General features: G+C 46.9%; 3 protein-coding genes and 1 long non-coding RNA gene across 5 annotated transcripts in view; 1 reads left to right on the top strand and 3 right to left on the bottom strand.

Annotated features, from left to right (window-relative positions):
- Nucleotides 1-36,302: 36,302 nt before the first annotated feature.
- On the bottom strand, nucleotides 36,303-46,843 carry LOC135913435 (uncharacterized). Of its 2 annotated transcripts, XM_070521151.1 has the most exons (7): nucleotides 46,553-46,843; nucleotides 45,637-45,707; nucleotides 43,188-43,284; nucleotides 42,687-42,781; nucleotides 38,734-38,956; nucleotides 37,160-37,262; nucleotides 36,402-36,549 (listed from the first exon to the last, which is right to left on the bottom strand). In XM_070521151.1, the coding sequence occupies exons 1-6, from the start codon at nucleotides 46,743-46,745 to the stop codon at nucleotides 37,165-37,167; spliced, it is 777 nt and encodes a 258-aa protein (XP_070377252.1). In that variant the 5' UTR covers nucleotides 46,746-46,843; the 3' UTR covers nucleotides 36,402-36,549; nucleotides 37,160-37,164. The 2 variants fall into 2 exon arrangements, with proteins under 2 accessions (XP_070377251.1, XP_070377252.1); XM_070521150.1 differs by lacking the exon at nucleotides 37,160-37,262 and having other exon boundaries at nucleotides 36,303-36,549.
- Nucleotides 46,844-47,228: 385 nt separating this feature from the next.
- Nucleotides 47,229-53,495, top strand: LOC135913423 (uncharacterized). The gene is made up of 4 exons (XM_070521215.1): nucleotides 47,229-47,686; nucleotides 48,540-48,683; nucleotides 50,966-51,448; nucleotides 53,490-53,495. The coding sequence occupies exons 1-4, from the start codon at nucleotides 47,396-47,398 to the stop codon at nucleotides 53,493-53,495; spliced, it is 924 nt and encodes a 307-aa protein (XP_070377316.1). The 5' UTR covers nucleotides 47,229-47,395.
- Nucleotides 53,496-64,650: 11,155 nt separating this feature from the next.
- On the bottom strand, nucleotides 64,651-110,668 carry LOC139047332 (uncharacterized). Its single transcript, XR_011507102.1, has 3 exons — nucleotides 110,596-110,668; nucleotides 106,504-106,935; nucleotides 64,651-65,117 (listed from the first exon to the last, which is right to left on the bottom strand). It is a non-coding gene; the product is annotated as an uncharacterized lncRNA (long non-coding RNA).
- A 12,354-nt stretch (nucleotides 110,669-123,022) lies between these two features.
- Nucleotides 123,023-144,179, bottom strand: part of LOC135914408 (homeobox protein SIX6-like) — an 87,760-nt gene continuing 66,603 nt past the window's right edge. Inside the window, exon 2 of the mRNA XM_065447248.2 lies at nucleotides 123,023-125,845. Coding sequence (XP_065303320.2) covers nucleotides 125,428-125,845 — 418 coding nt within the window. The 3' untranslated portion in view covers nucleotides 123,023-125,427. The remainder of the gene's footprint in view (nucleotides 125,846-144,179) is intronic.

Genomic DNA, 144,179 nt, shown 5'->3' with positions numbered 1-144,179 from the left:
CGTAACGAGATTTGCGACGAAGTTGTGACGAGACCTGCTAAAATGTATCATGCATAAATTTCGTATGCCCCAAGCCTGTACTCTCTTACCTGTGTCGATACCAAGGAGTTATTCTTTAGAGGGGGGGAGGGGGAGGGGGGAGGTGTGCGCTTCAAAAAAGGGAGGCTCAATAAAAAGATGAAAATATACACATTCGCATTACTGCCGGAATATTTCCTGCGCAAAGGCGCTAAATGCCGTGAGTAATTCTGCTGACCCCTTCCAGCGTTATGGTTATTCACGGTTTTACTTTTCTGCTGGTTGTTGGTGATATGGGTGTGCATAGGCCTTTAATGTCAGCCGAAGCTTACCTGTTATTACTTATTTACTTGCTGCCAAATATTAGACTTAGCAATAGTATTACATTTAGCAATGTTTCCCGAAATGTAAGCATTCGGAAAGCCTAAAATTATGACCCGTGGTGGTTTATTTTTCCGACTTCTATCAACTAACCATCAAGAGAATTGGTGCTAGCTTTCTTTCGGGTGCTATAGGAGACTTTCCACCTCCCCCCCCCCCCCCCCCCCCCCTACACACACACCCACACACACACCCGATGTGCAGCTTCGTACGTTTCACATTGTACAGATTTTTTATGAAGCTTACAAAATTGCCATATACTGACTTGCGCCCATGCCCTGCAAAACTAAAAGCTCCGTTTAATCCTTTTCGTCGCAGTTATTCTAAACCTCTACCCAATAAACAGTGCCTGTACTGATGAAATTTAACATTGACGTTCTCACACGTAAACTGATACTGGTTTCACACGGTCGTATTAGATCGTGATCGGCCCCGGTATGAATTGAGCTGGATCCTGATCCTGATAACCGCGATCCATGCATCGCAATCGAGTTCATGATCGCGATCCCATAGCTGACAACCATGTAGTACGGAGAGCTGCAGACGATCAGCAGACGATATTAGCCTCGCGCACAATAGCAAATGAAGTATTACTTTTTTAAAAAGTTTTATAGTATAATCTGCGCAGCATACTAGACGACAAGTGTCTTGAACACACTAACTATAACTGGTGCACTTGGGCTCACCAAAATCTCGATCCGGGTCGCTGGAATGTGTAGCCGCGATCATTACCGATCGCGATCGAGAAATTCGAACCGGCTGGGGTCCGACAACGATCGACAGCGACCGCGTGACACCGGTATAACATTAGCTTACTCACACGACGCGTAATGCCGTATCGAAGTCATACAAGCACGGCGTCGGAAAAGTCACCGCGACCTCGTACACTCCAGCCCCACACACAAACCAGTGCCGCTGGCACAGCGTCCATCCTGCGGCGGACATCGGTAATCTCCCGCCGTTGCTCAGGTCTCCCTCGCACCACACTTCTCGGTCCCACGCCTTGGTGTACACGCGTACAAAGCTGAAAAGCCTGTCGCAGCGGCGGCGGCGGCGGCAAGCGCTTCTCTTCTGGACACCTCACTCGCCGTTTTGATGGATCGGTCTCTGGGGTGGTTAATTTGGCAGGATCGTCCCAATACGTTACGTGCCGCTGCCGCGCGCGGTCACCTTCTAAGCGGTCGCGCCCCGTGCGGTGCGGTCTCTTTGCCGGCGTGCATACACCCTTAAGAATCGAGTCCCCGAACGAAGAAGCGGCTACGGACAACTCCGAAGGAAAGCTCGCCAGAGAGAACGTCGGCGCAACCGTACCTCTGCCGTGTCGTGTATACGTAGAAGTTCTATACGAGGATTTAGACGGCCGCCACGCTAAATACGGTGCAGTGGCGTCGGTACGCGTCGCAGCGAGAACGTGGAGAATGCGCTGCAGTAAGTAGTGCCGCCTTTTGTTGCACGTTACGCAGGCCCAAGGGCTACAAAAACGTGCTTTATGGATTGAATGAGTGAAATAGATTTTGCTTATCTAGTTTCAGTCTTTGCAAGGAGGAAAAGGAAAGGTCATGATTATTTTTTTTTTAATGAATGATTGAAAACTTTAGTGGCTCCAAAAGGGTGCCGCTCTGTTAAGGAGTCGAAAGTCCAGGGCTCATAAAAACCTTAACGATGGTGGTCCCGAAAAAGGCACCGTCGGAAGTGCCTTACAGTGATAGTCAGTCGAGATGAGAGTTCAAGAAGCGTGTTCTACGATTGCGTTCCATATTTGACCTCGTCCATTTCAAGCACTAAATTCGCTCACACTGAACTCAATTCATGACGGCCGTCATGTGGATGTACAACAAGCAACATGAGAAGCTTCGTTTGCGTGCTTATCCGGAGTAGCTTATGTACTATACCTGCAGACACGCGACCCTGTAGTAACATGCGAAGGAGGCACAGTGTAGGCCTAGCGTTGAGATATACTCGTCGTACACCGTGCTACGTCGTCTCAGCACCCACCCCACTTACAGCATTCCTTGGGTAACCTACATATGAAGTCATCAGTTCTTAACAAACGTAACACCGCACACTTTAGCACCGTCTTTTTCTGGTCGTATCACGCATAATTGAAATGGACGAAACGAAGAACAGTACCATGTACAGAGTACATAAGATCACGTGGAAACCATTTCAGAGCTCCGCGCGTGCAATCATTAAACCCGGAACCAAATCACTTGACTCTCATGTCATACTGCTCCAACAACACCACTGATCACTGACTCAACTCAGGATGCGAAGGTGTTTCGCAGTGTCGTCTGCTCGCTGTTGCCACAAGCAGACGACACTGGCGCGGAGGAATACACATTAGTATACACGGACTAACTTCCCCACCGGACACGACGAATTCTACAGCTCACGCAGAGAGAGCTGCACGGAATCAGGTGGCGTACAGGTAGCCCCGCAGAAGGGACCGGGTTTCGGTTTCTCTTGCTTTTTTGTGTAACGGTCTCGCGCGGAGACGACCTGCCGAGCAAACGCGACGATGAGCCTTTCTAAGGCGCGACGATGAGCGAACACGTCGCTCCCAGCGGGCAGTCCCTCCTGCTCCGGAAACGGCGGGGGATTCACACCTCCGTGCGCCTTCGTTCTCGGTTCTCCCTTCGGCGACCGCAACAAGGCGATGCATCTTCCACACTGCCGCGGTACAGACGGCCTCCTTCCAAGGAGATCGACCGGCCAAGTTCGGTATATGAAATCGCGCGCAAGGACTGCCTGCGCGTGGTGAGAGCGAGGCAAATGGAAAAGAAGAAAGAAATACAAGGAAAACAAGAGGGTGGAAGAGGAGAGAGAGAGAGAGAGAGAGAGAGAGAGAGAGAGAGAGAGAGAGAGAAAGCAAACTTTATTTTCACCTCAGGTGCTCTGTCCCTTGCTCATTTCGCGCTAGTTCGCTCAGGCTGCAGAGAGGCTTCTTATAGGAGAGACGTGGACGGAGCCATCTTGACCGGTGTGAACGATTCAGCCAGCAACGCGTGTACCATGTTTGCCGGTATATAACGCGATTTCGTAAGCAAAGTGAGGGCACCAATTTTCAGATCTAACGTGCGAAGAAGAAGGCGGTAGGCATAAACATTCTTGTTGATATTCTACTCATGCATTTCCCTAAACTTTCTAAAGCGTTCAATATATTTACTTTCGAAAAACATAGAAAGGCAGTTCTGTGCCAGTCTAAACTTTTGTGACGGATATTTATTTCCCTTATATGAAAAAAAAAATCGATTTTTTAAATTCCTGCAGGAAATAAAGTTAACAAACGCTTCATGAAAACTGGAAGTGTTAGACGCATCGCCAAGTCCACTTGCTCGTATTCCTAAGGGCAGGTTACCTTGCAACTGCGTTGGTTATAAAAGAAGACTGTATTGTTGCTGAATTCCAATCCAAAATTTAAATTGCTTAAAATGTCGACAGTGTCTATAGTGAAGGCGACCGGCCAATGAAAGGCAGCGCGCCTATGCACAAAAATATTTGTAAATTCGGCCCTTGCAATTCAAGGAATTGAGAAAGGAGTTTGTAAGTGTTAACATAGCGCCGAAAACAATCGAAAACAGCAACTCCACTTATAGGAGAGGAACAGCTGACAAAAGCGATTATTAAGGCGCAGAGAGCACAACTAACAAATAGTAAAATTAGCCTCGTACACACAAATCTGCAAATAAGTTAGAGTAGCACGTTTAACGTCATGACTGAACAAGGGGGGATACCAACATGAAATGGTGCTGGCCACTCTGTTTCGCATGAAAAATACAGAATACACAAAAAGTAACAGAAGATCACAAAGGCCAACTAGTACAAACGAAAAAATAAAAGGCTCAAAGTACGAACTGTCGCAAACAGGCAAAGCAGGTCGTGAGACCAGGCACCGAGCATTCCTGATAGCTTTCGAAGTACTTAGCAAAATTTCCCGGTCATTCAAAAAAGAAAAAAAAAGACCAGTTCATCTGTAGAGGAAGCTTTGCGAACTCGTGAGTTCGGACGCTGGTGTTATACATATGCAAATACGGCACACGCTCAACCCTCGCCGCCATTTCCGTCGCGCAATGCCCATTCCTCCTCGCCCGCGAGCTCTCTCTCGAGCCGATTTCCCAAGAGAGCATGCGAGTGTGAGCGACGCAACAATCCGCGCATGCGCGTTACACGGCGATTGGCCTTGTTCGAGCGTCGATGAATGCAGGGCACGGAGCGGAGGCGACTCCAGCGCATCCGGCAACTCATTTGAGGGTCTTTAAGGATTACACCAGCTGAACCGATCGGCTACGAGGTCGCGGCCTACGGGCAAGTCGTACATCCATCTCCTTTACTAGCGTCGTATGCCTCAGTGTGCGCCAACTCGACCGGCTTATGCCGGCTGAGCGGAGAAAGAAGGACTTGGTGATCGTAGAGCAACGTATATGCTATTAAAAAATGCGCGACAGACCCACTATAAAACTTCGAACAAGTCTAGATTGTTCACAGGGTGCTTTGAGTACTACTAGTGCTTTAAAAAGAAAGCCTCAACCCGAAGCCAAAGTTTCGGCAAAGGGCCTTGTCGTCACCCGGGGACAACAGCTTCAATTTGAAGACAATGCTTCGAAAAGAGCACCTGACTTTGTCAGTGCAAAAACAGCCTCGGCCTGAGGCCAACGTTTCGACAAGCGAGCACATCTTCGAAAGGCAATAACAGTCTTCGTCAGGAAAAAAAATAAGACAGTGTCAGCCTGGAGCAAACTTTTTGACAAAAAGACTTGTCTTCATTGCGACAAAAGAGCTTTTGGCAAGAAGCCAATGTTCCATCAAGAGCATTTGCTTGTCTTAGTCAACATAAGGATAACCTCTGCCTGAAGACAACGCTTCGACAAAGAGATTGGTCTTCGTCAGCGGAAAAAAAAAGGGGGGGGGGGGGGGAGTCAACTTGAAGCCATCGTTTTGAGAAGGAACTTCGTAGGAGCACAAACAGCCTCAGCCTGAAACCAATGTTCCCATGAAGGGAGTTGTCTTTGTCAGTACAAAATCAGTCTCTGCCTGAAGCCAACGTTTCGACAGCTGGTCTAATCTTTGTTATGGCAACAACAGTCTTCGTCAAGGCAAAACCAGTATCAGCCTGAAGCAAGCGTTCTGACAGTGGAACTTGTCTTCATCACAGCAAAGCAGCTTCTCCCTGAAATGCGCAACAACAACAGCTGATGTACAGGACAGCGCTCATACAAATATAAGTGCTGTCCTGTGCGTGAATTGCTCATCAAAAGAGCAGCAGTGACTTCACAGTTGAATCGCAAGACCACCACTTTTCATGTCTCTTTGCTTCTTCATTGCGCCCTCTCTATATTATCTGTGAATATTTCAGCCCTCATCCCTACGTCCATGGAGAGTAACATGTAGGCAACTACACACACGCCGGCAGAAACCAGAATATCATTTAAAAAAAAAGCTTTTTCCCTCTCGCAGCAACTCCATGCTGACGCGTGTGCCTTTATTTGTATGTTTTGTAATTAAGAAGCTCTTGAAATGTCGAGGATTTTCTTTTATAGACGCGTATGAGTGGTGATATGATATGACGCAGTTCTGCGCCGATGAGGTGCAGTTCAATCTTTAAATGGTGTAAATTAGACGGAGCAGCTTTCCACGGTGTTCGAACGGCCACATTGAACATGCTTGAACTCACCTGTGTAACTATAAAGACGATCTATTTCTCTTCTGCACGTACTGAGGTACTAAAGCCAGACTCTGTATACCTGTAGTATGTTCATTGCAGAGTTACCTAATGGTGGCGTTAGCGCTTTGTTATATACTTAAATATCTCAGATTGGTGGTCGTCGCAAAAACGCTTCGTAAGTTCACATGCAATTACGAGTTTTGGTTACTGGGCAGAATCTTTCTTGTAACCAGTGAACTCCCCAGATGTCCCATTCAATGATGCTTTTTCCAATGCACCAGGAAGTGCATCGGTTTTGGGGGACCTCGGTCCCGAAATCTTGGGGACGCCACGAAAAGCTGCGGGAGCCATCCCATGCAGCACACTTGGAAAAGGATCTCTTAAGTGTTCCTGTTCACCTGATAGAAATAAAACAAAGAAGAAGAAAAAAGAAAACGCCGCGCTTGTACGCCTTCTCCACAGCAGCGTGCTTTAATAGGCTGCACCGGAATGCAAGACGAACATCCAGGGATGCAAGACCAATCAACTACTCGCGCTGGCCTCGGCCGATTTAAACAGGTTTTGCTAACAGCGCACGCCCACGTTATACCTATACGATTATCGAAGCGGCAAGTAAAGATGGCGTTAATGAATTATTACTGTTCTGTCGTTTTGTTTTACAACGAGGAGAGTAATAAGGACGGCCGAAAGAAAGAGGAGAGAACAGAATGAGAGCGTGTAACGCAACGAAGACACACGGACTCTCTGTGGCTCTTTCAAGAAGCCAAGGCACGTTGTCACGTGATAGAAACGAACCCAAGTTTGGACGAGCGCACACAGGGGTGGGCTGAAGAGTATAGAGAGGAAAAGTAACAGCAAGAATAAAACTGAGAGAGGAGGAGGAGAAGGAGGTGGAGGAGGAGGAGGAGGTGGAGGAGGAACGAAAATGGAAGAAGGCACACGCGTCGCAACTGCTGCGCATTCCCAAAGCGTCCCGCGGCCGATGCATCATTCGCCGCGACGGATTACGTCACCCGGGGAAAAGTGATCGATGCAATTCGTACGCGATCCTCGTCTAGTTATGGCATCCCGGCCTCGACGGCCTCCTGTCGCACCCGCCTGCGCCGCCACCTCGTTCCCTTCCTTTCCTCTGTTCATCGTTTTCATTTCTCTTTTTTCTTCTTTTGTTGCTCACTGTTGCTTGACTACATATGCGCTATGTGCGAGACACACCCGTGGTGCTACATCGGGAAAGGACATCGGAAGACGGATACCCAGATTGAGGGAGAGCGTGCCGGGCGGATTTCAACTTCGATGATGGTGCGAAGCCGGTTCTTATGGGAAGGCCGTCCCGATGTCGAGGCGAGAAGGGGCTCACTCTACGGGTTTGCCGATCGCATTATACGCGTAGAGATCAGGGTATAACCAGTGCGGCTTCCTTCATGTTAGCGTATTGTAGTGCGACTTTGTACGCAGCCTCTCGCCATATACGATCACGCAGTGGACAGTTTCGTGTGAGAAGCATAGGGTCACGCCAGATTAGCGAAACCGGCAGGCATGTGGACGGGTTTAGATCAAAAGCGTGGCAGTTTGGGCGAGTTGGTGGTGTCATGACTTTTTTAAGGCTTGTAGCGCAGCTCAGAACGAGCAAAAAAAGGAAGGTGGAAGGGGTAATGAATAGGAATGGAGGACAGGGTGAGCGTTAACTTCCAACTGATGGTTTATTTCGTGTAAACCATCAAGAAATAAACCATCAGTTGGAAGTTAACGCTCACCCTGTTCTCCGTTCCTATTCATTGCCCCTTCCACCTTCCTTTTTTGCTCGTTCTGAGCTGCGCTACAGGCCTAAAAAAAAAAAAGAAGAAGCCGGGTCTAGATGATGCAGGGCTGCAGTTCGATGAAGGTCACTGGGAGCACGTCCTTCTTTCTGCCATGGAAAAAAAATAAACTGATCATGGTGATAGTAACGATAGCCCGGAATAGGAGATAAACAGACATTTCCGTCAAAGTGTTCTGTCTTCTTTTATATATCAAATGGTCGAGCTAGTCTCCGGCCTTCGTGGAGTAAACGAGCAGAGGAAAAAGAAAAAAAAAATACTCTGATGCGCAGCTTTGTCTCGACGCCATCATCGTGAGTCTCTCGTAATTCTGTCGTCATAATGTCGTCATGGCAATGCCGCCATCGTCGTCATTCCATCGTGGTCACGCCATCGAAATCGTGCCACGTTGTCTATGAAAACATGTCGGTGACGATGTCACCGACATGTTTTCCCACCATTAAACACCATTACCCGACGTTGGCAATATATACTTCGACGGCGTATACTGCTAGTATACGTCCATTTGACTTTCCCGGCCCGCATTTATTCGCTTGCTTTGACGTTCATAGTCGACGGGTTCCGCAAGAACACCGTTTCAGGTGAAGTTGCCATTGCAAGAACTGAAAAAAAAAATTATGGGGTTTTACGTGCCAAAACCACTTTCTGATTATGAGGCACGCCGTAGTGGAGGACTCCGGAAATTTCGACCACCTGGGGTTCTTTAACGTGCACCTAAACCTAAGTACACGGGTGTTTCCGCATTTCACCCCCACCGAAATGCGGCCGCCGTGGCCGGGATTCGATCCCGCGACCTCGTGCTCAGCAGCCCAACACCATACCCACTGAGCAACCACGGCGGCTGGCAAGAACTTTGAGCAAGCATTAAGGTCACGGTAGCGCCGATACACGGAATGAAAGGAAGGAAGGAAGGAAGGAAGGAAGGAAGGAAGGAAGGAAGGGAGGAAGGAAGTAAAAAGTGGAGAAGGAAAGGCAGGGAGGTTAACCAGTTTAGCTTAACCGGTTTGCTACCCTACACATGGGAGAGGGATGGGGGCGATGAAAGATATGGTGTGCACTGGCTGTGCGTCAGTCACCTGACTCCCGTAGATTGATGCCCGGAGTTCGGCACGGTGTTTAAAATCTGGCGTTTCAGGCAGAACTACGCATTTTGGCAAACTCACGTCGACATCGGAACGCTTGCCAGCGTGTCCAAGGCGAATTTTCTTGGTTATTCGTTTTCAAATGAGATGTCGGCCAGTCCACCCGAAGGGCTTCCCCGGCGTTGCCCCGTTTTTTATTCGCCCTGCAATCGCTAAATAGAAGTAATCAGGATTTCTTCGCTAAAGAGCACCAAAAGCACATGGAACTATTGAACTGCTTGTAGCGCTTCTTTTTACATTATCGCAGTCGAATATCTTTATTAGGAAGTGCTTGGGGCCTCTGAAATCATTCGTTATATGAAGTCACTTCGTTGTAAAGGCCGCGCACATCAGCAATATCAATCGAACTGGGACATCATTATTCATTCGCTATAGAAGCCATTTCACTGTAGAGGTATTTGTAGCAGAGGTGCTCGATCGTATTTCTTTTTTCATTGCTACGCAAAAGAACTAGTGGTCACGACTTTAGCATGACCAAATCTCCTTATTTTGCTCTCGCTTCAACAATAACGTAAACGTCGACAACGACAACAGCAGCAACAGCACTTCTGTTCGACTCTCTGTAACCACTTCGACGATCGAAGCGCCTGCACTTCCTGCCGCAAACCAGAACCTGGGCACACACGTTGCTCGGCGTGGAATTTCCTCTCGTTGATTCTACGCCTCCTGCGGTATGAGAGCCGGTGCACGGAGGCGGGAAGGAGCAAGGGATAAGGCGGCAAATCCGTCCTGCCAGCCGGCAAAAAGCAACCCTTCTTCTCGATGCCGGGGAGAGAACGAACAACGAAGGAGTGTCAGAAGCAGCAGCAGCAGCAGCATGCAGGCAGTATACAAACAGCGAAGAAGCAGCACAACAGTTAGCTGCCTCCGAGAGCCGCGTGATGGACACGCCCGATGTTCATCCACCGCTCATCTCCAACAGATCGGCAGAACCACGGCGCCGGCTTATTTCTCATCCACTCCGCAGCAAGCCGCCGTGGCACTTAGGAAGCAACGGGCTTGCTGGGGGGCTTACAGCTCGAATCCAGACGCTGGCACGGGTTGAGGTATGTAAGTAAGGACTCTCGGTTGTTTTCGGTGGGGTGTATACGGAACCTACTAGGCAAATAAGCAGCCGCAGACAACGAGAAAACAGGAGAAGTTGGCAGTGGTGGATGGTTGTGGAATTCGTGCTGGGGATATGAACGGTAGGCAGGTATGTGCGTACCGAGAACAAAGGGGGGGGAGAAAAAAAAATAGAGCCGTCGATTACAAAGAGAAGGCTTCGCACGTGAGGAGCGGATGAAGGTTTCGCCGTGCGTCTATCTCTATATACAGGGTTGTGCGAGGAGCGAGATTGAGAAGTGAAGAGGGTTAGGGCGCCACGTCGCAACAACAGCGTTCTCCCGGGCTAATGAAGAAATCACTCGCTTCTGCCGTGTGCTTGCTCGCTTGCTTGCTTCTCGGAGGGCCGCTCGTAACTCAATCCATCGGAGCCCGGAGAAGGTTGTATGCGTTAGCGAAGACGGGCGTTTGGTTGGGAGAGATCCGGACGTGGTGAAGCAAGAGTTGTCGTGAGGTGCCTGCGTTGGTTGTTTTTGTTTTTGTTTCTTTTCGGAATCCGGAGCTCTCTAGAGAGAGGTGCTCTATGAATTGCTGGCCACTGTGTACGTATGTACAGGAGGAAGGAAAATGCGGAAAAATAAAACACGGCCGAATGCTTGAATGTAGATGAAAGTGATGCACCAGAGATATATAAAAAAGCACCATAGCCAGTATAACGTTTACTGGTTATTTGACTTTTATTTCTTCATATCACTAACATCTATTGTAGATTTATTCTCGTAGTGAATTAATGAAAGTTTCTTCCTTCTATTTCAATTACCACTTAACAAACCGGCATAAGAAATCACTCTTTCAAGATCAGTATTTAGTTACAAACATTTATTTCAATTCTTTTTTAATGGTTACGTTTCTTTTCTGCCATTCTTTTCTGGCCATCTACCAGTGTTCTATAATGTGCCATCTTTGAGTCTCAGTCTCCAGTACCACCAACAACCAATGTGACAGTCACGGGGCAGTTGTATCCCGCAGCCTAGAATGTTAATGCTTACAGTGCCATTTCTGAAATTGAAATTTTCGTTCGGGCCAAAATTTTGTTGCACGTGGTCCTTAAGTCAAACCCTACAGTTGGTACCGACGTAAACTTACCGTGGGAAGCGTATCGATGTCCGACTGAAAGGTAAATATGAAAAAAAAAATTTCATTTCACTGTCGACGAGAAAATACCGTAGGGTCTTGAGATAGGATCTCTCTGATAAGTCACGACGAGACTCAAAACACTTTTTTTTTTTTGCACAGAGAAATGGACTTGCTCAGTTGGTTACGCTTCCTTTGTTCGGTTTGTCTTTTCGGTCTTTTTTCTTAGCTAGCTAAGAAAAAGCCCGATATCTGAAAAAAGCCCGATAAACCCGATATCTGAAAATGATAGCTATCATTTTCAGATATCGGGCCCTTTCCGCAGCCAAGCTCCCATATTTCACATCTAATACAGAAGATGAAAGGAAGAAAAGTTGTGTAGATACGCTTCAGCCAATCAGGTTCCGCCATTTCTCAGACGTCACAGCGGGAGCAAAACACCCTTCAGTACCGGCGCCTCTGGCGAGCAACGTTTCAGAATGCGCAGGCACAAAAGGCCGGGTGCGGCGGGGATTTGTGGCTGGAGTTCGTAGTGAATTTTCAGCTTGTCAACGTGTATATAGACCACGCACCCGAGACACCCTGCGCTGCAGCAATCTTTTTATATGAAATTGAAACGAGGACAATTAATCAACAAGCGTAAGACAGTTGACATAAGGAAGTATAATATGGATAGAATTGAACATGCTCTCAGGAACATGTAGTCAGGGTTAGGGGGAGGAAGCCTAAAAGCAGTGAAGAAGAAACTAGGAATAGGCGAGAATCAGATGCATGCTTAAGAGACAAAGCCGGCAATATCATTACTAATATGCATGAGGTAGTTCAATTGGCTGAGGAGTTCTATAGAGATTTATACAGTACCAGTGGCACCCACAACGATAATGGAAGAGAGAATACTCTAGAGGAATTCGAAATCCCACAAGTAACGCCGGAAGAAGTAAAGAAAGCCTTGGGAGCTATGCAAAGGGGGAAGGCAGATGGGGAGGATCAGGTAACTGCAGATTTGTTGAAGGATGGTGGGCAGATTGTTCTAGAAAAACTGGCCACCCTGTATACGCAATGCCTAATGGCTTGGAGCGTACCGGAATCTTGGAAAAACGCTAACATAATCCTAATCCATAAGAAAGGGGACGCCAAAAACTTGAAAAATCATAGACCTATCAGCTTACTGTCCGTTGCGTACAAGCTATTAACTAAGGTTCTCGCAAATAGAATCAGGAACACCTTAGACTTCTGTCAACCAAAGGACCAGGCAGGATTCCGTAAAGGCTACTCAACAAAACAATACACCATATTCACACTATCAATCAGGTGATAGAGAAATGTGCGGAATATAACCAACCCATAAGGGTTGGTTATATTCCACATATGCCACGTAGCCACATGCCACACGCCACAAATGCCACGAAGCTGGACAAACCCAAAGCAATGTTGTTTGCCGTCGCTTGGAGATACTCAGATTATTTTTTCCATACCGCATAATTAATCGCAATTAGTTAACCAACTTCTAAATATTTCGATGAGATGAAAAGTGTCAATGAAAAAAATTGTGGAGCAACGCGTGATAAACTCCCGATACGGCTTTCTGCAGCTCAATGCGTGCTACAACGTGAAAGAAGCCCGCGAATACACGTAAAATTGCCGCTCGGCTGGCTGTTCGAGGCACTCTGCGTGCATTCGCGGGCTTCTTTCACGCTCGGAAAAAAAAATTTATGTAGCACGTGTTGAGCAACCGAAAGCTGGTTTTTCGTGTTGCTCAACAACTTTCTCACTCACTCTTTTCATGTAATTATAATAGTTGATAAGTTGATGAATAAACTAAGACTAATTGTGTAATTAGGCGGCGTGCAAACAATAATATGAGCTTCTTCAAGTGGCTGCAAACAACATTACCTTGGTTCTGTCCAGCTAGGTGGCATTTGCACATATTTAAATCTTTGCGCATGATAGTTGGGACAGCCTGTGTATGGACCAGTGGAACCATCTTTGAAGCCATGATCAATGTGTTGTTTTCCCCCCATTAGCTCCCCCCCCCCCACACACACACACGCAAGCACGCACACACGCAGGCACGCACAAACACGAAAATGCTTCTGGGGACGACTCAGCCTACCAGCTCCTGCTCCCTTCCACTCTCGTTGGTCGCGGGATCAGGCGAGATTACTCCGAGCGCCTCGGGAAAGAAAAGTGGCCTGGAAACCGCGCAGCTGCCGCGGACTTGGACTGATGGCTCCAGGATGAGCTCCGGGGAAACGTCGTGCTAGGCGTTGAAGGGAAGGAAAAGGGGTGTTTTTAGGGAAGGCAGCAGCAGCCGTGCGGTGAGCGGGCTATTAGCGCGCACGAGGGCCAGCTATATACGGGACGGTTCCTCCGCCTCTGGACAAATATATGCTCCCGCTTAGACGCAAACAGGGACCACGTGTACACGCAGAACTTTCGTGCAACCCAGTGCGAGGGGAACATGGGGGTTACGCAAGGAGCATGCGGGAAAGCAATCGGAGATCGAGGGAAGAGCGGGTTATACACGTCTCACTCCCGCCGTCGAGGCAAGAAGCATGACAGTCGCAATGAATCTCCAGGGTTAGTTTATGAAGCTGGCGGGGCTTCAGACTAAGGTATCCGTCTTTTCACTGCTTCCCTATCGATTAGTAAAAAAAATAAATAAAACGCTTCAGTATGGGTCTGTTACCTTCGCAGGCGAGAGAGATCATACCATCGACTACACGTATCCAAACTTGGAACAAGACACTCTCAACAGTCGACCATTCCCTACGTGGACACACTAAATAGGAGCCTTTCGGCTTTGTGCGCATGCGGCGACAAAAGCATGTGAGTCTGAGAACACATTCGTCGAAAGATCGATACTGAGTGGATATCGCAGCTTTGTTCACCTCTCGGTGTTACACATGAGAGCACCGTGGGGGCACGTAAACTACATATATAGCCATTAGCACGTGCCCTCCGGCAGGGCAGTAATCGATAAACTAATATCAGTATAGCGCAGAACACGCGATCTGCATCTGCGAGCTACATCAACATGGTTCGTTCGAACTGCTCGGCCCGCCCTCGTGCCATCGGCCGCAACAGATTAAGCAAGAGCGGATTCAGGACATTGTGCATTCAACCACAGAACCAATCACTATTTTGCACACCTCGGACCTGTTACATAAGGTGAAGACCAGAAACGCGCGCTCAATAATGTGCTAATTTCATAGTCGTCGTATACTTCTACAAAAGCTGGCAGTACAACACGTGTCTTAACTGGTGATGAAGTCTTTCGGCGAGAATGTTTCCTGAATGGAAGCGCGGAGTAATGACGGCCGGCTTCGACAGAGATTACGGCAGGCTCCGCTGATTGAGAGCTCTGACACGTCCGCGGATCAAAGCAGCGCCGAACGCAATTAAGCTCAAAGCCTGCTAAAGCAAGGAGCGTCCGCGTCGGTAGCCCCCCAATCTTCGGTTCGCCTTCGGGCTCCCCCTCCGCCTTGAAGCGAGACACTTAGCTCGCACAAAGACCCTGCAGATTGATTGCACGCGCACTCGAGCGACCGAAGGCACGGGGAATGCATATGGAGCAACGCACACAGTCGTTGCTTCACGGAGAGTTCAAACACGCAAGATCGACGACAGCCAGCCGTCCGGCCGGGTTTGTTCGAGCTCGCCTAACTTCGGTTCCTTCAGTGGTATGAGGCAAGCATGCCTGCCTGCCTGCGAGCCTGCGCCGTCCCTGCAAGCATTCCTTCTCTTGCAGTGTCTGTTTTTTCCGCGCGCAAGAGGAACATCGGCAGCCTGCAGCACCCAGTGCCGATGACGAAAGAAGGACTGGACAACGAGCGACCCATCGCGGAGTAGCAAAACCGACCGACCGTAGATCCACCGCTAGCTCTGCACACACACACACACCCGGCTTCATCCTCTCCGCCCCCGTCTGCCCGCGGCACCTCTGTGCACGAGTGAAAGGAACAGCAGCAGGTGCTTGTGATGAGCCCAGCGACGTGCCGCACTGTAGCGTATACCGCGGGGCGCGAAAAGAAAGCGTGGTCAGGGCGCGCGCCGGTCTTCAGCCCCGGTCGCCCGATGAACGCCCGAAGATGTGTGTACCAGAAGGACAACGGAGCTTGCGCGCTGGCCGGCCGCTTGAGAGGCGGGAGGGGGGAGGGAGGGGCGGAGGCAGGCAGGCAGGCAGGCCAGAAAGAAGACGTGATTGACCACTCCATCTATGTCAGTGCACCGTGGACGGTAACAAAAGGATCCAAAATGTCTTCCGATACGCCGTTGATGGGAGGACCTCTGACACGTCCTCTCTGCCCTTCCTTCCTAATTCTTCCTCGCTCCCTCCCTCTCCGACAGTCATTCTCTCTCTTCCTCTCTCTGCATGCCGTCTGTACGTCTCGCTCCCTTCTTAGGTTCCGTCGCGCCCGAGGGCATCAGCGACGGCAACAACAGCAGAACATAGTCCAGTCGCGTGTGATTGTGTGTCCGATGCGTCTTGCCGCCTTTCATGCTTCTCGGCGTTCCTCGGGAGCTGGGCCCTTCTCCGGAGGCATGGCCCGCGTTCGGCGGATGGCTGTCCCGCGTATGCAGTCCGCTCGGAACTTCGTGCCGTCCTTTTTTGTTTCGTTGACATCTTCTTACACCGCTGCCTTCGTCTTCCTGCGCGCTTTCATCCCTGCCCTCGCTCACACATGCCAGCTAAAGGTTACGCCGACTATGGGGCGCGCGCTCCGCGCGCGTCTCCTATTCACGCCGGCGCCCCGAGATTGGCTCGATGCGCCGTGGCAGTGCGGATGGCCGTCTTTTGTGCGTCTACCCGCGCTTGTGCAGGTGCGCAGGTGAGGCTCGCGGGCGCTGGTTGTGATGAAGACGTTGACTGTCGGCGTGCCGTCCGTCTCATCAGCTATCCGCTCGGCAAACGGGCAGCACGCGAGCGGGTTGCCTTTGCTTTTCTTTCTTTCTGTGCCTTCCTTCCGCAGCTTCGTGATCCTTTGGCACGCGAGCGGGTTGCCTTTGCTTTTTTTTTTCTTTCTGTGCCTTCTTTTCCGAGCTTCTTGATCCTTTGGCTAGTCGTTAGTTTTATTATTTTCGCTATATATACTACAATGAATGACATATCGCCTTTCGGCGCACAGGGCGAGCGAACTGGTCCGATTGTTCCTTTTTTCCTCCTGCAACGATTTTTGGGAGCTGTATAGCTTTTTGTAGGAGCCCTACAGGTCATCGCAAAATGAAACAAGAAGAAACACGTCATCAGCTGTTTTAAGAGCATAACTGCTCCAAGTACATTTTCTGAATGCCAGCTAGTCAATTTAGTGGCCAATATATACCCCCTAACAGCCCTGTAACTGCGTCTGAAATAGGTCCCTGCTTGCCCGATGTACAGCCATTGTGTCCGAATATTGGACATATATTGGCACTGATTCATGTGCTGGCCCGCTCTAAGAGTGATGGAAGGAAAAAGGATAGACGTAACGTTAAGGGACGGCAATACAGCTGTGCACAGCTGTATTGGGAATGGGAGAGAAAACGGAATGGGAATGGGAATGGGAGAGAAAACGCGGGGAGCTTGTATTCTAGTTGGCATTAAGATGGAGAAGTGAACTAGGGCAGGACATGTAAGGCGTAGGGTAGATAACCGGTCGTCAATTAGAGTTATAGAATGGATACCAAGACAATGGTAGCGTAGTCGACGACGCCCTAGAACTGGGTGTTGTGATTAAGTTTCGAATGTTTAAGCGTAAGGTGGCGTCAGCTGGCACAAGACAAGAGTTGTAGACCGCTGGGACGTTCCTTCTTTGTGCAGTAGGCATAAATAGGCTGATGATGATGACTGGCAGCTTATCGGGAGTTTGCCGTCAGGGTCGGTCTCTAAGGACGCAGCTTAGGTTCAAGTTTTCTAAGCACAATATTTCTGCAGTTTCTCATTCCCCAAGTATGAGTTCTATGAGGTAATAAGAGCTCGCAGTACAGAGTTTCTTGAGCACTCCTACTTCTACATCATTATCCGGTACCGTGGCCTCCTGCGTTACGGGCTCCAAGAAGAAGATCTAATTTGCCCCTATCAACGATTGAGTCAAACCCCTTAAAATGAGAGTATTAGGGACGGAACAAATCAAGCACCGTTTGTACACTCACGAAGGTGTTATAACTTACGGCATGTGTGAAACCATAGTATATCGGTAGGCGACGGGGCGTGTCATCACCAAGAACACATGGGGGGAAGTTATTCAAAGCGTATATGCGAAGATGGCAAAATAAGGGTGGGAATAACTACACTGGTTCAAGCCTGTCGGCACAGAACATCATCGTGCTGCATGGGGCCTCAATCAACCAGAATTTCCACTCGGCTCACCTGCTTTAAAATAAAGAAGACAGCAAGCAGACCGACGCGCGGACAATGGAAACTTTTGCCAAGCTATCTATGCAAGCTGCAGATGCTGTTACGTTTAGCATTATAGCTGGTGTTTATTTTGCAGATAATGTTTAAGTATATGCGTCAGAGCGGCCGCCCCCATGCGCTTGTCTACAACTTGTACGTTCTCCACGGGTCAACCTTTTTTTCCCGTCTTGAACTTAAACGCGGCCGGCATAGTGGGTTGTCTGCAGGCATCGCAGATTACCCATCTAAGCGTTCGTCTTGACCTGGCCATTGCTCCTCCTTTACAAAAGTGCCAACTGTCCTATAGAAGCACGTTTCCTGTGGTGTCAGCGTGGCACAACGCATTGTGATAGACATCGCCTTTCATTGTTCTTTTCCTTCTTTCTTTCTTTCTTTTCTTTCTTGTGCGAGTGCTGCGAACAATATCGACGCAAGCTTCACACTAAGCCAGCCACAGTATTATCTGCTCTACACGCGGAAGCGGAAAGAAAAGCAGCTGACCAGCGGTGAGGAAGCAAGTAAGGACAAACAGAAAGACTTCGAGCGATGGTATAGCGTTTGAGTGTCCGAGGTGTCTGCCAAGCTCCGCCAGAGGCAGAGGCGCATAAGCCTCGGTGAAAATTAAAGCGACTTGCGATTTCGCGGCTGTCAATCCGGTCGTCCTCTACTGCACGGCTTGGCTTTCTTTCCTTGACGCTGCTTGGAAAAATGTTCGGGGCTTAAAACGAACCTTCAGCGCATGCATTGTCAGCTCCGCGTTGAAAGCAAACCGAGACTGCAGAGTGTTTTTTTTTTATTCTCGTGCTACAGAGCTTGTAACGTGCGTGACCGCAGAGTTGTTCTTTTCTCTCTCTCTTTATTGACTTAGACATAAAAAAAAGATGTTGTAGACCGGAAATGGTCCAGCCACTTACACTGGTAGCATCACTTTGTAAAGGAAGGACAGCTTTAAAGGACTACCATCGGCTTAGGAAGCACGGATGTAACACGAGGCAGTGAGGAGTGAGCATAAATACAGTAGACAGTAATCAAGCTGGCATTCTACTAGCACGCATAAGGAAAAGAAGCAACCAAACGGACTTCACTCGAAAAATATTACGCTACGCACTGAGGCGTAAGGGTCTGCAGCCTATTTAACGTTAAACTGAAGCTAGAAAATTGACTATTTTGCTTTGTACAATTGCAATGTGTAGAGGTAATTACGCTCAGTTGGTCGTCAAGAGTCAAGCATTGCGTGAGCAAACAATGACGGGGCTGCTTGGATGTGAATAAGGTCTTCCCTGCGAAATGCTGGAAGAGCTAATGACAGCCACGGGTACTTCAAACTGCAGGGTTTTAACATCAACAGCTAACGGATTGTCAATTTTTATGTGCCTCCCTTATTTGCAATGTATACCATGTTACGTCACAAACTGAGCTGAGTTGTTCCCATATACCCTCGCATCAATGGGTCACGCTGAAAGCGACTGCACGCTTCCGAAAATAATTTCTGCGGAGTGACGTCACATAGGAGTGACGTCACTCTGAGTACTGAGTACTCTGTGACTGAGTGACGTCACACTGACTGAGTGACGTCACAGTGGCTGAGGGACGTGACAGTAGTACTGAGTGACGTCACACAAAGTGAGCTTAAGGTCGATTTGTGTTGCTTCTTAGGTGTGATCATTGTTGGGGACCTCTTCTGGAGCCCTCACTGTTTCAACCTCACAAGCAGATTTCGATCATTCAGGAACTATGAAGTACGTGTGTGACGATCCCTGGAGCACATTGCTACACTCCATGCTGCGGTAGTTGCTGGGTAACATTTTCGCGCTTCTTTTTTTACATTCAAGCTTGGCACTTTCGTCGAATATGTACAAAACGAATTTTCGACCCATCGAGAGTTGGCGATGCCACACACTTCGTATGTGTGTGTCTATAGGACTACTATGGTGCCCCTCCACGCATGCGCCAACCATGATCACTGTACAGACCACCTAATTCCAATATACATCACAGTTGACAACCTATAAGTGCGCATCAGACAATTCCGTCGAGTCGCGAATCACTGCATTGTTGCTTTGCCGGTGCAGAAACCTGAAGCCACTTTCTCAGAACCCGTTGCAAGTCATCAAGGCGGCCTCTTTGTCGGTTTTCACGCTGCAGCAATCCCTCTGTCAACTCTGCGGTGCCTACAGCGGCCACACGCAAGCCTCGTGATTCCTATAAATACGAACAGCCTCTTGAACACGCACTGCCATCGTACTGCATAGCCCGTCTCACAAGAAAACCATAAGATCAACCAGTACTGAAATACGTGCGTGCTGGCGAGATACATTTTAATGATGGGCGGGGAGGTTAGCCGAACAAAAGGTTTGGCGTATTATTACACATTTATTATATAAGAGTGTGATTAGAGGACGAAATAAAACAAAGAACGCAGAACAATCTACTCGCACAAGAACTCGGAAACGGGCAGCAGTGAGCACAACGGAATGAACGAAGTGGAAAGTCGACGTTTATGGAACAATTTATAAACAAAATGTTATCCATCTCTGTCGTGGAGCCAAAAGAACAGAGATGGATAACATTTGGTTATTGACGGTACTACAGAGCTACACTTTCTACTTTGCTCATTTTCATGGTGCTCACTGCTTCCAGTTTAGGAGTTCTTGTGCGAGTAAATAAGTCTTCGTTCTTTAATTTCTCTCGTCCTTTGACCTATTGTTTTATATTAAACCTGTAGTAGCATGCCAAACCTTTTGTAACCTCGATCCTCACCCATCATTAAAATTTCTCTCGCCAGCACGCCCGTATTTTCCCTATTGGTTGATTTTACGGTTTCGGGGTGATACATTCTTGGAACATGAAGATTGCGTAAAAGATGGATGGGCTATGTGCTGGGAAGGAAGCACGGTTCTTTGTCTGTCTGTTATCGTCAGGCCCTTTTCCCTGCGTAAAGTATCAAACCGGAAGTGCGTCTGATTCATCTCTCGACCTCTCCTCCTCTTCATAAATCCTTACATGTGTTAATGCCGGATGATCTCGTGTGGTACTTAGGTAAGCAAGGACGTCCAACACAAAGAACAGACTTCACTCTACTCTTGGTCACTACTTGCAACGAACAGACTTCACTCTACTTTTGGTCACTACTTGCAACGATGTCTGCAGTGAGGTTGAGCCAGATTGATCTAGAAAAAACCAAACTATAAACGAGGCGAAATCGTTTATCCTCTTAATCTCTTCGTTGATTACTGTTCATAACTCTGGGACTTTGATGAACAGGCACCGTTTCATCTTCGCACGCTAAATTTGTTACCTGCTCGAGAAAAAGCTGTCCACAGGCGTCGGTCAGCTTTCTGTTCATTATTACTGAATCTTCCACCATCCAATCAAGTGCAGAATGCTTTCGTAGACTGTATTTACTTATTCTTTAGAATAATCGAAGACATGTGCATAATGATTACTAGTGCACGTAGTATATGAAAGCTCTTCGATGCATCTGGTCAGACAATTCCTGACAACCAGATAATTACTCTCGGTACACTCGAAAAGTGAAGTTTACAATACTGCGCCCTCACAAGCGCCAAAATCAGAAACTGCTGCTGCTGTTTGCTTGCCAAAACCGCGGACCAATCAGCGGTAATTGCTGCAAAGTGAGCCAGCGCCCTCAAAGTCAATCGAGAGGGGAACCACGAAGTGGAAGGATATAACGCAGCCTTCCTCTGTGAAGATCTTTCGGTAGGCGTAATGACGTTACAGGAGCCTGGCGAAAAAAAGAAAAGTGAATCCTCATTTGGAATTCGTAGCATGAAATCCCCGCTAGCATCCGCCTAAGCCAAGCCGAGTACCGTAAAATTTGTGGAGAAAAAAAAAGAAAAAGAAAGCATGCCTCGGCTGAAAAGCGACGAGACGTAAGGACCCGCGGCAAGAGAGAACCAGACGAAGGATGTGCTGCCAGGAGAAAAGAAACGTTATCCCCAATCACAGGAAATGAGCAATTAGGCCTGAAAACGCGGGAAACCCGAGATATTTCCTCTTCTCCGGTAGAAAAGTGGAAGATCGGAGAGAGCGTTGACGTCTCGACTATGTGGCTGTGCAGTGATGGGCCATGCGGGAGACGAAAAATGAATCAGACGCAACATGGACGTACGAATATGCGGAGGCCGTACAAGCAACCGCATGTGTTCTTGCGATTTATTTTGTTCTTGCGGTGCATTCTAATGAATTTGCGCACGATTAATCGCAACTCACCCTACAACCAGCTCTCCTGAAGACCCTTTATGGTGGCGCCGTGGAGTATTGAGGAGTTCTAGAGATTCTTTATCCTTACACGCAAGTGGTCTATACGCTAACTCTTCGATTTTCTTCCCACAGAACAGTATTCCGGGTTAAAAACGCTACTATGCTACAGTGATTTGTAAAGCAAGAAGAGGACGGCAAAGTTGGATTGTTGTCCGGATGCTTGCATGCGAAAAATGACATACCTTACGGGAAAACGCGTATGTAGCCACAGTCAAGTCCACTGAGGAACGGAAACGTAAAAAAAAAGAGCATAACACAACAAACGCAGGAATTTTGGAGATTGCAGCCACTGCGGCCATCTGCCAAACTTGACAGTCATGCACCACTGTAACTCAATGAGCAGTATATTTAAAGAGGCCGCCCGAATTTCAACGACTTTCAGTTTGTAAATTCGAGAGGGGGTACGCACTTCTAATGTCATGTGTTTTGACAAATATAACAACGCTAACACATGCAGCCACAGAGGAACAAGAACGAGACACAAGCTCGTGTCTCTCGTCCTTGTTCCTTTGTGGTTGCATGTGTTAGCGCTGTTATATTTGTCAAATCAAGTATGCGCCAACTCGCCCAGACTCGCTCGTAACTTTCGTGCTGCGCTTTCTATCCCTATCCCCTATCCCCAGTGTAGGGTAGCAAACCGGAGACTCATATATGGTTAACCTCCTTGCCTTTCCTCTTCATTCTCTCTCTTTCTGTCTCCTGCTGCGCTATAGCAGTCTTTTAATGCTGACCAATATTCCGATAAGACACAGCAATGACGTTACGATTAAGTAACAAAGTTCTCGTGACAGACACACTTTGCTTTTTGATTCATCCCTGACTCAAGTCCGCGCTTTGACACATACGACTCAGCCAGAAAAGTCTTCATCGAAAGGTCGCTCACTCGTCTGTGGGATTTGAATGGCAGGCGACTATAGTGAGACGAGCGAGTCACCAGCCGCGTGGAGGCAAAGGAAATGACGCACTGCGACGGCACTTTTCAAGAAGGGGCAGCCACCTTAGCCTTCGCCAACCTGAAACATGCACACACGCACCAATTGACGGGCGGAGAGTATGCAAGGGGACAACTGACACTGAACGCCGAAGATTGCAAGCCGGGTCAATGCGTTTCAATCTCTTTCACACCACCGGGCTGACCGACTCTTCTGCCGCTGGCTGACAGGTATACATGGGAGGGACTGCTCGGCACATCTTCGGTTTGGCCGCCAGCCTGACTAATACTTCGCCGAGATCTAGTTACGTGCAGGACAGTGCGATGCCGCAGCGCTGTCCGGAGCGCTGACAGACGTTCGAACAGCGGAGTTCTGAGCGCTCGTTACGATGGTACCGGCCCCTTCTCCGTCTCTTCGTGATGTTACGTGTCGTGACGATTATCGCAATAGAATCAAGAGCAAGAAATGAGCGACGGCACCTTGCGTTAAACATTTTTATAAGTTTCCCCGTAACCTTGCTGGATAGCATGGCGCTTTCGTGCAGTGATTTCGTTGAAATAATGTTGTATGTGTGCTCAGGGCCACAAAATATTTTAAGTATTCTTCCAAAGGTGCGCTAGGTCACTTATAACTTGCGATAAATAATTAATTGCCAGATAATTCTGCCTTTTTATCGTTGTACGAGCCTGAAAAGCGTTCGATATATTAGAACGTTCACCAGTATCGCAACATTGATAGAGTGGACTGTTCGCACCTATCCAATGAATGCACGCGTGTAGGATGGGAAAGCTAGGCCCTATGATTTCGGAGCTGAGCTCTTTGTCCTCTCTCTGTGATTGCGTTCTTGCGCTAAATTCATTGCTGTTTTACACTTAACTCTGCGAACACGGCAATGTACTTTCAGAGTTCCTTTCTCCGTGATCCTACCCTGATATATTAGATAGTGCATATTCGGCAACTAATTATCTCCGTGCATCATATCTGCGGATTCGCGACCAGACGTTCCACCCGACTTGCACAAAAAAGCAGTTCGCAGGGCCCCAATGTAGCAGGTCACCGCGGCAGCGCAGCGCAAGCTGCGCTGCACGGAATTAGGAGACCGAGGCACAAAACGGCAGGAAGCGAAGAAGAGCGAAGAGCTAGACGCGCTGACGAAATTGGGAGCATATCAGTGTCACTCGCCTCAAGCGGCGTGGCGGCTCCCTTTCTAAGTGAGCGGCGACCAGCCGGCCGGCTTTTGACGCAGCAAGTGCTTTGTCCCTGCCGCCGCATTCCAGAGGCAATGGCGCGCGTTCTTGGAGCCGCAGAGGTGTCCGCTCCGCCGACTGATCGCCCCGGAGAGGTCGCGCTGAGACCGGCGCGTGTCGCTCTCGCTACAACTTCGCTGCTTTTCTTGTTTTTTTTTTAATGTCTCGCTTTATACAGCATTCAACACTGCGCCGGAGTCGCCGAACGACCCACGCGATCCATCGGTCTTCCTACCCGTGAAGATTTCCTATAGGCCCTCTTTGTGCGTCGTCTGTTCTCCCGTCGCACTCTCCCCCGTGACTCTCACCCGCCGTCCTGTCGACTGCGCCAAATTTCGGCTTATACCGGCGCCGTCGACTTTTGTTCTTCGAACACCGCACTGAATAGCCTCCCCCTACCTCTGTCAATTCTGCTTTAAAAAAGTTAAAAGAAGTTTATAACTTAATTCATGGCTTTAGCGCGTTGTGTTGTCTAAGTTGGTTGCGTGTCTCTATGAGGCTTCGACTTCGCGGATACACTGCCATATAAAACGAAACTACGAACGAACATCGATTTCGTCGGTTCTCACTGGATCGTCCGCATCCTCAAGGCTGGTTTGAATTAAAGGCTCTGTACCAAGTTTTGGCCATATTCAGGCAGTAATATCAACGTAGACATTATGACTTTAGTAGCATTCCAACGAGAAGACGAAAGTTACGAGAAGGTAATGAAATGTGCTTTCTTCTTCGTTCCTTCGGGATTGCGCTATGTAAACTGGAAACTTCCGGCTGTGTGTGTATCGCTTGTTTCACATCAGTGTGGACAAATGTACTATCAAACAACAACAAATCGTCACAGTTCTTCGCTATTCATTTCTAAATATAGAAATGAGCTGTTGACCTATGTGCAATACGCATGTGTTTATTTGGACTGCTATCGTGCTCGGTCCATGTCCCTCGGTTTCTTTCCGTTGTTCCTCCATTTTTTCTATCTTTCATTTCTAAGGCCACTTGTACGGACACGTATGCAAATTTCACCCGCGCAAGTATAGGCAAGATCAATAACAGCGGTATACTACCGTACGCGGAGAGAAAACTTCAAAATGCTTGGAAGCTGAAAACTCTAGCAGTCGGAAGTCTTGTCGAGAATAATGCAGGTTCGTTTCAAAAGCGTACTGCGCCCAACGCATCGATTGACACAGTGTGGCCGATAGTCCTATAGCGGCGTTTTCAATGTTCCTCAGGAACCGCCGAGCGGATCTTGTACAAAGAACCAACCATCGATCTCCGCGATCGTGCACATAGAGAGTACAAAACTTTCATTCCGAGAGTAATCGGTGACGATCGTTCGAGAAAAATTTTTCAAGCAGTCGCTCGCGGAGTTTCTAAACGATGTATCGAAAAACCGACACGGAAGTTTCATGTCGTAGGAATCATACGGCAACCTTCTAGGGTCGTGTAAGAAGCTATATATGCAGAAATTGCAAGGCTGTTGAGAAGGTATATCCTTCCTTTAGAAGCACGGTAATATTTGGGGGACAGGTTTCGTTCTTACAAATAAAGTTTCAAGAACAGAGGCGATCCGTGTTCGCGCTTGGCTTGCATCCGGGCGGCCTGTTCGTGACATTCCCTAATAGTTCCACGTTCGAATATTTGTAACTATATACGGTTGTAGATGGATGGCCTTCATCAATACTTAAGATTCATGGCGAACGGTTTGACTTCGAGACAAGGACTTGCGAGGTTTTGACTTGTACTCGGTATAGTGCATAAAAAACCGCGCGAAGACCAGTGAAGCAGCTATAGTGCGCGCACTAGCCGCCTGACGAAGTATGCAACAAATTATAGCGTCTGACGACGTCTTCAACGACGGTGCTCATCGTATTCAGCGACGAGCTCTGTTAAAAACCTAAAGCTATTATACTCATTTCGTAGCAACTGAGTTCATCTGCTTTATTGTTTATAACGTGTGCCGCCAACTTAGCTCTCTCTGTCTCTCTCTCTCTCTCTCTCTCACACACACACACACACACATGCACACACGCACACACGCACGCACGCGTGCACGTGCGCACCATTGCGAGAACTATGGAGACAATTGTAGCAGGAAAGTAACAAAAAGAATTGTAGCGCAGCCCGGAATTGAGACACGCGCTGCATTAGCCCAGCACGCGCAAGACCACTGTGGCACAACGTTTTAGTCTGCATGTATAGCTTGGAAATAGTTTTACAGCAAAGTTGTTAGCGTCCAGTTGGTCGGGATTAGGCGTGGCGTGTTCACTGAAAGAACGGCAGCCGGAAAAGGGGTTTGCGTTTGAGTTTCCGCGTAACAGAATAATGTTTTCTCGTACATTTGAATTACAATCCGAGGCTATCATGTGTGTAGGTTGTGTGTAAGTCGTACTTTACGAGTTTTATGACGCATTTCACTTTTAAACATCAATTTAGCTCAATAAGGCACTTGCCTTTGGCGGACGGTCTACTTTCCCTTCCGGGCCGCCCGTGGCCTTCACGCCATTGTTTCTCACTGTATGTGTGTTTCACATGCATGTACGCATTGAATATTTGCGCAACTGCTGCGCTGAAGAGTCCCTACACAAAATAATCTTGATTAGACCCATGCGGGCACAAAGTGTTCATCCTGCCACGCGAGTGCAGAAAAGCTATCGCGTGTGCCCCTACGTGCAACTGAGCGACGCAGCTGTCCGGCGCCGGCAAGCAACACGTCATCACTTCTTGCGCAAAGCGTCTGCAGCGAACCCCACCCTCGGACGGTGAGTGCAGACGTGTCTTCTGCCAGACAACGCGCCGGAAAACTGACAAGCAAGAAAAGCTGGCAGGACGCCGTCCATTAGAAGACGGAACACCAATTCGTCATGTCACAGAGAAGCAGCGAGTAGCAACGACTAAACGCTGAGCGAACGAGACGCCCATGAAGGAGGAGGAGGAGGAGGAGGAGGTGCACCAAGCGGCAGCTGCAGCCGCGGTCTTCGGCAGCCGGTGAGAAAGCGTTCACGCGCGCGCTCCCTTGCCTTTGCTCGCGCCGTACGGCGACAAGCGGCCCGCGATCACGCACTCTTCTCGCTTTTGCCCCCACCGGCTATAGGTGCACACACACGGGCTTGCAACTCCCCGGACTGAGAGGTACAGGCTGCGTCTGCAGCTATTGCGTGCAGTGCAGCCGCGAAAGACTTCGCAATTGACTCCCTCTTGAACGAGTGGTACCTGGCACTTATTTTCCATGTTGTGGAGGCTCTACTACTAAGAGAACTAGCCCAAGCAACCACCCTAGCTCTACTAAGAGTTTCTCATCATAGAAGGATCAGTTTTTCAAAGTAGGAAGGTCAGGTAACACTTGCAAGATATCTTAATTTGGTATTAGACGCGGAACGCCAGACACCCACCGCGGAAGCCGAGGTGGGTGTTGCGTTGCGCTGCTGACCGAGCTCGAGGTCGCGAGTTCGATTTCCTCCGCAGCAGCGGCATTTGGACAAGGGCAAGAATTCAAAATGCGTGCAGGTACTCGGACTTAGGTCGAGTTTAAGTAACTCCTGGTGGTCAAAAAATAAGATGGCTATCTTCGTAAAGACATCCTTTTCACGGCGAACATATATAAGTTAGCTGGCGCACGTAGAAGTTAAAAGCACGTGTCAGCATACACCTTCACGGACGTCTTCCACTGCTCCGTCTATTATCTTTATTTTTTTCTCTCGAGCGCTCAGAAAGTAAGGCACGCCGCAGTTGCCCAAACACCGCCCCACCGCATGGCGTGCGCTCATGCCGGTAGCGATCCAAGCTCCATCAGGCGTTAGCGGTCACGTGACGTGCCGCGCGCGCGAGCACCAGCGGTAGCATGCCGCCTGGAGGGCGGGCTGGCTGTCTGTCGGCCGCGGCGACAATTTACCGCCACTCACCGCCACCACCGCCCGCCGTACAGATACAACGCCGCGCTAACTTATGGGCCTTCGCCCCACGAACAGCCCCCTTCACCCCCCCCTCTCCCCACTCCGTCCAGCGTTGCTCACGCCTCGCCAAGCCTGTATCGCAGCACGCCAACGGACGACGGCGGCGGTTTGCTGGGCAAACGCCGTGTTCCAGCGCATCGCTCAGAGTTGAGAAGTTGCGTGCAGCGAATGAGAGGCCACTGTCGCGCGCGTGTATGAGGAAATGCGGAGGCAGGCGGTGGCGCTCTGGTGCGGTACAGCATGAAGTCGCGGGTTCGATTTCTTAAATTAAATTATGGGGTTTTACGTGACAAAACCACTTTCCGATTATGAGGCACGCCGTAGTGGAGGACTCCGGAAATTTCGACCACCCGTGGTTCTTTAACGTGCACCTAAATCTAAAAGTACCCGCCGTGGTTGCTCAGTGGCTATGGTGTTGGGCTGCTGAGCACGAGGTCGCGGGATCGAATCCCGGCCACGGCGGCCGCATTTCGATGGGGGCGAAATGCGAAAACACCCGTGTGCTTAGATTTAGGTGCACGTTAAAGAACCCCAGGTGGTCAAAATTTCCGGAGTCCTCCACTACGGCGTGCCTCATAATCAGAAAGTGGTTTTGGCACGTAAAACCCCAAATATTATTATTATAAATCTAAAAGTATATGGGTGTTTTCGCATTTCGCCTCCATCGAAATGCGGCCGCCGTGGCCGGGATTCGATCCCGCCACCTAGTGCTCAGCAGCACAACACCATAGCCACTGAGCGACCACGGCGGGTGGGTTCGATTTCTCGGAATCCTGTCGGCAGCTTCCCGGCGAATGAGATCGAGTTGCGTTTGGATTGTGTTGGATTGCACCGAGCGTCGTCTGATGTTCACGAAAAGCGAAAGAACACAAACGCTCGCAAAATCAGTCAGTGCAATTAAACTATTTTGCACGCGGAAACGCATCCGCTAGTTGTCAAGAAATACGAAGAAAATCCGCAATGTCTGAAACAAGGATAGAAGTTGGATAAGAAAAAATCCGGTCATATTGGCTTGTTTCGCGTTAAAAAAAAAAACTGACATGCGGTGAAACCAAAAGGGTGAGTGGAGGACGTAATTGCCTGTGTTTCCTTTTTGCAAAAGGCAACCCATTTGTGGCGCTTCATTGCAGTTTCAGGTATCATGATTAAATGAATTAATAATTTCGAATAGCTATCCTTTAGCTTGTTGAAGTGTTCCAGCTTCGTAGGAGCATGTCCTCTCGAAGATGGCTTAGCGAAGAAAGTTAGCATAGCAGCCCCGCAAACTTAATTGGCTTAGCTATATGCGTGCACGTAAAAATAATAGATCACAAGAACATCGAAGGCATGTGTGCCACAATACGGCAGAAAGAGTCTCGTAACGCTAACCACTATAAGAAAAAAATCGCCTACAGAATATCTCCGGCAGGATTCCCAGAGAATTCGAGCCTATAGTTCGTACACCACGCACCCGTCAGCACTGGTGCAGCATCTTTCCATGCTGCGCTCCTCTTCTGAAAAGGACGGCTGGGCAGAGATGCTGTCCATGCTAATTCCTCGCGTTAAATTTAGCGCTCATAGAAGAATTATAGAATACAGGTGACTGCGTGAAAAGCGAGTCGGTTCATCTGTTATAGCTCAGCGTCAAGCTTTAGGTTGGCTTGAGAGAAATGGCACGCTATAAGGGCACGCTAAAGGGGAAGGGACGCCAAAGAGGAAGGATTTTAACGAGTTCAAAATGTGCGAAAAATCCCTACCTCAAGGCTCACCGAGAACGTGCACACTGTGGGCCTCCATCATTTAGGTGTTAAACGCCCGCAATTTTACGGCTTTTACTACCTGCACTAACACCAGTTACCTACAAGTACAAACAACAGCAGTATACAACAGTATACGTACAATAGCAGTTAAACAGAGCAGTTGCGTACAAGCCTACCAGTCTACTCTCTTACCGCCATAGCACAAATGCAACGTTAAGTCATGCTTATAGCTGTGTCTCATGGCGAAGGCTCTCTTTCCTGTAGATTAGCCGATCGGGCACCATGCGCAAGGATATATTTATGTTATATTGTCGGTGAACGTGTCACTTGATAATGCCTGTTTTACCTTTGCGATATGTGTGATAAAATTTCCATGTCACACATGTGGAAATAATTAGCCCGTACCATCGTATGAAAAGACATCTCCTTATCTATCTCAATAGCACAAAAGAGGACAATAACTACAGCTATTGGCGAAATATATTTCCGCAATAGCCAAATGTCCCCCCGTTAACGGGAAGACTGGCTTCAACAGCAATAAATAAAGGGGAAAATGATAATAATAAAGTGCGCACATGTGAAAGACGGGCGGGCGACGCCTTTGGGAGCTTGTCATGACGTCATCGATTTTGGTAGCAGCTGCTTTGGCCGACTTAATTTTTTATCATTGAAGAAAAACTACAGTGCTTGCCAGAGGACGCAAGGACTGCAGCTAGTAGAGAGAGAGAAAGCGACAGAGAGAGACAGAGAGAGAGCAAAGAGAGGAAAGGCAGGGAGGTCAACCAGACGAGCGTCCGGTTTGCTACCCTTCACTGGGGGTGAGAGAAAGAGGGAATAGAAAGAAGAATAGAGGAAGGAAGCGATGACTGGGTGCCGTGAAGCACCGCAAGACCGAAGGGGAGTTCCATAGCTAGTGGTCTGCGTTGATCACATCTGTGACGACCAAAGGGCCAGAGGTCGTTACGCGAATAGGAGGCTGCGGGAATATAGCTCGTAAGTTCCGAAAACTCCACCGGCGCCAAAACTGCCCAAATTTGAGAAAATATCTTCGAATGCAGGACGACGTCACGCTGCATGGTGTGTCGGTGACGACGATTTCGGCGCGCGATTCAAGAACAGTTAGTTGAGCCTTCAGTTTCTCGTGAAATTAATTAAAATTCAGTTTTCTGTATTTGGAGTGCACTTTTGAACATTTCTCCGAGAACCGAACTGAAATACGTGTTTGAAAGATCACGTTGTTTAAACTAATTCAGTATTGCCCTTCTGCGGCGCTTATAGAAGGTGAACTGGCATAGGGAATCCTCAACTGTTAAACGAAGGTCCAAGCTCTCTTGAACCCTAGAAGAACTACTGGCAAACGTTGGAATACCAGGAAGAAACAATTTCAGTGTGACTCCCCAGGAGGCGCATAGGTCACATAGTAAATTGGTTTAGCGCTGACAGACACCGACACTCAGATCGCTGACAAGTGGAGCAAGGACATGGAGCGAGGACTGTTTTCGTCGTGTCACGTGCCAGACTGTTCGCGCTCGTAGTCGCTGGTGCGAATAGCGTACGTATATATATAAAAAATAAAAATAGAACAAGACTATTAAAGTGTAAGCACACTGGTTGGAAGTGCCACTACGCAAAACTAACAGAAGGTTCCCACCGTAATTACTGTATCAACAGATGTACGCAAAAAAAACATGATGGGACCGAAGCTTTACGCTGATACTCCTTTAAAAGTGGTGTTGTCCTTGGTCGTCCTGCGCCATGCCAGAGGAGCGACGACCGAACAATCAAACGACCTTTCGTAACACGTGGCGACATTATTGCTGTCAGGCTGATATATTTGATCACTCTTTCCTGGGCTTAAAGAGGTAGGCAATTATGGAACTCTTTCCCACTCTCTCTCTCCACACACGCGCACACGCACACACACACACATACACGCACGCACGCACGCACCCTTCTCGGCATACGCGCCATAAGCCAAGGTAAGCGCTCCAGCGAATCATCAGAAAGTAAAAGTAAAAGACGAGGAAAGCTTCCAACGAGGGCAATCACAACTTTGAATGAGAAAGGAAACCTTCAAGTTCCCGTTGAAAGGAGGGACCGACGATGCGTTTATATCGACCACACCTACGCGTTTCTGCAAAGCAAGCGAGATCAAGTTTCCACAGGCTGCGAAACAAACGAAAAAGAAAACAGAAAGGGAAGACAGCCCGAAAAGAGAGTGGGCGATTACGTTGGAGGGGCCCTTATATACAAGTCGAGAGAAACGGATCGTTTGTCGAATTGCGAGACCGAGTCAACTCGCTGCCGAAGCGGACGAGATCGCGCGCGCTCGCGCCCATTAACGCCACCCAAGTCCGCCGAGCGGCCATTCACGCGGCCGCGCCCGCGACAGATCAATCACGGGCCTCCGTCGCGGAGCACGGGCAGCGGGCGCACCGAGAACGCCGCAAACGCGCCGAACAGCGTGGCGTCCCTCGCAGGAACCTTTGCTTATACCGCCGCGCGGAATGCAAAAAGAAGAAAGAAAACGATATACATGAAACAAGCAACGCCACACTTACAGACAAGTAAATGAGCCAGTCGTGCATGTGGCTTCGCTGTGGGAACGAGATACGACAGGCCATGAACCCGCTGCACCAGTTACGTATAACTATAGCGCGCGATCGTGGTCATGTCGAACTTGCCGCCACGTGTACACCTGATGTCTTGTCAGGAGAGCGATATCTTAACGCCGCACATTTTCAATAGGAGCTGGTGCTGTGCCAGAAAAACGCCTCGAAATAAAGGCGTTACGTCCCTTTGTATAGTGGGAAATTTATCATCATCATCATCATCATCATCATCATCATCACCATCATAATCATCATCATCATATTCCGTAGTCGTCGTCGTCGTCATCATCATCGTCCTCGGTAGTAGCAGCAGCAGCTGCAGCAGCAGCTTGTCAAGCTTCGAATGGGGCCTGTTGAGTTGAGTTGAGTTGAGTGGTTGTAGGCTACTGGTGGGATTAGCCTTGCAGTTGCTGCCGGCAATAGCTCCACCGTAGCGGAACTTAAAATAAGTAAATCACATAATTAGACACAGACCTCACAATTACAAATGGCCACTCCTCAGTTCACCATGTGGAGGCCAAATCCGAGACCTGTAGGTAAATTAAAAGAAGGCGAGAGGCCTCCTTGCTACACTCAAATCATCGGCCATTGGTAATGGTAGAACGGTGTGCTCAAGTATTTTCGAATCTACGTGTAGCGCTGCGCTTTAGCGAACGAGGCAGCCCGCATACATAGCTCTGGTCGCTCCAAAACTGCACTGAAATGTGGCTAAGGAAGGCCAACTCCCGGGCCCGTTGGTCTGGAGCATAGAGCTTCACACGATGTCACCTGGATAGAAGCGCTGTCATATCGTGATGTAGATAAGACGCTGTCATGTTGTCGTATGCATAGAAACACTGGTATGCAGTGGCTTCGGATTGGCATCGCTCGGAGAGCGTGGACAACTTCAAGAATAAGCGACACTGTCCCACCTGCCACGTTGATTTGTCCTCTACGGAAAAACTCGTAAAGAGTTATTATTTTTTTATTTATAATTGCACACACACACAATTGTTTTATTCAAGCATAAGTAGTTGTACTTCAATGTGCAAATATATGAAACATATAAAGTACTGGTGGACCACTAGAGTTCGAGCACAGATGACAAAGTCCGTGCTCACAGTGCGGCAGTTTCAGCCGTCCGTTTCCGCTTTTTCCTTGCTTGCTCATGGATTATATGTGAGCAAAGTTTGTTGAAAGATGCAATAAGGGTGAGTCAAAAAATTTTCTGAAGATATTTTTGTCAGAACGCGCAATCTGTGGCGCCATGACCATGCCAGTCGTGCCCTCTACCCCCACCCCCTTCTGGATCTACCAGTGGTGAAGTGTAGGATCTGCCATGACATTACTACCACGGATACACGAAGTTTTTCGCACACGCCTTATGCTAATGCCCTATAGCCCGAGAGTACCACACTAATATGCATACTCCCCAGAATTTTCCCAGTGCTGCATTCCACCTTCTTGAATAGCGCTGGGCAAGGCATTCTAGGCAATGAGAATCCCAAACACAGAACCCGCTGAACAGGGGCTGAATTATAATAATATTTTTTTCCTTTCAATCACTTTGGCGGACTTGGCGAAAAAGAAGAAAGAGAAAAAAAAACTGCACGAACAACACCAGACTACCACTGAAGATTACCTAAGGTGAGCAAGTTAGAAAATATGGTGAGTAAACCAAATCATCAATTACGGAAAAAAATTCTGGATCAAGCAAGCTCAGGCAAATGCGAGACAGGGTTGATAAAGCGGAATGAGAAAATAAAGAGCACCTTAATTTAGTCTCGATTTCTACGCGCGGAATCGTGCAGTGCACTGTTGGACTTTAGCTTTTTTTTTCTCTCTGCTTCGATTCCCCCGTAGAAGATGGGATTCCACTGTAAGCCACCCCGAAAATTAGGAAAAGGCATACACATAGTTCCACAAAGCAGCTTAATTCCACAATATTGTCGTCTGCCTCCAATGTATAGTGAAGCTGTATTGGGATTGCGGGAAAGAAGGGGTATGTGTGGGTGGGTTGCAATAATTGTCGTCTGCTTGCACATCACAGTGTATTGCAGACGAGGGACGTCTGCAGAACGAGACACATTAACTCTCTGCGATTGGCTCTTGTTTCTGCAGCCGTCCCTTGTCTACAACGCGAAGCGATTTACCCATATTTATGTGACACCGACAAGGCCCGGATTTCCGTTTGATCTGTAATGCTCACGGGGAATTTCATGCAGTCGAAATGGACAGACTTGAACGCGTCCGTATGTATAAAAGATGGCCGAACTTTCATTGTGACATAACGAATGGCACCACGATCATCATTACCATAATGTGTTATATGGGTGGGATATGTTACTTTCTTTGTATTTTGTGCACACACTTCGCTTTGTCATTTTATTCATTTCTGATTGTCTAAATCTTCGTTCAGCGGGGCAACAGATTAGCTGCCGCTTGCGCTATAGTGTTCATGATCACGCATGCCGCAATACCTTGCGTAGCCCCGCGATTGACTTCGCAGTTGTATACACCACCGCCAAATGTGCAGCAGGAAATAACTAATGACAAAAAACAAAAGAGAGAGAAAGAGAAGTTTCGGAATCAGTGCACCGCGAATTCCCGCTGTGCCCGAGGTGTTTCTGATTAAAAGCCGCACTTTCGCAGCCGGGGGTCCCGCATGTGCCGCGCGAGACAGTGATCGAACACGCCGCAGTCGCGTATGAACGCGAAGCGCGTGCCTGCTCTCGCGGTGCAAGTATTATACGCGCGCCTCTGTCTTGCTTTCTCTTTAACGATTTCTATTTGAAAGCTACCCGCATGACTCGTTCCGGACGCAAGCGAGAGGTCGCCGCGCGTCTGGCGGCGTGCTGACCTTCTTAGGACCATCGCGTGTTTACAGTATGCGCGAAAGCAGAGGGCGCAGAGTCCTGGTTCGTTGCTTAGCGAATGCGACGCTTGTGTGAAGGCTTCATCTACGTACACTCCTCATTGGACATCCCGATTCAGCGATCACCGACATCTGAGGGCCGAATCCGCGAAGCTTCTCGTTCATAAGTGTGGTTTCCCAATAGCCGGGCCGCATTTGCCATTCTCCCGGGCACTGGAAGTCGTCAGGCGCCGCCTATGGAAACGTTTCGCCACCATAATTTCTTCAAGTTGGCTCACATATTAGAGTAGATATGGCAAGCTCAAATGTCGCGCGGCCATGCTGCCAAGGGAGGTTAGCTTCACTGCAAACGGAGACGTTCTGCCCCTTTGCCTACGTTAGCTTCAGAAGGCAAGCGACATTTCTTTCGTGCATTATCCTTGCATGCCGTAGCCAAGGGACCACATCGCGTTCCCTTACAAAAATCATTGCGCACTTGCTGCAGAAATTCTGCATACCCCGAGTCACCCGGGATGCAGAATATCTGAAGACAGGTAACAGACTTTCTGTCACCCCCTGTCACCTCCCAGCGCCCAATTGGTACACCCTTTCTGCAGAAAGTCTGCATACCCCGAGTCACCCGGGATGCAGAATATCTGAAGACAAGTAACATACTTTCTGTCACCCCCTGTCACCTCCCAGCGCCCAAGTGGTACACTCTTTCTGCAGAAAGTCTGCATACCCCGAGTCACCCGGGATGCAGAATATATGAAGACATGTGACAGACTTTCTGTCACCCCCTGTCACCTCCCAGCGCCCAATTGGTACACGCTTTCCGCAGAAAGTCTGCTCAGTCTCTGTAGCCGCAGGATACAGCATTTCTGCAGAAAGTCTGCTTAATCTGTGTAGCCACAGGATACAGCATTTCTGCAGAGAGTTTGCTCAATCCGTGTAGCCGCAGGATACAGCATTTCTGGGAGTCTGTCGAGATTGTGGTCACAGGATGCAGCATATAAGCAGACATTTGACAGAATTTGTGCAGCCCACCTACCGGGAATCGGCATGCACGCATGCAATGAAATACCAGATGCAATATGATTTTTTTTATCGATTTGACTTTATTTGAGTGGTTTGCATATAGCTTCACTGTTTGTTGTGCTGTGACAGGCACTAGCAGTTAGTGGGGAAAAAATGTGTTTTTTTTCTACTAACCTTATTTGCCAGTGCCTGTCACAGCACAATGAACAATGAAGTAGTAGGACCTCTTTTCCAGCACTTCATTCCTCGAAACAGGCGTCATTCCTTGCTCCCATTTTTTGCAGCATAGAGCCCAGGCTTCTCTTTACTTTCACATCTGAGCACTTGAATCTGCTGCATGTGTATTCTGTAAAAGAATGAAAATTAATGTTCAAGACATTATTTAGGGACATATCTTGAGAAGTACAACCCTGAAATAATATGACGAACAACACGTCTTGCCATATATTGGCAAAACACAAGGGTCATACAGCTTGAACTATTTCCTGAATTTTGGTCAGCCAACCAAGATGACTTGGAATTGAGATTAACTGGAATCCAGCATGCCATATTGCAGTCAATATAATGCCAGTCAGTGCAGTAAGATTTGTTAGTGGTGTTGACATCAACACAGAGGCAACAACATGCTGGGATTCTGCACTAAGAATCACGAGTTCAGCTCCAGTCTGTGGCGGCAACAATGCATGTGAAGGGGCAGCAAGGCATTGCAGCTGGCACTGCACACCGAAGTTTTTCTGTGCATGTAAAAATGACTTAGTTGGATCCAGCTAGGTTACTTTTAGTATCCTGTGGCAAGTGCAGTGTAATGCCCACCAGAAGCAGGCATGCAAGATATTTACAGTAGCAAAATTTTTCCCCAACTCATTAGCACTTTCATTTGTAGCAATGAGCACTTTCAACGGAAACATCCAACCACTTAGGAAAACACTGCATAGACCATAATAAGGCCTACCCACCTGTTTCAAGGTGAAACAGGTGAAGAATGCAGCACTGTATTGGCAACAATAAACCATGGAGAGCCAATAAGACACAGCAACATCCAGACATTAAAAGAATACTCTGTAGAAAGAGAGAAAAGGAGTGTTGACCTAATATGCACTATTCCAGTAGGTCAGAAGACATTTTAGGAGAGAAAGAGTTGTATGGAACACAGAACAAAAGCAACTAGCTAAATGATATCTAAGCAAAAAGTGGTACAGTTGAGCTGGGCGTGTAATAGCTCTTAACAAGGTGTAGATTGCAAGAAAAAAAAAATAGATATGGAAGACTGCAAATAGGAAACCTGTAGGCATAAACTGCACTTATACCAGGATCATTGTTTTTATTTTCAACAAAATTTCTAAAATTCTGCTGTTGCAGATATTAAGATTTTGCCTCTGCAGTTGACTAAAAAAGCAACATTACATGTGTGACTAATCACAGCACAAAATTTGGCAGTTTACAAATGTATGCTAATTGCTTTAAGTTGCCTTAAGGGCACATATTGCAACAGCACAATTATAGCCATTGATATCCAAGACATCTTTAGTTAGAGCTGATTCTCTATACCAGCACTGCATTCAGGGTATAGGAAACTGAAAATGTGAGGTAGAAAGCATTGGTGCACCAATCACTGTCCTGCTGCAAAAAATTAGGGGTAACTGGGACACCAGTGCATCTTGCAGCACACTTTAACGACACAACCTTAAAGTTTGTGCTTATTGAATTGCTAAAACTGAATACATTCACATACTGATGAACTACTATTGCTTATTAAGTGAAACAAGTGCCACAAAATCAAATTACAAAGGATAAGTATCCCCACAACTTAGCCTTCAGCTATTATTTGTTAAACATGTGATGCCTGCTATATAAGTGATACCAAGTGCGAGGTGCAATGATGGCATTAGCAATTCCTGAAAATTCTGTTCAGAGATAAAAAATAAATGGTACAGCATGGAATAAGGTGCGTTGAAGAACGATAGAACAAATAAAAAAAGGCTTGATTCCTCTTGCAGCAAAAATGATTGAGGCTGACACAAATGATGGTCATAGCGGGTTTACACATACTTTCAAATTCAGAGTATCTTACGTATGTCGAACGCAGCAAATGAATGATAGATTACACGACACAGTGCTGTAATGTCATCAAGCTGAACAATGTGGTTTCTGCAACCACACATTCCTTCATAAGCATTTGTTATATTAGGGTATACTGCAAACAAGTCAAGCAAGGTTACTAAAGCAAAGGGAAAAGTGCTTTGTGAGAGATAGAACTTCAGAGCTTCACACAAAGGCAAACAATCAGCTATTGCTTGTTTTTTAACCTGACTTATCATACGCTAGAAAGAATGCTCACATCTCAGCAATGAACTCGCCTGTAACTACAGAGAATGTCTTGAAATCTAAAGGATTGTCGCAAAAAATTGTTTAGCCTAAGTAACCTTGCTTTATTGCTTATGCACAAATTTTCCTCCACTTGTTACGTCTTTTTACATGAGAATAGCTTATAATGGTTACGTCAGGTTAGTTAGCAAAAAAAGTTACATACCAAGGAGTGCAGAGACCCTCGTCTGGTCCAAGGCTGGTTTCACCTTGTTTTCTTTATGGCTGTTTGCCTGCCGGCCAAAAAGTGTCTTGTTGGCAAGCTCCTCATCAGTGAAAAGCACCCTAATCAGTGCCCTTGAAAATTTGCATGGAGCATCATGGTAGGTTTGTTCCAGCCTCGTCAGTGTGGCCTGAGACACCATGACGCCTCCACCAATATCTCGTTGCTGCAATAAGAAAGAACACAAGGCATGGGTATGTTCACAAAATATAACTGCGTAGTTTGACTACAGAACACCATAAAATCTAACAGCAAACTACCTTAAGAAGACCCTGGAATGGCTTATTTCGGTTTCAGAACAGTGATGAGGCAGGGAGTATTGTGGTAAAGTGACCCTTTTGCAGTACAACTTTCTTAATACGTTGACTATTAAGGCATGCCAGTAAACATTGCCCTCCTCCTCTGGCATGTCAGGCTGTGTTATTCCTCCTCAATATGTGTGTGTCACAGCTGGCGGCTCAGCCCCAGCTTCTGGAGGCATGCATCATCCTTAGAATGACAGAGAGCTGAGCTAGTTGGTAAGGATTCATTATGCAAAAAAAGAGGTGAGGCGTGCAGGCAGAATACAAGAGTAGAGAAGTGGCTTTCGTGTTGTCCACTTCTATTCTCTTGTGTCCTGTCTGCACGCCTCACCTCTTTTTTGCATAATGCATCATCCTGTGATATTATTCTCGTCTACTTCCACTTGCGAGTTCGAGAAGAGCACCAGTGACGCGGTTGAGCTCTTTGAGCCATCAAGCATCTCAATTTGTTTGGTTTCTCCCCGAGCAGAAACGGACCCCAAACTGTGAGTGCGAATTCAGATTAAATGCAGAGATGGCATTTGGATCTCACACCAACACGTTGCTGACGACGACAATGCCTGTGCAACACTGCCTAGCCCGTTGGATTCCTCTGATAACCGAAAGTAGGTCGCTACTGTGGTAGCTGACAGTCATTTGCCTTAGTATTTGAGCGTTTTGCGGCTAAATAACATTTCACTATTATTTTAAAGTTCGGAATTAAGTTAAAGCCTGCGTTGTTGTGATGTCACGTTAAGTATGTTAAAGAAGCAGGGTTGGAAAAAATCAGCATACAGCTGTGTCACATACAGATTGCTAGCAATCAGGCACATACCCAGGAGGGGCCCCTTCCCCGCCCACGCCACCACTCCTCACACACATTTCTAAAGCACCACCTGATCAATGTTGAGACTTAACAGCTATTCGGCAGTCAACATTTTGCTGCCTTTTTCACTCCTTTTGGATGGTGGTAGTTATCGGCATCTCCAGGGGTGTGACGGTCAGTTTTCTCATCGATTCAGTGCCCGCACTAATAACTCAAGATACGTTCAGTCGCCATCTGTTCAACGGTCACGCACATCGCTGTTGCTTCGTTAGTTCAACCTTCTTTGTTTAGATTAATCCAGGGACCAGGAAAGGGATTTCGTTCGTGGTCAGCTGGTCTGATTACATGTTCGAGGAACGAGCTGCAGCTGGAGAAAACACCGTTTAACTTTTCCTTTTGCTTCATTATTTCCTCAAGTGACGGATCGCTGCGACGCTGGCAGAGCCTTGGAACCATATATACCCGTGATATGGATTAGATGAGGTGGATAACAAGATCATACGAAACAGCATCCATAACCAAACCCTGCAATAACATTTAAACCCATAAGCAACATGACTGTCACCCGTTACATAGTCTGGTTTTTCCCTAATTGCGCAGCACTGTTCGTGCGAAATTGGCAACTGGAAACAAGAGTTACAAGTAGTTGAGAAATTAAGCAATATACTAAAGGAGAGAGCCAAGGCAACAACCAAACAGGAAGAAAAAGCAAAAATGAACTAATTTAACCGTCGTTTGTGAAAATATTTATCGATCAACGTCTTTTTATTTAAAGGACATAGAGAAAATGCCGCCGGAAGTGCACAATAATTCCGTGCATTTTGAATGATGCTTCTACAGTTATCAGTCGAGCCACCTGATGTAGCCACTTCTCAGCTGTGTGTTTATGCAGGCGTTTTCCTAACCTTGCGCAGTGGGCACAGTACGTCTAGAACTGCAGCGTTCTGCGCTCTACGCGGTTGTATGGGACTGGTGGTCAGGCATCGTTATGCAACTTCCCAAATAACAACACGAGTGAGTTTTGGCACTTAACGTGGTAGAGCAGTAAACGAGGGATTAAAAAGAACTGTGATTGTTCCACAAATATATAATTCTCTATAATTCTTCCAGAGATAATTAAAAGAACGCTACTATAGCCGGATACAATTTAAGTCTGCAGTGAAGCCCCGCCCACGCCTTCATAACTGCCAGCCACTGCTCCTCCGCAAGGCTGCAAATAATTCGTACTTCAAACTTTTCCTGTTGCGCAAATCAGGCGGTAACCACAAAAATAAAATTAGTAGTGCGTAATTTTATGTTTTCCCTCGCCCGCTATAGTGGAATGGCGACAGCCTAATTCTTTATTGAACCGAAATAAAATGCTTGCTTCGATCGAACTCTTTATCTTCAAGTTTAACTTCAGTTGGCAGTAAAGTTTCATGAGCGAAACCGGCTCAGCAGTGAAACTAACTGTACCGCAGACTTTTGAAGATTAATTATGGAGTTTTACGTGCCAAATCCATGATCCAATTATGAGGCATGCCGTAGCGGGTGACTCCGGAAATTTGGACCACCTGGGGTTCTCTAATGTGCACCTAAATCTAAGTACATGTGTGTTTTCGCATTTCGCCCCCATGGAGAATGCAGCCGCCGTGGCCGGGATTCGATTTCGGGACCTTGCACTTAGCAGGCCAACACCATAGTCACTAAGCAACCACTCTAGGCAGACATTTGAAGAGTGAAATGCTCAGACTCCATACACTTTGTCCATGTCTGTTGTACACCTCACTGCTCCTTCCGATGAAAAGACTCTTCAAGAACAGCGGATGCTCCGGAGCTATCAAGTACAACGCCATCTTGAAAAACCCGCATGATGATGATTTTGTTTGCTTCTCTGATTGGCTAGCAGAGTAACACAACCTCGCGCAGTCTGTGTGCCTTGGTTGCCAACTGCTGTTTTTTAAGTGTCATGCTACTATATAAATCATTATTTTACACTTTTGCTTGTTTTCTTGTTCTTGGCAGTGTTCTTCTGGCGCTTCTTTTTTGCGCGAGTACATTTGATGTGGTTCCTTGTTTGCCAAGTAAAGGAGAGGTTATCTCACAGACCTACCTGTGATATACACCTTATTTCATTTCTCTTTTGTGGGTTTACGCATCCTTATGCTGAATGGTGGACATTATTTATATTAGTACTACTAAAGCTACTCCCCTCTTCATTTGCATAGAAAAGTTACCTTGGGTTAGGACCCCCCCGAAAAAAATCCTGGGTACGCGCCTGCCAGCAATGGTTATTTTTGTGTGTGTGAATCTACATGTCTAAACAGTACACAGTTAACCCAGAGCATTCAAACTGTGTCCTCAATGTAAACTTATGGAAACAGCCGTGCACTACATGATCTGCGTGATGCTGATGAATGCAGCCGTGTCCGCATAACGGCCAGTGAACATATCCACCCTTGCGGGTTACATTTCGAAACTAGCGAATTAGGCATCAGGGTGCACTCCCCAGGCGATACAACCCGAACACTACCCGGTAATGGGTTCGGGAGCGCCTGTACCTATTTTTTTTTTTTTTTGATGGGTGCGAGCGGTGGGTTTCGAACTGTCCACCTACCGCTGCCGTGGCGGCCGCCCTATACACTCGGCCACGACTGCGGTCAATGTAAACTTCCCTTAACTATTTAGTGCATTTGTCAAAATAGTTTCAGGGTCCCTTTACTTAGGCATTAATTAAACTGGTGCTGAGAAGTTGATAAACAAGTGCTGCACACCACAGATCGAGCAAGTTATTGCAGGAAAACTCTTACCGTGTTCTCTTCAGGCTCGGCAGGCTTTGCCCCTTCAGAAGCTGATGTCAACTTGTCAACAGCCCGCTGCAGCTTTTTAAGCATTTTGGAAGTGTCTGAAAGAAGAAGAATTAAGAAGTTCAAGAGTAAGCATTTCTACCATGGAGTAAGATGTATAGGAGCACTGACTGCTGATTAGAGAGCTTTTAGTGATGCCATGATGGGCAGCTTTGAAACTTCTGTGCAGGTCATGACACTGCACATTACTCCATTCTGCTTCACTGGCAGCTATGAAAGCTTGCACTTTATATTTTTTGCCACTTATCAATCTCCGTATAGTTGATTGTTGCCTCAGCTTAGGCTGCAGACACTCGCATGTTGACGCTCACTTCATGCGAAGCAGGATTATCTTAAGAATTTCATTGTGAAACACTGCTATAGGAGAATGAGAATGTGCAATAGACAGCACAAAAAGGTATTTTGGCCACTGGTGATGTGTATGAATAATCAAAAAGCACATACCGATTAAATCTTTGTGTTCTCGAAGCCGTTCTTTCAGGACTGCATTTTCCGCCATGAGGGCTTCGATTTGTGACACGTGGTCACAGCATGGCGTTTTCTGCAAAAGAATTGCTGAACTGTATAAAAGCAACGTCGATTCTCCCTGCAGGTTTGAGAATGATACATGTGTATCCTGCAGAGGAGTCTGATTCTTTAACGCACACCCACTGCTGCATCTGCACTAAATAGGCATCTGCACCTGAGGAGGCTGTAAGAATAAACAGTACCTAGCACAGCGGTTTGTTTTCTTTCTTAACCCTTTGAGAGTAACCACATTTACGGTAACCAAGAGCGAAGCACCACAATGATGCATCGCAGCCTGTACTCCTGTAAAGGTCAGCTGACTGAACTGTTTGTGCTCGTCAATATTAAACATCCAGGAGACAGTGCATTGAAAGCATATTTAGCGCCAGCGAACAAGGACAGAAGCGAGATGACACCACAATGTGCTAACTTCAACAACTTTATTTTCAGGAAACAACCACCTATTTAACCCATGACTTGTTAGATAAGGAGATGGTTTTTTTGAATGGTTAAATATTTGGATGATGTGGCGCCACTGTGCACAGGTTGAATAGGTGGTTGTTTACTGAAAATAAAGTTGACGTTAGAGCATTATGGTGTCATCTCCCTTCTGTCTTTGTTCGCTGGCGCTAAATATACTTTCAAGGTCAGTTTACAAATACGCCAAACAAATGGCAATGCTGAGACAGTGCATACCACACACTGGGTATGTTTAGACTTTCAAAATGAAAGTCAAAGAATGTAAGCCACATTATGCACATTTGTGAAAGGCATTAAGAATAAAAGTACAAAATCAGTTCCATAAGCTTTTTAGAGGCTGGCTTCCTGTGAGAATTTACTGCAGTGAGAATGAACAAGTTCTATTTGGGGAGAGTGGCACTTAAGCTTATTAAATGGGTGAAAGAGATAAGCGTAGGAACCTGAGCAAGATGGTTCCTATGCTATGATGGTTCCTTAGCAAGACTAAACAGCACTTAAAAAATTACAACATCCACAGTTTTTCCTGCTTCTAACATACCCAGTCTCAGGATCAATCAATCAATCAAAGTTTATTTCACCAGAAAATTCTGGATAGTCTTCAGGGCTAAAAGCTGCTCTAGACAGCTTGACTGAGTCCCTGAAGACCCTTACATTGGCAGCATCCGACGTTCACAGCACATATATGCATATGAAATCATAATTATAACATGTGAGCAATACTGTAACAAGTTTACGTAAGGCTCACTTGAAGTTAACATACAGAGTTACAGCAGGGTTCACATCAATTGTTTTATACAGCATAAAATAAACATCATCGTTTAAAGACTTTTGACTGTACAAGGAAAAAAAGAAAAAAAAATGTAAATAAAAATAAAATTCGGTTTATTTAACCGGTTTCACAAACAATAAAGAGTAAAAATAGCACTGATAACAGACATCGCGCAACGATGACAGAACCAAAAAAAAAAATGCAATAAGTACAGGATGGGCAAAAGCCACGTACACAAGACACATGCACGCCATCCCAAAGATAACTATGCGACCTCTATTTACGACATTGATGTGAAGAACTGACATAGCTGCCGTTGTCTAGCAGTAGTTAGTTCAGGAAATTCGTTCAGGAAGTTCAGGATACCAGTGAAAGCCTGAGAACTGCGGATGGAGGGCAAATAGGATCAGCCATATTCAAGGCCACGGTGATTTATTAATTGCTGTTTGAAGACAGTGTGCTTGACATTTGGTTTCAGCTTCACAAGTTAGTGAAAGCTAACATAGCTTTTTTTTGTTTTTATGCTATATTTCGCATAATTGGCACAGTTGTTCCATCTCTATTCTGTTAATGTGCAAGCACTCACTTTCTTCATATCAATAACAACTTTGATGTAACGAATTTTGCGACATTCTTAACGGCAGAATTTTCAAGAAATTTATTTACAAGTGCCTTACGCGCCTTCGAGAAGGCACTGTGCAAGGGGAGAACCATATTCGTAAGGAATTAGGAAGCAAAAAAAAAGTATTAGTAGAATGAAAGGAATATTCATGCGAAACAGCAGTATAGAACATTAATATGACATCAGCAAAAACAATATGAAGCACATAACATTACAAACAGCATATAGTAACAAACTTTTGCCTGCACACTGTAATCAATGCAGCAAGAAAATTAGAATCATTGAAATTCTGTTAGCTTGTAGAGAAATGCAGGAAAGAGAAGGCAAGACGTGTTTGACATGTGAAACGGCATATTGAGTGACTGATTGATGATGAACCGAATATTCTGATTATTGAGCATGAAAGCAGGTGTGTCATACAAAAAGAGAGGTGGGTACCTCAGCACAGTTGCCATTGCCACTATGCAAGCTGAAGATGTTTGCACTCCACTATCGATTGAATGTTCTGCCCTTACCTTTGTCAAAGGGTTGCGTTCTGCACGTGTGGCTAACTTCGTCCTCTTTCTTTCCATTTTGTCTGCCTCACCTGCAGATATAATGCATATTAGATACACACGCCTCTGAGGCCCAGTACCTGCAAGCGCTGGGCCACTTGTACTAGTGCCACACTTCCCGACTCCACGTTTGGTTTTGAGACCCACGAAATGCACCCATGGATGCACAGCTTTGACTCGCCAACACGCTGGTTCACTCGATGCAATCCGACGCATTGCGGGGCGGCTAATTCTTTTTTGCAAGGTGCAGCACAACATGGTCGTGCAGACGCCGTTACTGGGCATATGAGATCTTGTCAACAACGCGGGACCGCACTCGCCATGCAGTGCTACCTTGCGTATGGCTCAAGATTACGCAAGCAGGGTGCGTATGTCCCTGGACAAAAGATCCGTACCGTACACGGGGTATGCACGCACAAGCAGGCGATATAGCGCCGTGCGCAATATTTGCCGTGCTGGAAAAAGCTACACTTAGTAGAGACTGAACCACACAGCCGCGATTTCACGCTCGAACGGCCATGCGAGATTGATGAGCGACAAGTTCGGCTGTCACCCAAGCCTACTTATTGCCGTCGCGCATGCAATCGCTCGGTTTTGGGATTCTATAGTTTATCACTCGTCACCCTGAAATTCCCAACGCGATGGGTGTCTCGTCACGTCGTCACTCGCTCAATCGCGCTCGTGTGGTTCCCACTTAAGTTAACGACCGATATAACGAACAAAGGCCGCGGATGCACACTTTTAGCCTATCTCCATGACAGGAGCGCAATCTCGAAATGAAGCGCCTATTTATTGCTCAAGCACTCGCACTAGTAGCAAGATAAATAAATACACAGATAATAAAATTTAAAGTGCAGTGATTTTCACCATTACTTACCAGCAGCCACCAGGTATGCGTCACATGCCTCGTCTCCATCCTTCCAAAGCACCTTGAAGGTTTTGCCGACTAAAGCCTCCACCACAGTAGCATCTTTCATAATCGATGTGGCAGTGGCTACATCGACCATGCGTCTAGTCTCATACACATCCCACTGTTCGGTCGACGCCCACTTGACTAAAATATGCGACATTACGGAATGAAACAAAAAAAGCCGACAGAGAACAAAACAACAAGGATCGAAAAGCGAACGACTGGCTTGACTAGGCTACAACGTGCTCGGCTACAATAGCCGAGCATTGGTAGCCGAGCATTGCTGAAGGGGCTAAAACGGCACGTAAAAGCGGCTAAAGATATTTTCTTCATTTTGGCTACATTTCTCATTAAACGTTATAAAAATGACAAATTAAAACAAATAGGAGTACGAAAATATTGATAATTTAATATAAATTGTTATTATTGACTACTTGCATTTGTACTTGAACGTTGGGTGTCAAACTCTTCAAGTTGACAAGTTTTCTTGACACTTGCTTGTTGTAGCGCCATCTGGAAGGCTTATTATAAACTTGGAACGCGCAAATACTTTAAAAATAAAGCGTATTTTTGTAACTTGAATCTGCAGTGGAAATCGCGACGGCGCAGTAAAGAGGGGTGGAGGGGAAACTATCGCGCCACCGCCTCTCATGACCTCGTGTTGCGTATGGTAGCAACGATTGTTTTCACAATCCGAACATGTGGCCTCTTTCCGAGTAAGCGCAAGGCAACGGCAGTGTACGTCAATAGCTACACAGTTCCTGCAGGAAATTGCCAGCTGCCCCCGTTTACCGGATTTGTTCTGAAAATATGCCGAAAAGATACCGAGAGTGGCTGTTCAAAGACAATATTGGGAAGCCTCGCTCAACAGAAGCTAGGCACGCGAAGAAAGCTGCTCATAGTGATGGCCCCTCGCTGCTTGGAGGTCCCGACAGAGTGGAAGATGCAGCGGCTGCAGTGGGAATGCCGGCTGACGCTTTAAGTGGCGAAGAATCTACGAGTGACGACTTCCTCGACGACACAGCAGCAGACCCGTCCCTCGGCTCCATAAGTGATGGGCTTCCTGAAGCAAGCGATGGGCAGCTGAATATCGTACAAAGTGTAAGTGCGACTTAAGTACTGTTTAATTTTCTTGCAAGACTTGTTTTAACACACAAATCTGCTATTGCTGCATCGTGAATGTTCGCGTACATCATTTTGCATTTCGCGTGTTGGCACATAGTGCGGCCGGTGCCCAGGCAGGCAGAGAACAAGGCGAAGTCGACCAATAAACTGGAACAGTTCATTTGGCAAACTTGCGCCCGCAAAAGAAAAAAAAAAAAACGTTAGTGGTGATAGTAGCCTGCATGGACGTCTGTCGTCGAACCGAATGCCGCCCCGCTGGCGTGCACGTAAATTATAACTGTCACTGAACTTATACCTGTGCCACATTCGCGCAAATTAACGCCATTTGAGTTGAGGCCTTCAATTCCTTAACGTCACTAAATCTTGGTGTCCGTGACACACATCTAGATGTAATGGAATCAAATGTGCGATGACGGTAGTTACAGTTCGATTTTCGTTGCAAGCTTATCAGAAAATAAATGTTCGTTCAGTTCAAAGGATATTCTACAGAAAAAAAAAAAAAACGTATAAAGCGTCTTTATAGAAGTAACGCGCCTATTAGTACATAAATCATTCGACTGTACGAAAGCATTTGTTTATCGGTCGCTTTCGAGTGGACAGCAATTAGAGAATGGCACAACTTTTTGTTTTGTTACAACCTTCATGCATCTGTTCAGCTCCACACTTTGAACTTTGTCAAGCATTATGCAAGATAAAGTTACTCTTTATAGCTGTAGCATATGCTTTACACTCTCTGCTGCTATGTGCAATGATGCAGTAAGCCCTGTTAAGCCTGCATTCTTCATATATTTTTCTTGAGTAATAATACAGAACAGGTCTGTTTCCACAGGATTCAGAAGCAGATTCTGCAACAGAAGAAGATCCTGCTGATGCTCTGAGATATGACCTGCTGGATGATGTATCCTTGTGCTCCAGTGATGACGAGGACTTGTCGCCCCAGCATGAACCCTCAGCAAACCAGACATCAGAACTGGTCAGTCTTTTCAGTAGTCTTACTCATGGGCACTATAGAGTCATAAGTCAAGGACGGGCATGTCCTTTCTCCTCCTCAAAAAATCCTAAGTGGGAGCAAATCCATTAATGAAAGGTTCATTCTTTCCTGGTTTTGTTCATGACACTCCTGCTTGTCATGAAGGATTGTTCATTCCACATTTGTTTCTCCTTATCAGCTGTTAGTTACTGGTCACCACAACACCCATACCATGCCTCCGCTCATGGTTGGCTGTCATTTTTGCAGTTCTGTGCATTAAATTATTGTAGTTCTAGAAATTGACACACATGTCTGTACGCAGCCCGGTTCTTGCGGTATTCAACTAAAAAATAGTACATCTGTCTTGTCAGCTCCTCAGGTGTAAAATGAGATTAGTTGTCATTACATAAAATTGTGCTGTTCAAACAGATGACCATCCGCCCTTCCTTGTCTTAGCCCTTGTCATCCCCTGCACTCCTGCAGAGAAAATGGAACAGGGCCAAAATACCTGCTCAAGATGTCCAGGGAAAACACGGGGAATGCGGGAGATGGAAATTCAAGACGATGAGCAAAACTGATTGCATTCACCTTGTTCACGTTTTGCTCATCTGCTCATAACGTGACACTCCTGTTGATGAATCCATCTGTCCGGCCACCAAGAGTCTCTAAACTATACTGAGCATTGTTGCCACTAATTTAGAGTAGAATTACTTCAAAATATTTTGACTTCCTCACATAGTGCAATTCAACACGGTGACTTGTAAAAAAATGTAAACATGATTTGCATGCTACTTTTTTATGAATCTACACAAATGCAGCATGTTGCAACCTGCACAGTGGAGAGTGCTGTGCTTACTCAATGTGAATTTACTGTCATTGCACTTAGCAGGCTGACTGATTAATACCCGTGTCACACGGGCACCCACGAACTCCTTCAGCATAAGGGTGCGCGAGACTTCCTAAGGGAGTTTGAGCTCAAGGAAGTTGCGGTCGTGTCACATGGCCAATAACAAGGTTTTAAAAGTAGCCGCCAGAGGCGCATTCAGCGGTGTTTGTTTTTTGTACAGGTAAAAGAATATAACTTTTAATTACACTCGTAGCTATTATAAGTAATGCTCTTTCCATAAGAATATTATTCAATTTGTTTGATGCGAAAGTCATGCCCCTCATTAAGAATCAAAGTTCGCTCGCTAAACATAGCATTGCTGACAGTGACATTAGCCAGCCTGTGCTCATGTGTGGTTTCCTTTGCAGCGCGACTAGCCACCATAGCATGGCGAGTAGGCTCTGCGTTCTGCTACCCGAACTGCTGCAAACTATATCCAAAATGCAAAATTTTGTGCATGGAGCATTTTGTGCATTTTGTGGGTCTTATTGCTACGATGAGGTTTCACTGCACAGTGCCTTGTCTTGGCCTTTAACCTGATACTATTGCCGCCGCTGACCCAGCATTCTTGTGCAAGTCTCTGCATGGCAAGCCGGACCCGGTCTGGTTCAAACTACCCTATGCAGTCGGGCTGACTCAGCCGGACTCGATGCTTGTTCAGTTTGACCGGCTAGCATTTACATGAACTCGACAGGCATATTCCAGCCTGACAAGCCGACTTGATCCGATTCTGTAGGGTGCCTGTAAACGCCCTGAAAGACTAGAAAAGCATTGCGCCAAGCGGCCTAGGTTGAGAGTATTGTGTAGTAGTAAGCATAACTCTTGCTGAATTGTGCTTGAACTTTTATTCAATTCAAGAGAAACATTCCAAACACGTGCAAGATTAATTTTAATGCAAACGATAATGAAATCATCAGCTTTACGACAGCAAGTATGGGCACGAGAAGACTCCTTTCAGCCGCCAAAGGAGATCACCGATCTCCCTTGACCAACAGCACCATTAACTCCCTTATTAGAAGGGCGACGATGTGACACTGAGTGCATCTCCACTGAGATAAAGACAACGAAGTTAAAAGGAGTTTGTGGGTGCCCATTTGACAGAAGTATAACACAACCTGTGTCTCAATAACCACAAAACAAAATAGTGCAAGCGAAGCATATAAGTATGGAAGCAGAAGGGAAAGGAACAGGTAAATGAGAATTCTTGTTGTGGCATAGCTTGCATCTATGTGCTTCTGTCTTTTCTTGCTTAGCTTACTCTCCTCACAAGGCTGAACTTGCAGCTTTTACTGTGCACATAAACCAGTCAACCTGACAATTTTTTTGTATTGTAATCCTGCATACAGGTGATGTGATGTATGACAGTTCAGTATTCAGGACTGTTTTTCTTGTTTTGCAGGATGAGCCACTGTACGCTGGATCACGTGTGACCGTTGGTGAAAGCATGGTGCTTATTCTTGGGCATTGCCTGCGGCATAACACCACTAAGGAGGCAACTGAGAGCCTTCTGAAGCTTATTGAAGCCCACGTGCCTGAGGAAGCTGCCATACCAACGTCGAAATATGCCTTTTTTAAGCAATTTACAAATGCTAGGGAGAACGCCACATTACATTTCTATTGCCCGTCTTGCTCACTTTATCTGGGCGAGAGGCAGGCACAGGAACTCCACTGTTCTACCTGTGGTGCTGATTTTGTTGTCGACATGCTAGAAAAAAAAGAAAACTATTTTCTTACATTCGACATTGCCAAGCAAGTCGAAGACAAACTTTCGCTCGCTGCACTAGACTTTAAGTCGTTGCCTAGACAACTGTCGTATGATGTAGGCGAGGTAACGACAAGCCAGGGTTACCACAACCTGCCAATGTCTACCCATGACTTGTCGGTAACATGGAATACAGATGGTGTTCCTCTTTACGAGTCATCTGGGTACAGCATATGGCCACTTCTTCTTCAAATAAATGAATTGCCCCAGAAAGTGAGAGCAAAACACATGCTCCTAGCTGGGTTGTGGTTTGGTCCCACAAAACCCAAAATGAATTCCTTTCTGAAGCCATTTGTTGAACAAATGAACATTCTCTCCAACAGTGGTTTCAAGTATACAGATGTGAAAGGAAATGTCCTAAAGGTGCGAATTTTTCCAGGGCCCTGTTGCGTTGACACAGTGGCCAGAGCCATGGTAATGAACATGAGCCAATTTAATGGTTCTTATGGCTGTGCATGGTGCATGCATGAGGGACAAGTTGTTCGGAAAGGCAGCGGTCATGTCCGCGTATACCCTGTTGTCTCTCCTCGACCAGCGCCCAGAACACACGAGACATTTCTGCGAAATGCTGCTAAAGCAGAGGCAACACTGCAAGCCGAATGTGGTGTTAAAGGTTCAAGCGTGCTGTTCGATTTGGCATTTTTTTCATTTCCGGCAGGTTTCGTTGTCGACTACATGCATGCTGTGTGTGCTGGCTTTGTTAGGCACATGGCATGCATGTGGTTCGACACCTCCATGTCGTTCCCATACAGTCTTGGAGGCAAAATTAATGAAATCGACCAGCGGCTGCATCTTTTTAAACCTATCTGGGAGATTTCTAGGCTGCCGCGCTCACTTAAACTCCGGAAGTACTGGAAAGCATCAGAGTGGCGCAACTGGTTGTTGTTTTATTCTCCAATAGTGCTCCATAAGATTTTGCCGAGAGCATACTACAAGAATTGGTTGAAGTTTGTTAGGCTCATGCACTTTCTTCTTGCTGACACAGTCGCAGCAGAAAAACTGAAAGAAGCTGGCAGGACAATGTGCGAGTTTGTGAGAGAGTACGAAGAGCTGTATGGAATAGCACACATGACATACAACGCCCACCTTTTACTACACCTTGTTGCATCAGTGGAAGTATGGGGCCCATTGTGGAATTATTCGGCGTATGCTTTTGAGGGCATGAATGGGCAGCTCGTGCAACTTGTGAACGGCACACGCTATGCTGGCTGGCAAGTGGTTGAGAAGTTTTATTTTCTGTCGCACCTTCCCATCATATGGGACAAATGTTCCCACTTTGAGGATGCCGAGTCGAAGCACCGGCTAATGAGGTACTTTTTAAGGGGGTACAACCTGCGAAAGAACTCCGAGAGCACTGGTGGTGTCGTTTTTTTCGGAAAAGGAGAGATCGGTAACCGTGGCATCTCATACAAAAAAGTGCTGATTGGCAGTTTCCTCTACTGCACGAAGGGCCTTGATAAGTCGCGCCGCCTTAACTCGGTCGTGTACATCAATGGTACATTTGGCCAGATCGAGGATATTTTGGCGACTTGTGTAGAGGGACATCGATCATGTACATGTGTTCGCCGTGTTGTATTTCGTTTGTGCAAACTTAAGGTTGCAAGAACATTTGTTGCCGATAACTTGAGTGGAACCATCATACATGAAGTTTGCACGACGTCAGACAGAGTAGAGATGGCTTCTGAAAATCCACGAAAATGTATGTTGTTGCAGTCATCGTCAAAGACATTTGTGTGCTGTGTTGCCAGCAAGTGCATTTTTGAAGCAACGTAAAGATGTCCTTGCAAGAGGAGGGAGAGAGCGAGAAGTAACAAATTTTTATATTGAAGCATGAGCGGAGAAAATAATAAGATATCTCATTTGGTGCACATACTGCAACATTGTTAGCACTGAAGTGGTAGAATTTCTCAACAGTTTTGAATAAGCAAACGACCGATAATATGAGTGCATTGCCTCTCAGGGAGACTACATTGACAGTTATGAAATTCTTAGAATGATTAGAACGATAAGCGACTTAAAGAGATTAGCACTACTTTTGTGTCCCTCTCATTTGTGCTGTTGCAGCACACAAAGTACCATTGCTCATGCTGTTACTATATGCTTTTCTGTTTTTGCTCCTTCTACATTCCCCTCAGAGTTGCTTGTGTTTTGTCTGTGGTAGGTGTAAGCTTGTTTCTATTGTTTCATACAGGGTGTCCCAGTTAACTTGGACCAAAATTAAAAAACTAAGAGCTCTAGAGAAATCGTACCGACTGCATAGTAGTGGCAGTCGTACGTACTTGCAGCCAGTATTTTTTTATCGCGAATTATTAATTCATTGCTTTTAAATAGTCAACTTGTAATTATTGCTGGAATCGCAAACATAATAATTACAATGTTTTAGGGCATCTTAAATAACCTCCAAATCAAACATTTATTTCATGCTGAAGTGGTCCTGGTTGTTTTTTCCAAGAAAATACAAAAGCCCGCGACATGCGAAATAGATTCACTTGCACGCCGTTACTCAAGCTCCTACAAGCAACCATTGAAATAAGCACGGCTGCATTCTCTTATCGCTGCATCATACAAGGCTCCGCTACGCTTATCAATCCGTCAGCGGTGTGTTCTTTTGATGCCGCGACCATCACATAGTGTGAAGCCCTGTATCGAGCTGCCGCCACTAGTAAAGCTGTGTATCCATGGCTATTCGCTTGGGAGCACTTGTGTAGCAGAGTGTGTACCTATCTCGTATTTTGGATGTTTTGCGCGCTTTTGTTCTTTCTCAGAAAAACCAATGAGGCAAAGCTGAGCACTAAAATGCTTGTTTCGGAGGTTATTTGAGGTGCCCTACAACTTTGTAATTGATATGTTTGCGATTCAAGCAATAATTAAAAAGTTCTCTAATTAAAAGTAATTAATACTTCGTGATGAAAACAATATTGGCCATAAGTATCTACGGCTACTGTGCAGTCGGTACGATTTTTCTAGAGCTCTTGGGCATTAATCTTGGTCCAAGTTAACTGGGACACCTGGTATATAGGCTGTACACTATGTATATAGGTTTTTTATATATAGGCCTGCAATTCAATGCAACAGGTTCATGTATTTGTTTTCCTGTCATACAATTGTGCCTACCCACAGATTTATAAGAGTGCATTATTTTTGTGTTCATGTACAGGGTCTGTCCTAAAAGTAATGTCAGTAAGGCCATTACAAATAATTTATTGAATTTATCCTTGCAAGTGTTTAAAAATGTTCCAAATACTCTCATTTTGAGTCGATACATCAGTTCCAGCGAGCCTTCCAGCTCTCGAATGCGTTGCGTTAGTCCTCCTCCGGAATAACCTTTAATGCTGCGGTGCAAGCTGCTCTGATCCCGTCCACAGTCCCAAAATGCTTGCCTTTCAGGGGTGTTTTGAGGCGTGGAAACAGAAAAAAAGTTGGGGGGGAGCCTAGTCTGCGTTGTACGGAAGCTGGGGGATAGTTGACGCCCCTGCTTTAACCAGGTAGTTTGTGATGATGAAGGCGCTGTGGGCCAGCGCATTATCGTGGTGCAACTTCCAGTTGTCTGCGATGTCCGGCTGGATGCGTTGAACCCTGTGTTTCAGTCTTTGAGGACTTCCACATAAGCTTTGGGGTTCACTGTAGTTCCAGGTTCTACAAACTAGTGATGAACCAGTCCGTGGATGTAAAAAAACAGATGAGCATGATCTTGATCTTTCATTTGCTCATCCTGGCTTTCTTCTGGCGAGGGGATGAGTGTGTGTGCCCCTCTGATGATTGCCTTTTGGTCTCTGGGTCATATTCAAATACCCAAGTCTCGTCACCTGTAATGACGTCCAAAAATTTTCAATCACTATTGCACATGTCGAGCTTTTCTTGGCACGTTTCAATGCAGTGCGACCTTTGGTCGACAGTGAGCACTTTTGAAACCCTTTTTGCGCACACCTTCCGCATGCCGATATCCTTTGTAATGATTTCATGAACTTGAGTTTTTGGCATGTTTAACATGTCGGCCATTAAATGAACACTTAATCGTCGGTCAGAGTTCAGCGGTTCCCTGACTAGCGTCACATTTTCATCCGTGGTGGTCATGCATGGCTGTCTGGCACGGTCTTCGTCGTCAACCTCTTCCCGGCCTTCCAAAGAGGCCTTGTGCCTCTGAAACACTTGCCGATCTGACAGGGCATGTTCTTTGTAAGCAGTCTTGAGCATAGTAACACTTCCCGCAGCGGTCTTGCCAAGTTTCACGCAAAACTTGATTGCAAATCTTGGCTTTAATGAGCGCAGCATTTTCACTTGCACAAGAATGAAAAAGAACTCTCACGGACAAGCCCGTCGTACACTCTCCGATGCTCGGAGCATACTGAGAGGGACAGGCAGTCAGCATCATTATGCAGGCGCCCTGACTTATACATAATAGAAAATGCATATTCTTGTAGACGCAATGCCCAATGTGCAAGTCGTCCAGTTGGGTCCTTCAAAGTGGAGAGCCAGCAGAGGGCGTGATGATCGGTTACGACGCAGAAGCTCCGACCGAAAAGGTATGGCCGAAATTTCGCGACCGCCCATACGAGCGCGAGGCATTCTCTCAGTGATGGAGTAATTACGCTCAGGCGTGGAAACAAGGCGGCTAGTGTAAGCGATGACACGGTCTTGGCCCTGTTGATTCTGAGCGAAGACAGCACCGATGCCATGACCACTCGCGTCAGTTCGTACTTCAGTGGGTGCAGAAGGGTCAAAGTGTGACAGAATTGGGGAAGTTGTAAGCCGCTCAGTCAGGGTAGAGAAGGCTTTCTCCTGCAGTGGTCCCCAAGAGAAAGAGGCGCCTTTCTTAAGGTCAGTGAGAGGGTGAGCGATGTCGAAATTTTTCACAAATCGCCGGAAATAAGAGCATAAGCCCAGAAAACTACGGACATCGTTTGTTGAACAAGGTACAGGAAAATTTCGCACGGCGTGAACTTTCTGTGGATCAGGTTGGATTCCAGCGGTGTTTGTAAGATGGGGGGCTGAGCATGTTAATTTCACGGCGACTGAAATGGCACTTGGGAGTTTAGCTGAAGGCCAGCCCTGCGAAACACGGAGAGTATGGTTGTGAGGCACTGCAGGTGGCTCTCAAAGTTCGGCGAAAACACAATCGCATCATCGAGGTAACAGAGGCATGTAGACCACTTCAAGCCACGCTAGAGAGAGTCCATCATGCGCTCGAATGTAGCTGGCACATTGCACAATCCAAAGGGCATGGCTTTAAATTGGTACAGACCGTCCGGTGTGACGAAGGCGGTTTTCTCGCGGTCCATCTCATCGACGCTAATCTGCCAATAGCCGGAGCGGAGGTCAATTGATGAAAAGTATTGGGATCCGTGAAGGCAGTCAAGAGCGTTGTCAATGCGAGGCAGGGGATAAACATCCTTCTTTGTTATCCTGTTGAGGTGACGGTAGTCAATGCAGAAGCGCCACGAGTTGCCGTTTTTTTTTACTAAGAAAATCGGTGATGCCCACGGGCTACTGGAAGGTTCAATGATGTCCTTGTCCATCATCCTGTCTACCTCTTTCTGCACGATGGCCCTTTCTGCTGCAGAGACATGATATGGCCGCCTATGAATAGGGCTGGCGTCACCGGTGTTGATGCGATGTGTGACAACAGATGTCTGGTCAAGTGGACGGTCATCCAAATCAAAGATGTCCCAAAAAATGACAGGAGGTGACGAAGAGCTGTTTGCTCAGAAGGAAGGTCGGGGGCGATCGTCTTACAAGCATCATCCGCAGGCGTCTAGTACAGAGGAGTGGGTGACAAAGGTCCGTTGGGTACTGAGGAAGGATTCAGAGGTCAAAGAAGAAATCTTAAGTTCTTCTAAAGGAGTGGTATGCGCTATGGCGATACCGTGTGGCAGCACATGCGACAAAAATCCAAAATTCAGGATCGGCATGCGTGCGCGGTTTTCGCGGATCCGGATTAAGGTGCTTGGTAGGGCAATATTGCGTGACAAAACCACATGAGTAAGCGACGGCATGACGTACTCGCCATCAGGTATGGGAGGACAGGGCGTCAAGAGGACATTTGTAGCCGCCTGTGGAGACAGCCTTGCAATCTCAGCAAAACATAAGCGGTGTGAAGCACAAGTTGTTGCGTCGGCAGGAAGTGGCAGATCCAACTGTACAACACCTGCGGAGCAGTCAGTTTGGGCAGAGTGTTTCGAAAGGAAGTCGAGGCCGAGAATTAGGTCGTGCGGACAGTGTTCAAGGACGATAAATAGAACAACAGTATAATGGCCCCCAAATGGTCACACGTGCTGTGCACTTTCCAAGGACAGGTGAAGTACTCCCATCGGCGACTCGCACAGTGTACAGTACGGCGGGTGTCAGAACCTTTTTGAGCCTTTGGCGGAGAGCAGCCCTCATAACTGAAAGCTGCGCTCCTGTATCAACGAGAGATCTAACAGGAACGCCATCAACTTCAATGTCCAGTAGGTTTCCACATGTAGGCAGGGGCAACAAAGGATTTGTGGGCTGGGTTGCAGTTGCAGCTTCAACTCCGGGAGCTGCACCACCTAGTTTCCCGTAGCGAAGCAACCGGTTGCAGAAGGGGACGAAGAGCAGTGAACGAGGCGAACAGGACCTACGACCTTGCGGAGATGGGGAGTGGCTGGACCTGGGTGGAGCACTGTCGGCGTTGATGTTCCTAGTTAGCATAAAGGGCGAGAAAGTAAGATTGTCTGGTTCTTGGCGGTAGTGACTCAGAGACAACCACCGAGGAGGCAACGACCAGTGGTTGCGGCAATGACGGGCGATGTGTCCAATACCGGAACAATTAAAACAGATGGGTTTATGATCCGCTGTGCGCCAGTCAGCTGGGTTGCGACGGAGTGGCAGAAAGCTTTGCGTCTGGGAGCGAGTCGCCAGAGAAATCTTGTACGTGAATCGTATGGTGCACCGAGCGGAGAGATGGAATGCCCAAACTTGCTATTTCGTCCCGAATGACCGCTTGTATAAGGGAGATAGCGGGTATGCTCGGAACGAACTGGAGCCGGAGCCATGGCCTCAAGCTCACGGCGAACGATGCGCGTGATATCTTCCAGTCCTGTGGGCCGAACAAACCGTGGCGGTATTGGGCAATCGGTCAAAAGTTTGAGCGACACGGTGGCCCTTCACTTGTTCGAAGCGCCGGCACTCCTTTATAATTGCATCCACAGTGGCACAATCCTTACACATCAGAAGATTGAAGGCATCGTCTGCAATACCTTTCAGTATGTGACCAATCTTGTCTACCTCGGTCATGTTGTTATCAGCCTTGCGACAGAGGGCCAGCACATCCTGTATGTACATGACATAGGATTCTGTGGACGTCTGAGCGCGGCACGCAAGTTCTTTTTTTGCTGCCAGCTGACGACCGACAGGTCTGCCAAACAGGTCTTGCATTTTTTCTTTGCAGACATCCCAGCTCGTTACGTCAGCTTCGTGTGTGTGGTACCATTGCTTTGCAGTTCCTCATAGATAAAATATCACATTTGCTAGCATCATTGTTGGATCCCACCTGTTGTTGTCGCACACTCGCTTGTACATCGTAAGCCAGTCCTTTACGTCGGCGTTGTCCGTGCCACAAAATGTCCCTGAGTGCCGCAAATGAGTGAAGGTGACCGTTGGCACGGGCTGCTGAGGCGTCGCTTGTGTCAGTTGATTTGCCATTGTGGCGGCAGGTAGATGAGGTCCGCTGTGAAGTTCCGTGATTGTACCCCACACCTTCCACCAAAATGTTGCAGGAAGAAAGCAGACCCACGAGTGTAAAATAATGTGTATTTACAACTGAGGTATATGGCGTTTAGGCAACTGCCAGACTTCGTCTTCCTCTAGTCCAATTCAACTTCTTCCTTCCTTTCACCGTAACAATATAATGCTCATTCCATTGATTCTAAATGCTTTCAAAAGCACTGGTCAAGTGCTCTCGTATAATTGATTGAATGTTTTCCTTCAGATCGTTAAATCTGCCTTGTTCAAATCAAGTAAATTGTTACATCACTGTGAATTAGCTATAAAAAACTTGTTTGTGTCACAGAAATGTTGATTTTTTAGTATTTTGCCATAGCAGCAACACATGAATTATGTATGCATCATTTGTGGTTCTCTAACAATTGTTAGATTTTAGTGTGTGACATGTCTGTACTTATGTACTTAGTTGACTTGCCTGTGCACATAAATTTGATTTCAGTGTTTCTGCTATATCTTGTGTGTTTGTTGGAAAATTAGTGTGCTCAGTTTGAAATGTTTATCTGAAGAGAATAACTACATGTGCATCTTGTATATACCTACTTCAAGTATGTATCGCCGATAACACATTGCCTGAAGTGGGCGCCAACTAAATGTGATGTTTGCCTCCATTTCTGTCTTCATTGCTTTGAAGGATAAATATCTTGTCAAGCTGCGAACTAGCACCTTTTAGTTCTGATGCAAGCTTTTGTTTTGTAAATGAATGAATGTCAAATAAATATTTATTGATTGATGTTTATATAACTACCTTATTATTAGCCTATGTCGTGAGCATCTTTTTCGTTATCGCAGGCCTGTGTGACCTGTATGCTGTTCTGGTAAGCTTTTCTGTAAGCTTGCTGGAGTATAAAACTGCATACCTTCTGTAGATCGCACTTTTTTTTTTATTTATGGGAGCACTAAGGGTTAGCTGATGGACATGCTACAGATGTGCCATGAGCTATTAAAATCTGCTTTAATTTGGACATGCCTCTACACATGCTAGGAATGGGCACTCTAGTTTTAGCAAGAATTGTGTTCAGCACCAGGTTAACCTTGGAGTTCTACTGATCGAACAAGTTTTCGTAGATGCAAGCATGCATGGTTTGTAACTAGCATTCGGTGTGAGACTGAGTGTCGAATAACCATGTATAGATCACTTTTATCCAGGATCCAGGATCACTTGACCCATAGTACAACTGGTACATTTAAGGCAACTTACATAGCCACTACCTTATTTCAATTATTATTAATTGCTTTAGCTTACGGCCATTGTCAGACTGTTTGTAGCAATGGGTGACAAAGTTGAAAACTGTAAAACTAACCGTAATGACAAAATGTGTCGTGGTTCAGTCTGCAGGCTGTCTGTACGGTATTTGCAGACGAAGTCTACGTGGAGGTGACTGCTGGGTGACTCGAGGGTGACTGAAAGGTCAAATTTACCTATTTGATCGTAATTACAAAATGTGTAATCGTTCAGAATATATATATATATATATATATATATATATATATATATATATATATATATATATATATATATATATATGTATATATATATATATATGTATGTATGTATGTATATATAGACACACTCGCTGGGCATGCATGCATATTACATGACGGGTCGATCTACTTGCCATCCACACAATGTCTGCAGACAATCTGCAGACTAGGTCAACGTGGAGGTGACTGGTGGGTGACTCATGGGTGACTGAAAGGTCAAACCTATTTAACCGTAATTATAAAATGTGTAATAGCTCAGAATATATGTGTGCGTGTATATATATATACATATATATGTATATATACACTCACACTCGCTGGGCATGCATATTACAGGCAAGTCTACTTGCCGTCCACACATTGTCTGCAGACAATCTGCAGACTAGGTCTACGTGGAGGTGACTGGTGGGTGACTCATGGGTGACTGAAAGGTCAAACCTATTTAACCGTAATTATAAAATGTGTAATAGCTCAGAATATATGTGTGCGTGTATATATATATACATATATATATAAATATGTACACTCACTCGCTGGACATGCATATTACAGACAAGTGTACTTGCCGTCCACACGATGTCTGCAGACTATCTGCAGACTAGGTCTACGTAGAGGTGACTGTTGGGTGACTCATGGGTGACTGAAAGGTCAAACCTATTTAACCGTAATTATAAAGTGTGTAATGGCTCAGAATATGTGTGTGCGTGTATATATATATACATATATATATATATATACGTACACTCACTCGCTGGACATGCATATTACAGACAAGTCTACTTGCCGTCCACACGATGTCTGCAGACAATCTGCAGACTAGGTCTACGTAGAGGTGGCTGGTGGGTGACTCATGGGTGACTGAAAGGTCAAACCTATTTAACCGTAGTTATAAAATGTGTTATGGTTCAGAATATGTATGTATATATAGATACATATATATGTTTACTCACACACTCACTGGGCACGCATATTACAGACAACTCTACTTGCAGTCCGCATGGTGTCTGCAGACATTCTGCAGACTTAGTCTACAGAAAGGTCGAGTCTACAGCTAGGTGACAGGGGTGACTGATAGGTGACTCATGAGTGACAGAAAGGCCAAACCCATTTTTGTAAGGGTTTACGTAATGAGTCTCGCCTCCCCTCCCTTTCCCCCCCTTTTTGGCAGTGGGAGCACCAGCTGGACATCATGCACCCTGATAACCAGCACAAGCTCGGGGACTTGGCGAAGAGGACTGCTCGGCGTCAAGGCTTCCTGGACTAAGGGGGGCCGCCCATCACAGGAATAAAACAACCATCTGTTAAATAAACGTTTTGTTCATCATCATCATCTTGGTCCTTTCTAGATGCGCGGCGCACTTGCAGTGGCGTTATTGAAAGTTCTCTATTGGATGGTTTACAGAAGTCACGTACCATAATCAGTGACGTTCCAGGCAGTGAGTTCTTACGTGGCGTTTCTACGTGCGACCTCGACTCTCCTTTTGCCATAGGTGCGTGGCTGCCACGGGAGCAAAGGAACATGGGCTTTCGTTCGAAATTTCAGCTGTTTTCGCGCCATGTACCTGTGACACTCTGCACGCACGCTTGCCACCACTTGATGTACATGGTGTGCGTGTATGTCGGCAGCGCACAAATATATTTAAGGGTCCTTTAACACAGCCCCACAGTATATTTTGAGCTTTTTTTTTCTTTCTTTAGGATTGGCCCCAGACACCTCTCGCTTACTACAGTCCTTATATTCAAAGGAAGACGTAAAACAGCTTACGCACTGGTAAATCCGAATTTTATTTTCTTGCTTTGCTCTGTTACGTTAGTGAATGCGAGACCATCGCAAATTGCAAGCTATGTTAATTCAGTATCGGCTCCGCGCAACCGCAATGGAATGCGTTGTAAACTCGTGTGTCGTACTAGCTGGGTGCTGAAACACATGTGTAGAGGCGACAGCCCTAAAGCTTTTCCTTCACTGCCTCACAAACCTGTGCGTAGGTACATTACTATATTCGTTTGTCCAAAATCGCGATTGGCTAGCGTAAGAACCTTTTTTTTTTTAGTTTTCACGCTCGATCTGTTCATCCCAGCCTCCCATACTTAGTAGGCCGATGAGTCTTGCACATTAAAATAAATCCTCCTAATGATCATCATCGTCATCATAATCATATTTGACTCTGTATACAAGTTGCAGAGTGTGATGACTCTAAGTAGTGGTGGTGATACCAGTACACTGCGTGCGGAGGGGAAAATAGGAGGATGCTTCAGCTTCGCCTTTAAGAGTGGAACGTGATAGCATTCAGAGACCCCTGACTGTTTTTCATGCTTCCCGGCCACCGCAGCTTATGTAATGGTAACGTTTACAGGAAAACACTGGCGGCGAACGCTTTGCACGAAGGCAAGCTTTCTGGTAGAAACGCGGACTCTTGCGTGGGTCGATGTCCTGTGATTGCTTCGCACTTTTAATATTTCAGTCGGAGAAGAGCTAACATAAAAGTTATGCGGTGTTGGTCGGTGCCCTTTTTTTTTCTTTACATTTGTTTGTGTGCTGCCGCTCTCAAAATTCCGAGGAATAACTTTTTAAAGAAGGAAAGAGAACGTATGAGCAACTTTGGTGGTAGAAGCGTGGTTTGGTATGCGTGGTTCGGAGTTTGGTTCGAAATTATTTTAGAGCGCAGCTCTTTGGCGTCCGTTCCTGGGTTTCGCGTCGTCGTCGGCGTTGTCGGCCTCGTAACCAGCTCCGCCCCCCTTCGCTGGAGTGGGAGACGAAGGACGCGAGCCGCGAATGGCGGAGACCAATGAGAGCGGCCCCTTCAGTGACGTGCGCGCGCGATGCTGGTGTCATGCGGACCCTCCTTACGGCTCGATGCGCACTCGTGTCTGGTCTCAGCCGATCCGCTCGTTTCGTACTATCGTCTGCTCGCGCCAAAGCTCTCGCCCGCGCCTGTTTGGTTCTGTTGGGTCGGTCTCGTTCGCGCTTGTTTTGGTTGTTATTGTGTGAGATTGTTTCTTAATCTGATTGTATGCGCTATGCGAATTGTATAGTACTTTCTGGAAGCCATGCGGCACCAGCGATCACACTGGAACCTTTGACGAGTCATGTATAAACGCCGGCTCGCTTGATCCGCAGATCAGATTTTCGACCATTACCGACTCTGCTACATGTCTCTCTCAAATTCTTTGCTTCAGAATATCGCGAAATGGAAACACGTATAGAGCTGCGCTCAAATTTCGCATTAGGAGTATCGTAATCGTCGGATAATTTTTGCCGAAGCGACGTCCGACACCGGATTTCCCGCGACACGGGGCCCTTAGCGCTCTTGCGTTAAAACGTACTCGAAATCTAGTGGTTCAAATTTTCTTTACAGGCACGAATACTATAGGCGTGGCTAAGTTTTCAAAGTTTACATTGCAAAGCATGCTGCTTGTAGCTGCATGTTTATAGGTAAGCCATGTTTCCCTATATCATGAGTGAATATATTTGCTTTGGCTAAGGTTGGGCGGAAAAAAGTAGACTATTAGTGCTATTTCGTCCGCGTACAGTTCGATCATGAAAAGCTATAGAAGGAGTACACGCACACGAAGTCAACGTAAGGACACTGCCAGCATCTTTAGCGATTAAAACAAAGAGCCTTTCTAACTTGGCCATGGAGTACTCACGCTTGGTGCTCTTCCGCTTTTCGAATTAATTCTCCGTAAAATATGCCTCCTGCGAAGAGACTTTCTGGGAACGCTGAGCATCGAAAGACGTACACGGGCTCGAAAAAGCAAGACACATAGCTAAGATGTATAACAAACTGTTTAAGGCCTTCGAGGTGTTCGTGCCTGCACGGCCGGGGTTCAGCTAGAGACAGCGTCCATTCATCTGCCAACCTCCCACGACGTAAATCCCGGGAAGTGAAATTCAAGTCTTCTCCTTTCTTTTTCGTTTTTTTTTCTTCTTTACCTCCGCGTTGCACGAAGACATCCATCTCTCTAAAACACGATCCGGGCGCACACAGAAGAAAGAATCCACCGCCGCCGAAAATCCCGCGGCAGGCCACGCTTTTCAGGGCAACCCGACTCTCACCTCTTTCGTCTTGTTACCTTTTGCGTGTGGGTGTATGTGTAGTTTGGGGCGTAGGTCAAACGAGCCTCGCAAGGTGTTGCGTGCGGCTCGAGTTTGATTTAAGAGAAGGGCGCGAGGTGTCGCCACATTTATTGCCTCCTTCGGAGCGTGAACGCCAGAATGTTGCGATCTCTCGAGGCAGCAGCTTGGTGCCGCAACTTTTCCTTTCGAGGTTGAGATGTGCTTTGTATCGTGGCTATGAGTACGAAAAGCGCCGCTATCCGAAACCGCAGAAACTCTATACAATGGCGCGCAATGCTGGGTCACGTGTAGCTGTGTGTGTATGGAAACGTCATTAGTCTTCTGGCACGTAAGAGTGGCTCGCCAGTCTAAACCGTGCGTGGGCGCGAGATCTGGCCACACAATGTTTCTTTCCTTTGTTGCTTCTCGCAACATCTTGAAGGTTGAATGACCCCTTTTCATTGTCTGGTCGCTTTCTCTTGTTTAGGCTCCTCTGTTTCGAAACTGGAGAGTGTAAAAAAAAAGAAACGAAAAAAAATATAAGTAAGAGAAATACTTGCCGGTTTGTTAGCTTAGCACATACTAACGACAGACTTTTGGTTAGGGCACTGGTGAAAAAAAAAAAGGAAAAGGTAAAAAAAGAAAGAAAACCGGTGAAAAATATATGCAATCCCTTTGCTTATAATGTGAGGCTCCCAGCAGTCCTGCTCACTTTTTTAAGCGTCTTCTCCAAATTAATTCTTCGTAAAACGACATGAGAGGTCAATGGCGCGCAATCATAAATCCCCGCGAACGGCCAATTGAATTCGCTAAGATATAATTCCCTGCATGAAAGTCACTTGGCACAAGTTTTCATTTTCCACAACGATCTCTCGATGAGCGCGACCTGCAAGAGAAAGAATAAGCTTTTAATCTGAGCACGCGCAGTATGCGGGCTAGGTGGGCGGCATCCTTTTTCCAGGTAGCCGCGAGCCATGGCCATCTCCCACATGCCCGTTTGATGACGCTGCGCTGTCTCTTTGGCTGTGGGTCTTACACCTTGATTAATCAAAAAACTAGCGCAAATAACAGGGACGCTCAAATAGCGCAACAACGACAGGACGAGCGCTAAGGACGATTAGCGACAACAGGACGATTAGCGCTCGTCCTGTTGTCTTCTCTGTCTGCGTCCCTGTTATTTGCGCTAGTCTTTTGATTAATGATGACACACCAACTAGCCCAGCTTTCTGCCTTGATCGCTTACAGCTTGGCCTCCTGCTGCTCATCGGCTAGTGTCTGGGTGTCTGCGGTGCCATTTCTTCCGACACATCCCCGTACCATATGGCATAGGGTGGCCGAAACATCACAGTATACGCGGAGAGAAGTAGGAACGCTGAGTAGCTGAGATTCGGCTCCATAAGATACAGTGCTGTTGGTTTGCGATTTCCTGAGATTTACTGCCTCTTCCCTAATTAGGCTGGGGTGAAGTGGCGGGTAACTTCTTCTGTGTGGCCTGTAGTGTTGCAAAATATCGCAGTACTTTTTTGAGACTTCATTCCGTGCTCCTCGGCGCGTCCTGTGAGAAAGCGTGCTGAACGTGAGCTCGGGCGAAGACGTCGACTGCCTCATTCTCCAGCAAGAAGAAAGAGGAATATTATCTAATCCATGCGCACCATTCTTTTTTTTTATCGCTGATATCAATCATATGAGTATTAATTGGCAGAGATTATAGATGTTTAGCGATTGAGAATCGTTGCCGCGCGGATTACCTGATCGCCTGTGATTTATCAAAGGTAACGTGCTAGGGCGACGTAACTTGCACCATATAAGCCAATGCAAAATTCATCATACACATTTTTTGGGGACACTATTGAATTTTCGTTGCATTCAGTAGGCTTATTGTTGAACTGAAATTGAGCGTCCTGCGTGATTTTAATAAGTGCAGTCATGGAAGACTGAAGAATGAACGAGAAGACAACAGGTATTGCAGTCTGATGAATATAACTTGTATTTCCATGGCAAGTTAGAGTGTTTCACTTTACTGTGTTGTAGCACATGCATGGTTTTATAAACGGCAAGCTTGTAGGCTGTGAACGTTTCAACTTTCATTTACGAAACATTTTGCTGAGTAGTCATTGAAGAGTTATTGAACATTAGAAATGGTAGTGATAAGTACCCCGACCAAAATTTTATCAACAAATGTTGAAAATTAGCATTTCAATTTGTTGAAAGATAACTGAGACATTTCACTTTTAGAGTTTTCTGCTTTAACATTGATAATTTATTGAATCTCAATGACGAAAGTATGTTGAAAGGCCGTTAAATTATCATGCGAATTTTATTGAGTGGAGTTAAAAATATTCCTGCTTCATTAAAATACACTTTTCATTGAAAACATAACTGCAGTTTTTTCAAAAGCTCTTATTTTGCTATTGACACAGCAATTGTATGGTGCTTGCTTGCGAGTTAACAATTATTCAACAATGTCTCAACAAAAATCAGTAGTCTGTTTTATAAAGGTTCTTATGAGTTTTATGAAACGAACCGCGGTGAGCTAAGAACACGAAGTAGAAGACACAGTACATCACCATCAAAAACAACCACCACGAGCAATGGTTTCAGGCAGCAAAAACAATATCTTCGCAATCTCCCTACACACGAAGCATCTGCCTACATCCCTTGTCCTTGCCAAAAGTGAAGCGTGATACTGGAAGCATAAGAAAGTAACTATACTTAACACCACGAATATTAACCAGCATATTCAGCGTCTGTATAGAACATATAGCTGCACTTTCAGATCATCTGCTGACCTACCGGAGACAAGAATGATGTCAGCGCTTCTAGTTAAGGGAGCAGCTTAGATGTCGGCGGTGAACCCCGCGTTCCCATCACTCGAAACTATGCCCCATCCTCTCTCTCTATTTCTTCCTCCACCTACTCATATTTCACAGTTGTGTGCAGCATCGAGAGTACAGAAGTGTACCTCTGAAGGACGGTATGATATAAGAAGGAACACAAAGATAATGTCAGCCCTCACGGGAGGTTCATGCTGCACCTTTCATGCTTCATCTCTTCACCCGTCTTCTTGCGCTGCTATATATATATATATATATATATATATATATATATATATATATATATATATATATATATATATTTGTGTGTGTGTTTGTGAAGTAAGTAGTATTCTAATATTCTAAGATGGTTTTGCCTAAACTTCGCCCTTCGGGCTTTGAACGGGTTCGTGACCTTGCAATGCATCAATTTTCAACAAAATATTACGTTATATATACAGCGAGTCACACTGATTAAGCGTATATGCACATAGTCTTATTGCCTTGTGCGTTTAGAAAAAAACTATGAATGCTCGAAACTTTTATGCGATAGAGGCAGATAACCCATGTAGTAAGCCGCAAGAACTTCCCAAGCCACAATCACGAAGATTAGACAAATCTACGTACTAAACAGCGTTACCATGGTGGCTGATCGATTACAGTGCCTGAGTTCTCCCTAGAAATTTTCGCAGCAAGCTGTGAGCAACTCTTGCTTCACAGAGAGCAGCGTACAAACAGTGCACGCATACAAAGTAGTTCTCTCATGCGTTCTTGACCCCCGTGAATACCCAACAACGACACCCGAGCAGTGGGAAGCCGTGCTGCCTAGCTCAGACCCTCGTAACCAGCCGCAACTGGTGCAGCGGGCCCGGGACACAGCAAGAGCCGCAGGAGCCCTGGACTGAGGACGCCTCCTCGCACAAGCAGAAAGACACCTGCTCGTCCTTTTATTTTTCTATAAATGTTTTTCCTCTACCTCCTCCTTGACAAATGGTGTGCTCCGATTCTGACCAGCGTTGATTAATTATGTATTCACTAACTGCCTTATTAGGAGAAATAAAAATAAATAGTGTGACCCACTACAAGCGATCGCAAATACCATTACATTGGTTCTGCCCCCCAGCTATGTGGCGCTTGCATACCTTTAAGCTTTGGCGCACGTTACGGGGGCGCACGGAATTATAGGCCACAACATGTGGACACAAACGGGTGCAAATTAATACGCATCACTGGTTGCTGTAACAACTCTGTTCTACAAAGCACTAACTATGCTGCCTGCACACCTGCATAGGACAGAGCGAAGGCAGGGAGGTTAAACAGAGGCACGTGCGGTTTACTACCTTGCATTGGGGGAAAGGGCATAGGGAAGAAAAGATAGAGAGAGGGGAGATAGACATAGGGCAACAGCCTGAATGCATAGAAGGGTTCGCGTTATGTTGTCCCGTACACAGTTACTAGAAAGCGTAGTAATGACGTCTCCATTTGTTCCTTCTTCACTGACTTGCATCAGATGAGAGGTCTTATAGACCGTATTGCGCTCTGTTTTACTCGCTAACATTTCGGACAGCTATGACACTGTGCTCGGGAGCTCTCCAGCCGCTTCGTCAGCCGCTTCGTCAGCGTCGTCAGTATGCTTTGGGCATACGTGGGGAGATGGGGCGCTACCGAGCATACGCTACAGTAGCGCTGGATGCTCGACTATTTGATCAAAATTGCATCAAATCTCTATAGCCACCCTCCTCCCCCCCCCCCTTTCAAAATGAGAACCCATTTGAACAACCGAGTGCCAGGTCGTGGTACATCTCTATAGCCATTAGAAAAAGAAAAAAACGGCGGGTTTCCGGTGGCACCGGGATTCGAACCCAGTGCCTGCCGCATATACAAGGTGGACGCTGTACCCTTTCAGACGTGGCATGACAGCCGCGTCTCGTTGTAACGAAACCCTCCAGAGAGGGAGGAACTAAAACGAAAAAAGACCATCCGCTTGTGTCATTCCGCGGCAACAACGGCGAGTGCACCTACAGCCGAATGCCAGCCGCAGTAAATAAGCGCGCATCCTCGTCGGCCGATAAACAAGCGTCAGTCGACGCGTGCAAACTCTGCACGGGCCCCCGTCAGGGAGCGCATATTTCCAACACTCGGTTCTTTTGTTTCTGCACCACTGTCAGACGTGCCTGGGTAGGCGGTTCGACGCAACGAGCCGCACGCATGCAGACGGGTGTGCTCTGGCTCCTTCGTTCACCTTATGGCGTCGCGTATCACGCCTATACTGCTTCGATCACGGACAGCCTGCTGTCGGTCCCGTGATTACGTCTTCAGCCGCAGCTGCGAACATCGCTGGCGCCTCGGGAAGTACGGTCTTGGGCGTCCCGCGAACTCTCATCGATGTATATAGAGTTGCGCCGCATCCGGCGAGAAAGATTTACGTTCACCGTGTTTACCGTGGAGACAGGCGACTCGTCTATATGCAAGTGTTCTCACCGCGCCCGCTGCGATGCCGACGAGAGCTGCGGACGCGGGCTGTACGCCTTTCCCTGCACGAGCACGCTCCCCTTGAATTTCGTGGAAATCGCGTTGCTTTCTTTTCTTTTCTCGTTAAGGCAATCTAAGATCAGGAGGAGGAATTGTATCACCATACCGATCACGCGACGGGAGCTCAATAATAGGACGAGTGGGGCGCAGAGCGCTAAATATAAGGTTCCGTGATTTCAGCACCTAAACGGACATGCACACATACATGCACGTATGTATGTATGTATGTATGTATGTATGTATGTATGTATGTATGTATGTATGTATGTATGTATGTATGTATGTATGTATGTATGTATGTATGTATGTATGTATGTATGTATGTATGTATGTATGTATGTATGTATGTATGTATGTATGTATGTATGTATGTATGTATGTATGTATGTATGTATGTATGTATGTATGTATGTATGTATGTATGTATGTATGTATGTATGTATGTATGTATGTATGTATGTATGTATGTATGTATGTATGTACGTACGTACGTACGTACAGTCACGGACAGAATAAAATGGACCACGGGATCTCCGAAAACGTTCAATTCCCGAGCAGCCTGTAGCAGTAACCAGTAAAACTGCCCACGACAACATTGTTAGCATATTCTAGTCGAGGTCCAAAATGCAAATACCAGATTGCGTTGTGAGGTTGCGGAGATATTCATCTTTTTTTAAAATTTCATGGTCCATAATATTCTGTCCGCGACTGTACGTACGTACGTTTTTAAACAATTGCTACAAAAATAAAACCTATCACGAGAAAACTTCCATCAATTGAGTAAGCATTGTACTCATGCTAGCGGAAGTATTAAACACTTTTCTAGGGGACAAAAGTGAAAGGTCCGATTAATTACTAGCTCCGGTATAACTGAATAACTATATAGCGGCTCCGTAAACCGTATATCAAGGATTATGCGGCCCAGTTGAAGCCTGAATCGGATTGTTGGGTTTTACGTGCCAGAACCACGATTTGATTATGAGGCCCGCAGTAGTGGGGGGTCTCCGGTTTAATTTTGACCACCAGGGGATCTTTAACGTGCCCCCAATGCATGGGACACTCTTGGGACACAATGCCACGGACGTTCTTGCATTTAGCCCCTATCGAAATGCGGCCACCGCGGCCGGGATTCGATCCCGCGACCTCGTGCTTAGCAGTGCAACACCGTAGCCGCCCAGAATTATAGTTGAGTCGCTCGACCTTCCGCTGAAAGTCATGAGAAGTGCCTCACGTGTTTGCAAGTATACTTATTGAAAGCTCGCGCTGTCGGATCTCGGCTTGGCTTGAGTGCATCGCGGGGAGGCACGCGACGTCAGCGGCTATAAGGTAAGAAAGGCGTTCTGCCTGGCTCACCCACGTAAGCTGTACACTCCTCTCATCAGAAATCCTAAGGTGCATTGTCATTTGAGTCTCTGATGTACTTGTGATGCCAAAAAACATTAGACGATGCATTCCTTATGAATGTCTGATGTCACCTTAGGAACCCATCACGTCCTCCACAGAAACTCATGGTTCATTTTCATAAGGGACTCGGCAGCCAATTATGCCACTGCGAGCACACAAAAATCGACGCCTGTCTTACATCTACAAGTACATACACTGTAAACGAAAATAAACCCAGCTGAGAGTTTTTAAGAGGTGATGTGCCCTAAAACCTCCCCTCCTCAAATATTTACTCCGATGTATGGGAGCAAAACAGCGCCATTCCCTCGTTTCACTCCGCTGGCTAGCTGCCGGAGTATTAAGGCGACATGACGCGATTTTACTCCGCTTAAAAATTTTGTTCTCCCGTGAAACTCCGACAGTGAGTTTTGAAAAACTCCCCTCCGCCGATACAGGTTAGTCACGTGGCGCTTCCCATGAGGCTGTGCGCCTCGCCAGCGACCGGGCGCGTTCGGCGGAGCGGGCAGTGCTCATGGCTGACGGTTTGTTTACGTCTGTGAAGTGTCGTTCCGTGACAGCGTTTCGTCAATTTGTTTCCCGTATCTCCTTCCAGAAAGTGTTATAGGCATGCCTGAAGCTCACTGTATCTCAGCTTCAAGTACATTAGCTGTGATCACTTTGCTGACAACGATGATTGCAAGAACCACGTTTTCAAGTGCGGAAAAAGGCTTAGGTATACCTCGAAGCTGCTCACTGGCTCGTGATGTCGGCTCACGTTCTGGCTGTGTTTCCGTGCTGCGTCACCCTGTCTTGTGTTCTTCAGTACGTGAAATGCCACTTCTATGTCCTTTTGAGTACATGCTGACAACGTCCGGTGTAATGTTTGTAAGGACCGCGTAGCAATGGCAACAGCAGCCACTGTTCGAGCGACGACATCCGTGCTAGTCGCGCATGAATGGCGTAATCCAAGTTCGTTGCGGTGCTGTGTTGCCAGTGAGAAAGACGGGAGTGCAAGCAACTGTTTTTATTTGTCTGTGAACGGATATCCTCGCCCGAAGAAAAACGGTAGGACATAAGTATATACGTGTGCTTAAAATAAAGCTTTTTATTGAGCAATGTGAATCGAATTGTTATCGCGCATATAGGTTTTGGTCACGTCGTTGCTTCCGATATTGCATTAACATTACGCTCTATCCGAGACACTGATTTAGACGCATGCCTGCTGGCTACGAGTTTAGGGGTTCACTCGACAGATCAGCGATGTAGCTCCTTTTCGCAACCGAGACAGATTGCTTGTACTCAGAGCAAGTAGTGCGGTGTATAAAATGTATGTCTGCGCATTTTTCGGTGTTACGTCGGCTGCTGCGGGTCATGCTCACACGTAATAATTTCTTGCTACGCTACCACTATATCGAAAAAATGTAATTTTGCTATGCAGCACATGCACTTACATTTTTCTAGCTTACTGTAACTAACGCACTACTTTTTGGCCGCGAACGCCGGCAGTGTGCGAAGTCGCTTCAGCACTCACAGAATGGCATAGTTTTGAAAAATAACGCCATCAACTTTTTTTCTCTCACTATTTTGAATTAACAGTTTTGTGTTGATTAAGGTATTCTGTTAGTTTCAAAGAGGCAGATCTCGTATGAACGAGCATGTGAGTCGTAATTCTGAAAACAGCACAGCTGCTCCCTTGGCGGTTTCGAGGCACACAGTATCGTGGCTATATATACTGGCACCGTTGCATCTTGAGTATCGCGTGTACGTGGGATGTCTTTCAAGTTTCTGCATTGGGCGTTTCTGGAATGTTTATGTATGTCATGATATATGTGCTTTCATTGACTTGTTTCATCGAATTTGACGCGGTCTCGTGTGCATATTTCGAAATTTGACCAGCAGCCTCTGCATGTAAACATGTTCGCGCAAACTGACGCGATGCCTCTTTTTATACTCCCGTTGCACCTCGAAAAAACTCCGTCAATTGCAAAGCAAAAATAAAAAAAAAACAGAAAAAAACGTCCCATAATTCCACGCAAAAATTCCGCTCGTGCGGAGTAAAAATTCTACTCCGATCATACGGAGCATAATAAACTCCGAACCGGGGGGTCGCTAGAGGACAAGCAGTATACTCCCACCTCGGAGTTATTTCCGTTTACAGTGTAAAATGACGGGCGAGTCGTTATTTCGCACTGACGAAGACACGCAGAAGGGTGACGCAAGCGCGGGCCTGCGCTCGTGTCGTCATTCTTTCTCGTCCCTTGTGTATAAAGTACCAGGTGTGAAATACAATCATCTATTTAGAAGCGTCCGTCTTGACCGCGACTCGTCCTCTTATGCCTCGCTTCCCTCTTTCCTCTCCAGTCTTCTTCGCCGGATCATAACATTCTTTATCGCGCTAACCTTATTAGTCAAGGGCTGCGTTTACAGAACAGGTCCACTCTCAAAAGAAACTCTAATTTGTTATTCAATCACCAATAAGTTCATGGAAGCCTTCACATTTTAATGACAAATCGATGGTTGATATATATACTGACGAATTTGCCAAACGCTGATAACTGGTAAAAGATAAGTGTGAAATGCGCCGCCTGCTTGTCAGAGTGAGTGCAGTAATCGGCGCTCGTGCCGCAGCTGGGCGAGTTCTTGCACATTGAATTCCATGGGGTGGCAAAGTTACCGCGACGTCCCGCAGGTGAGCACGAGGTCGCCGGCTCGATTCCCGATGACCTCGTGGTCCGGGGTGAACCACAAAGGTGCTCGCGTACATATGTTTCGGTTGAGCTTCGCGTTAAAAAAAAAAAAAAAAACCTCAAACGGTTCGAATTATTCCGGTGCCTTTAACTACGGCATCCGAATCGTGGCGGGCCTGCTTGCTGCCCGAGACAACTACTGGTCGCGTGTCTTATCAATCTATCACGCCGGAACAAAAAAGCGTGGTGTTAAGTTTTTTAGACATGCGGAATGTCTGTTTTCAAGTTTCCGGATAAAAGAAAGGTGCACGATATTGCCCTCAAGACCTACTGCCTAGCGCCTACATAATATTTCGTACAACTTACGCACACCTGACTTGTGAGGTTATTATCTGCAGGGAAAACCGAGGTGAAAATGTGTGGGCTTTTGCGTTAACGCGCTCTCGCTACTCGCCCTTGTCTTTCTTTCTGTTTATTCTTTTTCTGTCCGCTAGACTTAGCGGGGCTCTGTAAATGGGCGAAACCAGAAACCGTGCAAAACATATATGCTTGAAAATAGCGAAATTATCCATATTGCGTAGCTTCGGGACCTTAAAACCCGTAATCTATTTAATATTGGAGCGTATTGCACATCCTTTAGAAGCTTGTAAATGTCTGCTAAGCCTCTTCTCTCCCTTTCTAGCTCTCTCTATATCACACTCTCTCAGGGATAGTGACAGCAACCGACAAAACAACAAAAAAAGACGACCCCCCTCCCCCTCATCATCGGAAGCCGATTCCATTCCAAGTGCGACGACGCAGAGAGGCTCACCTTGTTAGCAACCTCCGCGAAACACGCCTTTGCTTTCTCGCTCGACTCATTAACGACCTGCAGCGCGCACTCGTTCAAACTCGGGCGACGACTTCTCCGCGGTCGTTTGTACGCGGCGCCTACGCCGCGTACAAGCATGCTCACGCGTATAAGCAATCGCGCCAACGGGGTTTCTCGGCGCGCGAAGATCGGCTCCATCGCCCGTCCGCGGCCGTTCTCTCCTGTATACGCGTACGGAGTGGGAGCCGTGATGGATGAAGTGCCAAGACCGGTGCTACGAGGTGGTAAGCATTGCCGCGTTCATGGATACCCCGGGCGCTTGTCGCCTCTCTCTGAACGGGAAGCCAGAATCCGATTACTCCAACCGCGAGAGGCACCTCACTACAAGTCGGGCTTCGTCCTTCCCTCCCCCCTCCCCCCTCCGCCTAACCATCCTCCCCTTCTCTTGACCGCACGGACCACAGAAGAGGCCTCGTCGAGACCATTTATCAAGGGCGAGAGCGCCTTTGAAGAAGCCACGACCGTGAAGAATCGCACGTATCGTTCGCACTAAACGGAAGAGAGCCAGAAGACCACTTGATGTACGTGATCATTCGGGTGTCAGCGTCGCCTCTATACGGTAACATAATGTAAACCCTTAAAATAGAATAACGGTGTAAATCTATGTATAACTCAAAGCCTTGCACCCAAGAAGGGTGTAAAGGTGCGAGTTATAGACATATTTGCACCACTTCTGACGTTTAAGGGGGTAATTTATGTTTACCGTGTAGCATACAGTGCGATCCACAGTCTTTAACTGTGGATCGCACTGCGATCACACGAATCTGTGGCTCTCATTTCGCTGACGCCCTAGCTGCAAGTGGCTGCGGAAGCAATGCCAGTGCACTGCAGAGATGAGTCGAAAGGCGTCGGAGCTTTTATACCAACCATAATGTATCTGCTGCAAATCTAGGCGATTGCCCTCTTGCGGGAGAAAAATCTGGACACGGCTCTGCACTCAAGCCTTCCCTTGAACAGTGGACCACTCTTCACGTCATTTATAATGCGGAAGCATTATATGCCCCATTACGCGAAATATCCGTCAGTTTCGGCGTGACCGATAGATGGTACCAAAAATGGCCAACGACGCAAAGAGTAAAAGCACGTAAAAAAATGCTCGGATCGACGTGAAATTTCTCAGGGAGGTTCCTGTAAACAAATTTAAATAATGGCTTTGAGAAGAAAATTCGGTACATTTCGGTTTGGGTAATACGAACAATATACGAATTGTATATTGTTCCCAACCCACTTGATTTACTCAAACTACTGTTTGAAGTGTCATGAGCTAATTAGTCAACTTAAATTGTGCAAAAATTTTACAAATAAGTTTTGGAACATTAGTTGTAATTGAGTGCTTCTAAGCAAGTGTTGTTTACAAGCCGTTATTCTGCGCACAATTTTGATCAAATAGCAGCGTATTTCCGATTTGTAATGTTGATCTTCCTACAACTTCTGAAATACACTTGGTTACGACTGCGATTCACTTGATACTGTTTATGAAGAATGCATCGACTAGTGTTATTTTCTCTTTTAAATGTATTAAACTATTCGATGTATTACAATATGTTACATTATCACACAGCAAATGCTGCTGGCATGTGTGATGTTTACCCTGGGCTTCCGTTAAGCTGCTTCGACAGCTTTCACGCCCAGGTGTCTCTCCAGTTCACCCCTGTTCAGGAAAGTACAACTGAATTAACTTGAATGGAAATGAATTTAATCGAGTACCCGGAGGTGGTCTTGCCGTCACTTTCGACATTTTCCTTCAATACGCGCCGCCAGAAAGACGAACCTCCGAAGCCGCTTTTAATTTACCTCAACGTGGGACCTCCACCGCACCTCTCGTTTCCGTTCTTATATATATTTTTCTTTTTTTTTCATTGCACTCAGCGGACGGCTTGTATACGGTGACAAAGACGTCTGGCGCAGATCAAACAAGGCCGCACGTCCAGCCGTTGCGTGACCGCTCTTTCCAAGCTATTCGAGGTCCAGCGCTGCGTTACGCTCAAGTATAACGTTTACCCGCACCACACACTTCACGAGAAATCAATGGGATTATAGATCCGAGACCGTGCGTATGCTCGGCGATAGCCTGGCCTTTACTGAAAGGGCATACACTCCCGTGTCATGTTGATCCGTCTCTTTAATATATATATATATTGATTCTTCAGACGCACCCTCCCTTTTTTACGCTTGTCCTTGCGTTTATCGCGGCTGTCGATTTCAATGCGTAACACGACCGCGGGACTTATTAGAAGCGGCTCGGGTCACAACGCGACACGCTCGATAATCAATGCTCCTAAATGACGGCAGAACCCTCTGCGTTCGTTCCTTCTCTCGAACGAAAAACACGAACTACACGACAAAAGTGGGGAGGGGGGGGGGGGGGGACGAGCTGCCTTGTGAGTCAGCAGCGGGTTGTAGGCAGGCAGTTGAGCGCTATATTGCGAACACGCAATGTTTGCTGGCTCTACACGCCAGAGTTGCGCGCTTTGTTTGGCCGGCCGGATCTGATCGCGAGCTTTCTTTGGAGAGTGTAGCTTGTTTGTCCGCGAGGAAGATCACGGGACGAGATGCTTCCGAGGCGTTGATTGCTTGCTTCGGGAGTTCGAAGGGAATTGTTGGCATCGGAGAATTAGACGTTTCGTCATCGTGCTATATGTTCCCGTGGAGCGAATATAGAATGTTCGGGGGTCTCTTCGTTCCGTCTTTCCGGCCATTTTAGGCAAGGCTAGCTGTGCTTGCCAAGGGAGGTTGCTGCCAGCTGTTGCACTCCATACGGTCACTGATTAAACCTATATACTGGATCGTACTAAGAGCGCCGTTTGCCATGGGATGGAATCGACGAGTGCGTCGTGAAAGGTCGTTCTTAACTACTTACTCGTCCGTGATGCTATGTTACGCTTCCTGAACAAATAATGTGCTCAGTTTGTGACCTGTTTTCCTAGGCTACCTTGACGCCGTGAAAAAGAAAGATATGGAATTGTAGGCATCCGTCCATGCACTTCATGTCACGCTATTGAATTCCAAAATATTATGTAAACGTATTTTCTTCCTTTCGTTGCCTAACCGCCAACAAATATGGGTACATAGCAAGTGAAATCATTGAACAAAGTCTCGTCGAAAAGTTTTACACCTTCTCCAAGAGTGGTGGAGTAGAGCAGTTTGTTTGGCTTTCCGGATTTTTTGTTTTTCTTAACGGACAACTCACTTCGCATCTTACGGACGGCACAGCTCAAGCACAACAGTCCCAACGTTTCTTTTCTATTCTCTCTGTATTTCTCTTCGACGTTGGCAAGCTCGCTACCTCTTCAATTTCGACCTACGCTTAGCTAAAGCCATGCTCTAGCTTCTGTAGGGCCTTGCGCTTTCAGGCCGGCGTTACTGTAAATACGAACGCACGAAAAAATACCGCACAAACAACAACGAGAATAGAATGCAATCATCTGTAGAGGGAGAAAGCAGTTTGAAAATTGAAAGTTTCGCAGTGGCCGGGATATTTCAAGCGTCCCTCATAACTGTACGTAAAGCACCATTTGGCGCTCTCTCTGGCGGAAATTGCGTTCACCTTACCTCATCCCCCCCACAGCCCCCCCCCTTCCAAAAAAAAAAGAAAGTAATAAAATATTGAAAAGGAAAACAGTCATGAGGCACAGCGGCTATATACGAGTCATCTAAGGAGCTCGCCCAAAAATCTCACGCGTCCAGCAAAACTGCCGCGTGCGGCCGTTAACTTCACTTTTAAACTTCTCACACCCGGGGACACAGTGAAAGCGCGGGCAGCACCACAGCAACAACGAACACGGTAAAAACGCGATTTACGCAGCCAATGTTCAAATAAAGGTCGCACCTATAGCTGTCCACCTTTCGGTTCTCTTTCCTCTCGACCTCTCCAAAAGCACGCCCTCCCCCCCCCCCCCCCCACCTCTTCCCGCCTACACGCCACCTTCTTAAGAAATAAAAAAAGTGAACAATTGACGCAGACAACGGAAACGGGGGGACATATTCTCAAGCCAAACGCACGGTTGCGTCCCACGTATGCTACGGTATATGTACTCGGCACTTCTGACCACTCCGGGTTCGGCAGCAAGTGCAACGGTAACTTTGGGAGGCAAGGCAGGCAGCTGCAGGCAACGACTGTCAACGCCACTTTGTTTTCAGTTTAGAAAGACAAACACGGGGCGCCGCGTATGTCTGTAAATGAACGAGTGTCCATTGGCGTTGCGTGTGCTTTTGTCAGAGGGCTGGCTGCAGGCGGTGGACTCCGAGTTGTCGCTGAAAGCCGCGCTCTGAAACAAAGACGCGAGGGATGACTCCGGCTTCCCGGGGACGACAGCTCGGGAGCCGGCACTTCAAACTTGCTCACAGAGCAACCCGCTTGCAACCGTCCGTTACAACGGTGAAAAAATAAAAACTTTTCATAGCAGCTGTACTCGCGAGGAGTTTGGAAACTGGAATAAATGCAGTTCGGTACGCTTAAGAAGAGCAAAAGAAAGACCTCAGGAACTGACGCGAGCTTTTAGGCGCCAAGTACATAGAGAGGCCTGTAAGGCGCTGTATATACTGTATATAGTGTTACTCTGGGCAATGCTGGTTTGTTGCCAACTGCATGGCCGGACGAGTCAGGAGGAAACAGGGATTCTGATTTTTCTTTTTTCGCTTCAGGAACGTCGTTGGATCGGAGGAGCAAGCCAAAGCAATACAATGAAAGAAGAAGCATGCTTCGTTTCTAATTTATACGCACAGACAAGTGGAGGTAGTTGAGCGAGAAGCCTCGACGAAGGGCTTGAGGAGTCCTCCACCTCCGGCAACAACATCCTAATCTGAAATGTACGCGACAAGTATGCGACACACTTTTCTGAGCGCAGCCCATTATCTGCTCTCGGTTTTCTTTTTCTCTCGTCTAATTTGTGCTCGGCCTTTACTTACTACAGCCTTTATCATGGCGAAAGTAACAATTCCGCTCAAACTCGCCCCGGTAGCTAACGGCCAAGGTGTTGCGATGCTAAGCGCGAGGTCGTGCGATCAAATCGCAGCCGCGACGGCTGGATATCGACGGGGCGGTATTTGAAAAAAAGAAAAAAAAGAAATGCCGGTGTCCCGTGCATGAGGGTGGCAACTTTAAAGATCCCCTGGTGGTCTAAATTAATTCTGAGTCACAAACTACAGTGTGCCTCATGATGAAATCGTGGTTCTGGCCCGTAAAACTCCTGAATCCAATTAAGTTCAAAACTCCGCTCAAATATTTTCTTCGGTAAATACTTTGCAGTTAAATACTCTGCAGTTTTTAATATGCCGGGACGGAGAACGAGACAGAGACTGTTCCAGAAAATTTATTGGGGAAGGTAAGCGGAAGCTAACCTCTTCCTCACTAAAGAGAGATAGATAATGAGAGAAAGGCAGGCTGCATGGTTAACCAGAGTTAAAGCATCCACTGTGTGCATTTGAGTCCCCATTATTAGGTACTGTCTCTACAGAAAGTATTATTGCGCACTAAACTTGCGTTCAGAAATAGAAAGTGATTATAATAGCAATATATTATCGCTTCTGTAAGCAAGTGCAATGTTAAACATTAATTTTATAGTCTTCTTTATTTCTGATCGCGGTACCTCCACAAATACTATTGTTGCCGACGGGGTAGCATAGCAGATTCAGACTATGTATCCCATTTCCAAGACACTGTTCTAAATGATCTTTAATAATAATAATAATAATTGGCAGTGGCTTAGCTCGGCTATGCCAGGAAATGCGTAACGAAAGCTAAGGCATAGCATGATTAGCCTTGGTTAATCTTGATTGCAAGTCCAGGTTAGTCTGGTTGTCTAGCTATGTTTCGGCGTTTCGCCAGTCGTTCGGCGCGCTGTTCGTCTGTTTCCTGGGCGATTCGTTTCCTCTTCATCTCGTTCCGATGTCGATTCCAGGCCTCCTCCTGCTTATCGGAATTGTCTCCGTGCATACTGCCACCTCAACCGTGGTTGCGGCGCACGCGAGCTCTCCTTTTCAATCCTACATGTTATCAGACATGCGACGCAGCTGGCGAAGCGACCGGAGGCGAGCGCAACGACGAGGAACGCTATGTGACGTCATACCAAACGGCGGCAGCGGAAAGGCGCGGGGCTGTGCAGCGGCGGAACACCCGTGGCTCGGCGCTACTAGTGGCGCATGCGCAGTAACGACTATAGGGAGCGAGAGAGAGAGAGAAATATCCGCGGTGAGGCACGCGTTGTGACGTCATGTGCCTCCTCGGAGCACCGCCATGGTGAAATCGCAATTTCGCGGCCAATAATAATAATAATAATAATAATAATAATAATAATAATAATAATAATAATAATAATAATAATAATAATAATAATAATAATCTTTATTACAAATAATCAAATTGTACATATGATTTTGCTAGGTCTGCCGAAGCCTTCTGTGGGCTTGTATGGCAGAAACCTGGCAGTCAGGGCAATGGATTATGTACCTTATTACCGACAAACTAAATGTCAAACTAAAAAAAAAATTAGAAAGAACGTTTCGCAGGTTTTTTCAGGTAAACATGATCAGTAAACAACACTTAATGTTCAAATGAAAACACGTAGCACTCAATAACCATTACAATTGAGTAAACAAGGCACAATATGTAAACAAAGTTACGACCTATCTAGAACAAAAAAAAAGAAAAAAAAACGTGATAAACAGCGGAAACAGTCTGACATTCATATTGGTAAAGATCACACTACAACAAAAGAGACTTTATACATGTTTGAACTATTCTATCATTGCCTTGAGGGCCTTTTTAGAGCGCAGCTCTTTGGCGTCCGTTCCTGGGTTTCGCGTCGTCGACGGCGTCGTCGTCGGCGTTGTCGTCGGCCTCGTAACCAGCTCGCCGACGAATCTGCTCCGCCGCCGCGCATGCGCGCTGTCGGCTCTCCGGGCGAGGGAGGATGATGGAAGGGAGGAGGAGAGACTGTGGAGGAGGGCTGGCTACACAAATGGCTCTTTGGCGTCCGTTCCTGGGTTTCGCGTCGGCGTTGTCGTCGGCCTCGTAACCAGCTCCGCCCCCCTTTCATCCCCCCAGCGCTAGCAGCGACCGACTGATACCGCTTTCGTGAGTCCGCTACCGCACTCACGAAAGACGTCGTGCACTTCCTGCAACTCGCAATAACCGTCCATCGATCCACACCGATGTTAGTAGTGGGGGACTTTAATGTTGACATAAAGACAAACAGCAATTTCCTAACACTTATGCGGGAGAACATCCCGTTCCTCTCGCTCGTAACGCGTCCCACGGCTGTGACAACCTCGCGAGGCACTTGTATAGATCTCGTCTTTGAGAATCAAGCATTGGTGTACCAAGTCGAACATATATCAGTCTATTTCTCCGACCACAAAGCTTCCTTCATGACTGTCAAGAACTGTTAGTGGAGTCTTTGTTAAAGGAATACGTGTGAAAAATAAAAAAAAAAAATTCTGTGATAGCGCATACATGTGTTGCTCGATTTCTTTGCCTCAATCTATCGAAAAGGTGAAACAGCTTATTTGCTGCGCTCAAATTTCGCATTAGGAAGTAACGTAATCGTCGGTACTTTTTTTTAATCCCGACAAAGTTGTCTGATCCAGTACAACACTGGGAAGGTTATTAAACAGGTGGGGGATGTAGTACCTTCTTTGTCCTTTTCCATAACGAGTTCTTGTCCGAGGAACTACATATCTGGGATGACTACGCAAAGCAACACTTTTATGGACAGGTTCTCGGAAAGCATTGCTCCAGAAATAACGCATCACAATTGTTGAACGAAACAGAGACTCGAAATCGGGCATTTCTAAATCTCGAAATAAGTTATCTGTGGTTTGATTGTACGCAACACTTTTTAGTATGCTTTTTAATAGGTTGTCAATCTTATGTTTCCAAAATACACTGCAATTAAAAAAACAGGGAATGCCGTACCTTATATGCGAGTAGCCTAAAGCATGCACTATCACTTTTTTAATCTTGGTAGGTGCATAACTCCTGATACGGTAAAGGACACACGCAACATTACGTAAGCGCGCACAAATTCGAGCCATTGGAATATTCCATGATAAGTCAGTCTCAAAGTATACTCCAATGTACTTGACACTATCCGCATATTGTACTGGGGCACAAACACAGTCTAAGCAATCAGAAACGTGAAGGAAAACATGTTGATTTGTTACAAGAGCCTTTAACGGATTTCTAAAACATACTAATTGAGTTTTCTTAGCACTGACTTTTATACGGTTTTTTTTTAAACCAGTTCATCACATTTTTTATGTCGCTTTGAAGTAAAGCGACAGCTGCTTTGTACTGCATGTGTTTCGATACAAGCAACGTATCATCTGCATACTGAAAAATCGTACATGAAGTTGTTACCTGTGCCAAGTCACAAACGTACAAATTAAAAAGAAGCGGAGACAAAACGGAACCCTGTGGAACCCCTGCGTTAAGAAACCGCAAAGAACTCTTTTGGTCGCCAATACATACGATCTGGGACCGATTTAACAGGTAGTTTTGTATAAATGCATGGAAATGCCCCCGAAAGCCGTATTTATGTAGTTTAGCACATAGAATGCGGTGGCTTACCGAATCAAAAGCCTTTGATATATCTAAAGAAAGCCCACAGGCTACCTGGTTAACTTCAAATGTTTGATATAGAAGATCCGACAGTTCTTCAAAAAGCGCATGCGTGCTTCTACCAGACACGAAGTAATAATAATAATAATAATAATAATAATAATAATAATAATAATAATAATAATAATAATAATAATAATAATAATAATAATAATAATAATAATAATAATAATAATAATAATAATAATAATAATAATAATAATAAGCGGGCAAAGGAATCGGAAAAAGAAACAAATGCGCTCACTGCAAACCTAAGCCAAAAGATGGGGAAGTTCATGAAGGTCAATCCAGAAACCTTAAATTGCAAACGCTCCTGAAAAATCATTGACGGTTGGGACAGAAACGAAGTGACACTGCCATTGTCAATTGAGTTTTAGCTTTGCGTAATGAATTATAGGTAACCCTGATATGCAGTGCGCTAACGAGCGCCTTTACCGGGCCCCACTTCGCCTCTGAAAGAGGACCGCGCATGCTGAAGTCCACACGCATAGCCCAAGCGGTTTCGCCCTCGTAGTCGAAATAACCCAATAAACGAAAAATAAATGATTGTTGTTTGCATTGTTGCGGAAGAATATTGATGTTACTTTTTTGCCAACATTTATCAACACGCTAAAGCTTCATCATGAAACTTGCAACTTGCACATCGAAAATGATCTGTACGACGTTTGACGTGAAATGCTTTGAATAACTTAAACAATCAATGACGACCCGTCATTGATTGTTTCATTGATTGTTTCGATTTCGATTGCTTCGACATCATCGTCATCGTCATCATCGTCATCGTCGTCGCCGTCGTCAACTTCTTCTTCCTCCTCCTCCTCCTCCTCCTCCTCCTCCTCCTCCTCCTCCTCCTCCTCCTCCTCCTCCTTCTTCTTCTTCTTCTCCTCCTTCTTCTCCTCCTCCTCCTTCGTCTTCTCCTCCTTCTTCTCCTCCTTCTTCTTCTTCTCCTTCTTCTCCTTCTTCTTCTTCTCCTTCTTCTCCTTCTTCTCCTCCTTCTTCTGCTTCTTCTATCTCCACTGCATGATGAAGGTCTCTCCCTGCATTCTTCGTTCCACAGCTCTTTGCGCGGTCCTTAACTTGTTCTCAAGCTTCTTTGTCAGTCTCCAAGTCTCAGCCCCATATGTCAGCCCATGTAAAATGCACTGATTGTGTACCTTCATTTTCAATGATAGCGGTAAGCTTCCAGTCAGGAGCTCACGATGTCTGCCGTATGCGATCCAACCCATTTTTATTCTGTGAATTTCCTTCTCATGCTCAGGGTTCTCTGCGATTAGTTGACCGAGGTAAACGAACCCCTTCACAGACTCTAGAGGGTGACTTGCGATCCTGAACTCTTGTTCCCTTTCCCGGTTGTTTATCATTATCTTTGTCTTCTGCACATTAATCTTCAGCCCCACTCTTACACTCTCCCTATTAAGGTCCTCAATCATTTGTTGTAACTCGTCCGCAGTGTTGCTGAATAGAACAATGTCATCGGCAAACCGAAGGTTGCTGAGGTATTCGCCTACGATCCTTACTCCTAAACCTTCCCAGTTTAATAGCTTGGATACTTCTTTCAAGCCCGCAGTGTATAGCATTGTGTATAGTATTGTACTCTGCGGATTTCTTGATAAACTGAATAATCACATGGCTGTGATCCGTTGTAGAATATCCCTTCCGTAGTTTTCTTGGGAACGCTGCGGGCCTAACTGCTATAGGGAGTTGGAAATTGTATGCCTCATTTAACCTACAGTGGCGCCTTCTTCGATCAGTCCGGCATGGTTTGAACAATTCGCGCTTGTAAGCAAAAACTGACGGCTCTGCTACCACCGCGGTCGCAATACGATTATCGGGAATGCAAATGAAAATAAGCAAGAAAGAATAAGAAAATAACCCATTGGACCATGTGAGATTACGGTATAGATAGCTCTTGGGCCCAATAGGAGTATTTTGAAATCAACAAACAAAACCTTTCAAATACAATAGCGCCATATGACTTTCGGGAACATACGGGTTGTTATTTACGAACGCATGCGTTTATATCGGAATAGTTGATATCTGAGTTGATATAATCATCATCATCATCGTCATCATCATCATCATCATCATCATCATCATCATTATTATTATTATTATTATTATTATTATTATTATTATTATTATTATTATTATTATTATTATTATTATTATTATTATTATTATTTGATGTGGACAGCTCCACAGCGGCGCACAGCGCGCATCGATCGATCCGCCATCTCGCTAGCTGCAGGGCACCGAGTAACAGTGTTCCTGTTTAAGCGCAGACTCCGGCGACCTATTGTCTCCCGCCTGATAGCCTACAGCTCTTTCCGGTGTCCCAGCATCCCCCTCTCCCCATCTCCCCTGTCAGCCACCGTGTGCGAGCAAAGGGCGCGCTTGTTTGCTCTCCAGCTTCGGGTGCTTCCCAAGCGCGCGCGACGAACGTTGTTGTGCGTGTGGACGCTATACAGCGAGTGGGTGCGGTGGGCCAAAGTGTTCGGGCTTTCTCCCGAGCTGTGTGCTGCGTCGGTGTGTGTGTCTTCTGGGAAAGGGACTGAGGGAGACGGAGAGAGAGACGGAGAGAAAGAAAGGGGAGAGTGAAGCGTGGAAGGGCGGGTTTCGTAGAACAAGAGACTACAGAAGCGAGAGCCTGGGGCCGATCAAAGATTAAGTCCCGACCCCGGCTGGCTTCACGGGAATTGCTTCAATATGTTCCCGGTTTCCCCGAGGCGTGCGATAGGCTCGGCGACGTTGACTGGCTCCTCCGGTCGAGACGATGGCTGAGTTACACGCACCGAAGGAAAGGAGGACGAGGAGGAAGGAGGGGGACGACACTCTTGTGGGACGTCGACGTCGCCGTTGTCAACAGAGGCGCTGCCATGACGCGTCGCGCGCTCTTTGATTGTCGTGGAGTTTGTGCGCGGGCGTGTGTGTGTGTAGAAGGCGGCGGTGGTCTCGGCCACTGTAGCGAGCCTGTCTTCTTTCGGCGACGGATTCGGCGAGAGCGGCGGTGGCGCGGGCGTTTGACGCGCGAAAGACGACGTGCCTCTCTATGGGCGAGTGCGAGTTTGTGTACAAACAGCGCAAACAACCGGAGCGAAGAAACGTAATGCCAAGCTTTATGGCTCCAGGGGTAGAGAGTCTTCTTTTCTTCTGTTCGTTTTATTTTATAGTCCGAAGAAGTTGTCTGCTTTAGTAGGACGTTTCGTACCCAATCTGTTACTTGTAATAAAAGCTGACAGTTGTCGCATTTAACGGATCTCAAGAGGTTTCCCGTCTTTGTCAGGTGCACACACACGCACACACTTGCGTGCGTGTGTTTAATGCAGTCAGCGCACAGTTACTCGAAGCCACGATATGCGTTTTTTAAGAAGTTCCTGCAGAGCTTTTTGGTCCTATCACGTTGGCGTGTGTGTGTCTGCGCGTGCGTGCGTGCTCGCACCATTCTGATCGATCACTTTTAACAATCACAGTGTGACATATGGCATTTACCATTCGAATAACCATGCTAAATACGAGCATTGCTGACCTCAGTGATCAATAGATTAATTTGTCAATCGATACATTGATCCTGTATATCGCGGTGATGAACGCAGGAAATCTGCAGGCGAAAGTTGGAATCAGCTAGGGCAAGACAGGGGTAACTAAAGGTCGCAGGGGGAGGCCGTCGTCCTGGTGTAGTGGACATAAATATAGGCTGATGAAGATGATGATGATGGTGGTGATGATGATGATGATGCTGGTGATGATGCTGATGACGATGACGATGATGATGATGATGGTTGTGATGATGATACTGCTGGGATCCATTACACATCCAAGCTAGCTTTTGAATAAGGATGCTCTGCGCTGCCACCCTTTCCGTCCGCTTCCGATAGCTCCGTAGTAGTCTCTCCCCTTCGACAACACAAAGTTAACTTTATAAGAATAATTGGAAACGTAAGAAAATATAGCCTACCATTAGAAAGACTGCCAAACGGACAATTCAATTCCTCCGCATGGCCTTAGTATTTCCTTTCTTCCTTTCGTTCTTTCTTACTTTCTTTCTTTCGTTCTTTCTTTTTTCAAGGTTGTGCCAATTGTAACTTTCGAAACCGCATCGAATCGAATCGAATACCGAACTTTTTTCGAATAGTTTCCGAATAATGAGTATTCGTTTTCACAATTACAATAGAACGATGATATTGCACGTTGACCTACAGTTGTTTATTAAAAGCACGAATAGAGAGCATCAGGAGCAAATAAGCAGCTTGTTCGCGAACTCGGAACGCATTGAAGAGCTTGAATGATGGCTGCTTAGCCCGAAAAGCCCGATTCTCTGAACGTCGTGTCGTGTTCAATCCGCTACGTAACCTCTCACGTTTTGTGCTTGCTATATATACAAGATCACCGGGATTGAATTTGTCGCCTATTTGCTTCACTGTTATGCTTGATCGCGACAGGGTGGCGATTCAAAATATTCGAAACATTCGTATTTACGAATACAATCACTTCGAAGACCGAGTCCCATAAGGCAATATTTGATCTGTTATTCTAAATCGACGAATATTCGCACGCTCTATCTCTTTCTTCCGCTCTTTCTTTCTTTCCTTCGTGCCCTTTGTTTGCCCTATTTATTTATTTATTTGTTTATTTATTTATTTATTTATTTATTTGTTTATTTATTTATTTATTTAAAACCGAGTCAGCTACCAGGCAAAAGAACAGGTGTTGTACCGTATAGAATAGTGTAACGGCCAGACTTTCTCACAATTCTGACGAGGTGCACTCCTTGCATGAGACCGAACCTTTTATGCGTTGCATATTGCAATCACGCAGTTCAGCCCTTGGGCGCGGCCGGGCAGCCACCATTGACCTTTAGCGCAACCACGTGACGTGACGTCACGACAGCCGGAGGAAAAGCTGGGCCCCAACTCGCGCAATATGCAACGCATTCTTGGCTTAACCAAGCTAAGCCTGGCCATTTTTTTATGACTTGCACACACCCTCGCTCTAGCCATCGAGTGTAGAGGCAAGGGGAAGTACGCACGGGCGCTGAAATTCGCCGATGAGCGCGCGGCAACGGGGCACCAAATGCGATTGCTTCTCCGTTGGAAATTGTTTCCCCCAAATTTTCGGTCGCCAAGTTGGCCGGGGTGCGGCCTTTACCCGAGTCTACACGGTAGCTGCCTCGGATAAACCGAGAAGCCTCCTCTTGGTAGGCTTTAAGCACACGTTCCATCGAGAGCAGTACGCTATTATGGATAGCGTCACCTCCGTACAGTTCTTCAAACGTGATTTAAGCGACGGCTCGCTCATGTTCCGAACTCTCTTACGTATACACCCCACGTTGGGAAAAAGCTGCGTTTCAAGCATGCCTTAGCGTATAGCAAATACTCCTTGCAAACGACTAGCACCGTCACGATGCGTAGGCATTCTCGAAAATAAACGCATAAAAAAAAAACGACACTCGAAAATCCGCCAACCCAACCGCACTGAAGACTCCAACACGCGTCCGCGGCAGCTTCTAACGACCCTTATAGACTGCTGGCCAGAACAAGAAACAATGCAGATGAAACGTTAAAACTTCGAAACAAATGCATATCAGGGACGTTGCGGTACCGGCGTTCGCGTTCCTTGCCCTTGCAAAAGCGCACGTAGAAAAAATAAAAATAAATGAAAGACGAAGAATTGAGGTGGCCCACCGGAGCAAATGGAAAGCCGCGAATTCGAGCGGCCCCCCTTCTCGCCCGCCTCCTACATCTTAATCGGAACTCAATGGCTCCAAATTGCGTTCCGACGCGGCATCGCTCCCATTGCTGGGCCGGGTCCGCGTTTTGCCGTCTCGCTTCGTCCTCGCACCTCGACGTGTCCGTGCTCCACACGTGCAAATCCTAACGGGCACGCGGCCCGCCATCGCAGCGAGATTGTTGCACGAGAGTGCTTGTTTGTGTTGGTCCCCGAACCAGTCGTTCCTTAGAGCAGGTCTTCTCTGGATCTGCGTTAGAAGGCCCGTGCGCTTTTACGTTCATGTATCTTCCTTTTCTTTTTTTTTTGTTTCGCGCTATAGTTGCTGGAGGGCCGACTTGTTTCTTCACCGTCCCTCAATGAGGCGGCGAACGGTCCCCAATAGCGTCCTCCCCAATCATCCGCTTCAGGCGCGCGCGTACCTCGCTCGGCTGGTGCGCACGCTATCCGCCTATTTGCGCGAGAGAGCGCGCGAAGCGCTGATTGATTTAGCCGCGGCCGCATGCAAACGCTACGGTGAATTTATCGTTTTGTTCTATCGTTCTCTTTCAAATTCACGCTTTCCTACTGCTTGTTTTCTCATCCCTCACTTTTTTTTTACGGTTGTTCCCAGTGCAACTTGTTTTTGTTTCATTCTCGCTATGTTACAACTAGTGAAATGCCGAAGGGGAAAAAAATGTGGAAATGACAAGGGCAACAAAAACTCAAAGTTGGACGATTGGATGATTTCTCTCCATCGTAAGGCAGAAGCTGCGCGGGCGGACGATGTAGCGTTCTGGGTGCATGAAAAGAAGTTCGTACACTGAAGGAAAAACAAAAAATCGGAGGTGTGGTAAAAAAAAAGAAACATTCATTAGGGTGCATGCGTGTCGAACAATGCGATGATTACGCATTCTCCAGGGGGTGGGGGACGGACATGATGCGATTCCAACGGCTGAAGATGGCGCGGCCATTGTCTATAGGCTGCAGCTTGCGCCTGATTCCCTTTGGCCTGTGGAAGGCAGGCTTGGTATGAAAGAAAGAAAGAAACACAGACACGAAGGGTAACTAACATTTCGCAGCTTCAACAGCCTCTCACGTCTTTGGAAACTGCAGTAAAAAAAAAAACTGCGGCTAGCATGCGTATATGAACACGTAAGAAACTTCTACGCAGGACATAGAAACTTAAGGGGCCCCCGTCGTTTTTGTCTGGCGCTTTCTATCCTTCGTTAGTAAGTAAAAATTGCTTACTTGCGTACGCAGAGACGCGGATAGACTCGAACACAAACAGGCAGTCATCTTGAACATCGTATACCTTCTCACGATTAACCGGTGACGAAGTGCAAATGGTTCGCGACACACCTACAGCAAGCTGTGTACTTCAATACTTTCGAACACATCTTGTCTGTACACTTGTACGCTTTAGCCCTGGTGGGCACGGCACCCTGTGGTACGAGTCACAGCCTTAAGTGTTGTCAAGGGTGCAAATCGATACACCTTTACAGCGATGCGATGTACTTACACCCTACGAAGCTGTGAGAACGCGCAGCGTTCCCACTCCCACATTCTTTAGTACTTTAGTAGGTCTGCGATGTGTAAACTTGGAAGGGGTATAGCCAGCGTCGCTCGTTGTCATGGCGACTGAGGTGATCACGCATCCTTTCTACCGCTGGCGTCCCGTAGTACGCGAACATTAAGGATCCGGCCACTCTATAGGTGGCCTATAAACCGTCGTATATGCTATCGGTGAAGGCGTCAAACCTGCCTGAGACATCAAACCTACCCGAGACTCTATGCTATGAAATGAACGGAAAGAATGGGGAAACGAGGGGCCTCATTTTTGTTTGTGATGACCATATAGAGTATAGGTGGTGTAAAAAGATTGGAAAGTTTACAAGCGGAGTGGGCTTATTCGAAACGACGTCGAAGCTGGAGGCTGTTAGGAGGGGACGTCGTCCAGCAGAGGACATGCGATTCACGATGATGATGACTGTCATAAAGACTTTCTGGCTGACGGAGAACCACAATTAGACGGGAAGTACTCAACTTAACGGCAATTGGGTGACGTAGGTTTATTTCACCACATGAGTAAACAATTAGGTGCACCCCTTGCGGTTTGTCTACAGAAATGCTGCGTATATTATACAGGGCGCTTCGCGAAACTTGAACCAAGGATTTAAAAGAAGTGGTCAACCGCAGCTGACTGAAACCAATGGCATCGCGTCATGCGGCACGCCTCAGAGTATTTTTTTTATTCCGCTTAGTTAATCAACTAAGATTAATTATGCAAAAATTGTAATATTCACTTCGGGGCCAAGTGCGTTTCGTTGCGTTGTAGAGGGGGCTAAAAAACGATCGATCCAATTTTTTGCAGCAACGTGCATGCTGCGTGGCATTCGGCGTTTAAAGAAAACCCGCGAAATGTGACATAAGATCACGTGATTGCACTCGTACGCTGTCGTATTGCAGCGCTCTAGGACCCTGGAGTGAGGCTTACTCCCACACTGCTCTCGCCGTTCAAATATTATTAATAAAGATGTTTTACTCTCCTCGAGTCTATGGCTTATCAGGGACGACGGCGCTTCCTCTACGTGTGCTACCGCCAAAGATGCCGACTCACTAGGAAGCCGATGTCTATTGAGCGGCTGCTCACTTCGCCACGGTGCGCGCACGGTTCTTTCGCACGAAGCGCGGTTGAGAGAGCTGCAATACGATAGCGCATGAGTGCAGTCACGTGGTCTTACTTCATATTTTGCGGGCTTTCTTTAAACGCCGGAAAAGAAAAATCACCACCGCAGCTAGCATGTACTTTGCCACAAAAAAGTTGGGTCGGTCGTTTCTGAATCGCCTCCACAACGCAACGAAACGCACTTGCCCTTAAACTGAATATGAAAGATTTTGCATAAATCATCTTAGCTAACGAACTAATGAAGCGGAATATAAAAAAAAATACTCAATGGAGCACCACATGACGGCACACCATGTGCCATTGGTTTCATTCAGCTGCGGCTAACAACCTTAGTGAACCTTACGTGAACCACGTTGTATATGGTCGCCGCCACAGACTCGAGTGCCGCTAGTTACAGGGCTAATCTCGCACACGTACACACACAGAGAGAGAAGAGAGGAAGGAAAGGCTGGGAAGTTAACTAGGCTTTGTCCCAGTTTGCTACCCTGCACGTGGCGAGAACGATGTGGGAGTGAAAGAGATAGATAGATAGATAGATAGATAGATAGATAGATAGATAGATAGATAGATAGATAGATAGATAGATAGATAGATAGATAGATAGATAGATAGATAGATAGATAGATAGATAGATAGATAGATAGATAGATAGATAGATAGATAGATAGATAGATAGATAGATAGATAGATAGATAGATAGATAGATAGATAGATAGATAGATAGATAGATAGATAGATAGATAGATAGATAGATAGATAGATAGATAGATAGATAGATAGATAGATAGATAGATAGATAGATAGATAGATAGATAGATAGATAGATAGATAGATAGATAGCGCGGAGGGGCAGGAGTCTTCATCAGACTTTCACATTCACCAAGCCAAGTACAGCGTATCTAAAGTCAGACACTAAAGTCTGTCGCTTTCAGGTTAGGTAGAAGAGCTCGAGCGGCTTTCTAGGCTGATGGCTTTCTGGATGCCAGACTCCCAAGACCTTAATTTCTGTAAATGGCCGATCGTCCAATCTATTCAAGGCTCCCCGGAGTGTCTGGCGTTGTTTATCGAAGTGATAACAGGGGCACAGATGAAGATCGATGTTGTGTTCAAACATGCACTTAGCGCTATTAGTTTAGTCAGTTATTCCAGTGCCATAGCTGTACACAAATACCCACAAAGTGGAGGTATTTGGCGTGAACGTAACTGTAATGAAAATACAGGCCAGTTTTCACCATATATGTGAATGCATTCTAAGGCAATAAAAAAAGCCATCAACCCACACTCAACTCAAACAATCAAATGATACGATCAGTGCACAAAAGAATTATAGTGGCACAGTTCATTGCAAATGTTCCGGACAAAGTTCAGAATTGCCTATACATGCACCATAATCACTACAAGGACACATATAATATGCACAATGTAAAAAAACACATTATTTCATATCGTTTTCTCTTTGTACTACTGCTTTTCAATTAAACGCAAATAAATTCTTTTACTCTATCTCTGGCTTCATTGTTCATATTCAATGGTTGTAACGAGCAAACAAATCTCGCCCCTGGATTCTCGTATTCTCCTCATGCGAGCATGTAAGAAAGCGATGGTGCTGAGTATAAGGAGGGGGCAGGGGGAAGCATTTATACGTTCTGCAGGAATATGCGGGAAGGAGGAAATTGCCGGACAAATACTCGCCAAACGCAGCGACGACCTTTAAGGACTGAGTCTGTCCGCAAACTTATATTAAGAGACCTTGGCTCACTATTAAAGAATTAATAGACTTGTTGCTAAAAAAAAGTAACATTCAGAACATTCCTGACATCATAACAACAGGTGTGAGACAATTATGGAGCTTAGGTCGTGAAATTCTCACAGCGGGCCATACTAAGTCCGATCCCCCAATTCCCCAGGTAGACCTCGAGCCTATCGTTCAAATATCCTATTCTCTTTCTCTCCATCTCTCTCTCTCTTTGTAAGAATGGGAAGCAGCATAAAGTTTAGAGAGTCTGTAGACTCTCCGAATGCATTGTTGGCATTTAACCACTTCAATTAAAGTCTTTTTTTAGTTAAAGAAAGGTTTCTAAAACTCGTTGCTGCCATATGCCAAAGGCTACTTGCTTGTACCATTAAACAGTAAGAGTCAGGAAAATATGTCGTAAGTGAATATTTGACATGATATCTTATGTCATTCATAATTTACCGTAAGAACAGGGGAAAAGTATAAGGAAAGGAGCAAAGATTGGCATATCAGATTTTAGATAACGTACGTACAATCCTTTCCGTATGCATTGCATGAGCTGGTTATTACCACCAGTTCATAGACTCATCGCACTATATCGGCTTACAAACTACAACCGTTTTACTAGCAAGTCCACCAGGTCGAGACAATGGGGTCAAATCGAAACCGCGCCATTTCTTCGCTGTAGCAGCAACTTCACTATATGCGCGTCCACTGCACCGAGCGCCGATACTGCAGCTTTAATTCATGTGACACGTGTGCGATCGCACGCTTGAAGGCCATGGCTCCTCGCACGAAGGGAAACAGTATGCATGCTGGAAGATCCGGCACTGCTCCCTCAACCGCAATATTAGGGAAGAACGCGCTATTTATCCGCTTTTCTTTATCCAGCCCTTTCTCCCTTTCTCCCCATTTCTCTCTTTTCCTTGCCCTCTTTCTTTCTCTTTATATGTCTTTCTTTCTTTCTTTCTTTGTTGCAGCCGTCCAATGCTTAGCTTTCGTTGCTATGCTACACCACTCATTCTGTTTGATTCTATTCTATTCTATTCTATTCTATATATATATATATATATATATATATATATATATATATATGCAACTGCCTCTAGAAACCACACGGCTCGTCTCCCGGCTGGTGTGTATCGTACGAACGTCGACGGCTCGTGAGTGATTTGGCAGACGTGCAAGCACGCATAGCCATTGTTCCTCTCTGAGTGGAACGCTCTATATCCTGAAGAAAAAAAAAATTCCCCCGCCTTCACGGGGGAATAGAGGATTTCGACACCTGGCAATTAGGGAGGAACCTACGCTGCGTATTTCTTTTTTGCTACCACTTCATTTCTTTCTGTTCAATGCGCCTAATGCCTCCCCCAGAACGCTCCGTTAAAGATTTCGTAACACGTCGTAAAAAGGGGAAAAAAAATGCTGGCACGGCGTTTCTCTTACTTTCATGTGCAGATGTGCGCCCACTCTGATACGTTGCGAAGTTCCAATACGTACTGCGTTTTATTGTTACAAAAAGCATATATATATATATATCGTTCAATCCTATAAACATGTGCGCGTACGGCAATTTTGCGGGAATAATGGATGGAGCCAGCTTCCCTAATTACCCCCTTTATAGTCCGTAGAAACGTGTATCGGGAATAGATTACGGGATGGGTAATTGTTTTCTTCGGGTAAGCGTTCTTAAAACACCTCGTCTGGGTTTCGGGGGCGGAGTTGCCGTCCTGTCAGGAAACAAATTCCCAGGTATACACGCACGCGATAGCGTTTTCAATATTTGTTCTTGCCTTCGTATCTTTTTTTTTTACTTATACCTATTTGTCTTTTTTAGTATGCCCCCCTGCGTTGTTTCCTATACTTTAAATCTTAAAACGCGGGGGCGTGGTGTTCTTTTCAACATACAATTTAGTAGTCCGCTTCTCCTTTTCTCTTTCTGGTGCTTGTGTGCTTTCACGATTAACAATAATCACAATATTCTCCTATAACACATCTCGGTTTCTCAGCTATACGACGTCATTAATAGCATCATTCAGCGCTGCCACGGCGGTATTAAAGATTCTCAAATACAGCGTGTTTTCATACAGGCCCCTCATCCTGTGCCACGTGGCGCTACGGACGCTGTTGACAGACATGCAATGTATGTCAGCAGCCTAATGTCTGTCAACTGCTTAATGTCCTACCTAGGTAGGACATAAGGCAATATATTAGCAAGAGCTTGGTTACGCAACCCACCGCCCCGTTCCAAAGGGGACGCTCCCCTTGCCCCTCCCCCAGCACAGGGTAGCCAACCGGAGATATCTCTAGTTAACCTTCCTTTCTTTCCTTTGCCTTTCTATCTCTTTCTCATAACATCCATCTACAACACAACATCCACAGCATCCATATCATCCTGCTCTCGTAACGCAACTCGCGGAGTCGAAATGTCAGAACACGATCTGCATTCCTTCGACAAATGGGCTACCTAATCATACTCCCGTAGTAAAGCGCTCAACTGCTCGCAACTACGCAAATGTTACACCGATCGAGCTCGCGCTGTCAAACAAAGACGAGAGAGCGGGAATTGGAGTCGCACACGCAAATGAGCCAGCGCGCTCAACGCGTCACTCAAAGCGCGTCGAAGTGGAGCTGCAGCGATGTTATCGTCGTCGCGAGCAAACTGTCATTATAAGTGAGCTACAAGACGAAGCGACAATGCCACCCCGAACAGCAAGCATTAAGGACAACGGCAAACTTTCGCATTCCGACTTGGCCGATTCTGCGGGCGCGTATGTTATCCGTGCTTGCCTCCGTTCTTTGCATACCCTTTACCTGAAAAAATGGGAAAAGCTTGACAGGCGGCTGCAGGCCCCCCAGTGTTTTTTCTCGCTGCTGTATGTAGCAGTTCGCCACACAACAGTGCCGAGCTCCTTGGATGCCCGAGCGCCGAGCAATCGCGAAATCCATAACGAGGAGATGGATTTCGAGAAAGATGATGCGAGGAGCAATATTACGAAGATGCAAAGTCGTCTTCTGCTGCGATGGCTCATGAGATCGACCTTCCAAATCGGTTCGTAAGCGCCAGTGATCGTCTCTGTACGCAGTCCACTGAGGACCGTCACGCAGAACGTGTCGAAGTGAGTTGAGTTTATTCGGCAACAACAGGATATTGCTAGGATGACCAGGCAAAAAACTGTAGGCAGTAGCTTGAGGGGAACCTGGTTATTTCATACACAGGGCAGCTTCATAGCGGTTAAACAAAAGCAGACGTTATGCATAATGCGTAACGTAAAAGAAAGAACAACCATGGTCAGAGAGAGAGAGAGAGAGAGAGAAAATAATGCAGAGAAAGGCAGGGAGGTTAACCAGAGTTAGTTCCGGTTGGCTACCCTGCGCAGGGGGAAGGGTTAAGGGGGATAAAAAGAGAAACAGAGTGGAAGGGGGAAATAGAAAGAAAGGGAGACAAGCAATCTGCATTCCTTCGACAAATGGGCTACCTAATCATACTCCCGTGCTAAAGCGCTCAACTGCTCGCAACTACGCAAATGCTACACCGATCGAGCTCGCGCTGTCAAACAAAGACGAGAGAGCGAGAAGGTCAGAATTAATAAACAAAATTGTCGTGGAAACATTTAGCACAGCTCTAAGAGAAAAAGAGGAATAGTGATGAAATAATGAAAAATAAGAAAAAAAAACGAACTTATTACGCAGCAAAGGTCATCACACAAATATATCACGCAGATATTTTAGAGGAAAAACAGATACGCTGAGAACATTTTCTTTGTGTATTCGATTTAGCAGTACCGGTAAGTTAACAGAGCTGTAGCATTTGGTCGCTGTAGTTAGTTCTGCTTGTGTTAACATTCCAAGGTTCTAGGTGACCTAATTTATGAAGAGAAATATGCTGCCGTAAGGATGTCAGTTTTGCTCATGTCATATTACATATTCTTGATATTTTTCAATTCTTTGTAAGTGACAAGGCCTGTATCTGCACAAGGATTCAATTTTTATAACTCTATGCTTAGAAAACCAGGAGCGGTGTGGGAGAGATACGTGCCTTGGAGACATGGCGTACTCCTCGTTTTTGCAATACCAAGAGTTTGTGCGCGTTCTCCGCTGTGGTCTATCCCCAGGCAAGAATTTCTTACTGAATTAAAGAAAAATACATTGAATTATATAAAAGCATAGTAATGGATATAGGAAGATAACTACAATGGCGACATGTAGTACATATTGCTCTAGACAATTTACTAAGTGATTTACTTGGCAATCCCATGACTGTTTCGGGGAAATATACGCCAAGTGATTTGAAAGACAGTACTGTTTCTATTTCAGCGTGGTTTATATTAATGGGGATAGTTGATACCATTTTTATGTGGATGAGACAGCACTGCCTTTGTTTTGTTTTTTCTACGTTATTATTCATTTTGGATCAGCAGGGCTAATTCAGTCAACCTATTTTTACGAAATACAAACTGTGCAGGACTTATGATATTTAACTGATCAGACAATGAACAAAGCCGAGTTAAAATCACCTTCTCTAAGCCTTTTGAAATAACAGGCACCACTGTCACACGATGGTAATCTGGAAGGTCATTCTCATTACTCTTTTTTAAATATTACCGTGGCTTTTGTCGTCTGCATAGTAAGCGGGAAAACACCTGAGGATAAACACAAATTATATATATACTCTAGACAAAGTGCAAGTGTGTCAATAACTACTTTTACCGGCGCTATTTGAATGTCGAATGTATAAGTAGCTATGCTGTTATTTAAGGACAAGAATAAAAAAAGAAGACTCCTCGCTTTGTAACACCCCTAGGAAATATTGACTGAGTATTGGGTGGTTTCACATACGAGGGATCGATATTATCTGATACCAAGGGACACAAAAAATTCGTTAAACGTGTTAGCAGGATCAATCCCTTTTATTTCAATGCCGATTTTCAGAGGCGTAGTCGTTCTTTTTCTAGCGCCGACCAATTATCGAAGCGGGTGTCTTCCAAATTTTATCAGGGCATCCTGCGGATGAGTTGGAGATTAAAGTGATAATGTTTCTTAGCAACCCTTAGTTGTTTCGTGACGTAGTTTCTGTATTCGTTAAATGTTTTCAGTGCGTCCGGCGATTTATCTTATATGAATGAACTGTACAACCTGTCTCTTATTTATAAGCTTCAGCGTTTGCTTATCTATATCCATGGCATGCGACATTTTTGGTAGGCTTGAACGTTTTAACCGGAAAACATGCATAGTATAGTTACATAAATCTTTGAATGAACTTCTTTATACACATCATCCCAAGAAACACTGGCAAGACAATCTCGGTATGCAGACAACGTACTAATATTTTGGAGCCGATAAGAAAACTCTATGTGGTTGTTCTTGCTGTTCAACTGCAGTTGCCATGAATACGAACACAGGTAAAGTGATCACCAATTGCGTATGCCAAAACACTAGATTTTACAAAAGACATGTCGAAGTAAATATTAACAAGTTCAATGCAGTTTTGCCGTAACTTTCGTAGGCGACGTTACGACGTTTTGACAGAGATGCATATAAAACAGAGATTCCAATTCGAGCTTCATGTCATTCTGAGCAATCAAAACTATATTTAAGTCACCCCCAAGAACTATTTGATAATTGTTGACGTTAACACATTCTAACACTAAATCTAAATAAAATAGATGCAGTCAATAATTTCCTGATGGCGGCCGATAGCAAACAAACAAAACCTGGTTGCTGCCGTCAACAACAGTTTCATAGTGCTGATTAATGCAGCACTAAGTGGAGATGGGGAAAAAGACGACGAAGTGACTGCGAGCCAGAACACTATTTTTCTAGCTCTGCAATTTTCGAATGCAGCAAGCTGCCAGGAGCGTGCTGGTGTCAAGTTTCAAGGTGGGAAACGTTGTTTGGCTACTTTAGAAAGTACTTCCGCCCGAGCAACGCCGACGCCGCGTTCATACGCTGGGCACGCCTGGAGGCAAGCCTAGGCGAGCTACCGCCCGCCAGGCCTAACAATACCCAAGCCCTAAGAATCACTTTTCGCCAAGCATGGAGGTCCAGGTCAACGGAGAGGAGATGTCTCCTGAGGAATTCGGTGAAGATGCCGGTTGGTGCATGATCGGCTCCAAAAGCCGGTCCGGCCCCAGCGCATCGCGGGATAGACCTAAGAACGAAGCCTACTCCCGCACCGGCGAGGGAGACGGTCGACAACCACCGCGACGCTCACGGAACGTAAAACAACAAATACTCAAGGCCAGCAGAATGCCGGCTCTACCGAGGAACGACATCAAGATCGTCGTTAGACCCAAGGGCGGCCTCAACACCGCAACGATTGGCGCAGTCAGGATTGCGTCAGCTATATACCGGGCTGCAGGAGTGTCCGATCAAGACGCCAGCGAAGACACCGTCTGCCCCAACACCCAGCAAAATATCGTCGTTATCAGCACACCCAGCAGCACCAACGCAGAAAAATACAGGAAGCTCGAGGTCATCAGGATCGGCGACCGCCAATACGAAGTCAACGCCTATGAAACGGCGCCCGATCATACGGCCAAGGGGGTCATCCGAGGCATACCACTCGAAGAAGACTCCAGGACAATTAACTCCAAGATCGTGAACGACAGGAACCCGACAGCCCTGGCAGCCAAGCGTCTTAGCAACACGACCACAGTCATCATCGCCTTCGAAGGCCTAAAAGTGCCCACTCTCGTCAGGTATGGAGGCACTCTGCTTCGCTGTTCGCTGTACAGGAAGCAGTTCGACATCTGTCACCAATGCGGTAGACTGGGGCACCGTATGGACGTCTGCCCAAATCCCCAGGACAAGATCTGCAGGGGCTGCGGTGCCAAGAACCCAGACCCCAATCACCAGTGCACGCCAAACTGCCGCTTATGCGGAGGGAAACACCCTACGGCAGACAAATCCTGCCGAGCAAAATTCAAGACCCCGTATATAGTTAAGAAACGAAGATGGGAAAGGAAAAGAGCCGAAGCGGAAGCAGAACTCGAGGCGGTCAAGGAATCCGGAGAAGATCAAGCCCCCGCCCTGCAAAAGCCAAGATCCAGATCCAGAGGCCGGGCCAGGTCCAGATCGACGTCGGCTACCGGGACCCCTCGTTCCCGCCAGCACAGCCAGTCGAGAAGCAGAGCTCGCAGTCGCACCCCAGGACCGGGCCGAGCCAGGTCCAGATCCATCCAGGCCCTCCCAGAAAAGGTGAGCTGGGCAGACGCGGTCAAGGGTGCGCCAAGGCGCGGGGTATACGGAGTAACTGCCTCAGAACCGCAAGTCACAAAGAACATAGACAATGAGATAATTGCAGAAATAAAACGTGAGAACGCCATGCTCAAGAGCCTTGTACAACAGCTAACCCAAGAGGTACGCGAACTGAGAAAGGTCGCGCCTCCCGCGCAAATCCCCATACCCACTCCCGTCAGTACTCCTGCTCCGAGCAACAATGGCGAGGAACCGGACAAAGCAACCCCACCCGCGAAAAAGCGAGCCGTACAAAGCCAAGACACCAGCCGCGCCGAACAGGCTAGATCGGAAATAAAAGCCATGCTTACCGAACTACAAAGTGCAATCGGCACTCTGTCTTCCGCCATATCCGGCCTCACAACCAGGGTGGTCAAGCTCGAAGAATGTGCGATGTGGGCACCGTCTCTGTCGCAATCACCACAGCCAAACATGAGAACTCATAATATAAATCCCGTAATCTCAGATGTTCCCATGGTGGCACCGCCCCCCGTGCACCGCTCCAGTTTTTCAACAGCTTCTTCTTCAAGACTCCAGGATGGCCAGACACGATAAAGAGTTATTGGTCTGGCAGTGGAACTGCAGAGGTATAGCCGGGAAAAAACCTGTCCTACAACAATACGTAAGAAACATCCAACCCAAACCCGATGTGATAATGCTTCAAGAAACCGTGGGCGCGTCGGCCAACATCCCGGGCTACCACGCCCTCGTCCCTAAATTCCAAAACGATAGGGGCATTGCCACACTAATCAGAAAGGGTCTAGTACCCATTGAACATGAGATTACAGGCCCGCAGGCCGAGCATATAATGATAGAAATTATTCCTAACAGAACGCAAAAGAATAGCATCTTCATATTGAACATATACAGTAGCCCATCCAAAAGACGGCAGCGTTTTCTCTCCCTGCTCAAAAAGGCAGCCGAGCTCGCCGGCCTGAACCCGCTAATAGTGGGTGGGGATTTCAACGCGCCGTGCCATGCCTGGGGATACGGCCACACCACAACCAAGGGCAAACAGTTATGGCAGGACTCGCAAGACTTGGGATACACGATCATCACGGATTCCAGCGCCCCAACGCGTATGGGCAATTCGGTTGCAAGAGATACCACACCGGACTTAACAATGGTCAAAAACATCGAGAGGGCTACCTGGAGAAACACCCTAGAAGACCTAGGTAGCGACCACATGATCATCGAGATCACGATCCCCCGAGCGGGAACCACCCTCCCAGTCAAAAGCTTCAAATGGACAGACTGGGACAAGTTTCGCAAGCACCGGGATATCAGGCAAGACGACGAGCCAATCGGTGACATTGACAGATGGATCGCAGACTTGACCAGGGATGTCGGGGAGGCCACGCAAACCATCACTCCTGATTTCCTGACGGAGAAGATGGACAGTCGCCTCGCCCACCTCTGGGAAGCCAAGAAATCCATAAAAACCCGATGGCAAGGCCAGCGGTTCAATCGAAAGCTGAGAAAAAAGATAGCCGACTTAAACAAACAAATCGAAGAGCACTGCAACACCTTGAGCAAGCAACAGTGGGACGAAGTCTGCAATGCCGCGGATGGCCAACTCCACAACGGAAATACGTGGCGACTGCTGAGGCACCTACTGGGCGAAACCCAGTGCAAATCCAAGCAAAGAGCCGACATGCAGAGACTTCTGCACAAAGAAAAAGGGGCGGCGAGCGAGAAGCAAATCGTCATGAAACTCTGCGACAAATACCTCCCGCAACGACCGACGGTCGAGCACGGCCGGTACACTGGCAGTCCTTGTCCCAAGTTAGATGAAGACTTCAGTGAGGCGGAAATCAGAACGGCACTCCAAGGACTCAACAGCAAGTCAGCCCCAGGACCGGACAGGGTTAACAACAAAACGCTCAAAAACCTGGACGACAAATCTGTTACCAAACTCACGGGCTATATGAACAAGTGCTGGAGAGAAGGCCGCATCCCGGAGCAGTGGAAGAGGTCCAAGGCTATCCTCATACCCAAGCACGGAAAGCCGTTGAGTTTGGAGAACCTACGCCCAATCTCTCTCACGTCGTGCGTGGGTAAGGTCTTGGAACACGCCTTCCTGAACCGTATCAACAGCCATCTAGAAGAGACAGAAGCCTACCCCCACACCATGATAGGCTTCCGATCCCGCCTGTCCACGCAGGACGTCATGTTACAACTAAAGAACCAGATCCTCGACGACAACACAAGAAACACCAGAGCCATCCTAGGACTAGACCTGGAGAAAGCATTCGACAACGTCGCTCACGAGTCGATCCTTAAACAAGTGTCTAATCTGAACCTGGGGGAAAGGTCCTACAACTACGTGAGGGACTTTCTGAACGATCGCAAAGCCACCCTCACGGTTGGCGACCTCGAGTCCGAAGAACGAGCCCAGGGAAGTGCAGGTACCCCCCAGGGCTCAGTTATATCTCCGCTCCTTTTCAACTTAGTCATGCTGGGTCTCCCCAGCAAACTACGCGAAATCGAAGGAATCCACCACGCTATATATGCAGACGATATAACGATATGGGCAGACCGCGGCAGTGATGGGCAAATTGAACACGCACTACAAACGGCCATTAACAAAGTGGAAGAGTACCTCCAAGGAACGGGCCTCAAATGCTCCCCGAGCAAGTCCGAACTACTCCTTTACCGGCCCACGCGCAGAGGCATGCCACCAAAGAGCTACACAGGACCCCGGGAGTACGAGGAAATCCGCCTGTACACCCAAGACGGAAACGCAATCCCCAAAGTGAACAAGATCAAAATCCTCGGAATGATCATTGAGGCCAACGGAGCTAACGGCGAAACCGTGAGGAAGATCGCAGGCAAAGTCATCAGCGCCACGAGACTCATAAAGAGAATAACCAATAGACACGCGGGCATGAAGGAAGACAACGTCATTCGGCTGATCCACTCATTCGTTGTCAGCCACATCGCCTATGTAGCCGCCTACCACAACTGGTACGTCGCGGAAAAGAACAAGATTAACACGCTCATAAGGAAAACGTACAAGATAGCCCTGAGCCTACCGGAATCGACGAGCACCGAGCTCCTGACTCAGCTGGGCATATACAACACCATAGAAGAAATAGCCGAAGCACAACGCATCTCGCAGCTCGAACGCCTGTCGACCACCACGACGGGAAGACACATTATGAACACGCTCGGCATAACGTACCACAACCAGCACGGCCAGAAAATGCAAATCCCCAACAAAATCAGAGAGACCATTACGGTGGCAACCATCCCAAGAAACGTGCACCCCGATTACAACCGAGGTAGACGAAAGGCAAGAGCCGAGGCTCTGCTCCGTTCATTCGGCAGGGACAGAAACGCGCGCTTTGTTGACGCAGCCGAATATGCGAACGGCCAAACATACGCCGCCGTAGTCATAGACGCAGAATCAAAAATCAGAACCACATGTAGTGTATACACCAAACACTCAGAAATAGCGGAGGAAGTAGCGATTGCGCTAGCCCTCACAGAACAGGAATGCGAAGTCGTACTAAGTGACTCACAAACGGCAGTAAAGAATTATGCCAAAGGTCGAATTTCCAAGGAAGCCATGTCCATTCTGGCCAAAGCGGGCAGATCCAAAACCGCGAGCTCGAGGATCATATGGTTCCCCGCGCACGTCACCACGGAAGGCGACGCGCTCCCCAACCTAAACGAGACGGCGCACCGGACGGCGCGAGACATGACCCGCCGCGCCGAACTGGGCAACGCCTCTCGTACGATAGCGAACGCTTCTCGAGCAGAACGGGACAGGCTCACAAGATACAACGACATCACCAGTGCATATTTGAACGCCAGAAGGATATACCCCCCGCCGAGTCCCAAATTGAACAGGAGGCAGGCCGTCGCCTGGCGACAACTCCAGACAAACACGTTCCCTAATCCATTCCGTCTCAAACGCATCTTCCCAGATAAGCATCAGGACGACACGTGCAAATTGTGCCAGGAAGGACCAGCAACACTCAAACACATGCTGTGGGAGTGCAATGTAGTTATAGGAGGGATGGCAGTTACTCCGGAGACCCTGTCGTCGAGGTGGGCCGCCGCTCTGCGCAGCTCAGACCTCGGAATCCAGACGTGGGCAGTCCAGCAAGCCCGTGAGGCGGCGTTGAGGCAGGGCCTTGACGTTCCTCCATGGGAGACCTGAACCCGGGTCGCGTTAAACCTTGCCGGACGTACAAGAAAGTTGTATCCATCCATCCATAAGTGGAGATCGCAGGGACAGGCCGTCGTCCTGCAGTGTACACCATATAGGTTGATGATGATGATGATGATGATGATGATGATTAACGCAGCAGAATTCAGAGACAAGCTCAGAATTAAAGCTCAGAGTCGATCACGGCGGTTCATGTAAAAAGATTTGTAGCCAGGAACCTTATACACATCGTATTCCAGAACAAACCATGTTTCCGAAATCATGACAACACTAAATCGGAATTATGTTCAGCCAAAAAAAAGAAGTGGTCAAGTTTGTTTCTCCAGCCAAGAACATCGGGATATCCTAGGGTGGTGCTGATGTCTGTCGCGGAACGCACTTTAAGAGAAGCGCGTTCCAGCACGCAGAAGCCAGTTGCCGATGCCCCTCCCTGCATACGCCCTAAAGTAAGTGTTATACCTTACATGCACGGGATATCCCGTAACTTCAAAAAGATGGCCCAAAGGGCGAATGTAAGAGTTGTTTTTTCTGCCCCCAACAAGCTCGGCAGGCTTTGCAGGTTAACGGATCCATATACCGTCCCTCCCATTTAAGTGCAGAAAGCATCACCGCAAAAAGTCCGTCGAGTGTGTCCGCCGGGTGGTTTACAACCTCCCGCTTTCATGTGGGAAGCAATATATCGGACAAACTGGGCGTTGCCTCAATGATCGGCTCCGCGAACAGAGCGAAAATGTAAAAAATGGCTCCGGTGGTTTCTTGGCAATTCATTGACGCGATCATGACTGCAAACCTCTTGAAGACCAATGCACGATTGTTTCCTGTGGCAGTACGCGCAGCTCATCCGTGAAATATCTGCAGCGCAGATGATCGCAAAATTTGGTGATAAGTGTGTTAGCTTTCCTTCTCTGGCTCTCACAGAAAAATAACTAAGTTTCTTGGACGCGACATCACATGACTCTTAACTATGTTACATGAATGCGAAGTTCATTTTCATGTAAGCGCATGCGTGGTCTACACTGCTTCACATGTATAAAATCGGTTTCAATGGTACAATAAATTTAGTTGAAAGTTTGCGCTTGGTGTGTCGTCCTCTCACGTCCGTGTCGTTTTTTGTTGCGGAATATCATTTGAGTATTGGTTATTTCCTATTCCTGGGCAACTTGACGACTCAGTATTTCAGGGTAGTTTTGATACATTAGCTGAATTGAAGGGTTCACTTAGACCTGCCGCGGCAAGCTAGCAAGCATGTATATATTTTGCGAGATATATCTCTCCCAGAAAGACCGAAGCATGGAGATTCACAGCCTGTCCTTTTGCCGTTCTAGCTTTTGGTGCTCTGCACACTGAACGTCGCCACATCATGCACCCGCTCTCTCATTTGCTTTTATATGTTGCTTCACAGCAGCCGGAACAATCACCGAAGTGGGGTAGCCGTACTCACATTTCGTGAAGCATTTCGTGAAGCGTCCATATGTGGGGAGAGTCGTCGCAGGAACGGCACTGTCTCTTCGTGGCCCCACTATAGGTGTACGCATGGCGTAGACAGCATCGAACGCTGAAGCAGTTGACACCAAAGATATCTCACACCAAGCAACACGGCGGCAACAAGGGTGGTGGCAGCCGCAGAAATACGGGGCAAGATAAGTATTTAAGAACGAATTTGAGTTTACCAACATACAAAGGGTAGAATAAAGATGTAAGGGGGACGTCCTTCTGTCACTGCCGTCTCCGCTCGAATGAGACGCATGGATCAGCTCGACTTGGCTTGACCGCTGCGAACGCGACCAGCACAGCCAAGATGAATGTAGTTTCGCGACGTCAGCGCAGGCGAGAAACGTTGCAGACGACGCGGCGATTTCCTTGTTGAATTGGGCTGCAAAGGGCAAAATAAAAAGGTAAGGGGGCATCCTTCTGCCACCGCCCTCAGCGCCCGAGATATTTGTGAGGAGCTGCTCGCGTCCACAGTTATTAGACGTATAGCTTTGACCGCCATTCCAGTGTGAAAAGCAAGGCTTTGTAAACACCACTTCTAGCTGCAACTGACAAAGCACGGCGGTCTCATGTCGGCAGGATCTCGATGGGACGCGAAGGCGGAATCAAAAGTCCGTCTGGTTCCGTGGGTTATTCTGAAAACATCGGGTGTTTGTTCCGCTCAGAGAACGTTTTCTATCGGCGTCTCACCTCTACAATGGTATAGATTCTGGTGCGTCGTACTCAACTTACGTCAAAAAATATATATAGCAGCTGTATAGGCTGTTTGTGGGCGTCTTTAAGGCTGGAATTCATTTGTGGATTTCTCCCATACGTGCGCAATGATTTAGAGACGCCATGGGAATATTAGTTGAAGAATAGGGAAATGTATACACACACGCGACTTGGTTCGCCAACGAAATTGTTTGTGCACAGTGAAAATACGGCTCTGCAGATGTAATTGGCAGCCAGTCTTGAAACGTTCGGTGTCATAACGTCAAGGACCAAATCCTGGCCGTCCAGCGCGCCCGCGATCGGGCCGGCAGACTAGATCTGTCAGTCCCGTCGTGGGATTAGCCGGGTGCGCGTTCTATCGCGCTCTGCTGGACCAAATAAAAGTCTATTCACTCACTCACTCACTAACGTCAAGGGCACCGATACTCTTACAGTTGGTAAGAGCATCGCACGCGTAATGAAAAGACGTGGTATCCCACTTGCGGCCAGTTGTTTATTTTCATCCACTTGCATTTCCATTAATTTATCATTTCTTTAATTTAATTAGTAGGTACAAATAATTTCCTCTATGCTTTCCCTATTGAGAAGTCCATATGCCCCATAACTCCCATATCCAATTATTCGATATGAAACATAAAGGATTCCATACAAAAACCAATTTTTCCTATATGTCATATGATGTTACTGGATATAGGAGTTGCGGGGCATACGTTTGTTTTTTTCAGTACGGTGTTGCCCTAGGTACCCTTGTTTGTTGGCTTCTTCTGATATATATATATATATATATATATATATATATATATGGAAGAATGGAAATTAAAGACTTGGGAAGGAAGAGTACGAAACGACAGATTGAGCGCTATATATATATATATATATATATATATATATATATATATATATATATATATATATATATAGAGATTATATATAGATATATATATATAGAGAGAGTAGAAAATGACCATTTTTTTGGCAGGCTTGGAATAATGAATGTTGAGATGCCAACATTTGCGACCATCTAAGTGATTTACTTTAATTTCGTGTGCCGAATTTCTGCACAACGTTTCTTGCATCCTGTGTTCTGCAGTATATATTAGTATATAGCAACTCTAGTTATCTGCCGTAACTTTCCTATGCTTATTTGTTTATCACTCTTAAAATCCGCGATGAAATCTGCAATTCAAAGCACTGTCGCTGTTGGCACGCGTCTTTTTACTCCGAATCTCGAAAGCAATGAGCGAGAGAGACACCAGAAAACTACTTCAAACTTTTACCTGACGTCACTTAGGAAGCAGTTTTACAACGGTTTCTAATAGTGGATATTTCTAGCGCATATATAAAGCAGGCCTTCGTTTGTGTAAGATGACTCGCAATGCTTTTTGACTGCAGCGAAATGTTCGTTCAAGAACAACAACAAAAAATGCAGTTACCAACGCGTACATAAATTAGGATATAGTTTCGATATTAATACAAAACAAAGGCCTAGCGCATATCCACGTCTCCCAAAATGCCACCACACTCAAAGCCACGACAGCAACAAACATTTATTTAATTACAGAGTACCTACATCGCCATAAAGGCATTACGTAGAGGGGAACAAAATATAACCAGTGATACAGAAAAGCTTTCGGACAGATAAACTCACAAACAGAAGCACTACAATAGCTGTTAGAAAAAGGCATACAAGCATCGTGAAACAAGCATCACTAAGCTTGCGAATTACCACGGCGTGCCTTTAGGAGTGGGAGGGGGCTAATTGCTCCCAATCGAACAACGCCTTCCGCGCACCGCCGGTGCGTGCAACTCACGAAACAGCACCGACACGTGTCGCGACAGCAAAGTGTGGCGTGTCTCGCACGTCTCGCCGTACCATGCAGCGTGAGCCCGGCGTTGAAAAACGCTCGCGGACTTGCAAATGATACTCGCTGACACGGCATGGCTGCTCGTGTATGTGTGTAACGACTATTCCAGAGCTGTGGGCGCCTAGAGCGCGCGTTTGAATGTGTGGATACACGTAAGCGTACATGTTCCGGCCGTGTTTTGGGGGCGAAGCGCTGATGCCGCAGCGTCGGCATATTATAATGGCTCGCTTAAACACGGGTCTCAAGCCCCGTGCTGGAAACGGCGGGCGCTTCCGCGCGAGGCACGCGATGAGCGTTTGCCGTGACCGACTGTTCTGGGATGTGAAAGTGAAACACGTAGACAGTGGGAGAGAGAGAGAGAGAGAGAGAGAGAGAGAGAGAGAGAAGGGAAGGGAAGGGAAGGGAAGGGAAGAGGGCGTAGCGCGCCACCGGTGCGCATTGTTTGAAGTGTCTGGATCCTCTCATCGTTTTGGGGAAGGAAAAAAAAGAACAGCGGATAATGGATTCTAATGGCCACTTTGGTGCGTGTAAGTGCGTAAATGCGAGCTTGTATATATACACGAGCGGGCGTACGATATATATACCGAGAATCAGTCGACTGCATCGCGTTGCGGTTGCAGTTAGAGAGACACCCGATGGTGTGCAGGGAACGTAAGTATATCACTTCGCAACGCCGTGTGCCGTGAGCTCGCAAGCGAGACGTACTGCGGTATAAATAATAGAGTGTGCGTAGGTACCGCATATCTCGGTTCTTAAGCATGCGCGATCCTAAATCGGAGAATAATTGGAGGCTCTGACAAGGTAGACGAGGTCACGAACAGTCTCGAAGGAATCTGCAACAGCTCGACGAGCCTCCATCACACAATAACGCTGCAAGGTAACGCAACCTATACGAAAAATTGGTTGCTGAAAAGAAAAGGTTTATCCGTATATTCTAAATGTTTAAATAGGTTTAATACCGACACTTTTCATCGCGGCCGATCAATGGGTAGAAAACGAAGTGTGATGTACACGATAAAGATCGAACGGCAAGACGTATTTAATTGTTCAGTCTATACGTTTTGCAACGAGGCTTGTAAATTAAGCGACTGCGGTAGAGCAGGAGTGCAGAGACGTTATTTAGGTGCTATTCTGATCTGTATATAGTCACACTCTCTGCATAGCTACACCTTTGTTTTCACGTTCCCTTCGTGGAAAAAAAAAAAAAGGCGTGTGTGCGCCGTAGGAGCTCTCAACATCTCCCGCATCCGTTCCCTCATTCGGTTTACCATTCTGCCATTTATTAGACGGGTCGGGTCGACCCCCGTAACGCTCTCTTTCTACCGGCTCGTCGAGATTCGTTTTGTTTTTCATCGCGCAACTTATTCTTTTGTACACAAATCTGCAGCCCTACACCTCCCGGCCGCGTCGCGACCATGCCTACTGAATCCGGACTTCAAACACCGAAACGATGCTGCACTCACCAAGGCACCCGCGTCCCTCACCGAACGGGAGAGGAGGAACAACTCGCGTCGAAAGCGTTTTAGCATCTCGCCCTGTAGTATACCTGCCGGCAGAATGCGCGGTGGGCGTGACGACGATATTCGCTTACACGCGTCGTGAGATCAGCCACAGTTGCGAAATATGTTAAAATAAATGCAATATATAAAAAAAGAAAAATATATAATAACAACGAACTCCGAAATTGAAACCATGCGCCGACGTAACAGCCCCTCGCAGCATGTACGCCCTCTAGCGAGCACCCGAAACATCCCGGCCATCTTTTTTTATCTTTTTCTGTTTGTGTGTTTTTGTGCTGTTTAATGCCTTCCGTGGCGTGTTCGAGGGAAGAGCGCAGCTGACTCACTTGCGCGATCTTCGCTCCGTTCATTGAATATATAGAGCTCCTAGTCACGCTAGTGATGATGCCTTGCGGGACGAGTGCGTAACACGCTCGCTTGAAATGCTGCGCGCGGCCCGCGTTTTTCAGGTATAGGGACGAACGTCTGTGGTGCGATAAAACTGCTGTGTCCTATGCGATATCTGTGATATTGCCTAGAGCCCTTTTGCCCTTGCTTTAAAGACCAACTGCGACAAATTTATTGGCAGTGTAAAAAAAAAAAAACTACAGAAATATTGAGAATTGTCTGCTAAAGTGAAAGCACTGTTTGGCTCGGCTGCGGCTTCGTTTTTGGTTAGTGCTGCTTTCTTGCCTTTCCTAAACTATGCACGTCTACCCATGGCCTTTCACGTGGCAAAGAATGCTTAGACCTTAGAAGACAGTCGACAGATTTTCTCGCCGCATCCAACCCCTTCAATGCAATCGTACCAATTAACTCGGAACGCCAGGCACGAGCGCGCCGACGGAGCAGAGCGGTCGGAAGCGAACACCAGCTGCCGCAGTATAGCTCGTGAGACGTTGCGTGAGGGTAGGGTGCATCGCCGTGATGTCATGTCCAAAAAAAAGGTGCGGCCTCTTGCGTGCATCGAAAACGCTGGCCTAAGGGCCCTATAGATAAAACTTGTTTTATCTATGGACCTTACGCTGTCCTATGCCGTGGCACCACCACCCGGGACTGTTTGTCTGGGATCGGCATAGAAAATGCGTAAGTAACGCACTTCGAGCGCCATCGCCGGACGCGTACTGTCCTCCGCAACTAGCGCCGTTCGCCCCAGCCAAGCGGCCAAGAATGCAACTATGGATGCTACGCTCGCTCTCATTGCAGCCTGCCCGAAGCGGCAGGCCATACGCTTCTCAAGCGAAGCTTGTATTGGCTGCAAGTGACGTTGTCGTGGTCACGCAAAAAAAAGAAAACCCACTTGCCCCCCAGAGCAGAGCAGCTGCGGGAAAGTGTGATTTGATGAGCTCACAGCTGCGCCGGCGCCGGAGCCTGAGCCATTAGCAAGGATTCCAGCTGCATAGGCGCGCGCTAAAGCCCCGCGCGCAACCAATCAGAGCCGTTTCTCTTCCTCCGGGGAGGGAAAGGGCAGGAAAGGGAAAGCAAGTCCGGCGAGAGACGCGCCAGCGTCAAGCAGAACGCCTTCGCGCGTTCGCGTCGCACGCTGCGATCTTTGCCACTCGCATTCGTTGAAGCTGAGTGCGTCGCAACTCAACTGGCCGCCCTACACACTACGGAGCCGGAAAAAAATGCTCGTGCCATCGCCGAAGCGACTAGGAAGCAGGAAGCCGTGCGCCAAGCAAGTCCGCAACGCGGTCGCCGACGCGCGATTCGTGCGCCTTTCGCTACAGTGGACCGTGAGTTCACGAAGCGAACATGCAACCGCTTCTGCGACAACATGTTTCAATTTAGTGTTCTACTGATTCCTACGAAAGAGGGATCAACGATATCGTTTTGGTTTGTTAGAGCATCAATCTGCTCCGCTGGCGCACCGAGGTTTGAATCCTGGTGCCGGACGCCCATATAAAAAGAAAGGTTAGGTTGAATCTAATCGGCGATAACCCGACCAGCGAGCGACCGATTAACCGACCCAGGCAAAACCATGGGATGGCAGACGAAGAAAGTTTCACTTTAAAACAAGGGGATTCAACGCATGTGTTGGAATCCATGCGAAGCATAGCTTAAATGGGGCCTACAGTGACTGTTCCCTCATCGTGTGCCATTTGGGGGTTGCAACAAGTGGACCAACACAGTCCACGCCACACACGTCGAAGCAGGAATACTTCTTTCACTACATGATCAGTTTAGGAACATCCACACCGAGGGAAAACGCGCTAATAGTATTTAATAGGTTAAATTTAGAAGTATAGTGACGTCAGTTTCTGTTGTGATTTTCGAGCTAGGACACCAGTTTGCTTGCCAAACAAAGAATTTTCTTACAAGTTGGTTGTTTGCTTGCCTGTAGCTGCCTGCCTGCTGCTCGGCAATTGTCTCTATTGTACCACAAGACGGCATATGACCCTAAACCTATCCACCACACCCCCTCGCTGCCGCGTTATTACTTCTGTCCTTGTTGACTCTATTCACCATGTTCAATAATTTCATACTGCATCTAAGCGGGAATGGCCCGGAACATTCCTTCTCCTTGAACGTAGGAGCCAGCAAAGCCATCTTCAAACCTATAGAGCTTCCATTGCAGGATGCATATGGCATATCACGCGGGTGTTTTCATACTTCGCAGCCGTCAGGCCAAGGTGTAACCTGATATCACCGACAAGGGGCACTCTGTTCCGAGAAAAAGCCGAGCCTCGAAGAATCACCCTGCAGACCCAAAGAACGGCGGGTGCAAAGCGTCCAAACGTATTTTCTTTTTTTTTTCTTCCAGACCTCTCCGTCAAGACCTCTTGGAGACCTGTCCTTCGGGACCACGTGTTTCCGCAGCCCTCCCCCCTCGCTTACATTACCCTCCCGGCATTTCTTAGCTGTCAATCAAGTACCTCGTGTCATCTTGTCTGGAGACTCGGCTATAGCGTGTCATCTCTCTCATGCAGGGCCTGTCATCTTCTCCGGCTTCGTGGAAGCTTTTTAAGGGGACGACGACGCATTCGTCGACCGGCTGGGTCTTTCTTTACCCGCGGTCTTACGCCGAGATTTTCGCGGAAAGCCGCGGGGTATCCCGTGACCCCGCCCTTTAGATGTACGGACGGGCATTCGGCCCATTGTGCCATCCAAGATGCAGAAAAGAAAGAAGGTGTGTTCCGCCTCTGTCGTGGCATTGTTAGGAATGAAACAAAAAAGAAAGAAACAGAGATCGGTACAAAGTATGGGAAGAAGATAGGCTCGCCTCTTCTGCGGGGTGACCGGGTTCTCGTTAGCCAGGCGCGACAAAAGGCACCGCCAGAGGGGCCACATTAATCCGCAGGCCTCTCCATTACGATGGCGGGATCTGTAGCGGTGCCTTGAAGGGAGTGGGAATGCTAGGTAGTAAGTACATACGGTGGTCTCACCCACTCTCGCGCGGCTTGTTCACAGGCTCACGTAGTAATGAATGCCAGCTTTGAGCATGCACATATATATATACGCGGACGGACGACGTGCCATGTTTGCAGCGATGGCTTTCTCGGAGTGTAATAAAAGCAAATTACGCAGGCCTGTATCTTTGCCGTGCTGGAAATACCGAAAGCGACTACTGACTTCATGGCTGCCATGTTTTTCCGACACCGCCTAATGAGTGGTTCAACGCAACTGGTTTAAAGAAGGCGGACTTCGACACTTTATGGGGCAGCCTGAAATAAAAAAAAAATTCCGTTCCAAACGTCACTAGATTTTAACTTTCTTGTTTACATGCAATAGACCTCGTGAAAATTGCTGCAGGGGGTAGGGGTTGCCGAGGAAAACCATTTCTCCGTTCCCGTGTATTTGGATAGTCGCGTTTCCCATCGGTAGGCAGTTAGCAACTGGTTGCCTTGTGCTTACCGTTTTAGTGGGGCGGCGCCACGGGCTCATAGAACTATGGTTGTATTGTTCCGTACTCACAATACCAAAGCGAGAAAGAATGAAAGAGAAAGAAAGGATAAACAATGACCATGACTTATAGTCACAGAAACGGTAAAACACACGTTTTTCAGAGTGTCTGCTTTCGAAGCGGTCATCACCATCATCATCATCCTGGCTACGCCCACTGCCGAGCAAAGGCCTCTCCCATACTTCTCCAACAACCCCGATCATGTGCTAATTGTGGCCATGTTGTCCCTACAAACTTCTTAATCTCATCCGCCCACCTAAGTTTCTGCCGCCCCCTGCTACACTTCCCTTCTCTTGGAATCCAGTCCATAACCGTTAATTACCATCGGTTATCTTCCCTCCTTATTACATGCCCTGCCCATGTTCATTTCTTTTTCTTGATTTCAGCTAAGATGTCATTAACTTGCGTTTGTTCCCTCACCCAATCTGCTCTCTTCTCACCCCCTTAACGTTACACCCATCATTCTTCTTTCCATAGCTCGTTGCGTGGTCCTCAATTTAAGTAGAACCCTTTTCGTAAGCCTCCAGGTTTCTGCCCCGAAAGTGAGTACTGGTAAGACACAGCTGTTATTCACTTTTTTCTTGAGGGATATTGGCAACCTGCTGTTCATCGTCTGAGAATGCCTGCCAAACGCAACCCAGACCATTCTTATTCTTCTGATTATTTCAGTCTCATGATTCGGATCCGCTGTCACTATCTGCCCTAAGTAGATGTACTCCCTTACCACTTCCAGTGCCGCGCTACCTATCGTAAACGGCTGTTCTCTTCCGAGGCTGTTAAACACGATTTTAGTTTTCTGCAGATTAATTTTTAAACCCACCCTTCTGCTTTGCCTCTCCAGGTCAGTGAGCATGCGTTGCAACTGGTTGGTCCCCTGAGTTACTAAGCAAGGCAATATCATCAGCGAATCGCAAGTTTCCGAGGTATCCTACATTAACTCTTATCCCCAATTCTTCCCAATCCAGTCTCTGAATACCTCCTGTAAAAACACTGTGAATGAATAGCATAGAAGAGATCGTATCTCCCTGCATGACGCCTTTCTTTATTGGGATTTTGTTGCTTTTTTTTATGGAGGACTACGGTGGCTGTGGAGCTGCTATAGATATCGTTCAGAATTTTTACATACGGCTCGTCTACACCCCGATTCCGTAATGCCTCCATGACTGCTGAGGTTTCGACTGAATCAAACGCTTTCTCGTAATCAATGAAATCTATATATAAGGGTTGGGTATATTTTGCACATTTCTCTGTCACCTGATTGATAGTGTAAATATGGTGTATTGTTGAGTAGCTTTTACGAAATACTGCCTAGTCCTTTGGTTGACAGTCTAAGGTGTTCTAATTCTATTTGCGATTACCTTCGTAAGTACTTTGTAGGCAACGGACAGTAAGCTGGTCGGTCTATAATTTTTCAAGTCTTTGGCGTCCCCTTTCTTATGGATTAAGATTATGTTGACGTTCTTCCAAGATCCCGAAACGCTCGAGGTCATGAGGCATTGCGTATACCGAGTGGCCAGTTTTTCTAGAACAATCGAAGTAGTAACATTGACAAAAGTTGGTTCGGGGCCCTATAGACAGCGCCGAGAAGGTAGTTGGGCACAGGACTATGGGCTTTCAACGAATAGCCTAGTACGTATCTGTTCCGGGCAACGACGTCGCAGTGCGATTGGCGCATCGGGAATGTACCACCATCACCATAGGTCGGCATACTCACTTGGGAACATCCACCTCCATCCACTGATTCGTACTGCCTCCACATTAACTTCACAGGCGTGAGCTAGAGCGTCAGTGGATGGGAGCATAAACGAGAGTGTGAGCAGGAGTGAGTGCCAGTTAACGTTAGTAGGAACGAAACGCACTGAGGGCAAATTTAAGTCGACGTGAAATTGAACGGGAGTTACTGTGGGCGAGTGTGAAGTGTAAGTGAGCGCGTATGCGAGTGAGTGCCGACGAGTTGGTGCGAGTACGAGTGTGAGACGAGTGAAGATAAGCGGTAATGGAAGTGAATATTAGCGCGAGTGAGTGTTGGGTCAGTGGGAACGGCCGTGAGTATAGGAACGTGAGTGAGTGCTGAGGAGAGTGAGTAAGCATGACTGTGAGTTAGCCTGCGAAAATATTGGTGAGTGATTGTGTGAGCGATTGCATTACGACAGGCGTATGGACTTCTGCGTGAATACACCTGTCGTCGTCCTTCCTCCCTCGACAATCATCGCCCTCTTGACAGGGCTGCAGAGTGCTGTTGACCCTTCTGATTTCGGTGTTTCATTTCGGCATGTATAGCTTGCGAATGGCGTAGTGCACGGACATAAACATTTGTTTGGGATAGGCATAAACAATGCGTGAGATTTCACGCTGCGTAGGATGTAAGTGAATACAATTGAACGCATCGCCGTTAGATGCATAATATCTAATACAGACTGAAGCTTCGCTTTGCATGAATTCCAACGTGTGCGTTGGATTTGCATCAGTCTTTTTTTGTGTGTGTGTCTCTACTGATAATCAACGCGAAACGCGACTTTCCGCTGCACAGGAACAAAGAAATCATTTTACTCGGCAACCACTGTACGAAATTTGACGTGGTTTGTCGCATTCAACAGAAAAAGTTCAAATCTAGTGACTGTTGGATGATAATTTGCGGTTCAAGCTGCGATTTTTTACATTTATTGAATTACAGTTAATGAGGTCGAAAAAAGATCCAGTATCATGTTTACAACTCTGTAAATTCGCAATAAAAAAGAACGATGTCACAATTCGGTAAACTGTCAGTATCAGTTGGTAAGTTTGTTGCAATTATAAGAAAAAGTGAAGATCCAGTGGCGGCTGGAAACAAGTTTAAGATTAAAGCAGCTATTTTTTTTTTTTACAGAAGTTGTTGAAAATTGCAAAATCAACGAAAAAGAAAACATTCAGCGTTAAGTCTACAGAAACAAAAACAAAAAAATGATGTCACAATTCTGTAAATAAGCAGTGTCAGTATCACATGTTCTCAGGCTCAGTGTCGGCGTTAGCGCCATAGATTAGAATAAACCACGTGCATCTTTTAACTGTGTAGAGGAGTCGTGCGGGAGTTCGAACGGTGTTACACAGAGACAATGACAACGCAGGCGGTTCGCTTAAAGGAAACACTTTTTATTTAAATAATAATTATTATATAACATCTATTTCTCTTTCTTGTTCTTTTATGCTTCATCAGCTCCATTCCTGCAATTCGTGGCTTGCGTGTCGCCACTTCGTCACACAAACACAGACACGCACACAAGCCACAAAGTCAGATGTCACAAAAGAAAACACAAAGGGCTCAAGACAAACAAAACACTAGTTCGCCGCTGCCAAAAAAAAAAAAGAAAGAAGATTGCAGTGAAAGCGTTCAGCCACGAATTGCATGGCTCAGGGCATGCGGTTGCGTAGCGAGTGTTCGTAAAATTATACCCATACAAAACCTCGACATTGACAAATCTCTTGACTTTGCACACACTTCTGTGGACTCCGTTCAGGGAGTCAATTCGATTGCAGCGCCATTTTTTGTTAAAGAAGACTGTGTTATAAGATACAACATTTCTTGGAATACAGCGTAGAGATGCGTTAGCAACGGCACATTCACGCACTGTGAATTCACGCACCCACAACAGAAGCACGGATGAAGCCATTCATGCGCTGCGGACACCATCGCCAACCTCGGCCAAGATGTCGCACTAGAGAAACGGGGGGTGCTTATTTTCAAAGCTGCCGCAGTGGTAGTTAGCAGCTGGTAACAATTCATTGTGGTGGCGTAACCAGGGTTCACGGCAACGGGTGCCTGCCATACTTCGACAGGTGAAGGGACGCTAGCAAAGGATCCAGCAAAACGTAAATGATACAAGAGAAATTGCTATTGTTGATGCATTGACTCTGAGAGCGCAACCACGCGATTTCGGAGGTCGTGGTTGGTGCACGAGTTTCACGGCTAAGAATGCCAGAGAGAAATGTGGTGCTAGCGTCCGCGATCGCTGCCCTATAATGTGGCTGGTAAAGCCAGTGCGTTCTTGATGGGCAGAGTACGTATTTGCCCATAATTTTGTCGCAGCAAGCGGTATTGTGGATTCTTTCGTTAGACTCACTGAAGTTCGTTTTTCATCGCGAATGCGTTGCTAGGGGGTGATATGTCTCATTTAGTCAACATTTTTTATCACCATATTGCCCTGCAGAGCCTAACAAACATAAGCAATTGTTCAGAATCAAATAAATATACGTTTTCAGTGTTACTTGTGCAAACGTCATCTTGATTCAGCGACGTGCATACTTCTAGTTGTCAACATTTACTTACGAGGCAGGAACCATATGATAAAATGAATTAACTGAGAAAATAACAGGCTTAACTACGTTAAGTAAATGTTTTGTGGCTAGCACGCAGTGAAATCGAAGCACAGACTGCTAAGAGAAGACCAAATGCGCTTTCTTGACGAAAAAGTGCCCAATTGCTGCGTAAAGCCTGTGTATACTATCCATATTTTCTGCGGATTTTAAATGATTGCAGCGCCACATTTTCCTCTGGTAACTTTACAGTGAGAAACATTAACGGCTTTTGCGATAAACTCACCAAGGAGAAGAAAGCCCCACGAAGGGAGTAGTTAAAAAAAAAACAACTTAACATTCCAAAAAATCCATAGCCGTGAAAGGAAATGAGTGATTACTTGCACACTGATCGGACTTTCGAATTCATTTGCGAGGCGACCTCAAGAACTACCGAACCTGCGATGTCATAAACGATTGCGAAATGTGCGTTTGCTGTTAGACGTTGCCAAGAATGTGGACGCACGCCGCACTGCTGATCTCAAATCGCCTCACCCGACGCCACCAGGGACGCAAGAATTGAAGTGAAATAGCTATGTACAGAAAAGGAACACCCCTGTTGCCATTTCGACGCACTTCTCTCACGCCAACCATAAGCATTATGTATACATACGTATATACACGCGGTATCTTTCGGCGCTATACGTTTCTCATCAGAATCTCGTGTCATCCTGCTCAGAATCCCACGTTGCGAACCTGACGCATATTTCGGCGTCAGGGATCCACTGTAAACCAAACAGAAAGTTTCGGCTGTACATGACATAAGTGCGAATGAAAAAAAATAACATATCAGAAGAAAGTTTGGAAGCCACAGCACGAAAAACCAGCGACGTCGCTGGACCACGCATATATGCATATACTGGGGACTTATTCTAGGACGATCACTTTCGGCAATACTGTCAGTCTCGCGTGACATAATACACAGCAGTTGTGCATGATTCGAGCAGTTTTGCACAGCCAGCCAATCAGCTCAATCGGTTCTGTTCAATCATCCAATCGGCGCGCACTGAAAGTGATAACAGTTTTGAAAATAGGCAAAAAAACTACAACCTGTGGGTTTTTAGCAGACTCCCTCAAATGTTTCTGTGAGGGAGTCTTCACAGTGTGCTTTGATTGCCTGAGAAAGGGAAGGTGGCCTTGACGAAATACATAACAAACAGCCGTTATTTTCACGTGGCGCCGTTCTCGAAATCACGAAAACTGTTGACAATGAATGGAAAAATCTATAGACAATCTGTAGACCTCCTTAGGCGCTCCGTCACGCAAGGGTGAAAGTAACCACGATGTGGTCGACCGGAAATTACGGCCCTGCTCAATTTCCTAAGGTTCAGAGAGCCAGGTGTTCTTCATGAGGTTCGCAAATAATGCTGATAAGACATCCCCTCATAAATAGAATTCCGACAGTCTAATAGATAGTCCACAGACTTTTCGTTAACTGCTTTGCCTTCTCATAGGCTCGCCCTTTTCGCTAGCTGTAGCTTAGTACTAACACAGTTTCTACTTTGGGATATCCTATTGCATGTACACTTCACTTCTACTAATGTATTTGTTTGTTTCTGGCTAATTAAACTGAACAGACAAAAACAATTAACAAGCCGATTCGCCTTCGTTTATTGGAGGTTATACACTTCCAAACCCGGTTGTTTCCAGAATTTCACAGCCCTTACTCGGCAATGAGTGCAAGAATAAGAATCCAGAAGCTGCAGTCTATATACATTCTAGAGACTTCCCAGAAATGCCTGCAGATTTTTTTATTAAATAAGTAAGTAAATTTTCTGTAAGGGATCCTGTCACACTCGCGGGATGGATTCGAAACTTTTGACGAAACTGTAAGCCCCGACACCCCTGTATTCTATACAATGAGAGCGAAATGAAAGAAACACAAAATAATTATATTCACAGTGAAGTCCAAGGTGCCGTAAATATAGGATTGTATTACGACATCGCCTCACAAACGACTGAGTGTTTACGCGCATCCTTGCACTTTAAAAAAATTGACACCCTTAAAAGTGAATAAGGGTGCAACTTATTTTACAGTGCACCCCTCTGTACATACGCGGAAACGCCGCTTTGCAACACGATACGTGTTTATTGCACTTATCTTATCTGCACCACATAATTTATCGGTGGAAAGCAAAAGGATTCGACAGGTATACACCTCCTTTCGTTACATCTCTTTTCACACGGCAGAAAAAAGGTCGTCCGCGACTATATTTTTTTATACAGTGATTACAAGGGATAATATATGTTGTAAATGTACAAAAATTGCTTCCACAAACTGGCCCAAAACATCTCCGGCCAGTACACCCCGAATAGTTTAGCTTAGTCATATCGCCGCTTAATGGAGCCAAGTTCAAATAATTGTCGCGCTCAAACGAAACTTTCTTCATAACGGAGAATGTTGGTGTTGTTTTAACATTTTCTCATCACGCATCTTCAGTTGTGGCATGCCACAGAGGGTTCGATAAAAAGAAAATAGATGCAGAAGTGACAAAATAGCACTGAATGCGGTGTTTCTCTTTCGAATCATTCCTTCTTTCGATCGCAAACGATTACCCGAACCGTGACAGCCTTTGATGGATCGAGATAAACCGCAGTCGTCAGTCAGCATGCTTTAGCATTCGTCCTAATATCGCGTACGGCTTATCGAAGCGGTTATCTCGGAGTATAGATAGCTTGCGCATGACGCATGGACGCGCAGCTTTTCACCGTGACGGTTATCCAACACAGCGTCAAAGCCACCTATTGCCTGGAACGGGAATTCGCGCATGATACCTGTGTACATGCACCAAATCTAGCCATGTTCACACGTCTAAGAAAAAACAAAAGATGAAAAAAGGATCTATAGCATTTTCATTTTCAGCTACGCATTTGTATTTGTCAGTTTCATTCGTAGCGTACGAATGACTTGCAGGCGGATGTGACCCTGGCATATTTCAAGTGTTGTGCAGTTGTCTGGCTCCCGTATTGAAAAAAATAATAAAAAGGGAAGGCGCCGTGTTCGAGCCAGCAAAAAACAGAAATATGAGGACTGTTTCTAAAAGAAATTACCATCAACAGAGCACCAAAAAGACAATGCGAATATCGAAGCACAGCAAGGACACGCACTCACACTTCTTGAAAAAGCAGGCAGAAAACAAAAGAAAGAACACAATTAGGGGTACGCGAATATTCGAAAATTTCCAAAAGCAGTCGTACAATTCTGTTTAAAATCCGAGTGTATCGATTCTAGAATACGCTATTCGATTTCTACGGATTTTCTATTGTGGCCGATTATGTGGGCTTTTTTTTGCGATTACTGGCGCCTATGCACCTGGCCATGGGGAAGGATCCACGTGCCTTGCCCATTGGCCATTTCTCGTGGCCGTCATAAGACAACCAGCGAAACATTTGCGGTGAACTTCTATGGCTACCTTTCACTTTGTGGTAATTTACAAGCTGCCCAGTAAAGCGCAATTCTAACTGACGTTTGTGCGCATTGAGGAACTAAAAATTCCTCATTTTACGATCTCTCTTTCACGTGCTCCTTTATTGAACAAGTAGAAGTCAAACAGAAATTTCGTGTTACTTTCGATAGTTACCCGTCGCAGTATACCTTAGTGGCAATGGTGCTGCGCTGCTGAGAAACGAGGTCCCCGGTTCGATTCCCGGCTGCGGGGCCGCATTTTAACGTGGGCGAGAAAAAAAAAACACTCTCGTATACTTGGATTTAGGTGCACATTAACGAATGCCAGGGGGTCAAAATTCATTCGAATTACCCCACAACGTCGTCTTTAAGAGCCCCAGAGTTGCTCTGAGACGTTAAATTCTAGGAATCAATCAGTCAATCGATCGATCAATTGATTGCATATTTCAAGGCCTTTTTTTTCAACAATCATCTTCAGTTCGAAATTTTCGGTATTCGAGCACCCCTACAGATAAAAAAAAAGCTTTGCTTTTTTTTTTCGAGTCCGTTCTATCTTCCCCAGTCGAAATGGTCACTGCAAGATCACACAACTGTGACACAGAAAAAGGGAGGAAAGAAACAAAATAATGAAAGTGAAAACCAATAAGACGGCATGTTCGACACGGGACACCCGTACACATACAATGACGTACGCACACGCGGTTCGTAGCATTCCAAAACTGCGCTTGACGTTCCAAGAGAGAGAGAGAGAGAGGGTTTCGACCATTTTCGACGGAGTATAACAGCAGCGCACGAGCTCGGCATCGTCGCGCTATGAACGCGCACCGTCTAAAATCCCCTTAAACTTCACAAAGTAGCGACACTCTCCTCCTCCGCCTCCGCTCCTCCTCGTTTCTGCTCTCTTTCACGCTCCCTCCTCGACTGTGGTGCCGCCTACACTGCTCGAGCGTAGCAAGGGCGCCAATATGCACTCCTCGCCACTTCGTAGACGCTTCTCGAGCGAAAATGGCGCTGAGGCACGGCGCGAGGGCCCACATGATGCTATTAGGCCAATAGCGACGCGGCGTGGGACTCGGACAGAGCGCGCGAGGAGGAGGCGGAATTCTTCAAAGCGTGGCGCTGCCTCACGAAGTTTAAGGGGCTTTAGCACCGTCTCGAAAGTGTTGCGCGAGATTCACAACAGTATCGACTAACTTGCGTGCGTGGCTGTAGCTAAAAAAAATGATTAGAACAAAGTGCTCGTAAAGAAGGGCATCTGTGATGCGGTCTGAAGATACCAATGGTCACCGATCACAAAAAAAAAAATGTTGTCACAGATCGGCTGTGAGAAGGTGCTCCCGTTCGGAAAGAATGACTCTGCCCATCCGCAGTTTTGGAAAACGCGTTTTTTTCTGTTTTTAGCCAAGGCCAAAAAATTGGTTTTCAGTTGCACCAAGATGACCCATAACGCATACCTTACACAGCGAGTGAGAGACGTCCTTTAATTGGATCGCTTCCTATGATGCACTGATCAGAGTGAAACGCTTTCTTTTCCCGTCTTGTCAATGGCATTGTGACGCAGCATTTTTGCGCTAATCTCAGATTCCTGATCAGTCCGAATAGAGAAACACTCCGAATAAATAATTCTAAAATTTCTCTTTCAGATGAGTCTTCGCTGACCTCGCAGCTCAAACGATCAAAGGAGCACCTTCTCACCCCTGAGACTAATGTCCCGAAGTCTCTAGGAGATAATGACCACCAAGAATACCTGACAAGGAACACGCACTTCGATTTTTCTTTTCTCGTAGGACTCTTCTCAGCTAATCTGAGTCACAAATCACCTCAAGGAGCCTCTGAAATCGGCTCTCACACGCTGTCACCGTATAGTGCGATTTCGGCGCCCAGTGCGTAAATACATAGTACTTAAGAACCCCCACGGCTATACACGGAAGCCACATAAAATACGATGCGGAGTTTCTGGCAACTCGCTCCATGTTGCCGTGTCATTTTCTTTTTTTCTTCGGTGGGAGGGCAACGTCCAATACACGCATGCAGATAAGCATGCCCGTGAATGTCTCTTTCTAAACCCGTCCGCGCGGCACAGGCTACATATGCGCAAAATCTACGCGCCGATGCACGCACACACAGACACCGCGATGCGCTTACTCGCACCAAGAGTGTTCCTTTCAGTGTGTCCAGCGTGGGGAAAAATGTCTGAGAGTCCACCACAGTCATATTCATCACACAAAAAAGGGAGGAAAAAAAAGAACAGGATTGCAGAGAAGTCGCTCATCCAGTGAAGCTGTACTTCAAGACACACACGTGCGAACGCCTCACTTTATCGGACGCCCGAATGCGTGACGTCAGTCTTGTACACACATTTCCCATAAGAGGCTCGAGGAAGGTAGAGAGACGGGACTTTCTCGTTCATCGGGGCGAACACACTAAATATATCACAGCGCAGAAGACAAGTACCGCAGGACACCTTCGAGGCCTTTCTCCAGTCCAGGACACACAGATGTCCTTGCGCTTCATCCTCGCGCTTTCCGCCAAGTCTTCAGTCTTGAACATACAAGCTTCCACTGTACGCGAGGGCGACGAGGGGTTGAAGTTTTCGGGAGGCCACCCGTAGCGCAAACAAGAATGACACGAGGAACTGAAGGCAGAACCGTGGCGATTATGCTGTCCCGTCTTCTGCACCGTCTGCCGTTCTTTATGCGCGTCTTGCTTGCGCTGCAACGACTCCTCCCAAGCATCAGCCAACTTGTCCCCACAACAAGTTCGTTTAGTTTCACTTTTCTTCGTCCGACGCCGGCTCCGGCGTGGAGGACACGACGTCGACCTTCTCTTCTACGTCGTCCGTCTCGGCCACCGCCGCCTGCTTCTTGAGCAGCTGCTGCTGCTGGTGCTGCTGCTCCTGGAGCAGCTGCTGCGCCTGCTGCTGGTGAGCCGCGGCGGCCGCGTAGAAGGCCGTCGGCGGCGGGGGCAGGGACATGAACAGATACTGGAGGTACTGCTCGAACGACGGCAGCGCGTCGGCCAGCGGTACGGCCGTCGTGGCCAGCGGCAGTCCCGTCGGGAGCGGCACTCCCGGAGCCGCGGGGCCGCCGACCAGGCAGCTGGGGTTCAGCGCGAGCCCACCGCCCGCCCCGGCCATGAGGGCGGGCGGGGCCTCATGTCATTGGGGCGGCCGAGGGCTCGGACTCCGGCTCGACTCGGACGTGGTCGACAGCGGCGTCGGCGAGCTCGGGGCCGCCGAGCTGTCGCCGTAGCTGCCGCAGCTGTTGTCATCGCCGACGCCGGGCGACTTGGGGCCGACGCCGCCGCCGGCGGACCTCCGGCTGTCCACGGCCGCGGAGGAAGACGAGGACGTCCGGTGGTGGTGACCGCCGCCGCCGCCGGTGCCGCCTCCCGTTCCTCCACCCGACGTCACCGAGGAGCCCTGGTGGTGGTGCGAGCCCCCAGAACCGGAAGTGCCGTTCTTGGTGCCGTGGTGGTTGTGGTTCCGGTTGGAGCCGGTCGAGCTGGTGCTGCTCGAGCTGCCGTAGCCCTGCTGGGCGAGCTGCTGTTGCTGTTGCATCTGCTGCTGAAGCAACCTGCGGCGGCAGAAGAAAAACAAAGACGCGAGTTGTTAGAGTTGTTGTCGCTTACCTAATCTTATATTGTGCCATTCGAAGGGCGGACGCGTTGAAGAGGCGGCAATGTATAATTGGAACTTCCTCGTAAGCAGATAGCGCAGAAACAACGCACAAATAAAGGAGAAAATGGCACCTAGGTTACCACAATATCGTAGTACTACACTGCAATCGCGGCAAACCTATTTAACTGGGGGCGTAGACCTCTGGTCAAACCATGTATAAAGGCGTTTTGTCTGCGCCACCAAGCATCCTGGTGATGTAATTGAAGGATTGGTTTGAAAAAATACGTTGCAGTCATTGATGCTAAGGTGGTCCCGATGAATGGAATGCGTGGACTCCGCGAGCGTTTTTGTAAACAAATAGGAAAGGCAAGCATGACTATAAGTCGTACGAACCATATAAGAATTATATGCGACTGTAAGTGACCTAATTTAACCCCCCGGCGATGAAAAGACCATGCAGAAAATAGGCCTGTGTTTTTTATCGACCGGCTACCATGCAGCTGCCTATGGAAAGTCCTCGAAACAAGAAACCCTTTGAAAAGGATTTCGTGCGCTGCGTCAAGAGATCGAGGAGTCAAGGGAACATCGTTTGCGATCTTGCACGCAGCAGGCATGAAACGAGGATGGATTTTAATGACCTTCCGCTATAGCGTACATGGTGTTGTGGAAATTGGATCGTTTCGCAGCTGCCTCGTTCCAAAACTATCTGTAATTTCTGAAAAGTAAACAAACAAACAAGAAAGTACGAACATGTTTTTCAAGTTTGTCTCGCGTATGCTTCTATGTAGGAATGGATGCACTACCCTTGAAACGGTACAACCTTGCTTGCGATTCCTTTGTTAAAATGGCAATATTTGGGCACAGTCAGTCTGTATACTGATGAAAATTACCTTCAATTGCCAGCAGTTTCACTACGTAGAGGTTCTAACTATGAGTGGACAGGACAGGTACCTAAATAACGAGTATGTAACACTCTTTCAGATGTCAAGTGGCAGCCTCTCGGGTATGCTTTTTCTGAATCCGCTCAGAAGGCGTAGTAGAAAGTGCAACCGTTTTCAGAACTCCTCTCCGTCCTCTTCACTCCCCTCCCCCTCAAAAAAAGAAAGGAAAAAAGGAAAGAAAACAGTACGCGTACACTGCGACGCTGCAGAGTTCTACAACATAACTTCGCAGCGGCTGTTGTAAAACTTGATAAGAAGTTGGACGACATGCTGCTTGCTTCACATGCCGTAAGGCGTGAAACAACAAACAACCATGAAGACACCCTTGCAAAGGTCGTTATGAGAATTATGTAGCGCTTTCTTTTTCATTGTTGTTATTTTCACTAAATTTCATGTTGCAGTTTTAGTGAATATCACGCATACGTTCTACGAAGAACAAAATCGTCTGGCTACGCCCTCCCATTTTAAAAAAGTCCCAGATGAAGTTTATAGGTTTCAACGTCCCAAGGAAACAACGTATTGGCCCTATAGAGCTTTGGGGCTCCAGATGTATATCGACCACGTGTACGTGTTTGTTTAGCGTGCACAATAAAAGTACACGAGCGTTTTTTTTTTTCATACCATCCCCATCGGAACGTGGCCTTTGCAGTTGGGAATCGCACCCGCGACCTCGTGCTCAGCCGTAGAGCGCCGTAGCCAATGAGTCACCGCGGGTATCGCCCTCCCATTTCAACGGTTCATTATTCGGTACATTTCGAGCCTGGAGCCTCGGAGTATACCTTGCAAGCTTGCTCTACACATAAGCTCTGCCGAGGGGACCTTCAGCTATAGCCGTTCATTCATGCGTACATTCGATCAATGACTTCTAAGGTATACCAGCAAAGCAAATGAGGTACCACTCGGGCTGCTGCGTCACGCGCATGCGCACGACCGCGAAACTGGATGGAAAGTTCAGCTGCTCATTTGCGTGACCAGCTCGTCCGTCTCGTCTGCTTTTTCCTCTATACGACAGGTCACACACACACACGCACACATACACACACACGAACGCATACACACACTATTTTGACATCCCTTTCTGCAGCTTTGTGCCTAAGTAGCCACTACCGTACACACAGAGCCCACCGATTACGCAGATCGGCGTGTCGATAACGCGTCCGTCAGCGGGCCTTCTGCTCCCCGGTTTCCGGGTTTCTGCTGCACGATGGATACACCTGCATCCGAGGCCATAAGCGGTGTCCGCCGGGTACGGCTGCGGGAGCCCATTTGCGCCCCCTATCGACTCCCGCATCTACCAAAATAATCGCGCCCTGTACGCGACGTCGGCGTTATTAACGGACGGCGAACCGTCGTAAAATAATCAGCGGACGTTTCCTGATTATCTCTCACGAGAGAGGTAGGAGTTAGCGTCGAGCTAAAGCTACCCCTTAATTGGGCATTAGTGGAGAAACTGCACCTTAGGTGGCGAGCTCAGCACCACCAGTGGCCCACTTACGGACCGACCGGGTGGTACATCTCTCGATTAAAGGTCTCGGCTCAAACTCTGCAGAAAGTGTTTGTCGGCTGTTCCTCCAGCTCTGAGCTCATTTGTACTGCGACAGCAGCATGGAGCTGTCACATCGGGCACAGCCTTCGTCGCGTGAACAAATTCTTCTTTGCGATCTGCACACAACCGTCGTCCACGTTTAGTTGCAGTATTGTCTGTTGTAAATAAAGTAGACAAACTATACATACGGAAAAAAATTGTTAACAAGCTTATTTTCTATGGTACATCGTTACCTTGTGAGGGCAAACTTATATAGGCTGTATAATTTCCGTGGACAAGAAATGGGCTGCCTTGCTTTCTCACAGACTGACTGTTTTTATGCGAAGCATATTACGAGAGCTCAACCCAGCTCCTCAGGCGCGGCGGTGTCGCCTTGAAACCACGTGACACCGTGACGTCACGACAGAGGAGAAGTGGCTTTGGCTCAACTCTTGCAAGACGGGCTGGGTGGGAATCGAACCAGGGTCTCCGGAGTGTGGGACGGAGACGCTACCACTGAGCCACGAGTACGATGCTTCAAAGCGGTACAAAAGCGCCTCTAGTGAATGCGGTGTTGCCTTAGAAACGAGCTGTTTCTAAGGCGTGCGTCTCTTGCTCAGGCGCACATTTCGTTGCCGCGCCGAACGCTGCTTTGCTCGACGCTCACCGCGTCCAATGCGGGGCGCGTAGTCGCTGCCCTGTAGCCCATTGTCTTACACCCCTTGGCGGGTCGACGGGAACGCTGTCGCGTTCCACTCTTGAAGGCGAAGCAGTAATGCATGAGTTGTTTCTTCGTCTAGCCGAACCAAATATAGCCAAGCAACAGCAGTTCACCAGGCTAAACAGTGGTTCAACAACTAAAATAAAGGCTAGTATGCTTCGCATCCTGGGCTTAACCTTACCTAAGCCACAGCCATTTTTTCTCACTATAATGCATATACACATACTGTCTATAGGCAAAAGGCATTAGCAGCTTCATTTCCCCTTTTCTATTGTGGTCTATAGTGTTCCAAGCAGGTCGTTTGCAAGAAATCTAATCGGAAATGGTCGACAAAGAAGCGTTGGGATACCAGTGCGCAGGCTGCCAGCAAACATTCAGTGGAATAGCCAGATAAATAGTCCGACCAGATTTTCGTGAAGTACGACACTCTGCATACGCGCGCTTACGAAGGCATGGGTGAGGCGAAAAAGGAGATATAGTCTAATATTAAAGTTTCGCGTGAACTACACGCAAGACCGTGTACAGCGATCAACATGGACGACGGGCAACAAATAGACGAACACGACAGAAGCTATTTTTTCACCATAATGGTCGTAAACCCAGTAGGCCTGCTCAGAACTCTTGTACGCGCTGGACGTTGCGTCCCTATGTAAAGAAGCATGGCCTCTGGGACCTGCGGTGCTCCGCTCGATCTCGGAGGCACTCGGAGGTCACGTACACAGTAGACTGCTTTTCATGGCATACACGATCATAGCGCGCGGCATTCACGAGAAAAACAACTATCACTGTAAAATGTTTTACACCCTTAAAAGTCAAAAAGGGTGTAAATGTGTCTATAACTCACACCCTTATGGTGTCAGTTGCAGAAATAACACCCTACGGGTGTGAGTTATAGACACATTTACACCCTTTATCACTTTTAAGGGGGTGAATTATTTTACAGTGTACAGGCGTCCACGCGGTAACAAAGCGCCGGCACTGCTTAACAGGACGCTGAGTGCGTCAGAAGGACACGAAGTCCGTAGCATGCCGGTCAGTCACCGTAAACGTGCGTAAGGCTAAGTTCAACAACGGTAGGCTTAACTTTCTGCGCTAATACGTTTTCTCGGAGGCCCACAAGCTAATTCCCAATTCCCCTCTATCACGATTTGAAGCAGTGCCCAGCACTAAACGTCACGCAAAGGCGCGAGCCCCTTGAAAACTCACAGGTCTTCTTCGGAGTATACGCAGCCACAGGGAACGCTTATCAGGAATCTCGGTTCTCATTTTCCCCAGGCGCATGCGCACAAGCACGCGTCCCTCGAAACTGTTCCGCTTCCTTAACACACGCGTTTGCTTGCCCCCTCCCCCCTATCCCCGGGTTTAATAATCCACAAACCGTGGTTCGTTTCGGTGTTTAATTCCCGATTAGATTTCTTTTTTTCTTCCCTCGAGTTGTGTCGCCGTTCCTCAAAAACAACAGCCATAGCGAAGAACGTGTGCTCAGGACAAAAAAAAGTAAAAACAGATAAACGCACACACACAAATACATAAGAGTAGTGTGAGCCTCAGTGGGCGGGTCACTCGGACTTCCGGCCGGAAATCCTCCCAGAAGCTGAGATTGCCATCACGTCGACTCGGCCAGTGTGTGTGTGCCCTCATACGGCTGCGCGCCTGCGTATAGGACTCACGTGACTGCAGCGTATGCCGCATATGCGCATTATTGTGCCACGCGATTGTTTGCAGTTGCCGACACGTCACGCAAGTAAGTCGTCGCTCTCGTGCCATTCTCCACACGCATATTATGTGCGCGAAGGTTTGAAAATTGCGACGTTGAGAGCCTGATAGTGCCCCTTATGATATTGCTGGCACGCCGTGCGCTTCCGCCACTGCGTGTCTATCTTCATGAGCACAATTATGAAACGTACCGTTACTGATTAGGCAGAATTCATAATTGAAGAATTCTCCCGATGATGCCGCAGACAACTGAACCGAGCTACGAAAAGAAGTGAAACCTTAAAGGAAAGAAAGAAATGGACGATATTCGATGGTGTCAAACGAACTCATGAAAGGCGCGTGAAAAAAAAAGAAAGGTGAAAAAAAAAGAGGGAGAGGGGGGGACAGATCCCTTTACTCAAGTGACGAAGGCGGCACCAGGAACTGCGCTAGCGTTTAATTTCAAGTTCAGTACACACACTCATCATCCGGGTCAGCGTTATAGCACCATAAACGATCAACTGCACACACTTGAAAGCAACATCTACAAAACGCTGGAGAAGCGCAAGGACTCCCTGCCTCTAGCCCCCCCCCCCCCCCCCCCCCCCTGAGGGCGCTTGCCGCAAAGTTAGAGAGAGACGGGGGCGAGCGGGAGAGGTGCCGCGGGGTTATGGTCGCTCACCATCGCTCGCTCTCGATAGATTGCGAGACCGGTCGGCGCTCCGTGCGGCATTCAGGCGTGAAGGCACACATACGCGGCGAACGCGAGCTCGCGCGCGCGGCCTTCCGAGAACGAAAGGGAAATGACCCCCGGAGCATTGTCTGCAAGCGACACCCCCCCCCCCCCCCCCCAGCAGCGCTCCTCGAACTCAGCTCCTGCTTCGATGCCCAGCATCGCGCCTGCCGTGTAGTGGACGCCTCGGGCTGTGGACAGCGGATGCGCCGCAAAGCGGCCGCCAGTGAAGCAGGCGAACACTGTGCAACGCCGGGCCCATAATACGGGTTGCGTGGAATGAGAGGGGAGGTAGGTGTTTGCCGCGAAGTGGCGCGCTTTGGACTGGGTGCGTCGGTATAGGTGCATATATGCGCGACGTGGGAACAGAGAGAGACAAACAATTATACGAAGAGAAAGAAAGAAAAAAAATGAATGAGAGGTACAAGCAGAGCGGTATAGGAGAACCGCTTGTTCAGGCACGCTTCTTCTTTTCTTTCTTTTTTTTTTCTTGCGTCGTCTTTGTCCGCTGTGTCCGTCCATTTTCACGGCATGCGACTGGTGACGTATACCGTTCAAAATGTTGTCCATTTCAGGTTTGTGGCGTTTATGGTGCGAACATCTCGGGTAACCAGGACCATGCGGACTGCTATAGCTGCACGTTCTATCGTAACGCTGTCTCCCCGACTTTTCCTGAGCCGATTACGACAGGTTATCAAAAGACTCTGTCGCGCACAGTGTTATACAGATCACGTAGCAGGCTGCGATTTCAGAACATACGTTTTTACGGCTTGGTGGTGGTGGTGGTGGTGCTGAATTGTAGCAACAGGCGGGTTTAGCCTGGCGAACAAGGCCGGCAATTGCTCCGCCCGAGCGTCTCGCACAATACCGCTGAAGGGTTTCACCATATGTCCATCAAACCGGTCTCTCTTAAGAAGTCGATGAGGAGACGTGAAGTTTCTTTGCGGGCTATAACTGATCCCTCGGGAAATATAAGGTCTCGCAGGCGTGCATGCGGAAGGTCCTTGTTATACAGATTTTTCAGGAGAGTGTCTCTTTCATCTTGGAATTGCTGGCAGGACCACAAAAAGTGCTCAATGTCTCCTGTCTCGTTGCATGCCGTACAGTTCGGAGAATTGATTCGCCCCGTTTTAAATAACCAGGCCGGTGTATTAGCAGATCCTGTCCTTATTCTATATGGAAGTGTGGCTTCCTCTCGGTGCAATCTCTTGGTTACGCAGGGCATATGCGGTGGAACCCAAAGCGACGCAAAGTGATTTCGAACGTCAGATTTTTGCACTTGATTACTCTTTGGAGCCTTGATTTTGGGAGGATGATAGAGTGCTGCGTATGCTTGTCAATTGCATATCATATGCGGCTTATGGTAAGAGGTGGGCATTAGCAGTGAATAGGTCGCCCCATCGTCTGTATACAAAGACAAATCAGCCAATCGATCGATCAATCGCTCAATGACCGACTGCTGCGTTTCCCATCTAATAATAATAATCATCATCATCAGCCCGGTTACGCCCACTGCAGGAGAAAGGCCTCTCCCATACTTCTCCAACAACCCCGGTCATGTACTAATTGTGGCCATGCCGTGCCTGCAAACTTCTTAATCTCATCCGCCCACCTAACTTTCTGCCGCCCCCTGCTACGCTTCCCTTCCTTGGGATCCAGTCCGTAACCCTTAATGACCATCGGTTATCTTCCCTCCTCATTACATGTCCTGCCAATGCCCATTTCTTTTTCTTGATTTCAACTAAGATGTCATTAACTCGCGTTTGTTCCCTCACCCAATCTGCTCTTTTCTTATCCCTTAACGTTACACCTATCATTCTTCTTTCCATAGCTCGTTGCGTCGTTCTCAATTTAAGTAGAACTCTTTTCGTAAGCCTCCAGGTTTCTGCCCCGTAGGTGAGTACTGGTAAGACACAGCTATTATATACTTTTCTCTTGAGGGATAATGGCAACCTGCTGTTGTCTAATGTGTCAGTGCTATTACTGGACTATAGCCAACGTCTCGACCTGCGGACTTCAACCTCCCTGTTGGTGAAGTGCCCCGTTCTTGAGTACTCTACCATTTCTTAACGTATGGCGGGAAAGGCGCATACAAGCAAAAGTAGGGACGGGTTAATCCGTATTTGCACTCTTTTTCCTTGTACATTATGGTCATACATTCTGACCTTTTCAGTCATGCTTGAATCGCTACCTGTTACCCTATGGGATATGCACATGGACACGCTTGCTGCTCACGAAATTCCTATTAAAAAAGCAAAATAACGGATGTTTCTTCTTCTTCATTTTTTTTTCCTCCACGCTAAGCAAACGATGGGGTCTCGAATCTTCCACCTCCCCTCCACGTTGAAATGTGCCAGCCGTCAGACAAAGCTGAATTCAAACCTATGTGAATGTAGCAACACGTAGAAGAAGAAAAAAAAATGTCTCGGCGGTTAAAAGCTTCGGTGCCGCTGAAAAATCTCCCGACCAGTGCCATCAAAATGGAGCCGCACTGCAAACCTGGCTGCAGCCTTTTCGACAATTATGTATTTAGAAAAAAAGGGGGCTTTTAGATATGGTTCTAGTTGCAAGAAATAAGATACGGACAACAGAATAAAACGCTGTAGCAACTGTACCTTGTACCATGTACCAACTAGCTCGACAGCAGAAGATACGGACAACAGAATAAAACGCTGTAGCAACTGTACCATGTACCATGTACCACGTACCAACTAGCTCGACAGCAGAAGTTACTAAAATAGAAAAAAATAAATGTGCGAAGGGCCACGAGCTATAGGCATCGGTTTAATCCAACCTCTCAAATACTGATGTTTGCCAAGAACGCTATTCTTGTTTAGGACCATTTGCAAGTATATAGACCCCAACGACTAAGTTGCACACGTTTTCACGGCTAAATGGCTCTATCTATGTAATATTGTACGCATATCCAAGTCTTAAGTAAATGAGCCTATACTTGCATCTCCCCCTCATCGACATGCAGTCGATGCGACGGAGCGCCGAACCCCCGACCTTGTATTCAACAGCTGAACGCCATAGTCGCCGAAGCGCCGTGGCGGGTGGCGTGGGTACTCATGGCGTATTCGATTTGTCACCTTAGGGCACTCCCGAGACGTTCCAAGCGTTACCTTAATGAAGCAGCCACTTTGTGTTAGCACGATCATGTGACGGGATATACGATGGTGACAATGAACGCTAATAAACCCTGCTTATGATCTCGTGGTACGACTTTACAAACCGCATCACGTGACCACGGTAGCACTGTCGAAGCACCGTCAAAGCACGCCGTGTGCATAGTAACACCCGAGAATGCATCTGCATGCGGCACCTTATCAACGGCTTCGTGGAAGAGAAAGTATTCGCAGCGTCCCAACCGCAACACTGCACTCATTCCTATTCTTCGTGTTCAACTGAAATAAATAAATATCCGGTGCTTGAGAAAAGAAAAAAGAAGAAGAAAATGAGTAATATGTAACATTCTGTTATTAAACTAGCATTGTTTGTTCTTCGGTCGCGCGCGTCTATGTATGCGGAGCGCTCACACAAGAGCGATATACACACCGAGCCCCTGCAGCAATCCAGCGGTTAACTCGAATCATCCATATATCCGCTAGCGCGAGCGTGTTGTACGGCAGCTGATTTGCAAGCGTAATCCGAAAAGCCGGCAACTTCATAGCGGCGGCTCCGTCGCGTGACCCCCCCGAGCGTTCGTTCAATTGGATTGCGGAGCGGGTGTGCGTAACAGGTTGAACACACACAAGCCAACTGCATAATGGGATTTGTGGGGAAGTGGGGATGAGAATAACAGTTTCGCAACGCTCGAGTCCCGCGAATTGACTGCGGTCGACGAAGCTTAAAGAAAAGCTTCGACCAGTTAGTAAAGCAAAAGCAAAAAAAAAAGATACTAAGAGAAGAACCGGGTGCTGCAGAAGCACAGAGTGAACGAATCGCGGGGTTCGTGGACGCGACGCCTCCACCGAGAGATGTTACGGGAAGGAAGGCTAATCAATTGCAAGCATAATGAATGGTAATTGAATTGCATTTCAACAGAAAGTCTAGTGAGGTCAACGAAAATTTAGTGGAGACACATAAACAGAATTACATGGCAGGTTTTGTAAAGGTTAATTGAAAGGCGGATGTACCTAAACTGGGGTTTTAGCCAAGACACCACCTATACGCAATCTACCACGTCGTCTTCGTGACCGCGATGTCGTGTCCTCTTGCGAAACACTGAATGTCACAGCGACGACATGACGTAATCTTACGACCTTCAATACTATGTCGCGGCGAACGGGGTCACCTCCGCATGTGGTGACCTGCGTATCCCAGTGTCTGCAACGCAGTAGTGTTTGGTACCACAACAATGGCCTTGGACCAGCGGTGACCAGGTTGCCGATGAATCCCTGGTGGTCAGAATTATTCTGTATAACTATCCTTTCTTGGGCTGCAAAGCATGCGGCGAAACGTACTGATGCTCAGGTTAACAGTTATTGGACCTGCATTTTTATGCAGTGCTGTGCTGATCAGAGCAAAATGGAACACTAATGCATTTGACCACGGATATTTACTGCGCGTATTCATTGAAATGGATGCTATAAGATAACGGGTTTCTGCTAAATTGAGCGTGGCTTCTCTCTTGCTCGGCTTCAATACGGTGCAATCGGGATACGCGATCTAAAGTGAACAAAATTTTAATTACTAAAGCTACGTTAATCAGCTGACATCACACCGCAATTTGTCGTGGAGATATCGTTCACCTGTTTAAAGTAGTTGAGCTGATACGAAAGGATTGCGCTATCAGCTATGTCGGAGATCTTTAACGAGTCTGTTCTCTGTAAAGAAATCACCTGGAATAACATATAACAGGTTGGGTTTATATTACTTTTTCTTTCCTTGTTAGCGCAGCTACATAGGCGTTTGCCTCCTTATTTTCTTTGCATAATGATTGCAGTAGCGAGGAGAACCTCCAACACGTTCTGTCTGACTGTCCTCGCTACAACTGGCAGAGGGGAGGCCTCGCAATCACAACAGCACGCTTTGACCAAAGACCATCAACACAGGAAATCATACTGGAATGCCGGCCGCACAGGCCATCGCAGCTGTGGGCGACAAGGCCACTGCTGCAGTTTTTAAGATCAACAGAACATGCACAGGCGCCTTTGTAGCCTACACTAGGGTTTGTAGTGCTACAAGTGTTACCGTTGTGGTAATAGCAAGCGGTGATGTTGACAGTGGTGGCCGTGATTGTCTGTCTACAATTTCTTTCTCTCTCACTTTCTCTTTCTGGGCTTCCTTATCTCTGTACCTCCACTCCCCTGTCTCCCCAGCGTAGGGTAGCAAACCGGATTTCCTCTTCTGGTTAATCACCCTGCCTTTCTCCATTCTGCTCTCTTTCTCTCTTGACATGGCTCTCTCTCTCACTCTCTCTCTCTCGCTCTCTGGACGTGCGCTTTGGTTTAAGCTAACATTTCTAAAAATGGACGGTCTCACAATTCTGATCCGTGCCTCCACAGAAAACACCGAAACCTCCGTATAGCCCCGGCCCATGCTCTGTACGCCACAAGAATAGAAGGCCCGCAAGGGTGTTCGTGCGACGGATACACCATGAAACTGGGCTTTCCACCGAAACCGCGGGGCACCCCCGTACGCTCACTAATTCAATTTAAAACGCGAGCGAACGCGTATACAGCGCAGTGGAAGCGAAAGAAAATTTGCGAATGTGTGGGCTCTGTATGTTTGTTGCGTAAGATGCAAGCACAGTTTGGAACACACGGCGAATGATGTAAGCACGGCGCAAAAAAAAAAAAAAAAGGTGGAGTGAAGCCTACGACATGAGGACCCTATATAACGTGCTCGCGCACGGCTCAAGTATAGACCGTATATAGACCTCCTGTTTTCCCGGCGCTTAATTATCGAGCAAACAGCGCGGGCTATAGCTGCCGCTGCGGACGAGGAGGGGGTGGGGGATACGGAAGCAAGCGAGCAAGCAAGGAAGCCGCCAAATCCCGTTAGCGACACGGGACGTGTTTCCACAGAAAGGAAAACGTGAAGGTATACGGGGACGGCCAACTCGCTTTCCTACAGCTCCCCTCTCCCCCACTTTCCCCGCTCACTTTTCCAACCCCAGCTACCCGTCTCAAGCTCGATGCCGAGCCCGTTACACCCTTCATCGCGAGCGGCGACCTCATTTGCATATGTGATGGGAGCGGAACGGCTCCACAGGGAACCTGTCCCTAGTAATCATTTACTCGCGGTTATACGCTGAAGCTTCCTGCAGAAAGCGTATTTCCTCGTTTTTTGATTGTCTTGTTTTTCGTCGCGGTGACAGGAGGTGAAAGTTTGAAAATAAGTTTGCAACGGCCTGTCCGTCATCGCAGTAACGCCATCGTGTCGTGTCACCGTCCGGCCACCTGCTGATCGAAGCCTCAACATCGGCACATACATGATGAATAAACACAAAACTTCGACCGCCAACGCAGTGCCCACCATCGCAACGCCGACCCCGAGGGCGTAAAGGCAATGTGAAATTTTGAGTCCTGCGCGCCGTAACTAGTGAGCTGTACCACGTGATATCTTTTTTCCTCCCTTCCATGATATTTATAACAGTGCATAATGTGAGATCGCACAGGTTACATCATCCCATAAACAACTGACACACACAATGACAAGCGCATTGAGTGAGTGAGTGAGAAATAGATAGATAGATAGATAGATAGATAGATAGATAGATAGATAGATAGATAGATAGATAGATAGATAGATAGATAGATAGATAGATAGATAGATAGATAGATAGATAGATAGATAGATAGATAGATAGATAGATAGATAGATAGATAGATAGATAGATAGATAGGTAGATAGATAGATAGAAGGAATATTAACTAGTCGAGAGTCTGGTTGGCTACCCTACGCTGGGGGAAGGGAGAAGGGCAAGAGAGAGAAGGGAGAGAGAGGTACCAAGTATGCATACCTGTAGCATTCACAGCGCCAAACGCTTTCCAGCTAACGCTCAAGGGCAACCGTAGAACACGCTGTCCGTGCATGTTTCCAGGGAGCTCTTCAAATGTGTAACTTTTTCGCTATAGAAGGAATGACAAGGATAAGCATTTCGGCAAGAGGAGGTACACAACAGTGCCGTCTAAAGTCGCATTCCTCATAAACATCGATTAGGTGGACAGCCATACGAGCAAAATGCATCCTTGAAGAAACAATCGGTCCTGCCATGTTATATATATATATATATATATATATATATATATATATATATATATATATATATATATATATATATATATATATATATATATATATATATATATATATATATATATATATTTGCCCTCGACAATTTGTGCTCGGGGTTTTAAAGGAGTGCGACGCACGACTCTGAGAGTGGCGACATTCGTCTGTGTGTATTTTGGAGGGCAGAGCAGGTACCTCTGCATAGCTGGCGAATATGATGTTGTGCGCGTCGCAAAACAATTGTTTTTTTTTTCTTTTTAAGAAGACAGCATTATTATTCACGGAGCAAGCAAGGATGCAAAATGGCGGCAGCCATTATATAAGAGAGCCTTCTGCGGTCACAGTATGTGCGTTGATAGCAGGAATAAATTGCTGAAGTTCTTTTACGCCGGAGCTATATATGGCTATAGGGTTCCGTGTATGTTTCGTGTTTGTGCGTCAACAATAAAAAGGAAAGCGTGGGCCGATCCCGTAGATAGTTCAATACCGAGCTGACCCACGGTGGACGGGAAGCAGGCTTCAAGCACTCAGTCCCTAATAATAATAATAATAATAATAATAATAATAATAATAATAATAATAATAATAATAATAATAATAATAATGCATTGTTTCAAGTTCTTTGGTACACTGGAATCGCTTGTGAACGCCACATGAACTCACGACCAGAAGGCGTTGCGTTATAGGCAAAGGACAAAATGTATGTAGAAGCACACACCCTTGACTTGCAAGAGGGCAATGCCAACGACTGTGGGGATGTCTGGGCTGAACAAACTAAAGATGCAATTTGTGATATCCACTGTGCATATATCTCCAGGCACACCCAACTTTGATATCGACAAGTTCATGACCACGCACTTCGCATGGCTTAGCCGTGATGGCACTAACTAGCCTTATGGTCCCCGTCGGAGACTTCAACGCGGACATTTCAACCCAGTTTCACCCAGTTCACCCAGTTTGTGCTATAGAAGGTTCCGACCGCTTTCTAGTGCCGCCCCAATCCAAGTGACTCAACTACTCGGGCGCTGTTGTAAGCCAGCAGTGTCGATCTCTTAATACTTGGAGAGAAGCGGGGCACGGTCCACATCTCGAAAGCCTAAAAGCCGCGAACACGCCAACCCCGCCCCCAACCCTCTCCACCCCCCACCCCCAGAAGAAAAGAAGAAAAAGAAAACAAGAAAGGTAGCAGGAAGGTATTTGGTCTTCGATAAAGCGAGCCATGCAGCTTGGCTTTCGTGGTTGTGTATGTAGCGTAACATCGTACAAAACGACTCTGCGGCCGAGCTCAAACTTGCCAAAGGTTGGCGGCGACGTCGGCAATGGCATCTCCATCTCCGCCCTCCCAGGTGCAAATGTGCGGCGAGGTTACACTACGCCGACACCGAAGACCAAGACGATAATACGAAGGGGGCAGGAATGAGAGAGGGGGCGCGAAGGAGTGGGCCAGCAAACGACGGGGACGATTTTTCACGCGCCATGATACCGACACGAACCATGAATCCTCGTCTCCCAAGCCGCGCGGCGTGCCTTCCCGCGCGTATATACACGGCCAAGTATAAGTGAAGATGTTATATAGCAACTGCACAGCGGTTCTCGCGCGTGGTTGGCGAACGAGAGGCCCCAGAGAGTTGCGCACGTATATGTATGCAACGAGCGGGGATGGGATTGCGGCTCGTTTATCTTCCGGCGGGCGCCGCGATTTCACGGCTTGCGACCACGCGTGCACGTGTGTTTGTGTGTGTGTGCATTCGTGGGCAGCGTTATAACTGAAGATCAACGAGACACTGCGTAATTGTTCCTTCTTTTTTTTTTAAGAGTTCGTGTGAGCATACCTTTGCTTGCTTGAGGCTCCATTACGTTCCGCGAAAACGCTATGTAGCTGTAAGGTGAGTGCGAGTCGTCAGCGCTTCGAGCATTGCGGCTATAACTAACGCCTTCCGACGGGGCCTTCTTTTTCAACGGGTGCGCTCGTAATCAAATGCAATCTGTACAGAGTGCATATCATTCCGCACGTATGCACTCTATACAGAGTATAGGGTGAACAGAGTATAGTATAGTATAGTATAGTATAGTATAGTATAGTATAGTATAGTATAGTATAGTGTAGTATAGTATCGTAAAGTATAGTATATATACTATAATATAGTATAGTATAGTATAGTACAGAGTATAGAGCGGTACGTACGTAGGTACAAAATGAGCGCATGCTCTTGTGGAATTACTATATGTATATACATAGTTACATTGTATTGAAACTTGGGTTCGCGACAACACAGCGCTGTCATACACCGGGTGTTTCTGCGAAGACATTGAGCAATTTTTGGAAATTACTTGTCGCAGATAGCAGAATTGTAGACCTTGAGCTAGTCTAACCGAAGAGGCGTACATTACTTAGCACGAGAAATTAAAACGCATAATCGACTAACGCTCGCGTACTGTGCGTTAGGTGCACGTTGAAGAATCGTGGTCCAAATTAATCCGTACTCCCACCACACTGCATGCCTCGTAATCAGATCGCAAATTCCGGCACGCACCCCCCCCCCCCCCCCCCCCCCCTTCTGGAGAATTTGCGAAGTCGCTTCCAAGAAACAGGTGCCCCCGTTAGAACAGACAACGCCTTTTAGTATTCCGCTGCCTCGAAAGAGAGTCCCTCGTTCGTCGATTGGACGGAGCCACCCACATCGACATGATCGAGCACCCTGCAGCTGTAGGTACACCTGGTCGCGCACACTATCGGTCGGTATACGAGCATGTATCCTGCGATTGTCTACAACGCATACACAAGACCTGGCAAAGCCCCGGGCGTCTATTCAATACCCGTTTACACGCGCCCTGTAGAATGATTTTGCCAGGTGATAGGGCACGGTCGTTGGGCATGCTTCAAGGCTCAGGCCTTGAAGCTTTAGTCTTAGCCTTAGTCAGAGAATAGTCAGTCGATAGGCGGCACTAGCGTTGCGTGTATCTCGGTTCTCAGTTCGTTCTTCTCGCGCTGTCTTGCACTGCCAGCCCAATTTTGAGTATCAAACCGGTTCTGGAGTCTAATACAGTGCCCGCTTTCCCACCTTTCGATTCGTCCCTCCTCTCTCTCTCTCTCAAAAAAAAAAGAAAAGATCGTCCTGCCATTCCATGAATTCCTGTTGAGTTTCTATAGCCTTCGATAAACACTCGTCAGTAAGGTTAGTTCATTTCAATCTGGACAATTACGCGGCCTCTCTTCCTTCGGTTCGTTATATGTAAATTATTTATTATTATTATTATTATTATTATTATTATTATTATTATTATTATTATTATTATTATTATTATTATTATTATTATTATTATTATTATTATTATTATTATTATTATTAACTATAATAATTATTTATGCTTTTCTATAGGCACCCAAATCCTACACGGTCACAGGTGGGTATATTGAGAGAGCGAGAGAGAAACAGAAGACAGGAAAGGCAGGGAGGTGACCAGACGCACGTCCGGTTTGCTACCCTGCACTGGGAGGAAGGGGGTGTGGGAATGAAGAGAGAGAGAGCACAGTTTCGAGCACATTTGAAGGTTCTCCCCGAGTCTACACATGGTTGCCATGACCTGTAACCTTGAGGTATTCCAACAGCGCTTTCGTGGCTTTCGGTGCCGTCGACGCGTACGACCATGGTCCAAGGATCTTCATTACCGAAAATGGTCTACAGCCCAGCTGATTCCATGCTGTCCGCAGAGCTTCACGCTCGACGTCGCATTGGGGACAGATACATAGGATGTGTTCAATCGTTTCTCTGGTTCCACAAGAGTCGCACACGGGCGCATCGCCCATTCCAACGCGGAACGAGTAGGCCTTCGTAAATGCCACCCCGAGCCAGAGGCGGCACAGTACTGTCGAAAGGATACCGGGTCTCGGTTTCAGCTTGCCGCTGTCACAGCGAGAACCGCAACAAGAAGTCCTCCAGCACACCTATACGCGTACTGTCTGCGACTCATTTCCTTTCTGTTCGTATACGTTCCACAGAGCACACGACCGCCGTTCCGGTCTCAGTTTCAACGCCTCTCGCACTCCGCGATACGCAACGAGGAGGAGGAGGAGGGGAATGCCAGCGTACCCCGGGAACGGCGAACCGGAGCTCGTTACGCGGCAAGGAGTCCATTACTCTTGGCCCCCTGCCTCTCTTTTCCAATGGCCTGGTGAGAAGACGATGATACCGCCGCCCTCCCACGGTGCCGTGATAAATGCCCGCGCGCGAGGCGTGAGGCACAACGCGAGGAAGAATTACTTCGATGCGCGCAGCCGAAGGCAGCAGAACGAATGAACCGGCGAAGCGCTATAACCGTGAACCTGCATGTATACGTGTATAGTATGTATGTGTATGTATACGTGTGCCGCATGAGAAAACAAATCGCCCGCAACCTGTCTCCGCGGTAATAAAGTTGCCCAACCCGAGGCGGCGGTCACACAGTTTGGTCGGTGCATGCGTAAGGAAAGGTGCGGGCGCGCTCCCGCGACTGATTTCCCGGCTGCGACTTAAGACACTTGGGAAGTGTGTGAGGGAAACAGGATGTGGGCCCGAACAGTTATTGAACGTGGCCGGCTGGAGTGTCTTAACTACGTGAAATCGGAGACCGCTTCATAGCTTATTGGACGCTTATAGCTTATAGACTTTAACTGGAACGCCTTTTGTGTGTGTGTCTCCATGTGTTCGCGTTCCTTTTGTTTTCCTTTTTTTAGCGTTTTCCTCTCTATCATCTTTCTAACCCCTATCCCCCATCCCCAGTGTAGGGTAGCAAACCGGAGACTCATATCTGGTTAACCTCCCTGCCTTTACTCTTCATTGTCTCTCTCTTTGCTTTCCTTGTTGCCTTGTTATAAAGCATAAAATTTAGTGTGTAGTACGATATCACGCCGGCTATGTGACATATAATTGCGCCCAATGCTGAATTCGATCGCCTCGCCAGGGAATAGGCCACAATTTCTTTTTTTCGGGCATCTGCGGACTGCGATCAGTTTCACAGAAGATTCTAGTTCTGGCAGGGGAAACATAATCAGTGCGCCCCGATGTCCCGTGGACAAAAACGTAATAGTTAAAGTAGGTGGTTACTATTCCTCTTTTCTTACTGTTGCTCTCCATTATTCTTTTCTTTATGCTTTCCGAGGACATTATAGTTGGTCAAAGACGTCGAAATATAAGGAGCTTGCACAAATATAGAGCTAAAAGCAGCATATGTCCACTTCAACAAACACCCATACGCCTACAGCTGTACAGTCAGCCACAAAAGTTTGAGGAGAACGGGATCTCAACAAACGTTCAATTTCTGAGCACACTGTAACAGTAGTCAGTAAAACCGAACATGACGATGTTGTTCACATATACTAGCAGAGGCTGTAAATGCGAATACTAGGCTGCGTTGTGAGGCTGCGCAGATATTCAGCGTTGTCTCAGATCTCGT

This window comes from Dermacentor albipictus, chromosome 7 (genome assembly GCF_038994185.2).
Source record: "Dermacentor albipictus isolate Rhodes 1998 colony chromosome 7, USDA_Dalb.pri_finalv2, whole genome shotgun sequence".
Taxonomy (NCBI): Eukaryota; Metazoa; Arthropoda; class Arachnida; order Ixodida; family Ixodidae; genus Dermacentor; species Dermacentor albipictus.
Note: the sequence above shows the minus strand (reverse complement) of the source record. Positions and strands in the feature narration are given on the sequence as shown.

Coding starts and splice junctions, on each gene's coding strand:
- LOC135913435 (XM_070521150.1), bottom strand. CDS start 46,745: ATGTCGCATATTTTAGTCAAGTGGGCGTCGACCGAACAGTGGGATGTG. Junction 42,782..43,187: donor AGAACACAAAGATTTAATCG/GTATGTGCTTTT, acceptor TTCTTCTTTCAG/ACACTTCCAAAATGCTTAAA. Junction 36,550..38,733: donor GAGGGTCTCTGCACTCCTTG/GTATGTAACTTT, acceptor ATTCTTTTACAG/AATACACATGCAGCAGATTC.
- LOC135913423 (XM_070521215.1), top strand. CDS start 47,396: ATGCCGAAAAGATACCGAGAGTGGCTGTTCAAAGACAATATTGGGAAG. Junction 47,687..48,539: donor AGCTGAATATCGTACAAAGT/GTAAGTGCGACT, acceptor CTGTTTCCACAG/GATTCAGAAGCAGATTCTGC. Junction 48,684..50,965: donor CAAACCAGACATCAGAACTG/GTCAGTCTTTTC, acceptor CTTGTTTTGCAG/GATGAGCCACTGTACGCTGG.